The sequence below is a fragment of the Vicia villosa genome, linkage group LG2 (genome assembly GCF_029867415.1).
Source record: "Vicia villosa cultivar HV-30 ecotype Madison, WI linkage group LG2, Vvil1.0, whole genome shotgun sequence".
NCBI classification, from domain to species: domain Eukaryota; kingdom Viridiplantae; phylum Streptophyta; class Magnoliopsida; order Fabales; family Fabaceae; genus Vicia; species Vicia villosa.
In genome coordinates this window covers 164,149,139-164,286,757 of record NC_081181.1, presented here as the reverse complement: position 1 = coordinate 164,286,757, position 137,619 = coordinate 164,149,139, and the positions used below count along the sequence as shown (strand labels likewise).

The 137,619-nt window shown below is 34.0% G+C and overlaps 7 protein-coding genes across 10 annotated transcripts; all 7 read right to left on the bottom strand.

Annotated features, from left to right (window-relative positions):
• Window positions 1-22,313: 22,313 nt before the first annotated feature.
• Window positions 22,314-24,192, bottom strand: LOC131652821 (hypersensitive-induced response protein-like protein 2). The gene is made up of 5 exons (XM_058922803.1): window positions 24,049-24,192; window positions 23,644-23,841; window positions 23,309-23,429; window positions 22,951-23,139; window positions 22,314-22,833 (listed from the first exon to the last, which is right to left on the bottom strand). Exons 2-5 carry the CDS (start codon window positions 23,830-23,832, stop codon window positions 22,472-22,474), a joined length of 861 nt encoding a protein of 286 aa, XP_058778786.1. The 5' UTR covers window positions 23,833-23,841; window positions 24,049-24,192; the 3' UTR covers window positions 22,314-22,471.
• Window positions 24,193-44,665: 20,473 nt separating this feature from the next.
• LOC131652817 (hypersensitive-induced response protein-like protein 2) lies at window positions 44,666-55,347 on the bottom strand. 2 transcript variants are annotated; one of them, XM_058922798.1, is made up of 5 exons: window positions 55,223-55,347; window positions 46,002-46,199; window positions 45,665-45,785; window positions 45,308-45,496; window positions 44,666-45,190 (listed from the first exon to the last, which is right to left on the bottom strand). In XM_058922798.1, exons 2-5 carry the CDS (start codon window positions 46,188-46,190, stop codon window positions 44,829-44,831), a joined length of 861 nt encoding a protein of 286 aa, XP_058778781.1. In that variant the 5' UTR covers window positions 46,191-46,199; window positions 55,223-55,347; the 3' UTR covers window positions 44,666-44,828. The 2 variants fall into 2 exon arrangements, with proteins under 2 accessions (XP_058778781.1, XP_058778780.1); XM_058922797.1 differs by lacking the exon at window positions 55,223-55,347 and adding an exon at window positions 46,593-46,745.
• LOC131652818 (hypersensitive-induced response protein-like protein 2) lies at window positions 53,494-55,358 on the bottom strand. Its single transcript, XM_058922800.1, has 5 exons — window positions 55,223-55,358; window positions 54,818-55,015; window positions 54,481-54,601; window positions 54,123-54,311; window positions 53,494-54,005 (listed from the first exon to the last, which is right to left on the bottom strand). The coding sequence occupies exons 2-5, from the start codon at window positions 55,004-55,006 to the stop codon at window positions 53,644-53,646; spliced, it is 861 nt and encodes a 286-aa protein (XP_058778783.1). The 5' UTR covers window positions 55,007-55,015; window positions 55,223-55,358; the 3' UTR covers window positions 53,494-53,643.
• A 17,884-nt stretch (window positions 55,359-73,242) lies between these two features.
• LOC131652814 (hypersensitive-induced response protein-like protein 2) lies at window positions 73,243-83,931 on the bottom strand. 2 transcript variants are annotated; one of them, XM_058922795.1, is made up of 5 exons: window positions 83,807-83,931; window positions 74,579-74,776; window positions 74,242-74,362; window positions 73,885-74,073; window positions 73,243-73,767 (listed from the first exon to the last, which is right to left on the bottom strand). In XM_058922795.1, the coding sequence occupies exons 2-5, from the start codon at window positions 74,765-74,767 to the stop codon at window positions 73,406-73,408; spliced, it is 861 nt and encodes a 286-aa protein (XP_058778778.1). In that variant the 5' UTR covers window positions 74,768-74,776; window positions 83,807-83,931; the 3' UTR covers window positions 73,243-73,405. The 2 variants fall into 2 exon arrangements, with proteins under 2 accessions (XP_058778778.1, XP_058778777.1); XM_058922794.1 differs by lacking the exon at window positions 83,807-83,931 and adding an exon at window positions 75,170-75,322.
• On the bottom strand, window positions 82,078-83,942 carry LOC131652816 (hypersensitive-induced response protein-like protein 2). Its single transcript, XM_058922796.1, has 5 exons — window positions 83,807-83,942; window positions 83,402-83,599; window positions 83,065-83,185; window positions 82,707-82,895; window positions 82,078-82,589 (listed from the first exon to the last, which is right to left on the bottom strand). The coding sequence occupies exons 2-5, from the start codon at window positions 83,588-83,590 to the stop codon at window positions 82,228-82,230; spliced, it is 861 nt and encodes a 286-aa protein (XP_058778779.1). The 5' UTR covers window positions 83,591-83,599; window positions 83,807-83,942; the 3' UTR covers window positions 82,078-82,227.
• Window positions 83,943-95,478: 11,536 nt separating this feature from the next.
• LOC131652813 (hypersensitive-induced response protein-like protein 2) lies at window positions 95,479-98,056 on the bottom strand. Of its 2 annotated transcripts, none has more exons than XM_058922792.1 (5): window positions 97,918-98,056; window positions 96,767-96,964; window positions 96,431-96,551; window positions 96,073-96,261; window positions 95,479-95,940 (listed from the first exon to the last, which is right to left on the bottom strand). In XM_058922792.1, the coding sequence occupies exons 2-5, from the start codon at window positions 96,953-96,955 to the stop codon at window positions 95,579-95,581; spliced, it is 861 nt and encodes a 286-aa protein (XP_058778775.1). In that variant the 5' UTR covers window positions 96,956-96,964; window positions 97,918-98,056; the 3' UTR covers window positions 95,479-95,578. The 2 variants fall into 2 exon arrangements, with proteins under 2 accessions (XP_058778775.1, XP_058778776.1); XM_058922793.1 differs by having other exon boundaries at window positions 96,767-96,980; window positions 97,918-98,007.
• Window positions 98,057-113,809: 15,753 nt separating this feature from the next.
• On the bottom strand, window positions 113,810-117,713 carry LOC131652812 (serine/threonine-protein kinase PBL34-like). Its single transcript, XM_058922791.1, has 6 exons — window positions 117,130-117,713; window positions 115,942-116,312; window positions 115,711-115,846; window positions 115,321-115,457; window positions 115,108-115,231; window positions 113,810-114,965 (listed from the first exon to the last, which is right to left on the bottom strand). The coding sequence occupies exons 1-6, from the start codon at window positions 117,314-117,316 to the stop codon at window positions 114,460-114,462; spliced, it is 1,461 nt and encodes a 486-aa protein (XP_058778774.1). The 5' UTR covers window positions 117,317-117,713; the 3' UTR covers window positions 113,810-114,459.
• Window positions 117,714-137,619: the final 19,906 nt, after the last annotated feature.

The following is a 137,619-nucleotide window of genomic DNA, read 5'->3' as shown; positions in this document are numbered from 1 at the left end:
GGCAAATCAAACAAGAGTACACAAACTCGGCAATTTCCTTCTTCATTCCCGGCCACCAAAACAACTTTTTCAAATCATGATACATCTTGGTAGCACCAGGATGAATACTCAATCCACTACGGTGTCCTTCTTCCAAAATACATTTTCGGAGTTCAGCAATATCAGGGACACAAACTCGGTCACCAAACCTCAGTATACCATTCTCATCAATTCTGAATTCACCACTCTTGCCTTGGTTAATCAGAGTCAACTTATCTATCAACTCAACATCATCTTTCTGACCATCTCTGATCTCTTCAAGAATGCCACTAGTCAGCTTCAACATACCCAATTTAACACTAGTAGGAGTACCTTCACATACCAAACTCAAGTCTCTGAATTGTTCAATCAAATCCAATTCCTTCACCATTAGCATAGACATATGCAAGGTTTTCCTACTCAATGCATCAGCAACAACGTTTGCTTTACCCGGATGGTAATTCAAACCAAAATCATAATCTTTCAGAAATTCTAACCATCTTCTCTGCCTCATATTCAACTCTTTCTGGTCAAAGAGATACTTCAAACTCTTATGATCACTGAATACTTCAAATCTCGAACCATACAAATAGTGTCTCCACAACTTCAAAACAAAGACTACAGCTGCCAACTCCAAATCATGAGTCGGATAATTCCTCTCATGTACTTTAAGTTGTCTCGACGCATAAGCGACTACTTTTTGATTTTGCATCAATACACCACCACCTAAGCCCATCAGTGATGCATCACAATAAACCACAAATGATTCTGTCGGATTCGGCAAAATCAAGATAGGAGCACTAGTCAACCTTCTCTTCAGCTCCTGGAATCCTTCTTCACACTTTGCATCCCAAATAAAAGCTTGTCCCTTCCTGGTTAGTTTAGTTAACGGCAATGCTAACTTTGAAAATCCTTCAATAAACTTTCTGTAGTAACCCGCAAGACCAAGAAAGCTACGAATTTCTGACACTGACTTCGGAGCTTCCCACTGAGACACAGCTTCTATCTTTGTAGGATTGACAGCAATACCATTCTTAGAAATCACATGCCCAAGAAAACTGACTTCCCCTAACCAGAATTCACACTTCGACAGTTTGGCAAAAAGTTGCTTCTCTTTTAGCAGTTCCAATACCGTTCTGAGATGTTCAGCATGTTCTTCCTCATCCTTAGAGTATATTAGGATGTCATCTATAAACACCACCACGAACTTATCGAGATAAGGATGAAATATCCTGTTCATATACTCCATAAAAACACTAGGTGCATTAGTAACTCCAAACGGCATTACAGAATACTCATAATGTCCATACCTTGTTCTAAAAGCAGTCTTCTGAATATCGTCATCTTTCACACGTATCTGATGATACCCAGACCTCAGATCAATTTTGCTAAACACACGCGCTCCAACCAACTGATCCATCAAATCATCAATCCTCGACAAAGGATACCGATTCTTGATAGTAACCTTGTTCAATTGTCTGTAATCTACACACAGTCTCATTGAACCTTCTTTCTTCTTCACTAGTAACACAGGTGCACCCCACGGAGAAACACTAGGATGAATGAATTTCTTCTCCAACAATTCTTATAACTGCTTCTTCAGTTCGACCAACTCAGATGGCGACATACGATACGGGGCCATCGACACTGGACTAGTTCCCGGAATTAAATCAATAGAAAACTCCACTTCTCTTTCCGGTGGTAATTCATTCACATCTTCTGGAAAAACTTCTGAAAATTCACACACCACAGGTAATTTGCTACTCGCCACTTTTTCTTTCACATTCATCAATGCGAACAACATAAATACTGTTGCACCATCTCCGATAGCCTCATTCACCTGTCTAGCTGTCATTTCCAGATTATCAGTACTAACCTCTTTAGGAAAAATTACCGTCTTCGCAAAACAATTGATATGAACACGGTTGAATTCCAACCAGTTCATTCTCAGGATTACATTGAGTTGTTTCAATGGAAGGCACACTAAGTCCATCCCGAATTCTAAGCCAAAAATGTCAACCGGACAATTCAAGCATGCAGACGAAGTAGTTATTGAACCCGACGCAGGAGTGTCAATAACCATACTTCCATTTATGTCAGATATCTCAAGATTCAATCTCATAGCACAATCCAAGGAAATAAAAGAATGAGTTGCTCCAGTATCAATAATTGCAACTAAAGGTGTGCCATGAATGAAACACGTACCTTTAGTCAACCTGTCCTCTGGAGTAGTCTCGGACCCGGTCAAAGCAAAAACCTTTCCTCCCAATTGGTTCTTCTTTGGCTTGGAACAATTAGGACTGATGTGACCCTCTTCACCACAATTGTAGCAAGTCACAACCCTCTTCTTGCAGTCAGCAGCAATATGGCCCACTTGGTCACACTTGTAACACTTCTTCTGATCAAGCTTGCACTCGTTCCTACGATGCCCAATTTCTCCACAATTATAGCATCTGATACGAGCACTGGAATCTCCCCCACTGGGTTTCTTCCAATCAACAGGTTTACCTCTACCATATGGTTTACCTTTATCCATAGGCTTCTTACCCTTTCTGTCAACTAACTCACAAGAGTGAGATGACTTCAGCTTGATGCTATCTTCCTCAAAAATCCTGCTACAATCCACTAAGTCAACAAATCTCCGGATTCTCTGGTACCTGATACCCTGTTTGATCTCATCACGAAGACCATTCTCAAACTTGACACATTTTGAGAACTCACTGGCTTCGTCGTTGTTGTAGTGCACATAGTACTTTGCCAGTTCCACAAACTTGGCAGCATACTCTGGTACAGTCATGTTACCTTGAACTAACTCCAGAAATTCCACTTCTTTTCTGCCCCTGACATCCTCAGGAAAATACCTCCTCAGAAATTCCCTTTTGAATATAGCCCAAGTAATTGCTATACCACCAGCGTCCAGTTTAGCTCTGGTTGCTAACCACCAGTCATCAGCCTCCTTAGATAACATGTGAGTGCTAAACCTCACCTTGAGATTTTCAGCACAATCAATGACTCGGAAAATTCTCTCGATCTCCTTGAGCCATTTCTGAGCACCCTCAGGATCATGCGTGCCTTTGAACAATGGAGGATTGTTCCTCTGAAAATTCCCCAGTTGCCTATCAGCACCAATCCCTGCTCCTACAGTCCCTCCTCCAAGCACACCAGCAATCATGCCCAGAGCCTCAGCGAGAGCATCATCAGTTCTTCCTCCTCTTCCAGCCATTTGTTCTGCTTAATCACAACAATCCAGTCAGAACAAAAGTATCGACAAATAACTCGTATTAGTCGCACACACAGAAAGATTGACACTAAGACTCTGGTCACAACGACCGACTATGCTCTGATACCACTATTGTAACACCCCTCTAATAACCCGCGGCAAATAAACAATTATTAAATCAGAGTAACATGTAGAGAGGTATCACAATTCATAAATAATGAAAACACACGTCAGTATAAGTCATGCATTCACTGAAACACCTGAAGATCATAACTCATTAATCAAATTCATGTTTTACACAGCGGAAATACTTCATAAAGTCAACATTACATCACTAATGTATCAGACTTCAACCAAACAGATAAATATAGAGTTAAAATCAAAACTCCAAAACAAGCGTTCCCAGTGTTACATCTATCAGAGCATGACACCGACACAATAACTAAAACCGACTTATGAGCTAATCCTCACTGAGTCGAAGCCGCTATCCTCAATCTGAAAAATATAGTGTAAGGGTGAGTCTCATTCACAATTAACAAAAATTATTGCATCGTAAATAACAGTACATCAATAGTTATATTATTCACCCAACTCATCTATACTCAGATCATCCGTCAACCATACAACACATACCATCAAAACAATACAAGAGCATACATATAGTCATGTTATTAAATTCATGCAATTAAATGCAACTGACTCTATGCATGTGGTACCAAACATCACCAGTGGAATCATCCACCGACCGATCTATCATCATCCAGATACGGCCCTGCCAGCACAAATTCCACACAATGGGAATTCTGCCATTCACTGAATCCCCTCATCATCTAGGATTCAATCCTCTTCAATGCTTATGAATGCATGCAAACATATAAATGACATACTTTCATCATCTACACTCTATGAGTAGCATCATTTATACTCACTTCATCATCACCATCATCACCATTACTAAGCATGTTCATATATATACATTCACATCATTCAATAAAATCAATCATCAGTAAACCACAGAATCACATCACAAGGTTTACACAGTCTCAAACAGCATACAAAACAGGCCTACAGATCGAAAATTACACATCATTGAACTTTCTAGAAAAATCATAAAATAGAAATTTCACATACAGAGCCATACGCGTATCACCAGCCCCATACGCGTATCACCCATAGCCCATACGCGTTCATACGCGTATCACCAGCACCAGATTTTTCCTAGAAGCAACCTCATACGCGTACCAGCCTTGCCATACGCGTATCACCAGATTTAATTTCCTCTTTAAAAATTTCCATACGCGTATGAGCATTCTCATACGCTCCTCATACGAATCTAGCCAGTACAGTGTGTTTTGGGATAGGGCAGCAGCGTATCATACGCGTATGGCCCCTTGGGAGTGTCCCTCATACGCGTATGACTTCATCCCATACGCGTATGACACTGTTTCATAGGCAAAACACCAGAAAATTCCCAGAACCTGCAACTTCGTAATAGTCCAAAACCCACTCGTTCTTACTCATACCAGTCCACGATTTTGAGTCTAAAACAATCCAATTTGCACTCTATTGTTCATAGAATTCATTCATACGGATTAATCTATCATCATTTATCGATCTACACATCAAAAATTCCAAAATCTAAACCAATTCTTAGGACTCAAAACCTAACTCTGACATACAAATCAAATCGAATCAACAACACAACTATTCATACACTATTCATCTATAATTACGATAAGAGATGATAATTGGAAGAGTCCCCCCTTACCTTAGCCAAATTCTTGCTCTTTGGTCTCTTCCTCTTTGTTCCTCTTCTACGTTCTTCGTGTTCCAACTTCTCTCTTTTCACGTTCTGTTCTTTCTTTCCCAATTCTAATTATTTTATGAAAAATAATATTAAATTAGTAAGGGCTTTACTATACCACACCCCCTCTTCTTACTAATATGTCACATGGCCCAAATGCCATCAACCATCATTTTTCCATTATTTTCATAAAATCCATAATAATAATTATTAATCTAATATTCAAATTAAATTAAAAATTAAAATTATACGGGTGTTACAAAAAGCACAATAGCATGGGAGAAGCCCTTCCTATTTTGTAGAGTTTTCTAGAGAGTAGGGTGTACTTGGCAGATTATTTTCATATTCTTTTTTCTTCTCCCTCGTCTAGTGAAAGTTCATCTGACTACAGACAACGTAGTGTGGGCGACATCCAACTAGACTCGAGGAAAACATCCATGGAGTACACCTCACCGCCTAGATGCTAGGGGTGACAAGAGTCTCCTGGATGACTGTTATGTTAAACCCCACTTTCTTTGATGTGGCGGGCTTGAACAAGAGATCTACTATGAAGTTCTGTTTAGGGAGGACATGTTCTATTTCAAAAGAAGTAAAAAAATAAGATAGACTTTGTATCTTTTAGAGATATTTTATCAGTCGTGGCTTCTTTGTCTGCTATTGCAAAAGGCTTTTAACATAGAGCATTAGTTTGAAATTGCTCCTAAACCTTTAAATGGAGATGAAGTTTATCAATGACAAGAACATATTACTGTTTTCTTTGGAAAGAATAAAAAGTTCTTGTTGAGAGAAATATTTGGAAAAAAAGATCGATGTTCTTTGATCTTTCATATTGATATAGCCTCGACGTAAGACATTATCTTGATGTGATGCATGTGGAGAAAAATGTGTGTGATAGTTTGATAGGAATACTTCTAAATATTCAAGGAAAGACTAAAGATAGTAAAAATTCCCGTTTAGATATGGTTCATATGGGTATATGACAATAGTTGGCTCTAGAAGAAAGTTGCCTCCGACATGTCACACTCTATCTAAAAAGGAAAATAAAAGTTTACGCGAGTGTTTGCATGGCATCAAAGTTCCTCAAGGTTACTCATCAAATATTAAGAAACTTGTATAATTGAAAGATCCCAAGTTAATTGGCTTAAAATCCTATGATTGTCATGTATTGATGCAACAACTTCTACCAAGCTATCTATGGCATCCTTTGAAAAAATGTAAGAGTAACTGTAACGAGATTGTGCCTGTTCTTTAATGTATATGTAATAAAGTTTTTTATTTCAAAAAATTATATGAATTAGAAGTTGAGGTTACAAATTCTTGTGTCAATGGGAAATATATTTTTCGGCATCATTTTTTGACATTATGGTTCACTTACTTGTTCATTTAAACATTGAAATATGATTTTGCGGTCCAATTTATTTAAGGTGGATGTATCTAATAGAGTGATACATGAAGACCTTTAAAGGTTATACGGATAATCATTACTGGAAGAAAGCTTCGATCGCTGAAAGGTACATCACAAAAGAAGCTGTTGAGTTTTGTTCAAACTATTTCTCGAAAATAGAGTCTATTGGAATTCTAAAGTCTCGCAATGCTGACAGATATGGAGGTACTCAAGGTTTAAATGTTAAGTCAATGGATTGAGATGTAGTTCTTCAAGCACATTTCTATATATTGAATAATCATGATGAAGTTCAACCTTACATAGCTACTAAAAAAAAGATATGAAGAAAAAATATTCCTGAATGAGTGACAACTGACTGTTAACAAAGCATAACAAGAAATTCATAATTTGGTTTAATGAAAGAATTTATAATGATGATAGTGCATTCTACATAATTAAATGGTTGTCGTACATGCCAAAATTTAATCTGATAACTTAAACTTCATACGACATTAATAATTTTTCTTTTTATACAAAAGCAAAAGATGATCGTAGTACAATGCAAATTAGTGGGGTTATGGTTGAGGCTAAATCCATGTATTTCTCTAGTTCGAATGATAAGAATCCTATATTAGCATCTAAAGCGTCCTATGGTGTCATCAAGGAGATTTTTCATATTCACTATGTTATTTTTAAAGTGCCTTATTTAAATGCAAGTTGATTCCTAATAACATGGTGTACAAACTGATAAGTTAGGATTCACACGGGTTGACCTTGGCAAGACAACTTATATGATGGATGAACCATTAATCATGGCTAATCAAGCAAAAAAATGTTTTTATGTGACAAACCCTTCAGACTTATTGATGAGATGGTTAATTATTCTCCAAGGAAAAATAAATTTATCATAGTGATGAAAATTTTGATATTCCTTCCACTCCTTCTTACGCAACACAAGTGCCTACTTCATATGAAGAAGTTGATAAAGATGATGTGCATGTTATTCGTAACAATCATCATGATAGCATATTGGAAAATTAACAAGTTAGTATTTTTGATTCTTTAATTACAATTTATTATAAAGTTATTTACTAACAAATATTATTATTTTATAGATGTTTCAAGTCAAGACCCCAAGATAAAGACACCAAAATGTTATTATTTGATGTAATTATGTGTAAATTGTAAGTTCTTTTGTGTCATTTTAGTTTTGATGTAATATACAATTTTTCGCTTTTAATGCAGTTGTGGCTTTGATGTAATACAATTTTTGATCTGATACGATTCACAAATGGCTCTATTGTTGTTTTTGTTCTAATGTAATATTTCTGGTCAGATACGATTTAGAAAAATTCAGGTTAAAAAATTGTGAATTATGTAAAAGAAGAAAATATATATTTAAAAAACAAACAACTCCACAATGATTGTTTAATACAACCGTTGTTATAAGCAAAACACTATCTAGAATAATAAACGGCAAAAATGACACTGCAAGGTATTGAACTCAGGACCTTTAAATTTTTTTGCAACAATTGTTAAATAAAATTGTGGTTACTGGTGGCACGCTTTCCAGTTTACTACAAAGGACTATGGAATGTGGTTGTAAACAACACACTTACAATCACACCCTACCTCACAACAGTTGATCAACTGTGATGATATTTCTTTCACAATTGTTGTCATATGTGTTTCCTGTAGTAGTGTGCTAGTTTATATTTGCCATAATAAGATGTTTTCAGTTACAGACAACTCTATGTTGTAATTTCAAGAGTCAAGAGCAAAGTTGGCTGGATTGAACATCTTAATACATGACAAGCACCTTAACTCAAACAACCAGAGTTGTCTTCAAAGAAGTTTCCCATAATGTTATCTAAGTAAAAATTATTTTATGTTTTTTGAATTATTTATATTTTATAACCTTATAATATTTAAGTCGAAACTAATACTTCTATTTAACGACGAAGTTATTACCCACTTCCTTTTTTGAGTCTACCTAATTTATTTTGGGTTTCCAAAGTGAGATATTCTTTATATGTTTCAATATTACATTTTATATTATTCTAAAATATAACTGTTGACTATTTCATTTAATATGTTTGTAGGTTGTGATATGTGTAATTTGTAAAGGTGCTCCAAACACATCCTAGTATAACAATTGAATCATGAAAATTACAATTGTGTTTTTATATGTTTTATTACAAATATTTTTGCATTTTACATTATATTTTAGATGTAAACATCCAATCATATGACACTACAAAATTAAACTTTTTAACTAATGCGTTTTCCACTATATTTTATTTAATATTTATGCTTCAATAATGCTAGGATATACTTGTTGTGATCTATTAGCAATTTATTATTAAGAAGGATAAGATATAAAATTATATGCTTATACATGACTCTAAAATTGTCTTTCTTATCTTACAATCATATGCTTAATTTTGTCTAGGTTAGCTTTGCTATACATAGATGGTCTCAAGCCCAAATAATAGGAGAGAGTTGTGTTATGCAGTCGAAAATCAACGTAAAATTTTGTCAAATCTCTATGTTATGAATCAACTACGAAATAATGTGAATGCTAGGTTGTTTCTTGCGAAAGTAACGTCTTGTATGACTCGAGTATAATGTCAAAGGAGCAAGGAACTTTGCATCACTGCCCGAATATAGTGAACAATAAGCAAGGGTCCCCACATTTTCATGAATGTGGGTAAAGAAGTTAGTTCATGAGATGAGGATTCACTTTAGATCATGGAATATAGGCACACTTACTGGAAAATTACTGGAAAATCTATGGAAATAGTGGATGTTATGGTTAAGAGGAAGATCGATTTTATGTGCCTACGAGAAACAAAGCGGACAGGTGAAAAAGTGAAAGAATTAGACAACTCAGGATTTAAGCTTTGGTACACCAGAAAAGTTAGATCAAGAAATGGGGCGGAGATTATTATGGATAAGGAGTGGAAGAATGATGTTATGGATGTGAAAAGAGTAGGAGATCGAATGATAGCCTTAAAATTTATTATGAAACAAGACACCTTAATGTTATTAGTGCGTACGCACCTCAGGTTGGGTTAGCAGAACACCTTAAGTTAAAATTTTGGGAGAATTTAGAAGGTTTACTTCAGGACATACCCTAAGGAAAGAAGCTTTTCCTAGGAGGGGATCTCAATGGACATGTAGGAAGTGTGGCAAGAGTTTTTGAAAGTGTGAATGAGTGGTTTGGCCTAAGGGAGGTGAATGTAAAAGGTAAATCCATCTTGGAGTTTTCGTCGAATTTGGGTCTTACTATAGCAAATACATCGTTTAGGAAAATAGATGATCATCTTATCACATATAAAAGTGGAGTGACATGTTCTAAAATAGATTTCTTTCTTATCTGAAAGTCAGATAGAAAGATTGGTTTCGACTATGAAATTATTCCGGGAGAGATCTTGACTACCCAACATAAAGGTTTGGTTATGGATGTAAGAATTAAAGGGACAACAAAGAGAATAAGTCATTTAATGAATGATATGATATTTCACCGGACTCGACATTAGAGAAGAGGATCAAAACTATAATTACTATCATCGGATTTAGAAACAGGAGGTAAAGGAAGCGTTGAAAAGAGTGAGTAACAGTAAGGTGGTTAGGTCACAAAACATACCTATTGAAGTGTGGAAAATTCTTGGAGATAAAGGTATTGAGTGGCTCACGAAACTCTTTAATGAAATTATGAGGTCAAAACACATGCTGCATGAATGGATAAGAAACACTTTAGTTCCATCCTATAAGAAAAAGGAGGATATAAAAAATTGTGCAAATTATAGGGGGATTAAGCTTATGATTCATACCTTGAAGTTATGTGAAAGAGTGATTGAATGAAGATTAAGAAAAGAGAATCAAGTCACCGAGATTAATTTGGTTTGATACAGGGAAGGTCGACCATGGAAGCGATTTATCTATTACAGCGTGTGATGGACTAGTATTAGATGGAACATAAAGACTTGCACTTAATTTTTATTAACTTGGAGAAGGTGTATGATAGAGTGCCTAGAGAGATTTCATGGAAAACCCTAGAGAAGAAAGAGGTTAAGATTGCATTTATTCGAGCTGTCCAATATATGTATGAAGAAGTGTTGACTAGTGTTCGTATGCAGGGTGGGGAGATAGATGATTTTCCCATTACAATTGGTTTGCATCAAGGTTCAACCCTAAGCCCCTAGAGGTGAAAGTTGGAGACCATATTATCCCTCAAGTCACACGATTTAAATATTTTGGGTCCGTAATATAAAATGGTGGAGAAATAGAAGGGGGTGTAAACCATTGAATTCAAGCTGGGTGGTTGAAAAGCAGAAAAGTATTAGGTGTTTTATGTGATGCAAATGTACCGCTTGTCGCCCTCGGTTTTTTATATCTCGTGAGAGATACGAACTGACTCTTCTTTTATTTTTTTTTTAGTTTTGAAAATCAGAGAGTCGCCACCGACTTTTATTTTATCCAATTAAGGAAAGGTTTATAAAAGAAACAGAAAAAGACCTTTAAGAGATTTTGGGTTCGAGGGTAGGTTATACAAAGGGAAGGTATTAGCACCCCTTTGTATCCATGGTTATCCATGGGCTCTTAATTGCTTAGCTCACTTGTTTGAATCATTTGTCTTGCTTTGAAATGCTTGTATGTGGTCTTAAAATACCTTTATAAATTAACTTTGTAATGATCCTTGTGCGGATGTATACAAAGTGTTTTATCTTTCGAAAAGATGTTTTGAAAAAAAAGATCTTTAATTTCGTAATGATCCTTGTTTGGATATATACAAAATGTTGTCTTTTTTTGAAAGTTTTGTTTTGAAAAACAATGAATATGTGAGACATTTGTTGTTTTGATTTGAGCAAGCAATTAGGAGATCTACCCTAGATTTATAAGGTCTTTTCCCATTTCTTTTAGAAAATTCTCCTTTGACCGGATGTAAACAAAAGTTTGGATTTGTATTTGAAACAGTAGAGTGGATTTTGAAGAGAGTAACAAAGGGATTACCCTAAGAGGTGCAAGTGTGATTGTGTTTTGATTCAGATATTTTTATCTTTGAAGTTAGTGACCTAACGCTTCAGTTATTATCTTTGACATACACGCAGTTTTATATGTACAGAATTTAAAGTGCGGGAATGTAAAATGCGGAAAATAAATCTACGCTATTACATCGATTGTGCGGGAAATGTAAACTACGCTATTTACATGATTTTGACAACCTATACACTTTATCTAGGAATTTAAATTGCAATAAGATAAAAGGAAGTATTTTTAGATTTTTTAGATGGTTGATTTTAATTAGAATTAGTGCATAATTAATTTAATTAAATGAGAAAAAAGGTAGAAATAAAATTTAAACCTAAAAATCAAGTCTAAAATATGTTCATATTGCTTGTTAATTAATTTTAAAATAAAAACTAATTTTTGGATTTTTGAAGTTGTTTTGGAAATTTTTAAGTTAATTAATATATAATTATACAAATAATTTAAACTTAAAGAGAAAAATATTCTAAATATGTACAAAATTAGTCTATAATATATAAACCTAATTTAATAAAAAGAACATATTTTTTCGATAGGTTGAAATAATTAAAAAGCAAATATATAAATATATACTAATTAATTAAACAAAATATTTTAATTATTAAGAAAAATAAAATATTTTTGTGTCAAAAATTAATTGATTATTTTATAAACCTAAAAATATTTTTATTATATTTTTTTGATTTTTAAAACTATTTTAAATTAATTTTGCAAAGAAAACCAAATAAAATAAAAAATATAATAATGTGATCATGTGTGGTGGATGAGAGAGTCCATGGTATGGACTGGCGAAGTGTATGCGTTGGATGGAGTGATCATATTGATCTGATGGACACAAACGCATGGCACATGGCTTGTTCCTACGCTGCAAAACACAGAATCAGAAAATTTAAAAGAAATAAAAACGCGCACGCTCTGGCCAATAGGAAGGCGCCACATCTCGTCTTCCTCATCAAAAATGCTCTTTTACACCGCTCATTTGCAGGAGCTGTAAAAAGCTTCAACCTATTACACCTGTGCAACACGAATACAAGCAAAACGTGAAAGAAATTTGGCGCGAGGCCATGGTTCAATTCGTCTGGTTCATACGAGTTCAATGGTACCACTTTGAACCTGTAATTTTTCCTAATTCGAGAAGCCCTAAATTTGAGCTCAAGAACCCTAAAATGGTAACTTCGTGAATACGTGACCAAACCTTAATTAAATGTCCAGAAACGATCAAAACATCAAACCAAGTTCAAATATATGATTACATCGTGCTAAATATGCATGTATAATGAGATTTTGGTTAGTTTTTGTTTGAGCAAACCGTGCGCTATGGAGCTTGATTCTGAGTGCTATGCTTGTTGAAAATGATTGGGATATATTCAGTGGAGGTTAGGGAACGTGTTTGAGTGTTTAGTTTGTATTGAAATGAGCTTGAATTAAAAATTCGAATTTCAAATTTTCTTCAAAATTACAAGTTGTTACAAGAGTGGTATAAGCATAGGATTGGCTCTGAATTTGTGTGTCCTTGTTACTGAAGTGTCCTACTTCATTTATTAGCCATGGATGTGCTGCAAAGCTAAGCTATCTTGCATTGATGATCTTTGAAGCTTTGAATTTTTTAATATTAAAACCTTTGAATTCTTTGGCCATGGCTTTGAATTTTCTTCACCCTCTTGCTCTAGGCCCGCTATGTACCTTCATGCTGCAGAGTTGAATCATTCTTGATGGCTTTAGCTTAAGATCAAAGCATTGTATCATTATCCTTCACCATTTCTTTTTTAATTTAACTTTAAATGTAATAAAAATAAACCAAAAAAGAAATAAAAATGTTATGGGCCTTAGGTTGGTCATGGGAGGCCCTTAACATTGTTAGAATCATGTTTGGATCATGAAAACTTGGCCCCTTTTGGAAAAAAAACATTTTTGATCAATGTTGGTTTCATGCATTATCCCAAAATATAGCCAACTTCAACAAGGCATAAATCCCTCAATTTTGATCATATGAAGGAGTTCTTGTACTTTTTAGAAACCTCAAGATGTCCTCTACAAGCTACTTTCGAAACTTTTTTTCATTTGGAGAAGTTATCTTGATGTTATGGCCTTTGACAAAAAACCACTTTTTGTTGACTTTGAAAATGACCTGTAATGTCTGAGCTCATATTTTTCAAATGGTGAATCCAATGACCATGGGATCAATTGCATTTGAAAGATAATTGAATTTCCTTCAGAACAAGCTTTAATTGGAATTTTTTGAATGAACGAGGAGAGAGTTATGGTCGGTCAAAGTTCAGTTGACTTTTTAGGAGAAAACCCTAATTTTGAAACTTAGGATTTTGTTGATTTTTGATCTTTTCTTGATGAATTATGATCAACAAATGATCAAATGATGAATCTTTTGACAAAATATGGATGTTGACAAAAAATTTCATTTTTGACTGTCTGTTGACTTTTCGGTCAAACTGGTCGTCTGTTGACTGTTTGAGCTGCTGACTGTGCGTCTGAGCGAATTGAAGTTTGAAAATTTGTCTGGGGGGTACTTTGAGATATATGGAGGTCCATGAAATCCATTTGAGGTCTCAAAAAACTTGTTCTCCTGAAAAAACAAAAACCCTAGTTAGGGACTGTTCGTGTAGGAGACAGTTAAGTGTACCTGATTTTTGTGCAGTGCTGAGTCTCTGCTGATCATGTGATTATCAGAAGACTTCTAGAACAAAAATCTTGGAATTTTGAAATGCAAAAGATTGATTTGATTGATGGTACAAAACACGGAGAATCGTGCTGTCAGCGGGTTTGACTGTCAACTGACTGTCTAGGCATTAACGTAACAGTTAAAGTGAAAATTCAACAGTTAAAGTTAATTTTTTCTTTTTGTTTTTTGTTGTGTTAATGGTGAAAATTTATTTACATGAGTTGTTAGAAAAACACAAACATAATAAATAAATAAATAAAATATACTGTACGCGAACGAAATTACCGATAATAACCTTGAAAAATATTTAATGCACAGAAAAATAAATATTTAACTGGCAGAAAACACACAAAATATTATCTGGATAATTAAACTACAGTACGAAAGATAGTACGATATTTAATACTGACAGTACAAATATTACATAATATAATGAACAGTACGACAAATAAACAGTACATTATTAGAAAACAAAAGATACGACAAACTTTAAAAATGACGATTAAAAACCCATGCTATAAATAGCAACATATAGATGATCGGGAGTGTAAGCAACCCAGGTCCGCATTTTTCAGGACTATGTAGACAGAAAAAAGACATGATCACCACCAAGACAGTGATGACCATAAGAAAACACGTATCCATCCACTTTGTCATTTTTGCCGGGGAAGAAGAGAAAATAAATATGAGGTAGAAATTTGTGAGAAGAGTTGAAGTTTGATGTGAGAATTTATGGAAAAAATGAGAGGTATTTATAGAGTGAAAAGAAGGATAGAGACGTTGGGGAATGAAGTGATTCCGTACAAAAAAGGAAAATTTGAGTGGTAGTAGGATTTGAAAGAAAGTGTATGGTAGGGTTTGAAAAGAGAGATGTATAGAATAAAGTTAGGATTTGATTTTGAAAGAAAGAGATTTGAAAAGAAAGGAAAAGATTTTGAAAATAATAGAATATAGTACAAAAATTAGTGGGAAACAAAAACTAATAATAATTTACTTGTTACCAGTACAGTCTGAATCCCGGGACTCTGCACCTGCAAAATTTAATTATGTACCAATTGCGTCAGTACTATTTATCTACAAATAAATCTCAAATAAACAGCGGGTGTGAAGTAATAAACAGTACTTGACGTTTGTGTAAGAATAAATTCAACAGCGAACCAAAATACCGTATAAGAAAAATTCTAAAAAACCAAGTATTCATAAAATCAGGATATTTATGAAATAAAATCCAAGATTATATGAAACTCCCAATTTTTTGACAGAAGTCTGTTGCCTTCTTTCTGAAAAAGATGCGGACAAATTTTGGGGTATAACACCGCTCAAGCTAAAGGGAAAGTATTACCGAATTGCGGTAATAAAACCTGCAAATATGTATGGGATAAATTGTTGGGTGGTTAAGAATCAACACGAGAATAAAGTAAGTGTTGAAAAGATGAGGATGCTGCGGTGGATGTGTGGTAAGACTTGACAAGATAAAACTAGAAATGGAAATATTTAAAAGAGTGACAGGGTAGCTCCTACAGTAGAGAAGATGGTGGAAAATAGAGTTAGGTGGTTTGAACATGTAGAGAGAATACTTGTAGATTATGTAGTAAGGAGAGTGGACCAAATGAAGAGAAGACAGACAATTTGAAAAAGAGGAAGACACATAAATACTATAAAAAAGTTATTAAGAAAGATCTCGAGATTAATGATTTGGCTGAAAATATAACCCTTCATAGAACACTATAGTGAACATTGATCCATGTAGCCGATTCCACCTAGTTAAGTAAGACTTATTTATTATTGTTATATCTTAGAGTCATACTCTTGTATCATGTTTTGATCATTGGCTGTTTAAAAATGTTGCTATTTATTTATAGGGAAATGCTAACCAGTGCCTTCAGAGCAATGGTTAAAACTTTGAAATAGTAACTTTATCTCGGTAATCTGCGTATTTAATGCTTTGGAAATTGAAATATTAAAATTTCTATAAAATATTTTTTTTAGAAATGTTTAACCATTGCCCCGAGGACACTGCTTAGCAAGACCTTTATTTATAATAATTTAATAAATGAATGAACTTTTACGTAAGAACACGCTAAGTCCGCACGAATCTTCTACTCATTTTAATTTAAAAATAAATATTAATTCTTATTTCTGTAGTTTTTAGCAATGGATTTAGCATCTTAGAGTAGGTGATTGTATTAATTATCAATAAAGGACATAGCTAAATAGCAGTGGTCTGATTCATAATATATATAAGGGTCAGTGCCCTCAGGATAATGGTTAAACATTCCTAAAAAAGAAAATATTTTATAAAAATTTTAATATTTCAATTTCTAAGACATTAAATATGTAGATTACCGAAATAAAATTACTATTTAAGAATGCTAACCAGTGCTCTGAGAGAGCACTGGTTAGCATTTCCCTATATATATAATGAGAAATTGATGATATCATAAATTGAAAATATAATGTTAGAAACTCACGACGTCAACTACATCAAAGTCACACTCACACTATGGAGACGATATTTTGACATTTCCAACACAATAAAGACATGTAAGAAAAATCTTTAAACATACTAGTACAACCTTGTTTTCTACCTAAAAAACCGATAATTCAACTTCCTTAGCTTTGATATTTTAGATTTAATAAAAATACACCGTTATGTAAAATAGTTTTATACTGTCAATGAGATCATAACCGTTAATTTTTGTAGAAGTTTATTTTTTTTTAAATTACACATAAAATATTTCTTTTTAAAAGTTGTGATACATGATCGTGTAAAATATTTTATACTATAGTGCGCTACCTTTAAACTCTTTTTATTTTATTTTATATATTCATGATATTTCTTATGCGGTCAATGATTTTAATAATTAATATTTACTTTTTATTTATTTTATAAAAATAGTAGCAACTTGCTCTTTTTTTTATAAGAAGGTAGTACTAATAGTAGCTTATGTGACGAGATTTACATGATTTTAATCTATAATTGAAAACTTTAAGCTGCACCACGCCAATATTCTTGCTAACAGTTATCCGTAAACTAGCCATTAAATTGAAAAGTACTAGTATTAGGAAAAGAGAGAGAATCTGAGTGCATTTGTTTAATTGGATTACCAAATAAGCACGTTAGGATTGAGGAGGATTTGTCGTAATGATATGATATACCGCACATTGCACATCAAACCATTGGCTATATCGATGCCAACAATATATTTCTTTCTCTATCTCTCATTTCCGCGGAGACTTTTAAACAAGGGGGAGGTCTTATCTACAAAAAGTCTTCTAGTAACTCTTTTAATGCTATCTCCATTCATTAGTATATTTAAGATTTAAATTTTTCTAATATTTCTTGAGAAGAAGTTGTTTAATTTAGAGATCAAAAGAGAGATTCTTAGAGATTTTTAATTCTAAAAATTGGATGATCATTATGAAGATATCTAAGAGTTGAAAAGTTATTTTATAGATAAAAAATTTAGAGATACAGAGAGATGGATTTTTAGAGATTTTTAATCGAAAGAATTGAAAAATTATTGGAGATATTTAATATTGAGAAACACTTTTAAACATGTTGAGATTAAGCTATTCATATATTGAGAAGATAAGAGATTGAGTCATAAATCAGATAAAAAGTAGAATATATATTTATAAACTTAGTGAGCTATTTTCTTGTAATTCATTTGTAATATTTTATTAATGACTCTTGTTTGTTTGTGGATATGATAATAGCCTTTTCCCATATGGTAGATCACTTTGGATTGAATGGGATAAAAAAAATCTTTGTGTTGATTTTCCAGCTTTTATCGCATTCTTGTTCTTTTTTATTAGGGTTTTGATTTAATATTAGCTGGTAGATTAATTTTGCTTAAGACTGTTTAGTATTTGTTATCCTTGTTCTTTGTTCCGTACATAATATTTCTTAGTGTGTTTGATTTATAGTTGATTTCATAACAAGTGGAGCCCTTGTGGATCAAAGGGCCCAATGTTACGAGTGAACACCATAGATTATAAATGAGATATCGAGATGTTTACTAGAGAATACAATCTTAAGTTGTGGAAAGTGAAGATGCAAACAATATTGATTCAAAAAAAAGTGTGTAAGAATTGACGTTGATAAAGATAACACGTGGGGAGAAGACTGAGATGGTATATAAGGTTAAAAATGTCATTATCTTGTGCCTATGAGATAAAATGTTGAGGGAGGCTCTAAGGGAGAAGACAACAATGGAGATTTAAATCAAAGTTAAATAATTGTATATGACCAATTTGTGGACTCACAAGTTGTGTTTGAAACAACAACTATACTTATTTCAAATGACAGGGAACAAATTCATTGTGGAGTAATTGACAAAATTTCGTAAAATTATTGATGACTTATAAAATATTTTGGTGAATTTAATGAGGAAAAGACTCCTATTAAGCTAATTACTTATATCGTTTGAACACTTCAAGGATGTCACTCTTTTTAGGAAGGAATGCATTATCACCTTGGAGGAGGTCCAATCGGCTATAAGAAACAGATAAATAACCACAATGAAAGATTTCAAGAGGGAATAGTGACATTAAGGGAAACTAAAAGAGAAAGAAACCTAGGTCTAAGTAGAAGTTCGAGGGGTTTAATAAGTCAAAGTAGAAATGCTTCATTTTTCATAAAGCATTCACTTCAAGAAGGATTGTCCAAAGAGGAGGAGCATGACTGATTCAATTCAGATAAAGATTTCTTTAAATGAGGATGGTTATGAGAGTGTTGGTTCGTTAGTGGAAATAAGTTTGGAGAAGAAAAAAAGTTGTGTCATAGACTTTGAAATCTTTCATCACATGTTTAAGAAAAAATTTGAGACTTTGGATCTAAAAGAAGGTGGGTTCGCTTGACTTGTTAACAATAACTTGAGACTTTGGATCTAAAAGAAGGTGGAGTCTCTCTCATCAAATGATTTTTCAAACAGAACCGATCGATTTTCCACCTCTATTAAAAACTACTAATTAAAATAAATAGAATTTATAAAAAATATTGTGATGAAAATTAAAAAAAAATGATAAATGTAGTGATAACTCAAAACAAATAATTATATATATATATATATATATATATATATATATATATATATATATATATATATATATATATATATATATATATATATATATATATATATATATATATATATATACACTTCTTTATATTATTAAGATTCTTTAAAGAAAATATAATAGAAAAAACTAAAATTTAGCACAATAAAAAATATTTGTTGATATAATTTTAATTTTTCAAATAAAATTGAGGTATGACATGAATGATTATAGAAGTGACAGAGGTGTTTATTTATACAAAGAGTATAATATTAATACAAGCTCAAGTTTGACCTAACAGATCACACATGTGTTAATTATTGTATACCTTATATATCCTTTGGGCACATCTCAAAGAGACTATATATAAACACTCCAAACATATGAAAATTCTCAAATAATAGACTTAATGAGTTTTTACAATCCACTATTCAAACCTTTTATTTATTACATTTTTTTTTGTAAATGGCAATATACATAGGGAATTGACTATATACAAACATACACATACACACAGGGAAGCAAGCGGCACCAAAAGTGCTCAACTATCTTAAAACACGAGAGCAAGCTTGTACTTATCACATTTAATGCAAATATATCAACATTGTTTCAACAATCCTCCACTTGAATTCAAAAAAGAACTTCAAAAGTGGCATAACGCATTTAAAAATAGTACATCAACGAGGTGTAGACATAATTGAATCTCAGCACACTGTGAATAAGATTCAAGTTTAACAAGACTGCGTGTGATCTTGAACTCAATTTATTACATAATACCCACATACCATTTTTTCTTAGGATCTATTCTCAAAAGTTTGTGTTACACACATTTATCTAGGGGTGTTTGCGGTACAGTTTGAGCAGTTTTGTCAAAAAAAGTATCCGAACCGCAAGATAAAAAATCGTGCGGTTCGGTTCGATTGACTTTTAGGAGAAACCAGAACCAAACCAATGCGGTTTGACAACATAAATTTATATTTAGACATTCATACACTATCAAATAACAACAAAATTCGTCGTACTTTGACAACAACTTTCCATTTAATATGTAAAAATTAAATTAGACTAAAGTGAAATAATAAATATAAAATAATAACATAAAACAATATATAAATTATTATAATAAAACAAAAAAATAGAAGAGACGGGGGATTAGTGAAGATGAAGAAGAAAACAAAAGAGTTGAGAGATTAGAGAAGAAGATGTGCGATAAAAACAAAACTGAAATAGAGAACATTTGCATAAAAATGAGAAAGTGAAAAAGATAGAACATAAGAGAGTAGAGATTAGAGAAGAAGATAGAAGATGTATGTGGCAAAGAAGGCGCGGTAATGCTATTAAATATTTGAGAAGATCGAGACTGAAGTTATATGTGTAAGAATGAGGAAATTGTTCGTAATCATAAGGCTAAGGTATAATAGGTTTAAGTTTGGGTTGAATGTGAGTTAAGTAAAATTTAGGTTGTAACATAATGCGATTTAATTCGGTTTGGTTTGGTTTACAAAATACAAACCGCAAACCGAGCCGAACTGTGCGGCTTTGTTAAAAATGACCCAAACAAATTCAAACCAAATGCGATTTTTTACGGTTTTGGTTTGATTTGGTTTGGTTTGGTTTGCAGTTTTCTATTGGATTGGTTTGGTTTTGAACACCCCTACATTTATCCTTGCTTAATAAGTGCTTTAGAAATATATGTATGAGATTTCATAGGAAGCAAACTCCACTTTCGCATTCATAAATGTGGGTCTACCAAGAGTATTCTTCTAACTCGATATTTCAATCTGCATATGTATAGATCTCATTAAAAGTTTATTTCACCTCAATCTCTCATCACTTCAAGAATCATGTTCATTTTATATCACTTTACAACTTGTTATTACCCATTAAAGTTAATTATCCTAATATCCACTCTTTTAGTCCGGATTACCATTATGAATGACTCATTGATCTATTGGCAATGATCTCATCCTTTTGGATGTGTTTTAGATTTTCTCTCTAGTTAACCCTTTTGTCAAAAGGTCAACTAATTTTTAATCAGTGCAAACATAATCTACTATAACAATTCCAAGAGAAAAAAACTCGCTAATAATGATGAACTTTTGAAAGATTTTTCATCTCTTACTATTGTACGAATAATCATAAATTTTTGCAATAGTCATAGTACTATCCTAGTTGATTAAAACAATTGACATCGATTTTTCCCATATGAGAATATCTGCTAACAAGTATTTTAACCTACTTATTTTTTCACCTGTGGTTGAAAGTGCTATCGTTTTTATTCCATAGTGCATTGAACAAGAATCGTTTGTTTCTTAGACTCCCTAGAGACTACTCCAAATATTTCAAATATATAACCGTTGGTTACTTTGGAATCATCTTGACAAAGTATTTCAAGTATCAACATTAATGTAATCCCTCATGGACATAGTGACACTTTTGATAATGTAATCTATGTTTTATGGTTTTTTTCTGTTACCTCATTATCCCAATGGCATTCCGATTCTCTATACTAGGCCTACTAGTGAACTTGCTCAAAAATCCTATGGTATTAGCAATTAGTGGCATACATCATGCTGTCAATTTGTTTAGATCATATGAAGTGTAGACATGTTTATAGTAAAAAAAAATTATATCTCTTTGTGACCTAATAATCTTAATATTAAAGATTACACTTATTTTTTTTATAAAGAAATATTATATCTCTCTGTGACCTAATAATCTTAATTTTAAAGATTAGACTTACTGTTTTTTGAAGTCTTTCATATAGAAATTTTCACACAACAACTCAAACTATTTACAACATCAATCTTTGAGTTAAATATGAACAAATCATCTCCGTAAAGACACATTATAGTTCAAATTCCTTTTTCAGACTTGCATTAAATGTACCTGGAACTTTCATTCACTCTAAAACAATTCAAGATTATTATATTGTCAAAATTATCATGCCATTGTTTAAGAGTTTGTTTAAGACCATACATATAATTAAGTAACTAAGAGACCTTAGTTTTTTAGCATAGAACCATAAAGTCTTCAAGTTGCTCCATATAAGTCTCTTCTTCAAAGTCACTATTTAAAAAATCAATTTTAACATTCATTTGATGGTGGAAAGTGAAATCAGCATTCTAATAAATATTATGCTTATAACCGCTGAAAAGGTGTCATAGAAATTTCTATTCCCTCTTTTTCAATATAAGAATAATAATGCAAATATAATTCAAACATATGAAGCATTTACAGTATCTCCAAAAGCACTTATAAATTAGCAGCATTTCCCTGAAGGAGGCCATCCCTAATTTGCACAGCAATGTCTCTGACAGCACCGGGACCATGTGGTATGAACACAGCTGAAGATTTCGATGACGCTCCAATATCCTTCATGGTGTCGAAGTATTGAGTCACCAGCACCATGTCCATGACATCTTTAGCCGATGTTCCGGGTACATTATCAGAGAATGCGAGGACACTGTCCCTCAGTCCGTCCACAATGGCTTGACGTTGACGCGCTATACCGAGTCCTGATAGGTACTTTGACTCAGCTTCTCCTTCAGCTTTCTTGATCTGCAATATCTTTTCAGCCTCAGCTTTCTCGTTTGCAGCCAACCTCATTCTCGCAGCTGTTGATGATATCGCATTAAAAGGATTAGAATATACCAGCAACTGCTATGATCAATCAAAATTTTAGCATTTATAGTATAAGCCCTTTATCAAACAAATGCACTAGAATATATTACCTGCATTGATCTCATTCATTGCTCTCTTGACATTCACATCAGGCTCGATATCAACAATGAGAGTCTGGACTATCTCGTAACCGTAGGTCGACATCGCCTTCTCAAGCTCATCTTCGACAGCCTTCGCTATATCATTCTTCTGCTCAAAGACGGAATCCAGCTCCAACTTTGGCACAGTGGCCCTTATAACTGAAACAAAGCAGAAATATCATAATCTAGCAACCATTTAACAACACTTTGTACTAAATTGCGTATCGTGGGAGGGTAGCAATTTGTTAAAACCCTGCTTCGCTGTATGCGCTAATTTGAGAATACTAATGTCAATAATGGAATGAAATCAAAAGACCACTATACATACCATCAAAAACATACGATTGGATTTGTTCCCTTGTGTTGGTGAGCTTATAATAGGCATCAGACGCTTTGTCAGCCACAGCGCGGTATTGTACAGATGCAACCACATTCACAAAGACATTATCCTAAAAAACAAGTTCATAACAGTCAGATACTAACACAAAATGTCATAGTAAATCACATTTGAAATATCCAACCACCAACAGAAAGCACAAATTTAACATTATGATGTTTTTTTAATCTTGAAGTAAAAATGGTTTGTTAGAAGTGATTTCCTGAAGCATAAATCCATACAAGAAATTTAATCACGAAGCATGATAGGTGGAGTAATAAAAGGACCTTTGTTTTTGTCTCGCATTTAATATCAAGTTGTTGCACACGAAGCGATAATCCACCAGCTATCTGGTAACCAAAACACCAAGGCAAACAATGGCATCCAGGTTCCAAAACATCAACAAATTTTCCAAATTGCTCCTTTATAGCAACATTGGACTGGTCCACTTGGTAACATCCCAAACATTGACCCATCTTTCAATCCTGCAAAGGAATATCACTACTCATCAATTAAATTATACTTCATATCGAGACGGATATAAGACATATTTGAGTAAACAACTTAATTAAAGCACTTATTCAATATATATTCATCATATCTAAAACCCTAAATTCAAGAAAATCAGTAATTCAATTTTCTGAACAGACAACAAATTAAAAAATAAAAAATAGTATCAGAGAGAATTTCACCTTGTAGTTGAAGCTAGAGAGAGATAAAACTTGAAAGTTGTAAATAATGGAAGTACTGTTTTTGCAAAATATGAAGCGATCCTTCTTATATATACACTTAACGAAGCAATTGATTTGCAACTAGCTGTTATATTGAAAACGATCTTTTTGTTTTTATGTCACTCTGTTCGGTTTATTTTTAATGCATATACGTGTGAAACAACAGAATATTGTTTTTATTTTTTTTTGCGTAGCAAAAAAAGAAACAGAATATTGTTTTTTTGTTTAACTTAATTTTAGTTTTAAAGATATGAAAAAAAAAATTACAGATTAAAAAATAAATATTAATTCTTATTTCTGTAGTTTTTAGCAACGAATTTAGCATCTTGAGTAGGTGATTGTATTAATTATCAATAAAAGACATATCTAGATAGCATGGTGGTCCGATTACTTTGATGTAAGAGTAGAGAGGGATAATGATATTTTGAGATATATTCATAATATATATAAACTGAAAATATAATGTTAGAAACTCAGGACGTCAACTACATGAAAGTCACGCTCACACTATAGACAATATTTTGACATTTCCAACACAATAAAGACATGTAAAAAAAAATCTTGAACATACAAACCCTTGTTTTTTGTTTGGATGTTGTTAACGTTTGAGGTTTTGGTTGATTTTTTTAAATCAAAAAATTGTTAATTCAACTTCCTTAGCTTTGATATTTTTTGTTTTGTTTTATATATTCATGATATTTCTTGTGCGGTCAATGATTTTGCTAATTAATATATATTTTTATTTTATAAAAATAGTAGCAACTTGCTCTTTTTTATAAGAAGGTAGTAATAGTAGTAGCTTATGTGGCAAGATTCACATGAATTTTAATCTATAATTGAAAACTCTAAGCTGCACCACCCAATATTAAATTGAAAAGTCTATCTATTAGGAAAAGAAGTAGAATCTGTGTATTTAATTAAGGAGAAATACTTGCATGGATACGCACCTAAATCCATACTTTTAGGCACAACCAATGAAAAGAGAGAGAATATAATTTTTTTTTTAATTTTAATTTCGTTTTTAATTGGCATCATGGGGGTGGTTGAGATAAAAGAGGAGAGAGACAATTTTAATTTTAATTTTTAATTAATAAAAAAAATGTGATTGGTTGTGTGTAAGTACAGATGTTATGGTTGTGTCCATGTAAGTATTTTCCTTAATTAAGTTACGCAATAAGCACGTTAGGATTGAGGAGGATTGGTCGTAATGATATGATATACCGCACATTGCACATCAAACCATTGGCTATATCGATGCCAACAATATATTTCTTTCACTATCTCTCATTTCCGCGGAGACTTTTAAACAAGGGGAGCTCTTATCTACGAAAAGTCTTCTAGTAATTCTTTTAATGCTACTATCTCCATTCCATTCATTAATGAAAATTTCTTTATAGACCTTCCAACCTTCTAACCCACCTCTGGTGAAAAATTCAAACTACCCCTGACTTCGGAAATGCATCTATGAAATGTAAGAAAAAGGTGTTTTCGGAGATGCATCTCCGAAAGCGTCTTTTTTTTTTTGAAAAAATTGTCTTATTTCGGAAGTTCATTTCCGAAAACAGCATTTCGGAAGTTCATTTCCGAAATACTGGGCGTTTTGCAGATTAAGCAAAACAGCCCCCTCTCCCATTCATTTAACCCTATTCCTATTCTAAACTCAATCTCTCTTCAAAATTTCTGCAAAAAGCAAGTGTGAAGTATCAGAGATTGCCAACATCTTCTTCCAATCTCAATCTAAATCATCCCAAACTCTATTAGTGGTAAGTTTAGTGCATTTTTTTCAATTTTTAGATCCATTATTATATCTCTATTATGGTTGTTTAGGTTGTTTAGATCCATTAGTCAAACTCTAAACTGCTATTTAGGTTGTTTAGAATGAATAAAATTAGTTATGTTTTAGGATTTTGAGGTCTGCCATTGGAGGTTGCAGAGAAGTTCTTCGCAGGGGTGTTTCGGAAGTTCATTTCCGAAAACACCTCCATTCCCAGTTTCGGAAATGAACTTCCGAATTGTATCAGAAGTGTAATTTTTTTTAGTTCTTTATGTTGTCTCGCATATTAATCGATTTCAATTTTTTTCAGGAACATGTCAGACAACCTAGCACGCATCAGACAGGGTAGAGAGGCCCAGACTGCGTCGGCTAGACGCGAGCGGGCGGCGCAGCTGGCGTCGACACGGGGACGGGGGCAGGGCCGGGGATGACGTGTGCGAGTTCCCGTGGAGATGGACGAGGGTACCTCTACATCTGGATCGAGGAGTCGTCTGGCTCGGGTATCTTCTTCCCGCCAGTAAGAGGAGGAGGTGGAGGAGGTACCGAAGGTGGCAGTATCATACCACGAGGCGAAGGATGTACCGGATGTTGACCCTCCACTCGGGGAGGAGGATGAGCAGGAGGAGGGCTTCCCGGGAGGGCCCAGTGACACTTCAGTGCTGATATCCTACCGCGATCACGTCGCTCGGCGGATCTGGGAGGGAGAGGTATTTTTTATAATTTGCCCGACTACATTATTTAACCGTTTATAATTTAGACATTTATTCAATATTTTATTAACCGTCTATTTAACATACTTTTTTATTTGTTTTTTGTAACAGGAGAGAGCCGTTGAAAATGGTGAACCATGCCCGAAAGATTTTCAGTCTGTTTAAACCGACTGCCGAGTGGTTTAACGATGCTGTGAGAGGTTCAGGACTCAGTGGGCTCTGCATGACGGGGTACACCACCATCAGCCACGGCATGCAGGGGGCTTTTGTGGAGCGGTGGCACAAGGAGACGTCTTCTTTCCACTTGCCGGTTGGGGAGATGACGATCACCTTGCATGATGTGCAGTGTCTTCTCCACCTGCCGATCAGGGGGCCACTGTTGACCCACTCCCGGATCCAGAGGTTCGAAGCCACTGAGTGGATGGCGCTCTATTTGGGTATGGAGCCCGAAGTTGCTGACTTTGAGTGTGCCACGACATCTGGGTCTCATATCCGGTTCACCACACTGAGCCGCTACTTCGAGCACAACCTGGTGGCGGCGGCCAAGGCTGAGGATGCGGGTGACGAGCTATTTACACATTATCACCGTGGCTGCGCTCTCCGGTGCTGGTACATGCATGTGGTAGGCGCTGCGATCTTTATGGACAAGAGTGCGAGGTACGTCGACGTGACATATCTCCGCTACTTCATGGACTTGACCACCGTTCACCAGTGGAACTGGGGGCAGCTACTCTGGCATACCTATACTAGAAGCTGAATGAGGCCTCCAACTAGAGAACGAGGCAGTTGACCGGATCCTGCATACTACTCACGGTACGTTTAATTTTAATTGTTCTGTATTTATTTATGTTTCGTATTTGTGTTTCATATTTACTTATGTTTCGTATTTATTTATGTTTCAGAGCTGGATCATCTCCTACTTCTCCCGCATCCAAGGCTTCCACATCGATCCTACGTACGTTGACGCCATGCCCAGGGCCGCCAGATACGTTCTCTAGAGGGGGAACAATGCGGTGGGACCATACCGTGGGTACTTGGACCGCACGATGCACGATGACGTCACCTGGAGGCCGTTCAGCGACTACACTCAGATTGTCCCTTTTGACGGCATATCTCTATATTCTGGCTGGTTGGCATGCGGGACTACCATCATGGTCCGGTATCTCCTTAAGCGGTGCATGCGGCAGTTCGGATTTGTGCAGATGATACCCAGGTCACCCTTTGAGGCTGCTCCCGACACAGTGACCAGAGTGCAGCTCACTGCCATGTTTGAGGATTGGGAGCATCATGTGGTACCGGAGGAGTATCGTCGCATGCGGGTCACCTAGGACTGGCACAGTATGGAGGGGTACGTCACATGGTTCTATCCGGTGTCACATCCTCTGCTGACACCCGACGCTCCCGGCGCTCCTAGGCCAGCACACGAGGAGATCTTGGAGAACCAGCAGGCCAAGGATGACCACGCCATTGATCTCCTGCGGATAGAGATGCTTTGGCGGGACGCGTTGGATCGAGGTGTCGTTCATCAGGGCGGTCTAGAGGCAGTCGCCGTGATGGAGATGATCGTCACTGATGCGGGCCCAGGGTGAGAGGGTTAGGCATACCCAGTAGTGGTCGGATTTATTTTTTGTTTGTTTTCGGATTGTATCTTTCGTACACTATTATTATTTGGATTTGGATCGGATCGGTTTGTATATATCACTATTCTTATCATATTAGTATATTAGTATTTTCTGTTTATATATCGCTTATTTTATTTGCCGTCTTTCTTTAATTAAAAATACGAGGCTGTTTCCAAAATCATTAAAAAAAACACAGTTTCTGCATAATTCGGAAGTTCATTTCCGAAACCCCCCAAAATCAGAAAAAAGGTGTTTTCGGAAGTTCATTTCTGAAAACACCCCCCATTTGGTGTTTTCGGAGATGAACTTCCGAAGTCTGAGAAAATTTAAAAAAAAAAAATACTTCGGAAGTTCATTTCTGAAGTAGGGGTAAACTGGGGTTTTCGCTGGGGGTGACCCCCATAGGGAGGTGGGTAAAGAAAAAACCTTCATTAATATATTTAAGATTTAAGTTTTTTTATTGATGCATAGCGGTTGAAGATGAAGTGTGTTTTTGATAAAGCGGTGGTATACCGCTACCGCACGTTTGCACAACAATTTTAAGAAGCTATTAGTTGTAGCTTTTGTCTAACGTGCGGTAACACCACAATTTTCTTTCGAAGCCAAACACAGGTGAAGATGGAAAAAGAGAGAAGAGAAAAAATGTAATAAATTTTTAATGATAAAAAATTTTAGTTATGAAAATTATCTTTCTAAAATAGCTATATCAAGGTGTTTAAATACACCAATGAAGGGCGTCTAGTTGATATCATCGTGATCAGTACAATTGAGGTATACCCGATACAGTTCCATTTTATGATTCCCCATATGGAGGACGTATCGTGCAGCCATAGGCATGTCGTCAGTGTGCAGTGGAAGTAAGAGATGATCCAGCTTGAAACACAAATATGAAAATATGTTAGTACAACTTAACAAATAACAGATTAAATGTTATATAATTAAAAATAAATGTACCGTGAGGAGTGTGCAAGATCCAGTCAACTGTCTGGTCCTCCAGTTGCATGTTTCATTCAGCTTCTGGTATAGGTATACCAGAGTGGCAGCCCCCAGTTCCACTCATGAATTGTACTCAAATCCATAAAGTACCGGAGGTATGTCACATTCACGTAGGTTGCACTTTTGTCCACAAAGATGGACGTGTCAACCAAGAACATGAACTAACACCGCAAAGCACAGGCTCGATGGTACTCAACAAAAATCCCATCCTCCTTATCCTCGGCCCCAGCTGCCGCCACCAAGTAGTGCTCATAAATCTCCTTCAGGGTGGAAAATCGGACATGCTCCCCATTCGTCGACCTACACTCAAAATCGGCCATATATGGGTCCATACCTAGATAATCCACCATCCACTTGATGGCCTTAACCCTCTATATCCGGGAATGGTCCTGTAACCTCCCTCTGATGGACAGGTGGAGCAGACAGGACACATCGTGTAGTGTGATCGTCAACTCCCCAACAGGAAAGTGGAAAGACGATGTCTTCTTGTGCCACCTTTCGACAAATTCCCCATACATGTCGTGGCTGAAGGATAGAAAAACACTTAGAAAGGGGGGGTTTGAATAAGTGTAGTTTAAAAACTTGAAAGATAAAAACAATTTGCACAGTTATTTTTATCCTGGTTCGTTGTTAACTAAACTACTCCAGTCCACCCCCATGGAGTGATTTACCTCACCTGAGGATTTAATCCACTAATCGCAACAGAATACAATGGTTTTCCACTTAGCCCACGACTAAGTCTTCTAGAGTATCCTGATCACAACCTGATCACTCTAGGAACAAATGCTTAGACACAAGCTAAGACTTTCTTAGAGTATCCTGACCACCACGTGATCACTCTAATTACAACTGCTTAGACACAAGCTAAGACTTCCTAGAGTATCCTGATCAACACTTGATCACTCTAGTTACTTACAAATTAATGTAATCAATTCTAAGAGTATTACAATGCTTCTGAAAAGCTATAATCACAACAGTGATATTTCTCTTAACGTTTAAGCTTAATCTCACTAATATATTACAGCAGCAATGTAGTGAGCTTTGATGAAGATGAAGTATCTGAGCTTTGAGTTTGAACAGCGTTTCAGCAAGTTAATTGTTAGCAAATCGTCAACCTTGCTTCTCATCAGAACTTCATATTTATAGGCACTTGAGAAGATGACCGTTGGGCGCATTTAATGCTTTGCGTGTTCCGTACAGCATTGCATTTAATGTTTCACGCTTTTGTCAACTACCTCGAGCCTTGTTCACGCTGTGTCTACTGACGTTGCCTTTAATAGCTTCCAACGTTCCTTTTGTCAGTCAGCGTAGCCTGCCACCTGTACTTTCTTCTGATCTGATGTTTGTGAATAAAATATTTGAATATCATCAGAGTCAAACAGCTTGGTGCATAGCATCTTCTTGTCTTCTGACCTTGAAGTGCTTCTGAGCGTGATACCATGAGAACTTCAGTGCCTCTGCTTCTGATCTCAAGTTCTTCTGATGCTTCCATAGACCCATGTTCTGATTCTGCCTTGACCATCTTCTGATGTCTTGCCAGACCATGTTCTGATGTTGCATGCTGAACCTTCTGAGACAAAGCTTCTGAGCGCTGATTTGTGCATACTCTTTATATATTTCCTGAAAGGGAATTTGCAATGTATTAGAGTACCACATTATCTCACACAAAATTCATATCCTTGTTATCATCAAAACTAAGAATATTGATCAGAACAAATCTTGTTCTAACAATCTCCCCCTTTTTGATGATGACAAAAACATATATAAATGATATGAATTTGCGATCAGAAAGAGCAGACGGCTAAAGACAATTACACAGCTATAGCATAAGCATGTGAATATGTCTCCCCCTGAGATTAACAATCTCCCCCTGAGATGAATAATCTCCCCCTGAAATTAATACTAGAAGAATTTTAATAATAAAAGACTTCCCTGATTATTTCGGTAGAGACGTTCACAGTGCTTGATCTTCAGAACATTCAATGCTTCTGATTTCTGCTTCAATAGGAAAGCTTCAGAACATTGAATTTCTTTAGATCCTCAGAACATTCACAGCTTCTGACTTTTGCTTCCATCGGACAGCTTCAGAACTTGAATTTCTTTGATCTTCAGAACATTCACAGCTTCTGACTTTTGCTTCCATCGGACAGCTTCAGAACTTGAATTTCTTTGATCTTCAGAACATTCACAGCTTCTGACTTTTGCTTCCATTGGGACAGCTTCAGAGCTTGAATTTCTTCTTACATCACTTCATACTAGATTGTATCAGAACATTGTTGAATGTACCAGAGCTTCATCAGAGCATCTCTACATCCTGAAATATTACAGAACAAAACTAAACGACAAAAGTCAGCATGAATGAATCAGAACATAAAATATGTTTCAGAACACATAATATGTATCAGAGCCATATAGGCTATATAGAATGTATCAGATCCATATAAAATGTATCAGAACAAATAGACATAATGTTTCAGATCATATTCTATCATCAGAATATCTGAACATTCTTCCTTCTTGCTTCTGATTCTGAAGCTTCATAGCACTCAGCTTGCTTCAAGAATCCAAGAGCATGATTCATCTTGTTGCTTCTAATGTTGATCTTTAAAGAGAATCTTCGACTCCTGCAACAACACAACTTAAAAACATAGAACTTTGCAAGTTCTGTTAGTAATGTGGGTGTGGGGCCTTTTTACCCGGTAACTGATAATATTAATCAGATCATTTATCATATTTATTTCTCCCCCTTTTTGTCATATAATCAAAAAGAATATAAAAGATTCAGATGTAGAAAACGACAAAGGAAAGAAACAAAATAAACTTTTCATTGATTAAACAAACAGGATTACAAAAGATGTATGCAGAAAACAGATGCAACAAGGAAGGAAAACTACAAAGACTTAAGAACTACAACCCTAGCTTAGACAATCTTAGCTAACATATCATGAATCCCTGTGGTCTTCTCAGTTTGTTCAGCCATGAAAGCTTGAAACTCTGCATGCCTGTCCAGACTAGAACCTCCACTGTAGGAGAGATGCATGAATTCAAGGAGGAAGTGAGAGACAGTTCACAGGAAGAGAGCTAATGTCTCAAACGGGGCTTTCCCTTAACATAGAAGTTAAGAGCATGATCCTTAACATCATCCAATATCTCAAGAAAGTCTTCTTCCTTTGGATAAATGTTGATAACAGCATCACAGAAGAGATCTGACTTGAGACTTCTTGGAATCCTGAGAGATCCGTCTTGAAATCAATGTTAGTGATCCCCGAGATTTGTTTCTCAACCTTGAACCAGACAACCCTTCTAACAGTTCTGTTCAAATAGAACGACCACCCTTGAGCCTTCGCCTTTGTATCTTGGTTGAAACCATAAGCACCCAAATCATCATCGTCCACATGAGATTTGCACAAAACTTCCATTACAGATGAAGGACTGAAGCAAGTTTTCAGTGGAGAAACCTCTTGAGAGAAACTTAAAGGCGAATTCATGATGAATGCTAGGTCGATGAATAGACTAAGGTTTATGCAAGAAAATATTCATAGAAAAATGAGAGAAAGAGAGAGAGGGAGCGCAAAGATTGATGGAAGAATGCAAAGAAATGGAGAAATAAATAGAGGGAAAGTGGGGAAGGAAAACGTTCTAGGGAAGGGAAACGTTTGACGGATATAAAAACGTAAAGGACAATAAAAGAAATGATGAATGGCATTTAATGTTACATGACGTGAGGAGAGATAATAATGACAAAAGAAGTGATTAGCACAGTTACCTAAATAGACGTCCCCTCAACTGCACGCACGTTTGTCCAGAAAAAATGAACACGTGTTTACCATCTGGATAGTCAGTTACAGCTGTTTTACTTTTAAAGAGATTCTGAATCAACTTAGACAATGAAACGTTAGTAATAACTGAATCACTACTTCTAATTGATTACAAACAGAACTTCTTATAAAAGACTAATCCAGTCTCATTTCAGAAGATACTCATACATAAGATCTTCTCATTCTGGGCATAAATCCATATTGATATTCTTCAGAATGAACTTAAACCTATCTTCAGCAAGGGGTTTTGTAAAGATATCAGCCCATTGATGGTCTGTATCCACAAAGTTTAAAGATATAACACCCTTCTGAACATAGTCCCTTATGAAATGATGTTTAATCTCAATATGTTTAGCTTTTGAATGTAAGATAGGATTCTTAGATAAACATATAGCAGAAGTATTATCACAGAAAATAGGAATGTTACTCTCATATATCTGATAATCTTCTAACTGACTTCTCATCCAGAGCATTTGTGTGCTACATCCAGCAGCAGCAACATATTCTGCTTCTGTTGTTGAGAGGGCAATTGTAGCTTGCTTCTTGCTGTACCATGAGATCAGATGACTTCCAAGAAATTGACAACTTCCAGAAGTACTTTTCCTTTCAATTCTATCTCCAGCATAGTGAGCATCACAGAATCCTACTAAGTTGTATTCTTTGGATCTTCTGTAAACCAAACCAACATTGGTAGTACCTTTCAGATACCTCAGAATTCTCTTAACCGCAGTTAAATGAGATTCTCTCGGATCTGATTGGAATCTAGCACACAAACAAACACTAAAGAGAATGTCGGGTCTAGAAGCAGTTAGGTATAGAAGAGATCCAATCATACCTCTGTACAACTTCTGATCTACCTTCTTACTTACCTCATCCTTACCTAGGACACATGTTGGATGCATAGGAGTTTTGGCTTCTTTGCTTTCAGAAAGATTAAACTTCTTCAGCAGTTCTTTCACATACTTCGTTCGATGAACATAGGTTCCATCAGAAGTTTGGTTGATTTGAATCCCAAGGAAATACTTGAGTTCTCCCATCATGCTCATTTCAAATTCAGCCTACATAGACTCAGCAAACTCCTTTCCAAGTGTAGCATTAGATGTTCCAAAGATAATATCATCAACATATATTTGACAAATTAAAATATCCTTTTTAAATGTTTTAAAAAAGAGAGTAGTGTCCACTTTTCCTCTAGTGAAACCATTTTCCAGAAGGAAAGAACTCAAACGTTCATACCAAGCTCTAGGAGCTTGTTTCAATCCGTATAATGATTTCTTTAATTTAAAAACATGATTTGGAGACATAGAGTCTTCAAAACCAGGAGGTTGATGGACATAAACTTCTTCATCTATATAACCATTTAAGAAGGCACTCTTGACATCCATCTGATAAAGAGTGATGTTATGTTGAGTGGCAAAAGAAATTAATAGACGAATAGATTCTAACCTGGCCACTGGTGCAAAGGATTCTGTGTAGTCAATTCCTTCTTGCTGACTATAACCTTGAGCAACCAGTCTGGCTTTGTTTCTTACCACTTCTCCCTTCTCGCTTAGCTTGTTTCTGAACACCCACTTAGTGCCGATGATGTTAAATCCTTTTGGTCTAGGAACCAAGTCCCATACATCATTCCTTGTAAACTGATTTAGTTCTTCTTGCATGGCAATTATCCAGTCTGGATCTTCTAGAGCTTGATCAACAGAAGTTGGCTCGATCAAAGAAACAAGACCTAATTGACATTCTGCATTGTTCTTAAGGAATGCCCTTGTTCTGATGGGATCATCTTTCTTCCCAAGGATCACATCTTCTGAATGAGCTGAAGCAAGTCTAGGTGATCTTCTGATTGTTGGCTCTTCAGAAATTCTCAGATTCTCTAAAGATGCAGCAACTTGATCTTCTGATCCATTGCTTCTGAGACTGCCAGCTTCTGCAGCATTGCTTCTTGGTTCTACTGCTTCTGATATATCAATATCAAAATCTGCAAAATTCTCAAACTGCTTTGGTTTTTCAAGACCAAGCTTATCATCAAACCTGATATTGATTGATTCTTCTACAATCAATGTTTCAGTGTTGTATACTCTGTAGCCTTTAGAGCGTTCAGAATATCCAAGAAGGAAACACTTTTGTGCTTTAGAATCAAACTTACCAAGATGATCTTTAGTATTCAGAATAAAACATACACATCCAAAAGGATGGAAATATGAAATGTTGGGCTTTCTGTTCTTCCACAATTCATAAGGAGTCTTATTTAGAATAGGTCTTATAGAGATTCTATTCTGAATATAACATGCAGTGTTTATTGCTTCTGCCCAGAAATGCTTAGCCATATTGGTTTCATTGATCATGGTTCTGGCCAATTCTTGTAGAGTCCTATTCTTTCGCTCTACAACTCCATTTTGCTGTGGAGTTCTAGGACAAGAGAAATCATGGGCAATACCATTTTCTTTGAAAAACTCCTCAAAGAATTTGTTCTCAAATTCACCACCATGATCACTTCCGACCTTTATGATTTTACACTCTTTCTCAGATTGGATCTGAGTGCAGAATTCAAAGAACACTGAATGAGACTCATCCTTGTGTTTCAAGAACTTTACCCATGTCCAGCGGCTATAATCATCAACGATGACTAATCCATATTTCTTCCCTCTGACAGATGCTGTTTTGACTGGGCCAAACAGATCAATGTGCAAGAGTTCTAACGGCCTTGAGGTAGAAACAACATTCTTAGACTTGAATGCAGGTCTGGAGAACTTGCCCTTCTGACATGCTTCACAAAGAGCGTCTGATTTGAATTTCAGATTTGGGAGTCCTCTGACCAGATTTAGTTTGTTAATCTGAGAAATCTTTCTCAAACTAGCATGACCTAATCTTCTGTGCCAGACCCATTGCTCCTCAGAAACAGACATAAGACAAGTCACCTTCTGCTTCTCAAGATCAGAAAGATCAATCTTATAAATGTTGTTCTTCCTCTTGCCTGTAAATAGGATTGAGCCATCCTTCTGACTTACAGCCTTGCAAGACTTTTGATTGAAGATTATATCATAACCATTGTCACTTAATTGACTTATGGACAATAAGTTATGCGTTAATCCTTCAACAAGAAGTACATTAGTTATGGAAGGAGAGTTACCAAGACTAATGGTTCCAGAGCCAATGATTTTGCCCTTCTGATCTCCTCCAAACTTGACTTCTCCACCTGGTTTAAGCACCAGGTCTTGGAATGTAGACCTTCTTCCCGTCATGTGTCGCGAGCACCCAGAGTCCAGGTACCATGACATTTTGCTTTCTGTCCTCTTTGCCGCCAAGGATATCTGCAACAGAAATTATCTTCTCCTTAGGTACCCACAATTTCTTGGGTCCTTTCTTGTTAGTTCTCCTCAAGTTCTGATTGAACTTGGGTTTAGCAAAATATTTAACAGGAGGAACAGCATGATATTCTTTAGGTTTGTCAGCATGATATTTCTTAGGGTGTGTCACAAGCTTCTTGGTGTGAACAGTGTTAAACTTCTGTGCATGTGAAGTGAGCCTAATACCATGTGCATGGCCATATTTGAACTGATCATACAATGGCTTGTATGTGATCTTCAGATCATCAATAGGTTCAAATTTATGTGAGGTATCACCCTCATAGCCAAAACCAAACCTTCTGTTTCCAGAAACACCATATATCATATAAGCAAGATGACTTCTGCCAATACTTCTAGATAAGAACTTTCTGAAGCTCGAGTCATATTCTTTCAGAATATGATTCATGCTAGGAATGGATTTTTCTGTTTCAGAAGGAGATCCACTATCTTTGGATAGATTTAAAACTTTTTCCTTCAGTTCAGAATTTTCCAATTCCAGCTTCTTAGTTTCAAATTCAAACTGCTTTTTCAGCTTTTTGTATTTGATACTAAGATGAGCCTTGAGTTCCAGAAGTTCTGTTAAACTGGAAACTAACTCTTCTCTAGATAGTTCAGAAAATACCTCTTCAGAATCTGATTCTGATGTAGATTCTGATCCATCATCTTCTGTAGCCATCAGCGCGAAGTTGGCCTGCTCTCCTTCAGAGTCTGATTCTGATTCTGATTCAGAATCATCCCATGTTGCCATAAGACCTTTCTTCTTATGAAACTTCTTCTTGGGATTCTCCTTCTGAAGTTTTGGACACTCGTTCTTGTAATGTCCAGGCTCATTGCACTCATAGCAGACAGCCTTCTTCTTGTCAGATCTTCTGTCACCAGAAGATTCTCCACGTTCAAATCTCTTTGAACTTCTGAAGCCTCTGAACTTCCTTTGCTTGCTCTTCCAGAGTTGGTTTACCCTTCTGGAGATCATGGACAGTTCATCTTCTTCTTCAGATTCTGATTCTTCAGGATCTTCTTCTCTAGCCTGAAAAGCGTTAGTGCATTTTTTAACATTAGATTTTAATGCAATAGACTTACCTTTCTTCTGAGGCTCGTTTGCGTCCAGCTCTATTTCATGGCTTCTCAAGGCACTGATAAGCTCTTCCAAAGAAACTTCATTCAGATTCTTGGCAATCTTGAATGCTGTTACCATTGGACCCCATCTTCTGGGTAAGCTTCTGATAATCTTCTTTACATGATCAGCCTTGGTGTAGCCTTTATCCAGAACTCTCAATCCAGCAGTTAGAGTTTGAAATCTTGAGAACATCTTCTCAATATCTTCATCATCCTCCATCTTGAAGGCTTCATATTTCTGGATTAGAGCAAGAGCTTTAGTCTCCTTGACTTGAGCATTTCCTTCATGAGTCATTTTCAAGGACTCATATATGTCATGGGCCGTTTCCCTGTTAGATATCTTCTCATACTCAGCATGAGAGATAGCATTCAGCAAAACAGTCCTGCATTTGTGATGATTTTTGAAATCTTTCTTTTGATCATCAGTCATTTCGCTTCTCGTGAGCCTTACACCAGTAGCTTTAACAGGATGTTTGTAACCATCCAGCAGAAGATCCCATAGATCAGCATCTAGACCAAGAAAGTAACTTTCCAGTTTATCTTTCCAGTATTCAAAGTTTTCACCATCAAATACTGGTGGTCTAGTATAACCATTGTTACCGTTGTATTGCTCAGCAGAGCCAGATGTAGATGCAGTTGGATTTGATTGAGATTCACCAGCCATCTTTTACTTAAGCGTTTTTCTCTTCCTGAATCTTTTCTAAACACGGTTAAGTGCTTGCACCTTAGAACCGGCGCTCTGATACCAATTGAAGGATAGAAAAACACTTAGAAAGGGGGGGTTTGAATAAGTGTAGTTTAAAAACTTGAAAGATAAAAACAATTTGCACAGTTATTTTTATCCTGGTTCGTTGTTAACTAAACTACTCCAGTCCACCCCCACGGAGTGATTTACCTCACCTGAGGATTTAATCCACTAATCGCAACAGATTACAATGGTTTTCCACTTAGCCCACGACTAAGTCTTCTAGAGTATCCTGATCACAACCTGATCACTCTAGGAACAAATGCTTAGACACAAGCTAAGACTTTCTTAGAGTATCCTGACCACCACGTGATCACTCTAATTACAACTGCTTAGACACAAGCTAAGACTTCCTAGAGTATCCTGATCAACACTTGATCACTCTAGTTACTTACAAATTAATGTAATCAATTCTAAGAGTATTACAATGCTTCTGAAAAGCTATAATCACAACAGTGATATTTCTCTTAACGTTTAAGCTTAATCTCACTAATATATTACAGCAGCAATGTAGTGAGCTTTGATGAAGATGAAGTATCTGAGCTTTGAGTTTGAACAGCGTTTCAGCAAGTTAATTGTTAGCAAATCGTCAACCTTGCTTCTCATCAGAACTTCATATTTATAGGCACTTGAGAAGATGACCGTTGGGCGCATTTAATGCTTTGCGTGTTCCGTACAGCATTGCATTTAATGTTTCACGCTTTTGTCAACTACCTCGAGCCTTGTTCACGCTGTGTCTACTAACGTTGCCTTTAATAGCTTCCAACGTTCCTTTTGTCAGTCAGCGTAGCCTGCCACCTGTACTTTCTTCTGATCTGATGTTTGTGAATAAAATATTTGAATATCATCAGAGTCAAACAGCTTGGTGCATAGCATCTTCTTGTCTTCTGACCTTGAAGTGCTTCTGAGCGTGATACCATGAGAACTTCAGTGCTTCTGCTTCTGATCTCAAGTTCTTCTGATGCTTCCATAGACCCATGTTCTGATTCTGCCTTGACCATCTTCTGATGTCTTGCCAGACCATGTTCTGATGTTGCATGCTGAACCTTCCGAGACAAAGCTTCTGAGCGCTGATTTGTGCATACTCTTTATATATTTCCTGAAAGGGAATTTGCAATGTATTAGAGTACCACATTATCTCACACAAAATTCATATCCTTGTTATCATCAAAACTAAGAATATTGATCAGAACAAATCTTGTTCTAACAGTGGCTTATGGTAACATATCCAATACAACATAACCCGTCAAGTCTGGATCCAGCAACAACATCATTAAACCACTCAGCCTGTGGTTTAAATAGATCAAATATTTTCCGCAAATGGTTCCCAAATATGTCGAGCGGCATGGTCATGATAGTATATTAAGATAGACGTGTCTGATGGCCCTCCCAGGTAGCCACCCTCCTGTGCGTCCTAAGCATCGTCCTGAGCATCTTCGTCGTGCTCAGGGTGAACCTCAGGTACCTCCTCCTTCTCAGGTACCTCCTCCTCCTCCCCCTGCTCTCGACTAATCTCACAAGAGGAAGACGCTCGAGACAATCTACTCCTCAGTGCAGATGAGGATCATGTTGGCGCCTCATCAATTTGGACTTGGACTCGACCCCGTCCTCGAGTCACTCCTTGTTGTGCGGCTCTCTCGCTCCGAGCTGAGGCTGTCTGGGTTGGCCTCCCCTGTCTAAGTTGACCGGTCGGTGCCTGGTTGTCAGCCATTTTCTTGAAAAAATGCCACTGGTAAGTATGAAACAGATTTGAAAAAAAAAACTAAGAGAACATTTCGAAAGTGCATATCTGAAATTGGTTAGAGGTTATTTCGGATATGCACTTCCGAAATAACCTTTGAACAACCATTTTTGACAAACTTCCATTTCTTTCCCCAATTCATCCTAAATCTATTTTTTCCATCTAAACACTGTCATTGAACTTCAATAACTTCAACCTACACATTATCCTAAATTCAAACAACCCTAATAACAACTTTGAGCTAGAGGTAGAAAATAGAGGAAACTTACAAATTTTTGGAGCTTTGAATAGAACTTGAAATGAGCTTTGAGCTTTTAGGAATGCTTGAATGTAATTTGTAGAGTAGGAATGCTAGAATGAAATTTGGTAAAAATGGACTAGAAGTGAAAATTTGGTGTCTGAAGAGAATGCAAACAGTGGGGGTGGCTGTTCGCATTTTGTGAAATACCCCAAATTATTTAGGATATGCATATCCGTAGACACCTTTTTTTAAAAATAAGGTGACTTCGGATGTGCATATGCGAAATCACCTTTTTTTTAAATGTGTTTTCGGATATGCATATCCGAATTATAGAGGTATTTTGGAGTTTTCACCGAGGGTCTGTGAAGAGGTATATGGGTACAATGAAAATTTTCTTATTTCTTTCTCTATCTCTCATTTTCGCGTAGACTTTTTTAAAAGGGGAGGTCTTATCTATAAGAAAGTCTTCTAGTAATTCTTTTAATGCTATCTCCATTCATTAGTATATTTAAGATTTAAATTTTTTCTAATATTTCTTGAGAAAAAGTTGTTTAATTTAGAGATCCAAAAGAGAGATTCTTAGAGATTTTTAAATTTAAAAATTGGAAGATCATTATGAAAATAACTAAGAGTTGAAAAGTAATTTTATAGATAAAAAATTTAGAGATATAGATAAATGAATTCTTAGAGATTTTTAATCGAAAGAATGGAAAGATCTTTGGAGATATTTAATGTTGAGAAACACTTCTAAACATGTTGAGATTAAGCTATTCATATATTGAGAAGATAAGAGATTGAGTCATAAATCAGATAAAAAGTATAATATGTTTTTATGAACTTAATGAACTATTTTCTTATAACTCATTTGTAATATTTTATTAATGACTCTTGATTGTTTGTGGATATGATAACTACCATTTCTCATATGGTAGATCATTTTGGATTGAATGGGATAAAATAAATCTTTGTGTTGATTCTGAACTTTTATCACATTCTTGTTCTTTTTATTGGGGGTTTTGCTTTAATATTAGATCGCAGATTAATTTTGCTTGAGACTGTTTAGTATTTGTTATCCTCGTTCTTCGTTCAGTACATAATATTTCTTAGTATATTTGATTTATAATTGATTTCACAACAAGGAGAGCCCATTAGGGATCAAAGGGTCCAATGTTACAAGCGAGCACCATAGATAATAAATGAGATATCGAGAAGTTTACTAGAAAATACAATCTTAGGTTATGGAAAGTGAAGATGCAAACAATATTGATTAAAAAAATGTGTGCAAGAATTGACGTTGATAAAGATAACACAAGTGGAGAAGAGTGAGATAGTAGATAAGGCTAAAAATGTCATTATCTTGTGCTTATGAGATAAAATATTGAGAGAGGCCTCAAGGGAGAAGACCACAATGGAAATGTGGGTCAAATCTAAATAATTGTATATGACCAATTTGTGGACTCACAAGTTGTGTTTGAAACAACAAATCTACTTATTTCAAATGACGGGGAACAAATTCATTGTGGAGCAACTGACAAAATTTTGCAAAATTATTAATGACTTACAAAATATTTTGGTGAATCTTGATAATGAGGAAAAGACTAAACTCTTATTGAGCTAATTACCTAGATCTTTTGAACACTTCAAGGATGTCACTATTTTTAGGAAGGAATGCATTATCACCTTGGAGGAGGTTCAATCGACTATAAGAACCAGATAAATAATCACAATGGAAGATTTCAAGAGGGAATAGTGACATTAAGGGAAACTAAAAGAGAAAGAAATCTAGGTCTAAGTAGAAGTTCAAAGGGTTTGATAAGTCAAAGTAGAAACACTTCATTTTTCATAAAACATTCACTTCAAGAAGGATTGTCCAAAGAGGAGGAGCAAGACTGATTCAGTTATGATCAAGGTTTTATCAAATGAGGATGGTTATGAGACTGTTGGTTTGTTAGTGGTAACAAGTTTGGAGACGAAAAAGAGTTGTGTCATAGACTTTGAAAGCTCTAATCGCATGTGTCCAAGAAAAAATAATTTGAGACTTTGGATCTAAAAGAAGGTGGAATCGCTCGACTTGTTAACAATAATATGAGACTTTGGATCTAAAAGAAGGTGAAGTCTCTCTCATCACATGATTTTTCAAACGGAACCGGTCGATTTTCTACCTCTATTAAAAATTGCTAATTAAAATAAATAGAATTTATAAAAAATAATGTGATGAAAATTAAAAAAATAATGATAAATGTAGTGATAACTCAAAACAAATAATTATATATATTTCTTTGTATTATTAAGATTCTTTAAAGAAAATATAATAGAAAATAACAATAAAATTTAGCACAATAATTTTTTTTTTATAGTTTTAATTTTTCAAATAAAATTAAGGTATTACATGAATGATTATAGAAGTGACAAAGGTGTTTATTTATACAAAGAGCATAATATTAATATAAGCTCAAGTCTGACCCAACAGATCGCACATGTGTTAATTATTGTATAGCTTCTATACCCTTTGGTACATCTTAAAGAGACTATATATAAACACTCCAAATATGTGAAAGTTCTCCAAATATTAGACTCATGAGTTTTCACATCCACTATCCAAACCTTTTATTTATTACATTTTTTTTATAAATGCCAATATACATAGGGAATTGACCATATATACACACGTACATACACAAGGAAAACAAGCAACACTAAAAGTGCTTAACTATCCTAAAACACGAGAGCAAACTTGTACTTATCACATTTAATGCAAATATTTCAACATTGTTCTAACAATCCTCCACTTAAATTTTAAAAAAAACTTAAAAAGTGGCATAAACGCGTTTAAAAATAGTACATCAACGAGGTGTCGACATACTTGAACCTCAGAACACAATGAATAAGATTCAAGTTTAACAAGACTGCGTGTGATCTTGAACTCAAAAGTCTGTGCTATATACATTTATCCTGGCTTAATAAATTCTTTAGAAATATATGTATGAGATTTCATAGGAAACAACCCCACTTTCACATTCATAAATGTGAGTTTATCAAGAGTATTCTTGTAACTTGATATTTCAATATGCATATGTATAGATCTCATTAAAAGTTTATATCACCTCAACCTCTCATCCCTTCAAGAATCATGTTCATTTTATATCACTTTAAAACTTGTTATTATCCATTAAAGTTAATTATCCTAATATCAACTCTTTTAGTCCAAATTACCATTATGAACGACTCAGTGATCTATTGGCAGTGATCTCATTCTTTTGGATGTGTTTTAGATTTTCTCTCTCGTTAATATCCTTTTGTCAAAAGGTCAACTAATTTTTAATCAGTGCAAACATAATCTACTATAACAAATCTAAGAGAAATAAACATTCTAACAATGATGAACTTTTAAAAGATTTCTCATCTCTTACTATTGTACTAATAATCAACAATTTTTGCAATAGTCATGGTACTATCTTAGTTGATCAAAACAATTGACATCGATTTTTCTCATATGAGAATATCTGCTATCAAGTATTTTAACCAACTTACTTCTTCACTTGTGGTTGAAAGTGCTATCGTTTTTATTCCACACTGTATTAAACGAGAATCGTTTTTTTCTTAAACTCCCTAAAGATTACTCCTCCAAGTAATTCGAATATGTAACCGTTGGTTGCTTTAAAATAATCCGACAAAGTATTTCAAGTATCAACATTAATATCCCCTCAAGGACATAATGAGACTTTTGATAATGTAATCTATGTTTTATGGTTCTTTTTTAGTTACCACATTATCCCAATGGCATTCCAATTCTCTATACTAGGTCTACTAGTGAACTTGCTCAAAAATCTTATGGTATTAGCAATTAGGGGCATGCATCATACTGTCAATGATACACGCATGTTTAGATTGTCTTATACTATCAAAAAAATTTAAGAGCTTAACACTTATCCTATCAAAAATTTTTAAGAGCTTAACACTTAGATCATGTTTAGATTGTCTTATACTATCGATTTTTTTTAAGAGTTTAACACTTAGATCATATGAAATGCAGACATGTTTTTAGTAAAAAAAATATTATATCACTTTGCGACCTAATCTTAAAAAATTATATCTCGTTGTGACCTAATAATCTTAATATTAAATATTAGACTTACTTTATTTTTTGAAGTCTTTCATATAAAAGTTGTCACACAACTACGATTACAAACTATTTACGACATGAATGTTTGAGCTAAATATGAACAAATCATCTCTTGTAGAGATACACTATAGTTCAAATTCCTTTTTCAGACTTGCACTAAATGTACCTGGTACTTTCATTCACTTTAAAACAATTCAAGATTATTATATTATCAAAATTATCATGCCATTGTTTAAGAGTTTGTTTAAGACCATACATATAATTAAGTAACTTAGAAACCTTAGTTTTTTAGCATGAACCATAAAGTCTTCAAGTTGCTACATATCAATCTCTTCTTCCAAGTCACTATTTAGAAAATCAATTTTAACATTCATTTGAAGAACTACATTCATTTGATGTACCTCTAAGTAATAAATAGTGGTAAGTGAAATCAGTATTCTAATAAATGTTATCCTTATAAATCAAATAATAATTCAAACATAAGAAGCATTTACAGTATCCCAAAAAGCACTTATAAATTTGCAGCATTTCCCTGAAGGAGGCCATCCCTAATCTGCATAGCAACGTCTCTGACAGCACCGGGACCATGTGGTATAAACACAGCTGAAGATTTCGATGACGCTCCAATATCCTTCATGGTGTCGAAGTATTGAGTCACCAGCACCATGTCCATGACATCTTTAGCCGATGTTCCGGGTACATTATCAGAGAATGCGAGTACACTGTCCCTTAGTCCGTCCACAATGGCTTGACGTTGGCGAGCTATGCCGAGTCCTGATAGGTACTTGGACTCGGCTTCACCTTCAGCTTTCTTGATCTGCAATATTTTTTCAGCTTCAGCTTTTTCGTTTGCAGCCAACCTCATTCTCGCAGCTGTTGATGATATCGCAAAAAAAGGATTAGAATATACCAGCAACTGCTATGATCAACCAAAATTTTAGCATTTATAGTATAAGCCCTTTATCAAACAAATGCACTAGAATATATTACCTGCATTGATCTCATTCATTGCTCTCTTGACATTGACATCAGGCTCGATATCAACAATGAGAGTCTGGACTATCTCGTAACCGTAGGTTGACATCGCCTTCTCAAGCTCATCTTCGACAGCCTTTGCTATATCATTCTTCTGCTCAAAGACGGCATCCAACTCCAACTTTGGCACAGTGGCCCTTATAACTGAAACAAAGCAGAAATATCATAATCTAGCAACCATTTAACAACACTTTGTACTAAATTGCGTATCATGGGACCGTAGCAATTTGTTAAAACCCTGCTTCGCTGTATGCGCTATTTTGAGAATACTAATGTCAATAATGGAATGAAATCAAAAAACACTATACATACCATCAAAAACATACGATTGGATCTGTTCCCTTGTGTTGGTGAGCTTATAATAGGCATCAGACGCTTTGTCAGCCACAGCGCGGTATTGTACAGATGCAACCACATTCACAAAGACATTATCCTAAAAAAACAAGTTCATAACAGTCAGATACTAACACAAAATGTCATAGTAAATCACATTCGAAATATCCAACCACCAACAGAAAGCACAAATTTGACATTATGATGTTTTATTAATCTTGAAGTAAAAATGGTTTGTTAAGAAGTGATTTCCTGAAGCATAAATCCATACAAGAAAATTAATCACGAAGCATGATAGGTGGAGTAATAAAAGGACCTTTGTTTTTGTCTCGCATTTAATATCAAGTTGCTGCACACGAAGCGATAATCCACCAGCTATCTGGTAACCGAGACACCAAGGCAAACAATGGCATCCAGGTTCCAAGACATCGACAAATTTTCCAAATTGCTCCTTTATAGCAACATTGGACTGGTCCACTTGGTAACATCCCAAACATTGACCCATTTTTCAATCCTGCAAATGAATATCACTACTCATCAATTAAATTATACTTCACATAGAGATAGATAGATATAAGACATGTTTGGGTAAACAACTTAATTAAAGCACTTATTCAATATATATTCATCATATCAAAAGCTCATCTCATAACTTTATAAGTGCTTATTGCACAAATGACAAGCCTAAGAAATTTATTTACAAAACTGAATCAAAATTTTACTTTTCCAATCAAACAAATTGAACAAATTGCAACTTTGAGTTGATCCCAGAAATCAAACAGAAAAACAAAACAACCCATTTAAATATTAAAAAAAAACCCTAAATTCAAGAAATCAGTAATTTAATTTTCTGAACAGACAAACAAAATAAAAAAATAAAAGAAATAGTATCAAGAGAGAATATCACCTAGTAGTTGAAGCAAGAGAGAGATAAGAGAGATAAAATTGAAAGTTGTAAATAATGGAAGTACTGTATTTGAAAAATATGAAGCGATCCTTCTTATATATACACTTGACGAAGCAATTGATTTGAAACTAGCTGTTATATTGAAAACGATCTTTTTGTTTTTATGTCACTCTGTTCGGTTTTTTTTAGTGCATATATACGTGTGAAATAACAGAATATTGTTTTTTGTTTAACTTAATTTTAGTTTTAAAAATATGAAAAAAAATATTACAGATTAAAAAATTTATTAATTATGTAAATATGAAATAGCAATTAATTTTTTTAAAAGAGGACCACGACGTCGTTTCATGCCAAGATTCGCAAACTAAACGCGTTTCTTCCAAAATATCTTCTTCCGAGTAGTTTCTCATAAATAATTTACTTTATATACTAGATTGCCATATTAATGGATTGTCATTTTAAAGATTGTAGGCATGTGTCTCACTATACTTGTGAAACACTTCTAATAATACTGTGTTGAATTTTTTTTTTTTTTTGGTTTAGTGTGAGGTTTTTATCATATTTACCCATATGATAGTGTATATTTAAAATTAAAAAAATAATTAATGACATGTAAACTAATAATTTCATTACATTAGAAATTTTAAGAGATAATTATGATGTTCATTTATAAATGATAAGCTTATCCTTAATGTTATAAATGTATACCTTCACATATTATAACTTTTGGATCAGAGACGGCGACGGGGTGGGTCGGGGGACAGGTACTACCTCTCCCAAATCCAAATCTGAGTCCTCAAAAAATTTATGTTTTTCTCCCCAAACTCAAACAAAGATGGAGAATTAAAATTCAAATCCGATTCAGACGGATCCGAGTATCCCCGCTCCGCCACCATCCAGTTACTGAAATCAATTTTTTTAGTAAAAATACTTATTTTTTTCAAAATAAAATTACATTATAAATAATAAAATAAAATAATTTCATACATACATTTAAAATATTTTAAATGATAAATATAAATCAAAATATCAAAACATTGACAACTTATTTAATATTCTAAATTATCAAAAATAAATAATAATAATAATAATAATAATAATAAAAATAATAATAATAATAATAATAATAATAATATATATCATGAAATACTCGTAGCGGATCCAGAGGCGGATTTGGGATGAGTACTAATGTCCCCATTATCCATTCCGTCTCCATATTTTGTAATGGAGAAAACCCAAACCCAAACCTAAACTCATGATAATAATAATAATAATAATAATATACATCATGAAATACTCGTAGCGAATTCAGAGGCGGATTTGGGATGAGTACTAATGTCCCCATTATCCATTCCGTCTCCATATTTTGTAATGGAGAAAACCCAAACCCAAACCTAAACTCAAACCCAATAAATTGGATTTTCTCCGTTAATTTTGGGGCAGGTTTGATGGATATCTGCAAATACGGATTTTGTTGTCATGCCTATTTTGGATTCATATCCGAGATAGATAGGAATGAGACTAAATTAGATAATGTTAAACTTTGTAGATAGATAGGAATGAGACTAAATTAGGTAATGTTAAACTTTGTTTAAAATTAATTATATCTATTAAGAAAAATTAAAGTTTGAGTTTGACAATTTGTAAAAATAAAAAATTTATAAGAAGTTTGACCTGCAACTTAGAAATCTGATCTTATCTGTTAACCTACTTGAAAGCTATTTTATTTTAAAGCTTTTAAAAAAGTATTTTTTTTTTTAATTTTTAAAACTGCTATATAGCTCAATAAATAATTCTATATTTTATTAAAACTTTTTTGCCATAACAATGTAATAATTAAAACATAACAAAATACTAAATTTATAAGTTAGTTTCGATTTACTCCCCTGTAAAAAAAAAGTTTTTGATTTCTTCATTATAATAGGAAGATTCTCTGTCTATGGCCCCTAAATTCACTATTTCAATCCATATTTCCAATTTAATCCGACGTGGCATTCCGTTATTATTCTACATGGCTTTTTTATTTTTATTTTCATCCAATATTATTTTACATGCACAAAAGTTAGGGTTCCAATTGCAAAATTATTTTGAGTTTCTTATTGGTTGAGGTATACGAACTACAACCTCCTTCGTCACCTCCGTTCCAAGCTTCTTAGTTCTTCATCTTCCCCGTTCTTAACTTCGTTGATCTTCATCTTTTCCGTTCCCAGTTTTTTTATCTTCTTCTTCTTCGGGATTGAAAACATGGGTGGAAGCAAAAAATTTATCAATTAGTAACTTAAGTAGACCGAATTTACCCGGATGTGGATGTAATGAACCAATAAAGATTTGGCTCTCAAACACCATTGAAAATACTAACAGAAAATTTTGGAAATGTCGAAATTTAGGGGTAAGATTTTGTTAATTTTTTCTTCATTTTTCTCTTTAGATTAACTCTTACTTTTGTTCTGTACCTAATTGCAGAGTGGGGTAAGCTGTAAATTATTCATTTGTGAATTTGCGATATATTATTTATTCATCCTTAAAGAAAAAAATTATGATCATTAAAAAAAAGAATTAATGTATTTATTTAATATAAAAATAAGATTATCAAATTAACTCAATAAAAAAAATAAGATTATCACATTTATTAAAGTTGTGTGAAAGAGGTCTCCAAGTCTCAACTCTAGCCAATTAGGTTACTCCTTTGAACTCATATGCTTGGTCAATAGATTTTTTTTTTTCAAATTAAAATAATTTTGTAATAGTTTAGCTATCAATGAGATTATTGGTTGAATTTCTTATCGTGTCGCTCTCTATAAAACGTTTTGTGATATGTCCGAAAATTTGTAAGCAAATTATCAGCCACAAATCTTCAAAACAAAAACAATCCATATACATATTGTTCGGTATCTTAGCAGGGCCGGTCTCGACTTTTTAGAGGTCCAGAACAAATAAATAAATAGACCCCTAACAAAAAATTTACGTTTTACTCACCTCTAAAATGAAGAAAAAAAATATCAAATGAATGTAGCTAGTTCGAGAGAGATGTGAAAAAAATGGAGTGTTAACTTATGTAATTACTTATAGCCCGGTCCATCACATATTGAGGCCTAAAACAAATTCTAAAATAAAAATTTTCTTTATCAATAATTATACTCTTAATTAAAATTTTACTTTAGAGAACAAAATTATTTATCAACTTCTTATAATCAATTTTATTTAATTAATAAAAAATTTAATTAATAATAAAATAAATTTATTTAATTTTTGTTGTAATATAGTTGATATTAAAATTAAATTTTATTAACTTCAATTTAAAAAAAAAAATCATTTCGGCAAACACAACATTTATAAGAATTAATAATTAATGACATTACTCTAAGTAATAAATAAATTTTAAAAAATCATATAGTTAAAAATATCAATTAGTGTATTATTTTTAAATTGTAAGAAGTATTATTTTTTATAAATTTAATAAATATTCATTAATAATTAATTAGAATAATAGTAAAACATGGATGTTGAGTAAATTAAAAGTCACATAATAATGGGTATGTTTAATAATATTTATTGTTATTTTATATGAAAGGAAAGTAAATAAAAGAAAGAATGAAGTGCTCATGTGAAAAACTAATAATTTAAAATTAGGAAGCCAATAAGTTTCAAACCACTGACACTAAGCTCCCAAAATAGTGTCTAAACCGCTGGCCATGGGCCAGAAGCAACAACTAGTTAATGGTTTCAGTAAAAATATATTTTTTATGATTTCAGTATTATAATTTCTTAACACCAAAATTGAGGTCCCCGTAATTTTGAGGCCCTGTGTTGTGGGCCTGCTTGTCCGGGTCCAGGGCCGGCCCTGTAAATTATTCATTTGTGAATTTGCGATATATTATTAAAGTTGTGTGAAAGAGGTCTCCAAGTCTCAACTCTAGCAAATTAGGTTACTCCTTTGAACTCATATGCTTGGTCAATAGATTTTTTTTTCAAATTAAAATAATTTCGTAATAGTTTAGCTATCAATGATATTATTGGTTGAATTGCTTATCGTGTCGCTCTCCATAAAACGTTTTGTGATATGTCCGAAAATGTGTAAGCAAATTATCAGCCACAAATCTTCAAGACAAAAACAATCCATATACATATTATTCGGTATCTTAGTGTATTGTACCATTCTTTAATTACATCAATGAAATATGGAATGTAGAGCATTCTGGAATTTCTCGGACGAGGATAAATTTTTTAATCTTCGTATATATTTTTTCAAAGAAAACAAATGAGATACTTGAAAAGCTCAACGAGTAGAAAGGAAAAAATGAGTTCAGTAAACTCCAAGAGTAAAAAAGAGAGCGAAGAGGAAAAAACTCAAAAGTTTTGGATGTGATTAGAGAAGTGACTGAAGCTCTTATTTATACCAAAGTATAATTTTAACACAAGCACAAGTTTGACCCGATGGAACAAATGTGTATTAGTTACTGACATTGCACTTTTTGTATGTGCGAAATTTTCATACCCCTCAATGTAAATCCTAAAATGACTGTATTTATTATAGGGTTAAATATTCACCACCTCTTATAATGTAAGCGAGTTTCGGTTTACCCACTTTAAAAAAATTAATTCCCCCCATATAATATGAAGATTCCCTGTTTATGACCCATGGACTCACTATTTCAATCCACATTCCATTTTAATCTGAAGTGGCATTCATTTATTATTCTACGTGGATTGCTTTGTTTTCATTTTCATCCAATTTTATTCTACCTGCAAAAGCTAGGGTTCTAATTGCAAAATCGTTTTCACTTACTTATTGATTGAAGTATACAAACTACAACCTCTTTTGTCATCTTCTTTCCAAGCTTCTTAGTTCTTCATCTTCTCCGTTCCTAGCTTCTTTGATCTTCACCTTTTTCGTTCCCAGTTGTTTCGATCTTCATCTTCTTTAGGTTTGAAAACATGGGTGGAAACGAAAATAAATATAATTTATAAAAAAATAGTTTGTGATGAAAATTAAAAAATAATGATAAATATAGTGATAACTCAAAATAAATAATTATATATATTTCTTTATATTATTAAGATTCCTTAAAGAAAATATAATAGAAAAAAACAATAAAATTTAGCACAATAAAAAATATTTTTTGATATAGTTTCAATTTTTTAAATAAAATTGGGGTATTACATGAATGATTATAAAAGTGACTGAGGTGTTTATTTATACAAAGAACATAATATTAATAAGTCTGACCCAACACATCACACATGTGTTAGTTATTGTATACCTTCTATATCCTTTGAGAGACTATATATAAACACTCCAAACATGTGAAAGTTCTCCAATACTAGACTCGATGAGTTTTTACAATCCACTATCCAAACCTTTTATTTATTATATTTTTTTTATAAATGACAATATACGTAGAGAATTGAGCATATGCACACACATACATACACAGGAAAGCAAACAACACCAAAACTGTTCAACTATCCTAAAACACGAGAGCAAATTTGTACTTATCACATTTAATACAAATATTTCAACATTGTTCTAACAATCCTCCACTTTTTTGACAATCCTCTACTTGAATTTAAAAAAGAACTTCAAAAGTGGCATAAACACTTTTAAAAATAGTACATCAACGATATGTCGACATACTTGAACCTCAGCACACAGTGAATATGATTCAAGTTTAACAAGACTGTGTGTGATCTTGAACTCAAAAGTTTGTGCTACATACATTTATCCTTGCTTTATAGATGCTTTAGAAATATATGTATGAGATTTCATAGGAAGCAACCCCACTTTCACATTCATAAATACGGGTCTACCAAGAGTATTCTTGTAACTCGATATTTCAATCTGGATATGTATAGATCTCATTAAAAGTTTATATCACCTCAACCTCTCATCACTTCAAAAATCATGTTCATTTTATATCACTTCATTACTTGTTAATATCCATTAAAGCTAATTATCCTAATATCCACTCTAGTTAATCCTATTGTCAAAAGGTCAACTAATTTTTAATCAGTACAGACATATTCTACTATAACAACTCTAAGAGAAATAAACTTTATAACAATGATGAACTTTTGAAAGATTTTTTATCTCTTACGATTGTACTAATAATCATCAATTTTTGCAATAGTCATGGTACTACCTTAGTTGATCTAAACAATTGACATCGATTTTTCTCATATGAGAATATCTGCTAGCAAGTATTTTAACCAACTTGCTTCTTCACCTATGGTTGAAAGTGCTATCGTTTTTATTCCATAGAGTATTAAACGAGAATCGGTTGTTTCTTAAACTCCCTAGAGATTACTCCTCCAAGTATTTTGAATATGTAACCGTTGGTTGCTTTAGAATCAACCGACAAAATATTTCAATAATCAACACTAATGTAACCCATCAAGGACATAATAAGACTTTTGATAATGTAATCTATGTTTTATGGTTCTTTTTTAGTTACCTCATTATTCCAATTCTCTATACCAGGTCTACTAGTGAACTTGCTGACAATTTGCGGCATACATCATGCTGTCAATGATACACGCATGTTTAGATTGTCTTATACTATCAATTTTTGTTAAGAGTTTAACACTTACATCATATGAAGTGCAAACATGTTATATCTCTTTGTGACCTAATAATCTTAATATTAAAGATAACACTTTTAAAAAAAAAATTATATCTCTTTGTGACCTAATAATCTTAATATTAAATATTAGACTTACTTTTTATTGAAGTCTTTCATATAGAAGTTGTCATATAAGTGCTTTATTCAATATTAGATATTAAATATTAAATATTAATATTAGACTTATAAGCGCTTGGATTTATATAAGTGCTTATCATATAAGTGCTTTATATCTCTGTGACCTGATATATTCATTTGATGTACCTCTAAGTAATAAACAGTGGAAAGTGAAATGAGTATTCTAATAAATATCATGCTTATAACCGCTGAAAAGGTGTCATAGAAATCTATATTCCCTCCTTTTCAATATAAGAATAATAATGCAAATATAATTCAAACATATGAAGCATTTACAGTATTTCAAAAAGCACTTATAAATTGGCAGCATTTCCCTGAAGGAGGCCATCCCTAATCTGCACAGCAATGTCTCTGACAGCACCGGGACCATGTGGTATGAACACAGCTGAAGATTTCGATGACGCTCCAATATCCTTCATGGTATCGAAGTATTGAGTCACAAGCACCATGTCCATGACATCTTTAGCCGATGTTCCGGGTACATTATCAGAGAATGCGAGTACACTGTCCCTTAGTCCGTCCACAATGGCTTGACGTTGGCGAGCTATACCGAGTCCTGATAGGTACTTGGACTCGGCTTCTCCTTCAGCTTTCTTGATCTGCAATATTTTTTCAGCTTCAGCTTTCTCGTTTGCCGCCAACCTCATTCTCGCAGCTGTTGATGATATTGCAAAAAAAGGATTAGAATATAACAGCAACTGCTATGATCAACCAAAATTTTAGCATTTATAGTATAAGCCCTTTATCAAACAAATGCACTAGAATATATTACCTGCATTGATCTCATTCATTGCTCTCTTGACATTCACATCAGGCTCGATATCAACAATGAGAGTCTGGACTATCTCGTAACCGTAGGTTGACATCGCCTTCTCAAGCTCATCTTCGACAGCCTTTGCTATATCATTCTTCTGCTCAAAGACGGCATCCAACTCCAACTTTGGCACAGTGGCCCTTATAACTGAAACAAAGCAGAAATATAATAATCTAGCAACCATTTAACAACACTTTGTACTAAATTGCGTATCGTGGGAGGGTAGCAATTTGTTAAAACCCTGCTTCGCTGTATGCGCTAATTTGAGAATACTAATGTCAATAATGGAATAAAATCAAAAGACCACTATACATACCATCAAAAACATACGATTGGATTTGTTCCCTTGTGTTGGTGAGCTTATAATAGGCATCAGACGCTTTGTCAGCCACAGCACGGTATTGTACAGACGCAACCACATTCACAAAGACATTATCCTAAAAAAACAAGTTCATAACAATCAGATACTAACACAAAATGTCATAGTAAATCACATTTGAAATATCCAACCACCAACAGAAAGCACAAATTTAACATTATGATGTTTTTTTAATCTTGAAGTAAAAATGGTTTGTTAAGAAGTGATTTCCTGAAGCATAAATCCATACAAGAAAATTAATCACGAAGCATGATAGGTGGAGTAATAAAAGGACCTTTGTTTTTGTCTCGCATTTAATATCAAGTTGTTGCACACGAAGCGATAATCCACCAGCTATCTGGTAACCGAGACACCAAGGCAAACAATGGCATCCAGGTTCCAAGACATCCACAAATTTTCCAAATTGCTCCCTTATAGCAACATTGGACTGGTCCACTTGGTAACATCCCAAATATTGACCCATTTTTCAATCCTGCAAGGGAATATCACTACTAATCAATTAAATTATACTTCACATAGAGGTAGATATAAGACATGTTTGGGTAAACAACTTAATTAAAGCACTTATTCAATATATATTCATCATATCTAAAACCCTAAATTCAAGAAAATCAGTAATTCAATTTTCTGAACAGACAACAAATTAAAAAATAAAAAATAGTATCAGAGAGAATTTCACCTTGTAGTTGAAGCTAGAGAGAGATAAAACTTGAAAGTTGTAAATAATGGAAGTACTGTTTTTGCAAAATATGAAGCGATCCTTCTTATATATACACTTTTTGAATCTAGCTGTTATATTGAAAATGATCTTTTTGTTTTTATGTCACTCTGTTCGGTTTTTTTTAGTGCATATACGTGTGAAATAACAAAATATTGTTTTTTGTTTAACTTAATTTTAGTTATAAAAAATGAAGAAAAAAAAGTTACAGATTAAAAAAATATTAATTATGTAAATATGTAGCAATTAATATAATCTAATATGGAGATAATTAATTTGAATTTTATAAAAGAGGACCACGACGTCGTTTCATGCCAAGGTTCGCAAATGAAACGCGTTTCTTCCAAAATATCTTGGTTGCCATATTAATGGATTGTCATTTTAAAGATTGTAGGCATGTGTCTCACTATACTTGTGAAACACTTCTAATAATAATACTGTGTTGAAATCTTTTTTTTTTTTGGTTTAGTGACAGGGTTTTATCTTATTTATCTATATGATAGTGTATATTTAAAATAAAAATAAAAAAATTAATGACATATAAACTAATAATTCCATTATATTAGAAGTTTTAAAAGATAATTATGATGTTCATATATATATATATATATATATATATATATATATATATATATATATATATATATATATATATATATATATATATAATCTCAAATCCCACGTTTTGGGTCTCTCATGCACCATGCGCGTTGCAAAAAAATGCTCTTGCTTCCGTAGATGTATCTCCAGAAACACATTTTTTTTTGTTTCAAAGTTGTTTTGTTTCGTAGGTGTATCTACAGAAGACTTCCTTATATGCATCAACGGAAGCATTTGATGTTATATTCGCACCATATTTTTCTCTTACCTCATTCTTTACTTTTTCATATTCTCAAACTCTCAATCTCTCTTAACCTCAAAAATCAAAATCCACCAAAATTGTATTTTTCCTCTCGAGTACGGCATTGGACATTAACATCAACGATCAACACATTCCAACATCTTCAAAACTCCATTTAATCGATAAGTTTTCGAGTTATTTTCAAATTTTCCTGTAATAGAATTATAATTCAATTTTAAGGTGTAAAAATGATTGAATAATTTTTGAAATGTAGTTTAGAGACAATGTAGGTATTTTAGGATGTGTAAAACGAACGATTAAGCTACAAAAATAGGGTTTTTAAGCCCTTGGAACAGTGACAGACGCCATTGTTGCATCTTTGGAGTTGCAGAATGTTTCGTAGATGCATCTACGGAACAAATAAAATGTTAGGTAGTTCCGTAGATGCATCTACGAAACAAACCCAACTTTTTGAAATGTTAGCTTGTTCGATATATACATCTACGGAAGAGTTTCGTATTTGCATCTACTGAAGTAAATTTGTTTTTTTCCTTTTCTTTTTGATAACTAAATTGTATCTAACTCGATTTTATTTGTAATATAATGTATACATTATGACCGACCATCCAGACCACATTATATCTGGGAGGACTACACAACATGTCTCTGTGCGACGTGCATGGAAGGAGATGTTGTCACAGGTGACGGATGGATCCGCCGTTCCAACAGATGCACTTGATACATCAGTTGCAGCAGAGGTACTTGTTACATCCGTTCCAACAGAGGGGCCTTCCACATATACTACTCCATCCCAAAGGCCTCGGAATGATGGTGAGGGTTCTTCACATACACCCAACGCCCGCAGAAGCCGTCAAGACACTTCTTCTACTCTTGTGCTGCTTTTGGAGAGGGATGTTGGAACTCTAGTGCTACCTCCTAAGCTGCACGAGGAGGATGATGCAGCTGAGAAGCCTATCGTCTACCCAGGGGGTCCTTCCGATTTATCCCTGTTGACAGGGTATGCCGATCATTCAGCCTGACATATTTGGGATAGAGAGGTAAAATTTCTTAGACTTATTACTTTTTTTTGTCCTTAGTTTCTGATAAATTATTTATAATTTTAGGATAGGGATCCCAAGTTCTACAACCACGGCCGAATGATTGTCTCTCTCGTGCAGTCTATCGAGCCGTGATTCCAGAATGTCCTCGCAGTTTTTGGGCTGAAGAATCTGTGTCAGATTGGATATTTCTTGTGATCTATTAGCAAATTATTATTAAGAAGGATAAGATATTAAGTTATATGCTTAAACAAGAATTTAAAATTGTCTATTTATCTTATTGTCATATACTTAAATCATGTTTTGAGCCTTAGTTTTTTAAAACCGTCATTATTTGTAATAACATTTTTATCCAATAATTTAAGATATATTTTACTCATTTTAATTTAAAAATAACACCTATTAATGGAGTACTACAAATCCAAATTAAAAAAAATTATCGATTAGTAATGATTCTCAATTCTCTAGTTTTTAGTGTAGCAATTCTCTAGTTTTTAGTGTAGCATCTTGAGTAGGTGATTGTATTAATTATCGATAAAGGACACGGCTAGATAGAATGGTGGTCCGGTTACTCTGATGTGAGAGGAGCGACAGGGATATGATATTTTGAGATACATCATACATTCATATAATGAGAAAAAGATGATACCATACAATCGAAAATATATAGTGTTAGAAATTCACGGTGGAAAACCAAGTAGTGCTCATAAATCTCCTTCAGGGTGGAAAACCGGACATGCTCCCCATTTGTCGACCTACACTCAAAATCGGCCATATATGGGTCCATACCCAGATAATCCACCATCCACTTGATGGCCTTAACCCTCTATATCCGGGAATGGTCCTGTAACCTCCCTCTGATGGACAGGTGGAGCAGACAGGACACATCGTGTAGTGTGATCGTCAACTCCCCAACAGGAAAGTGGAAAGACGATGTCTTCTTGTGCCACCTTTCGACAAATTCCCCATACATGTCGTGGCTGAAGGATAGAAAAACACTTAGAAAGGGGGGGTTTGAATAAGTGTAGTTTAAAAACTTGAAAGATAAAAACAATTTGCACAGTTATTTTTATCCTGGTTCGTTGTTAACTAAACTACTCCAGTCCACCCCCACGGAGTGATTTACCTCACCTGAGGATTTAATCCACTAATCGCAACAGATTACAATGGTTTTCCACTTAGCCCACGACTAAGTCTTCTAGAGTATCCTGATCACAACCTGATCACTCTAGGAACAAATGCTTAGACACAAGCTAAGACTTTCTTAGAGTATCCTGACCACCACGTGATCACTCTAATTACAACTGCTTAGACACAAGCTAAGACTTCCTAGAGTATCCTGATCAACACTTGATCACTCTAGTTACTTACAAATTAATGTAATCAATTCTAAGAGTATTACAATGCTTCTGAAAAGCTATAATCACAACAGTGATATTTCTCTTAACGTTTAAGCTTAATCTCACTAATATATTACAGCAGCAATGTAGTGAGCTTTGATGAAGATGAAGTATCTGAGCTTTGAGTTTGAACAGCGTTTCAGCAAGTTAATTGTTAGCAAATCGTCAACCTTGCTTCTCATCAGAACTTCATATTTATAGGCACTTGAGAAGATGACCGTTGGGCGCATTTAATGCTTTGCGTGTTCCGTACAGCATTGCATTTAATGTTTCACGCTTTTGTCAACTACCTCGAGCCTTGTTCACGCTGTGTCTACTGACGTTGCCTTTAATAGCTTCCAACGTTCCTTTTGTCAGTCAGCGTAGCCTGCCACCTGTACTTTCTTCTGATCTGATGTTTGTGAATAAAATATTTGAATATCATCAGAGTCAAACAGCTTGGTGCATAGCATCTTCTTGTCTTCTGACCTTGAAGTGCTTCTGAGCGTGATACCATGAGAACTTCAGTGCCTCTGCTTCTGATCTCAAGTTCTTCTGATGCTTCCATAGACCCATGTTCTGATTCTGCCTTGACCATCTTCTGATGTCTTGCCAGACCATGTTCTGATGTTGCATGCTGAACCTTCTGAGACAAAGCTTCTGAGCGCTGATTTGTGCATACTCTTTATATATTTCCTGAAAGGGAATTTGCAATGTATTAGAGTACCACATTATCTCACACAAAATTCATATCCTTGTTATCATCAAAACTAAGAATATTGATCAGAACAAATCTTGTTCTAACAATCTCCCCCTTTTTGATGATGACAAAAACATATATAAATGATATGAATTTGCGATCAGAAAGAGCAGACGGCTAAAGACAATTACACAGCTATAGCATAAGCATGTGAATATGTCTCCCCCTGAGATTAACAATCTCCCCCTGAGATGAATAATCTCCCCCTGAAATTAATACTAGAAGAATTTTAATAATAAAAGACTTCCCTGATTATTTCGGTAGAGACGTTCACAGTGCTTGATCTTCAGAACATTCAATGCTTCTGATTTCTGCTTCAATAGGAAAGCTTCAGAACATTGAATTTCTTTAGATCCTCAGAACATTCACAGCTTCTGACTTTTGCTTCCATCGGACAGCTTCAGAACTTGAATTTCTTTGATCTTCAGAACATTCACAGCTTCTGACTTTTGCTTCCATCGGACAGCTTCAGAACTTGAATTTCTTTGATCTTCAGAACATTCACAGCTTCTGACTTTTGCTTCCATTGGGACAGCTTCAGAGCTTGAATTTCTTCTTACATCACTTCATACTAGATTGTATCAGAACATTGTTGAATGTACCAGAGCTTCATCAGAGCATCTCTACATCCTGAAATATTACAGAACAAAACTAAACGACAAAAGTCAGCATGAATGAATCAGAACATAAAATATGTTTCAGAACACATAATATGTATCAGAGCCATATAGGCTATATAGAATGTATCAGATCCATATAAAATGTATCAGAACAAATAGACATAATGTTTCAGATCATATTCTATCATCAGAATATCTGAACATTCTTCCTTCTTGCTTCTGATTCTGAAGCTTCATAGCACTCAGCTTGCTTCAAGAATCCAAGAGCATGATTCATCTTGTTGCTTCTAATGTTGATCTTTAAAGAGAATCTTCGACTCCTGCAACAACACAACTTAAAAACATAGAACTTTGCAAGTTCTGTTAGTAATGTGGGTGTGGGGCCTTTTTACCCGGTAACTGATAATATTAATCAGATCATTTATCATATTTATTTCTCCCCCTTTTTGTCATATAATCAAAAAGAATATAAAAGATTCAGATGTAGAAAACGACAAAGGAAAGAAACAAAATAAACTTTTCATTGATTAAACAAACAGGATTACAAAAGATGTATGCAGAAAACAGATGCAACAAGGAAGGAAAACTACAAAGACTTAAGAACTACAACCCTAGCTTAGACAATCTTAGCTAACATATCATGAATCCCTGTGGTCTTCTCAGTTTGTTCAGCCATGAAAGCTTGAAACTCTGCATGCCTGTCCAGACTAGAACCTCCACTGTAGGAGAGATGCATGAATTCAAGGAGGAAGTGAGAGACAGTTCACAGGAAGAGAGCTAATGTCTCAAACGGGGCTTTCCCTTAACATAGAAGTTAAGAGCATGATCCTTAACATCATCCAATATCTCAAGAAAGTCTTCTTCCTTTGGATAAATGTTGATAACAGCATCACAGAAGAGATCTGACTTGAGACTTCTTGGAATCCTGAGAGATCCGTCTTGAAATCAATGTTAGTGATCCCCGAGATTTGTTTCTCAACCTTGAACCAGACAACCCTTCTAACAGTTCTGTTCAAATAGAACGACCACCCTTGAGCCTTCGCCTTTGTATCTTGGTTGAAACCATAAGCACCCAAATCATCATCGTCCACATGAGATTTGCACAAAACTTCCATTACAGATGAAGGACTGAAGCAAGTTTTCAGTGGAGAAACCTCTTGAGAGAAACTTAAAGGCGGATTCATGATGAATGCTAGGTCGATGAATAGACTAAGGTTTATGCAAGAAAATATTCATAGAAAAATGAGAGAAAGAGAGAGAGGGAGCGCAAAGATTGATGGAAGAATGCAAAGAAATGGAGAAATAAATAGAGGGAAAGTGGGGAAGGAAAACGTTCTAGGGAAGGGAAACGTTTGACGGATATAAAAACGTAAAGGACAATAAAAGAAATGATGAATGGCATTTAATGTTACATGACGTGAGGAGAGATAATAATGACAAAAGAAGTGATTAGCACAGTTACCTAAATAGACGTCCCCTCAACTGCACGCACGTTTGTCCAGAAAAAATGAACACGTGTTTACCATCTGGATAGTCAGTTACAGCTGTTTTACTTTTAAAGAGATTCTGAATCAACTTAGACAATGAAACGTTAGTAATAACTGAATCACTACTTCTAATTGATTACAAACAGAACTTCTTATAAAAGACTAATCCAGTCTCATTTCAGAAGATACTCATACATAAGATCTTCTCATTCTGGGCATAAATCCATATTGATATTCTTCAGAATGAACTTAAACCTATCTTCAGCAAGGGGTTTTGTAAAGATATCAGCCCATTGATGGTCTGTATCCACAAAGTTTAAAGATATAACACCCTTCTGAACATAGTCCCTTATGAAATGATGTTTAATCTCAATATGTTTAGCTTTTGAATGTAAGATAGGATTCTTAGATAAACATATAGCAGAAGTATTATCACAGAAAATAGGAATGTTACTCTCATATATCTGATAATCTTCTAACTGACTTCTCATCCAGAGCATTTGTGTGCTACATCCAGCAGCAGCAACATATTCTGCTTCTGTTGTTGAGAGGGCAATTGTAGCTTGCTTCTTGCTGTACCATGAGATCAGATGACTTCCAAGAAATTGACAACTTCCAGAAGTACTTTTCCTTTCAATTCTATCTCCAGCATAGTCAGCATCACAGAATCCTACTAAGTTGTATTCTTTGGATCTTCTGTAAACCAAACCAACATTGGTAGTACCTTTCAGATACCTCAGAATTCTCTTAACCGCAGTTAAATGAGATTCTCTCGGATCTGATTGGAATCTAGCACACAAACAAACACTAAAGAGAATGTCGGGTCTAGAAGCAGTTAGGTATAGAAGAGATCCAATCATACCTCTGTACAACTTCTGATCTACCTTCTTACTTACCTCATCCTTACCTAGGACACATGTTGGATGCATAGGAGTTTTGGCTTCTTTGCTTTCAGAAAGATTAAACTTCTTCAGCAGTTCTTTCACATACTTCGTTCGATGAACATAGGTTCCATCAGAAGTTTGGTTGATTTGAATCCCAAGGAAATACTTGAGTTCTCCCATCATGCTCATTTCAAATTCAGCCTACATAGACTCAGCAAACTCCTTTCCAAGTGTAGCATTAGATGTTCCAAAGATAATATCATCAACATATATTTGACAAATTAAAATATCCTTTTTAAATGTTTTAAAAAAGAGAGTAGTGTCCACTTTTCCTCTAGTGAAACCATTTTCCAGAAGGAAAGAACTCAAACGTTCATACCAAGCTCTAGGAGCTTGTTTCAATCCGTATAATGATTTCTTTAATTTAAAAACATGATTTGGAGACATAGAGTCTTCAAAACCAGGAGGTTGATGGACATAAACTTCTTCATCTATATAACCATTTAAGAAGGCACTCTTGACATCCATCTGATAAAGAGTGATGTTATGTTGAGTGGCAAAAGAAATTAATAGACGAATAGATTCTAACCTGGCCACTGGTGCAAAGGATTCTGTGTAGTCAATTCCTTCTTGCTGACTATAACCTTGAGCAACCAGTCTGGCTTTGTTTCTTACCACTTCTCCCTTCTCGCTTAGCTTGTTTCTGAACACCCACTTAGTGCCGATGATGTTAAATCCTTTTGGTCTAGGAACCAAGTCCCATACATCATTCCTTGTAAACTGATTTAGTTCTTCTTGCATGGCAATTATCCAGTCTGGATCTTCTAGAGCTTGATCAACAGAAGTTGGCTCGATCAAAGAAACAAGACCTAATTGACATTCTGCATTGTTCTTAAGGAATGCCCTTGTTCTGATGGGATCATCTTTCTTCCCAAGGATCACATCTTCTGAATGAGCTGAAGCAAGTCTAGGTGATCTTCTGATTGTTGGCTCTTCAGAAATTCTCAGATTCTCTAAAGATGCAGCAACTTGATCTTCTGATCCATTGCTTCTGAGACTGCCAGCTTCTGCAGCATTGCTTCTTGGTTCTACTGCTTCTGATATATCAATATCAAAATCTGCAAAATTCTCAAACTGCTTTGGTTTTTCAAGACCAAGCTTATCATCAAACCTGATATTGATTGATTCTTCTACAATCAATGTTTCAGTGTTGTATACTCTGTAGCCTTTAGAGCGTTCAGAATATCCAAGAAGGAAACACTTTTGTGCTTTAGAATCAAACTTACCAAGATGATCTTTAGTATTCAGAATAAAACATACACATCCAAAAGGATGGAAATATGAAATGTTGGGCTTTCTGTTCTTCCACAATTCATAAGGAGTCTTATTTAGAATAGGTCTTATAGAGATTCTATTCTGAATATAACATGCAGTGTTTATTGCTTCTGCCCAGAAATGCTTAGCCATATTGGTTTCATTGATCATGGTTCTGGCCAATTCTTGTAGAGTCCTATTCTTTCGCTCTACAACTCCATTTTGCTGTGGAGTTCTAGGACAAGAGAAATCATGGGCAATACCATTTTCTTTGAAAAACTCCTCAAAGAATTTGTTCTCAAATTCACCACCATGATCACTTCCGACCTTTATGATTTTACACTCTTTCTCAGATTGGATCTGAGTGCAGAATTCAAAGAACACTGAATGAGACTCATCCTTGTGTTTCAAGAACTTTACCCATGTCCAGCGGCTATAATCATCAACGATGACTAATCCATATTTCTTCCCTCTGACAGATGCTGTTTTGACTGGGCCAAACAGATCAATGTGCAAGAGTTCTAACGGCCTTGAGGTAGAAACAACATTCTTAGACTTGAATGCAGGTCTGGAGAACTTGCCCTTCTGACATGCTTCACAAAGAGCGTCTGATTTGAATTTCAGATTTGGGAGTCCTCTGACCAGATTTAGTTTGTTAATCTGAGAAATCTTTCTCAAACTAGCATGACCTAATCTTCTGTGCCAGACCCATTGCTCCTCAGAAACAGACATAAGACAAGTCACCTTCTGCTTCTCAAGATCAGAAAGATCAATCTTATAAATGTTGTTCTTCCTCTTGCCTGTAAATAGGATTGAGCCATCCTTCTGACTTACAGCCTTGCAAGACTTTTGATTGAAGATTATATCATAACCATTGTCACTTAATTGACTTATGGACAATAAGTTATGCGTTAATCCTTCAACAAGAAGTACATTAGTTATGGAAGGAGAGTTACCAAGACTAATGGTTCCAGAGCCAATGATTTTGCCCTTCTGATCTCCTCCAAACTTGACTTCTCCACCTGGTTTAAGCACCAGGTCTTGGAATGTAGACCTTCTTCCCGTCATGTGTCGCGAGCACCCAGAGTCCAGGTACCATGACATTTTGCTTTCTGTCCTCTTTGCCGCCAAGGATATCTGCAACAGAAATTATCTTCTCCTTAGGTACCCACAATTTCTTGGGTCCTTTCTTGTTAGTTCTCCTCAAGTTCTGATTGAACTTGGGTTTAGCAAAATATTTAACAGGAGGAACAGCATGATATTCTTTAGGTTTGTCAGCATGATATTTCTTAGGGTGTGTCACAAGCTTCTTGGTGTGAACAGTGTTAAACTTCTGTGCATGTGAAGTGAGCCTAATACCATGTGCATGGCCATATTTGAACTGATCATACAATGGCTTGTATGTGATCTTCAGATCATCAATAGGTTCAAATTTATGTGAGGTATCACCCTCATAGCCAAAACCAAACCTTCTGTTTCCAGAAACACCATATATCATATAAGCAAGATGACTTCTGCCAATACTTCTAGATAAGAACTTTCTGAAGCTCGAGTCATATTCTTTCAGAATATGATTCATGCTAGGAATGGATTTTTCTGTTTCAGAAGGAGATCCACTATCTTTGGATAGATTTAAAACTTTTTCCTTCAGTTCAGAATTTTCCAATTCCAGCTTCTTAGTTTCAAATTCAAACTGCTTTTTCAGCTTTTTGTATTTGATACTAAGATGAGCCTTGAGTTCCAGAAGTTCTGTTAAACTGGAAACTAACTCTTCTCTAGATAGTTCAGAAAATACCTCTTCAGAATCTGATTCTGATGTAGATTCTGATCCATCATCTTCTGTAGCCATCAGCGCGAAGTTGGCCTGCTCTCCTTCAGAGTCTGATTCTGATTCTGATTCAGAATCATCCCATGTTGCCATAAGACCTTTCTTCTTATGAAACTTCTTCTTGGGATTCTCCTTCTGAAGTTTTGGACACTCGTTCTTGTAATGTCCAGGCTCATTGCACTCATAGCAGACAGCCTTCTTCTTGTCAGATCTTCTGTCACCAGAAGATTCTCCACGTTCAAATCTCTTTGAACTTCTGAAGCCTCTGAACTTCCTTTGCTTGCTCTTCCAGAGTTGGTTTACCCTTCTGGAGATCATGGACAGTTCATCTTCTTCTTCAGATTCTGATTCTTCAGGATCTTCTTCTCTAGCCTGAAAAGCGTTAGTGCATTTTTTAACATTAGATTTTAATGCAATAGACTTACCTTTCTTCTGAGGCTCGTTTGCGTCCAGCTCTATTTCATGGCTTCTCAAGGCACTGATAAGCTCTTCCAAAGAAACTTCATTCAGATTCTTGGCAATCTTGAATGCTGTTACCATTGGACCCCATCTTCTGGGTAAGCTTCTGATAATCTTCTTTACATGATCAGCCTTGGTGTAGCCTTTATCCAGAACTCTCAATCCAGCAGTTAGAGTTTGAAATCTTGAGAACATCTTCTCAATATCTTCATCATCCTCCATCTTGAAGGCTTCATATTTCTGGATTAGAGCAAGAGCTTTAGTCTCCTTGACTTGAGCATTTCCTTCATGAGTCATTTTCAAGGACTCATATATGTCATGGGCCGTTTCCCTGTTAGATATCTTCTCATACTCAGCATGAGAGATAGCATTCAGCAAAACAGTCCTGCATTTGTGATGATTTTTGAAATCTTTCTTTTGATCATCAGTCATTTCGCTTCTCGTGAGCCTTACACCAGTAGCTTTAACAGGATGTTTGTAACCATCCAGCAGAAGATCCCATAGATCAGCATCTAGACCAAGAAAGTAACTTTCCAGTTTATCTTTCCAGTATTCAAAGTTTTCACCATCAAATACTGGTGGTCTAGTATAACCATTGTTACCGTTGTATTGCTCAGCAGAGCCAGATGTAGATGCAGTTGGATTTGATTGAGATTCACCAGCCATCTTTTACTTAAGCGTTTTTCTCTTCCTGAATCTTTTCTAAACACGGTTAAGTGCTTGCACCTTAGAACCGGCGCTCTGATACCAATTGAAGGATAGAAAAACACTTAGAAAGGGGGGGTTTGAATAAGTGTAGTTTAAAAACTTGAAAGATAAAAACAATTTGCACAGTTATTTTTATCCTGGTTCGTTGTTAACTAAACTACTCCAGTCCACCCCCACGGAGTGATTTACCTCACCTGAGGATTTAATCCACTAATCGCAACAGATTACAATGGTTTTCCACTTAGCCCACGACTAAGTCTTCTAGAGTATCCTGATCACAACCTGATCACTCTAGGAACAAATGCTTAGACACAAGCTAAGACTTTCTTAGAGTATCCTGACCACCACGTGATCACTCTAATTACAACTGCTTAGACACAAGCTAAGACTTCCTAGAGTATCCTGATCAACACTTGATCACTCTAGTTACTTACAAATTAATGTAATCAATTCTAAGAGTATTACAATGCTTCTGAAAAGCTATAATCACAACAGTGATATTTCTCTTAACGTTTAAGCTTAATCTCACTAATATATTACAGCAGCAATGTAGTGAGCTTTGATGAAGATGAAGTATCTGAGCTTTGAGTTTGAACAGCGTTTCAGCAAGTTAATTGTTAGCAAATCGTCAACCTTGCTTCTCATCAGAACTTCATATTTATAGGCACTTGAGAAGATGACCGTTGGGCGCATTTAATGCTTTGCGTGTTCCGTACAGCATTGCATTTAATGTTTCACGCTTTTGTCAACTACCTCGAGCCTTGTTCACGCTGTGTCTACTAACGTTGCCTTTAATAGCTTCCAACGTTCCTTTTGTCAGTCAGCGTAGCCTGCCACCTGTACTTTCTTCTGATCTGATGTTTGTGAATAAAATATTTGAATATCATCAGAGTCAAACAGCTTGGTGCATAGCATCTTCTTGTCTTCTGACCTTGAAGTGCTTCTGAGCGTGATACCATGAGAACTTCAGTGCTTCTGCTTCTGATCTCAAGTTCTTCTGATGCTTCCATAGACCCATGTTCTGATTCTGCCTTGACCATCTTCTGATGTCTTGCCAGACCATGTTCTGATGTTGCATGCTGAACCTTCTGAGACAAAGCTTCTGAGCGCTGATTTGTGCATACTCTTTATATATTTCCTGAAAGGGAATTTGCAATGTATTAGAGTACCACATTATCTCACACAAAATTCATATCCTTGTTATCATCAAAACTAAGAATATTGATCAGAACAAATCTTGTTCTAACAGTGGCTTATGGTAACATATCCAATACAACATAACCCGTCAAGTCTGGATCCAGCAACAACATCATTAAACCACTCAGCCTGTGGTTTAAATAGATCAAATATTTTTCGCAAATGGTTCACAAATTTTATGGGCATGCGTTCATGTCACAACAAAAAAAACAAGAATTTTAGTTGTTTTTGGATCCTAGATAAACTGTTTAAATTCATTTCAAATATTTGTAAGTAAACTGTTTAAATTAAAAGTGCAATAAAAAACAACCTCGTCGTCCCAAATATGTCGAGCGGCATGGTCATGATAGTATATTAAGATAGACGTGTCTGATGGCCCTCCCAGGTAGCCACCCTCCTGTGCGTCCTAAGCATCGTCCTGAGCATCTTCGTCGTGCTCAGGGTGAACCTCAGGTACCTCCTCCTTCTCAGGTACCTCCTCCTCCTCCCCCTGCTCTCGACTAACCTCACAAGAGGAAGACGCTCGAGACAATCAACTCCTCAGTGCAGATGAGGATCATGTTGGCGCCTCATCAATTTGGACTTGGACTCGACCCCGTCCCCGAGTCACTCCTTGTTGTGCGGCTCTCTCGCTCCGAGCTGAGGCTGTCTGGGTTGGCCTCCCCTGTCTAAGTCGACCGGTCGGTGCCTGGTTGTCAGCCATTTTCTTGAAAAAATGCCACTGGTAAGTATGAAATAGATTTGAAAAAAAAAACTAAGAGAACATTTCGAAAGTGCATATCTGAAATTGGTTAGAGGTTATTTCGGATATGCACTTCCGAAATAACCTTTGAACAACCATTTTTGACAAACTTCCATTTCTTTCCCCAATTCATCCTAAATCTATTTTTTCCATCTAAACACTGTCATTGAACTTCAATAACTTCAACCTACACATTATCCTAAATTCAAACAACCCTAATAACAACTTTGAGCTAGAGGTAGAAAATAGAGGAAACTTACAAATTTTTGGAGCTTTGAATAGAACTTGAAATGAGCTTTGAGCTTTTAGGAATGCTTGAATGTAATTTGTAGAGTAGGAATGCTAGAATGAAATTTGGTAAAAATGGACTAGAAGTGAAAATTTGGTGTCTGAAGAGAATGCAAACAGTGGGGGTGGCTGTTTGCATTTTGTGAAATACCCCAAATTATTTAGGATATGCATATCCGTAGACACCTTTTTTTAAAAATAAGGTGACTTCGGATGTGCATATGCGAAATCACCTTTTTTTTAAATGTGTTTTCGGATATGCATATCCGAATTATAGAGGTATTTTGGAGTTTTCACCGAGGGTCTGTGAAGAGGTATATGGGTACAATGAAAATTTTCTTATTTCTTTCTCTATCTCTCATTTTCGCGTAGACTTTTTTAAAAGGGGAGGTCTTATCTATAAGAAAGTCTTCTAGTAATTCTTTTAATGCTATCTCCATTCATTAGTATATTTAAGATTTAAAATTTTTCTAATATTTCTTGAGAAAAAGTTGTTTAATTTAGAGATCCAAAAGAGAGATTCTTAGAGATTTTTAAATTTAAAAATTGGAAGATCATTATGAAAATAACTAAGAGTTGAAAAGTAATTTTATAGATAAAAAATTTAGAGATATAGATAAATGAATTCTTAGAGATTTTTAATCGAAAGAATGGAAAGATCTTTGGAGATATTTAATGTTGAGAAACACTTCTAAACATGTTGAGATTAAGCTATTCATATATTGAGAAGATAAGAGATTGAGTCATAAATCAGATAAAAAGTATAATATGTTTTTATGAACTTAATGAACTATTTTCTTATAACTCATTTGTAATATTTTATTAATGACTCTTGATTGTTTGTGGATATGGTAACTACCATTTCTCATATGGTAGATAATTTTGGATTGAATGGGATAAAATAAATCTTTGTGTTGATTCTGAACTTTTATCACATTCTTGTTCTTTTTATTGGGGGTTTTGCTTTAATATTAGATCGCAGATTAATTTTGCTTGAGACTGTTTAGTATTTGTTATCCTCGTTCTTCGTTCAGTACATAATATTTCTTAGTATATTTGATTTATAATTGATTTCACAACAAGGAGAGCCCATTAGGGATCAAAGGGTCCAATGTTACAAGCGAGCACCATAGATAATAAATGAGATATCGAGAAGTTTACTAGAAAATACAATCTTAGGTTATGGAAAGTGAAGATGCAAACAATATTGATTAAAAAAATGTGTGCAAGAATTGACGTTGATAAAGATAACACAAGTGGAGAAGAGTGAGATAGTAGATAAGGCTAAAAATGTCATTATCTTGTGCTTATGAGATAAAATATTGAGAGAGGCCTCAAGGGAGAAGACCACAATGGAAATGTGGATCAAATCTAAATAATTGTATATGACCAATTTGTGGACTCACAAGTTGTGTTTGAAACAACAAATCTACTTATTTCAAATGACGGGGAACAAATTCATTGTGGAGCAACTGACAAAATTTTGCAAAATTATTAATGACTTACAAAATATTTTGGTGAATCTTGATAATGAGGAAAAGACTAAACTCTTATTGAGCTAATTACCTAGATCTTTTGAACACTTCAAGGATGTCACTATTTTTAGGAAGGAATGCATTATCACCTTGGAGGAGGTTCAATCGACTATAAGAACCAGATAAATAATCACAATGGAAGATTTCAAGAGGGAATAGTGACATTAAGGGAAACTAAAAGAGAAAGAAATCTAGGTCTAAGTAGAAGTTCAAAGGGTTTGATAAGTCAAAGTAGAAACACTTCATTTTTCATAAAACATTCACTTCAAGAAGGATTGTCCAAAGAGGAGGAGCAAGACTGATTCAGTTATGATCAAGGTTTTATCAAATGAGGATGGTTATGAGACTGTTGGTTTGTTAGTGGTAACAAGTTTGGAGACGAAAAAGAGTTGTGTCATAGACTTTGAAAGCTCTAATCGCATGTGTCCAAGAAAAAATAATTTGAGACTTTGGATCTAAAAGAAGGTGGAATCGCTCGACTTGTTAACAATAATATGAGACTTTGGATCTAAAAGAAGGTGAAGTCTCTCTCATCACATGATTTTTCAAACGGAACCGGTCGATTTTCTACCTCTATTAAAAATTGCTAATTAAAATAAATAGAATTTATAAAAAATAATGTGATGAAAATTAAAAAAATAATGATAAATGTAGTGATAACTCAAAACAAATAATTATATATATTTCTTTGTATTATTAAGATTCTTTAAAGAAAATATAATAGAAAATAACAATAAAATTTAGCACAATAATTTTTTTTTTATAGTTTTAATTTTTCAAATAAAATTAAGGTATTACATGAATGATTATAGAAGTGACAAAGGTGTTTATTTATACAAAGAGCATAATATTAATATAAGCTCAAGTCTGACCCAACAGATCGCACATGTGTTAATTATTGTATAGCTTCTATATCCTTTGGTACATCTTAAAGAGACTATATATAAACACTCCAAATATGTGAAAGTTCTCCAAATATTAGACTCATGAGTTTTCACATCCACTATCCAAACCTTTTATTTATTACATTTTTTTTTATAAATGCCAATATACATAGGGAATTGACCATATATACACACGTGCATACACAAGGAAAACAAGCAACACTAAAAGTGCTTAACTATCCTAAAACACGAGAGCAAACTTGTACTTATCACATTTAATGCAAATATTTCAACATTGTTCTAACAATCCTCCACTTAAATTTTAAAAAAAACTTAAAAAGTGGCATAAACGCGTTTAAAAATAGTACATCAACGAGGTGTCGACATACTTGAACCTCAGAACACAATGAATAAGATTCAAGTTTAACAAGACTGCGTGTGATCTTGAACTCAAAAGTCTGTGCTATATACATTTATCCTGGCTTAATAAATTCTTTAGAAATATATGTATGAGATTTCATAGGAAACAACCCCACTTTCACATTCATAAATGTGAGTTTATCAAGAGTATTCTTGTAACTTGATATTTCAATATGCATATGTATAGATCTCATTAAAAGTTTATATCACCTCAACCTCTCATCCCTTCAAGAATCATGTTCATTTTATATCACTTTAAAACTTGTTATTATCCATTAAAGTTAATTATCCTAATATCAACTCTTTTAGTCCAAATTACCATTATGAACGACTCAGTGATCTATTGGCAGTGATCTCATTCTTTTGGATGTGTTTTAGATTTTCTCTCTCGTTAATATCCTTTTGTCAAAAGGTCAACTAATTTTTAATCAGTGCAAACATAATCTACTATAACAAATCTAAGAGAAATAAACATTCTAACAATGATGAACTTTTAAAAGATTTCTCATCTCTTACTATTGTACTAATAATCAACAATTTTTGCAATAGTCATGGTACTATCTTAGTTGATCAAAACAATTGACATCGATTTTTCTCATATGAGAATATCTGCTATCAAGTATTTTAACCAACTTACTTCTTCACTTGTGGTTGAAAGTGCTATCGTTTTTATTCCACAATGTATTAAACGAGAATCGTTTTTTTCTTAAACTCCCTAAAGATTACTCCTCCAAGTAATTCGAATATGTAACCGTTGGTTGCTTTAAAATAATCCGACAAAGTATTTCAAGTATCAACATTAATATCCCCTCAAGGACATAATGAGACTTTTGATAATGTAATCTATGTTTTATGGTTCTTTTTTAGTTACCACATTATCCCAATGGCATTCCAATTCTCTATACTAGGTCTACTAGTGAACTTGCTCAAAAATCTTATGGTATTAGCAATTAGGGGCATGCATCATACTGTCAATGATACACGCATGTTTAGATTGTCTTATACTATCAAAAAAATTTAAGAGCTTAACACTTATCCTATCAAAAATTTTTAAGAGCTTAACACTTAGATCATGTTTAGATTGTCTTATACTATCGATTTTTTTTAAGAGTTTAACACTTAGATCATATGAAATGCAGACATGTTTTTAGTAAAAAAAATATTATATCACTTTGCGACCTAATCTTAAAAAATTATATCTCGTTGTGACCTAATAATCTTAATATTAAATATTAGACTTACTTTATTTTTTGAAGTCTTTCATATAAAAGTTGTCACACAACTACGATTACAAACTATTTACGACATGAATGTTTGAGCTAAATATGAACAAATCATCTCTTGTAGAGATACACTATAGTTCAAATTCCTTTTTCAGACTTGCACTAAATGTACCTGGTACTTTCATTCACTTTAAAACAATTCAAGATTATTATATTATCAAAATTATCATGCCATTGTTTAAGAGTTTGTTTAAGACCATACATATAATTAAGTAACTTAGAAACCTTAGTTTTTTAGCATGAACCATAAAGTCTTCAAGTTGCTACATATCAATCTCTTCTTCCAAGTCACTATTTAGAAAATCAATTTTAACATTCATTTGAAGAACTACATTCATTTGATGTACCTCTAAGTAATAAATAGTGGTAAGTGAAATCAGTATTCTAATAAATGTTATCCTTATAAATCAAATAATAATTCAAACATAAGAAGCATTTACAGTATCCCAAAAAGCACTTATAAATTTGCAGCATTTCCCTGAAGGAGGCCATCCCTAATCTGCATAGCAACGTCTCTGACAGCACCGGGACCATGTGGTATAAACACAGCTGAAGATTTCGATGACGCTCCAATATCCTTCATGGTGTCGAAGTATTGAGTCACCAGCACCATGTCCATGACATCTTTAGCCGATGTTCCGGGTACATTATCAGAGAATGCGAGTACACTGTCCCTTAGTCCGTCCACAATGGCTTGACGTTGGCGAGCTATGCCGAGTCCTGATAGGTACTTGGACTCGGCTTCACCTTCAGCTTTCTTGATCTGCAATATTTTTTCAGCTTCAGCTTTTTCGTTTGCAGCCAACCTCATTCTCGCAGCTGTTGATGATATCGCAAAAAAAGGATTAGAATATACCAGCAACTGCTATGATCAACCAAAATTTTAGCATTTATAGTATAAGCCCTTTATCAAACAAATGCACTAGAATATATTACCTGCATTGATCTCATTCATTGCTCTCTTGACATTGACATCAGGCTCGATATCAACAATGAGAGTCTGGACTATCTCGTAACCGTAGGTTGACATCGCCTTCTCAAGCTCATCTTCGACAGCCTTTGCTATATCATTCTTCTGCTCAAAGACGGCATCCAACTCCAACTTTGGCACAGTGGCCCTTATAACTGAAACAAAGCAGAAATATCATAATCTAGCAACCATTTAACAACACTTTGTACTAAATTGCGTATCATGGGACCGTAGCAATTTGTTAAAACCCTGCTTCGCTGTATGCGCTATTTTGAGAATACTAATGTCAATAATGGAATGAAATCAAAAAACACTATACATACCATCAAAAACATACGATTGGATCTGTTCCCTTGTGTTGGTGAGCTTATAATAGGCATCAGACGCTTTGTCAGCCACAGCGCGGTATTGTACAGATGCAACCACATTCACAAAGACATTATCCTAAAAAAACAAGTTCATAACAGTCAGATACTAACACAAAATGTCATAGTAAATCACATTCGAAATATCCAACCACCAACAGAAAGCACAAATTTGACATTATGATGTTTTATTAATCTTGAAGTAAAAATGGTTTGTTAAGAAGTGATTTCCTGAAGCATAAATCCATACAAGAAAATTAATCACGAAGCATGATAGGTGGAGTAATAAAAGGACCTTTGTTTTTGTCTCGCATTTAATATCAAGTTGCTGCACACGAAGCGATAATCCACCAGCTATCTGGTAACCGAGACACCAAGGCAAACAATGGCATCCAGGTTCCAAGACATCGACAAATTTTCCAAATTGCTCCTTTATAGCAACATTGGACTGGTCCACTTGGTAACATCCCAAACATTGACCCATTTTTCAATCCTGCAAATGAATATCACTACTCATCAATTAAATTATACTTCACATAGAGATAGATAGATATAAGACATGTTTGGGTAAACAACTTAATTAAAGCACTTATTCAATATATATTCATCATATCAAAAGCTCATCTCATAACTTTATAAGTGCTTATTGCACAAATGACAAGCCTAAGAAATTTATTTACAAAACTGAATCAAAATTTTACTTTTCCAATCAAACAAATTGAACAAATTGCAACTTTGAGTTGATCCCAGAAATCAAACAGAAAAACAAAACAACCCATTTAAATATTAAAAAAAAACCCTAAATTCAAGAAATCAGTAATTTAATTTTCTGAACAGACAAACAAAATAAAAAAATAAAAGAAATAGTATCAAGAGAGAATATCACCTAGTAGTTGAAGCAAGAGAGAGATAAGAGAGATAAAATTGAAAGTTGTAAATAATGGAAGTACTGTATTTGAAAAATATGAAGCGATCCTTCTTATATATACACTTGACGAAGCAATTGATTTGAAACTAGCTGTTATATTGAAAACGATCTTTTTGTTTTTATGTCACTCTGTTCGGTTTTTTTTAGTGCATATATACGTGTGAAATAACAGAATATTGTTTTTTGTTTAACTTAATTTTAGTTTTAAAAATATGAAAAAAAATATTACAGATTAAAAAATTTATTAATTATGTAAATATGAAATAGCAATTAATTTTTTTAAAAGAGGACCACGACGTCGTTTCATGCCAAGATTCGCAAACTAAACGCGTTTCTTCCAAAATATCTTCTTCCGAGTAGTTTCTCATAAATAATTTACTTTATATACTAGATTGCCATATTAATGGATTGTCATTTTAAAGATTGTAGGCATGTGTCTCACTATACTTGTGAAACACTTCTAATAATACTGTGTTGAATTTTTTTTTTTTTTTGGTTTAGTGTGAGGTTTTTATCATATTTACCCATATGATAGTGTATATTTAAAATTAAAAAAATAATTAATGACATGTAAACTAATAATTTCATTACATTAGAAATTTTAAGAGATAATTATGATGTTCATTTATAAATGATAAGCTTATCCTTAATGTTATAAATGTATACCTTCACATATTATAACTTTTGGATCAGAGACGGCGACGGGGTGGGTCGGGGGACAGGTACTACCTCTCCCAAATCCAAATCTGAGTCCTCAAAAAATTTATGTTTTTCTCCTCAAACTCAAACAAAGATGGAGAATTAAAATTCAAATCCGATTCAGACGGATCCGAGTATCCCCGCTCCGCCACCATCCAGTTACTGAAATCAATTTTTTTAGTAAAAATACTTATTTTTTTCAAAATAAAATTACATTATAAATAATAAAATAAAATAATTTCATACATACATTTAAAATATTTTAAATGATAAATATAAATCAAAATATCAAAACATTGACAACTTATTTAATATTCTAAATTATCAAAAATAATAATAATAATAATAATAATAATAATAATAATAATAAAAAATAATAATAACATACATCATGAAATACTCGTAGCGGATCCAGAGGCGGATTTGGGATGAGTACTAATGTCCCCATTATCCATTCCGTCTCCATATTTTGTAATGGAGAAAACCCAAACCTAAAACCTAAACTCATGATAATAATAATAATAATAATAATAATAATAATAATATACATCATGAAATACTCGTAGCGGATCCAGAGGCGGATTTGGGATGAGTACTAATGTCCCCATTATCCATTCCGTCTCCATATTTTGTAATGGAGAAAACCCAAACCCAAACCTAAACTCAAACCCAATAAATTGGATTTTCTCCGTTAATTTTGGGGCAGGTTTGATGGATATCTGCAAATACGGATTTTGTTGTCATGCCTATTTTGGATTCATATCCGAGATAGATAGGAATGAGACTAAATTAGATAATGTTAAACTTTGTAGATAGATAGGAATGAGACTAAATTAGGTAATGTTAAACTTTGTTTAAAATTAATTATATCTATTAAGAAAAATTAAAGTTTGAGTTTGACAATTTGTAAAAATAAAAAATTTATAAGAAGTTTGACCTGCAACTTAGAAAATCTGATCTTATCTGTTAACCTACTTGAAAGCTATTTTATTTTAAAGCTTTTAAAAAAGTATTTTTTTTTTTTTAATTTTTAAAACTGCTATATAGCTCAATAAATAATTCTATATTTTATTAAAACTTTTTTGCCATAACAATGTAATAATTAAAACATAACAAAATACTAAATTTATAAGTTAGTTTCGATTTACTCCCCTGTAAAAAAAAAAGTTTTTGATTTCTTCATTATAATAGGAAGATTCTCTGTCTATGGCCCCTTAAATTCACTATTTCAATCCATATTTCCAATTTAATCCGACGTGGCATTCCGTTATTATTCTACATGGCTTTTTTATTTTTATTTTCATCCAATATTATTTTACATGCACAAAAGTTAGGGTTCCAATTGCAAAATTATTTTGAGTTTCTTATTGGTTGAGGTATACGAACTACAACCTCCTTCGTCACCTCCGTTCCAAGCTTCTTAGTTCTTCATCTTCCCCGTTCTTAACTTCGTTGATCTTCATCTTTTCCGTTCCCAGTTTTTTTATCTTCTTCTTCTTCGGGATTGAAAACATGGGTGGAAGCAAAAAATTTATCAATTAGTAACTTAAGTAGACCGAATTTACCCGGATGTGGATGTAATGAACCAATAAAGATTTGGCTCTCAAACACCATTGAAAATACTAACAGAAAATTTTGGAAATGTCGAAATTTAGGGGTAAGATTTTGTTAATTTTTTCTTCATTTTTCTCTTTAGATTAACTCTTACTTTTGTTCTGTACCTAATTGCAGAGTGGGGTAAGCTGTAAATTATTCATTTGTGAATTTGTGATATATTATTTATTCATCCTTAAAGAAAAAAATTATGATCATTAAAAAAAAGAATTAATGTATTTATTTAATATAAAAATAAGATTATCAAATTAACTCAATAAAAAAAATAAGATTATCACATTTATTAAAGTTGTGTGAAAGAGGTCTCCAAGTCTCAACTCTAGCCAATTAGGTTACTCCTTTGAACTCATATGCTTGGTCAATAGTTTTTTTTTTCAAATTAAAATAATTTTGTAATAGTTTAGCTATCAATGAGATTATTGGTTGAATTTCTTATCGTGTCGCTCTCTATAAAACGTTTTGTGATATGTCCGAAAATTTGTAAGCAAATTATCAGCCACAAATCTTCAAAACAAAAACAATCCTTATACATATTGTTCGGTATCTTAGCAGGGCCGGTCTCGACTTTTTAGAGGTCCAGAACAAATAAATAAATAGACCCCTAACAAAAAATTTACGTTTTACTCACCTCTAAAATGAAAAAAAAAATATCAAATGAATGTAGCTAGTTTGAGAGAGATGTGAAAAAAATGGAGTGTTAACTTATGTAATTACTTATAGCCCGGTCCATCACATATTGAGGCCTAAAACAAATTCTAAAATAAAAATTTTCTTTATCAATAATTATACTCTTAATTAAAATTTTACTTTAGAGAACAAAATTATTTATCAACTTGTTATAATCAATTTTATTTAATTAATAAAAAATTTAATTAATAATAAAATAAATTTATTTAATTTTTGTTGTAATATAGTTGATATTAAAATTAAATTTTATTAACTTCAATTTAAAAAAAAAAATCATTTCGGCAAACACAACATTTATAAGAATTAATAATTAATGACATTACTCTAAGTAATAAATAAATTTTAAAAAATCATATAGTTAAAAATATCAATTAGTGTATTATTTTTAAATTGTAAGAAGTATTATTTTTTATAAATTTAATAAATATTCATTAATAATTAATTAGAATAATAGTAAAACATGGATGTTGAGTAAATTAAAAGTCACATAATAATGGGTATGTTTAATAATATTTATTGTTATTTTATATGAAAGGAAAGTAAATAAAAGAAAGAATGAAGTGCTCATGTGAAAAACTAATAATTTAAAATTAGGAAGCCAATAAGTTTCAAACCACTGACACTAAGCTCCCAAAATAGTGTCTAAACCGCTGGCCATGGGCCAGAAGCAACAACTAGTTAATGGTTTCAGTAAAAATATATTTTTATGATTTCAGTATTATAATTTCTTAACACCAAAATTGAGGTCCCCGTGATTTTGAGGTCCTGTGTTGTGGGCCTGCTTGTCCGGGTCCAGGGCCGGCCCTGTAAATTATTCATTTGTGAATTTGCGATATATTATTAAAGTTGTGTGAAAGAGGTCTCCAAGTCTCAACTCTAGCAAATTAGGTTACTCCTTTGAACTCATATGCTTGGTCAATAGATTTTTTTTTTCAAATTAAAATAATTTCGTAATAGTTTAGCTATCAATGATATTATTGGTTGAATTGCTTATCGTGTCGCTCTCCATAAAACGTTTTGTGATATGTCCGAAAATGTGTAAGCAAATTATCAGCCACAAATCTTCAAGACAAAAACAATCCATATACATATTGTTCGGTATCTTAGTGTATTGTACCATTCTTTAATTACATCAATGAAATATGGAATGTAGAGCATTCTGGAATTTCTCGGACGAGGATAAATTTTTTAATCTTCGTATATATTTTTTCAAAGAAAACAAATGAGATACTTGAAAAGCTCAACGAGTAGAAAGGAAAAAATGAGTTCAGTAAACTCCAAGAGTAAAAAAGAGAGCGAAGAGGAAAAAACTCAAAAGTTTTGGATGTGATTAGAGAAGTGACTGAAGCTCTTATTTATACCAAAGTATAATTTTAACACAAGCACAAGTTTGACCCAATGGAACAAATGTGTATTAGTTACTGACATTGCACTTTTTGTATGTGCGAAATTTTCATACCCCTCAATGTAAATCCTAAAATGACTGTATTTATTATAGGGTTAAATATTCACCACCTCTTATAATGTAAGCGAGTTTCGGTTTACCCACTTTAAAAAAAATTAATTCCCCCCATATAATATGAAGATTCCCTGTTTATGACCCATGGACTCACTATTTCAATCCACATTCCATTTTAATCTGAAGTGGCATTCATTTATTATTCTACGTGGATTGCTTTGTTTTCATTTTCATCCAATTTTATTCTACCTGCAAAAGCTAGGGTTCTAATTGCAAAATCGTTTTCACTTACTTATTGATTGAAGTATACAAACTACAACCTCTTTTGTCATCTTCTTTCCAAGCTTCTTAGTTCTTCATCTTCTCCGTTCCTAGCTTCTTTGATCTTCACCTTTTTCGTTCCCAGTTGTTTCGATCTTCATCTTCTTTAGGTTTGAAAACATGGGTGGAAACGAAAATAAATATAATTTATAAAAAAATAGTTTGTGATGAAAATTAAAAAATAATGATAAATATAGTGATAACTCAAAATAAATAATTATATATATTTCTTTATATTATTAAGATTCCTTAAAGAAAATATAATAGAAAAAAACAATAAAATTTAGCACAATAAAAAATATTTTTTGATATAGTTTCAATTTTTTAAATAAAATTGGGGTATTACATGAATGATTATAAAAGTGACTGAGGTGTTTATTTATACAAAGAACATAATATTAATAAGTCTGACCCAACACATCACACATGTGTTAGTTATTGTATACCTTCTATATCCTTTGAGAGACTATATATAAACACTCCAAACATGTGAAAGTTCTCCAATACTAGACTCGATGAGTTTTTACAATCCACTATCCAAACCTTTTATTTATTATATTTTTTTTATAAATGACAATATACGTAGAGAATTGAGCATATGCACACACATACATACACAGGAAAGCAAACAACACCAAAACTGTTCAACTATCCTAAAACACGAGAGCAAATTTGTACTTATCACATTTAATACAAATATTTCAACATTGTTCTAACAATCCTCCACTTTTTTGACAATCCTCTACTTGAATTTAAAAAAGAACTTCAAAAGTGGCATAAACACTTTTAAAAATAGTACATCAACGATATGTCGACATACTTGAACCTCAGCACACAGTGAATATGATTCAAGTTTAACAAGACTGTGTGTGATCTTGAACTCAAAAGTCTGTGCTACATACATTTATCCTTGCTTTATAGATGCTTTAGAAATATATGTATGAGATTTCATAGGAAGCAACCCCACTTTCACATTCATAAATACGGGTCTACCAAGAGTATTCTTGTAACTCGATATTTCAATCTGGATATGTATAGATCTCATTAAAAGTTTATATCACCTCAACCTCTCATCACTTCAAAAATCATGTTCATTTTATATCACTTCATTACTTGTTAATATCCATTAAAGCTAATTATCCTAATATCCACTCTAGTTAATCCTATTGTCAAAAGGTCAACTAATTTTTAATCAGTACAGACATATTCTACTATAACAACTCTAAGAGAAATAAACTTTATAACAATGATGAACTTTTGAAAGATTTTTTATCTCTTACGATTGTACTAATAATCATCAATTTTTGCAATAGTCATGGTACTACCTTAGTTGATCTAAACAATTGACATCGATTTTTCTCATATGAGAATATCTGCTAGCAAGTATTTTAACCAACTTGCTTCTTCACCTATGGTTGAAAGTGCTATCGTTTTTATTCCATAGAGTATTAAACGAGAATCGGTTGTTTCTTAAACTCCCTAGAGATTACTCCTCCAAGTATTTTGAATATGTAACCGTTGGTTGCTTTAGAATCAACCGACAAAATATTTCAATAATCAACACTAATGTAACCCATCAAGGACATAATAAGACTTTTGATAATGTAATCTATGTTTTATGGTTCTTTTTTAGTTACCTCATTATTCCAATTCTCTATACCAGGTCTACTAGTGAACTTGCTGACAATTTGCGGCATACATCATGCTGTCAATGATACACGCATGTTTAGATTGTCTTATACTATCAATTTTTGTTAAGAGTTTAACACTTACATCATATGAAGTGCAAACATGTTATATCTCTTTGTGACCTAATAATCTTAATATTAAAGATAACACTTTTAAAAAAAAAATTATATCTCTTTGTGACCTAATAATCTTAATATTAAATATTAGACTTACTTTTTATTGAAGTCTTTCATATAGAAGTTGTCATATAAGTGCTTTATTCAATATTAGATATTAAATATTAAATATTAATATTAGACTTATAAGCGCTTGGATTTATATAAGTGCTTATCATATAAGTGCTTTATATCTCTGTGACCTGATATATTCATTTGATGTACCTCTAAGTAATAAACAGTGGAAAGTGAAATGAGTATTCTAATAAATATCATGCTTATAACCGCTGAAAAGGTGTCATAGAAATCTATATTCCCTCCTTTTCAATATAAGAATAATAATGCAAATATAATTCAAACATATGAAGCATTTACAGTATTTCAAAAAGCACTTATAAATTGGCAGCATTTCCCTGAAGGAGGCCATCCCTAATCTGCACAGCAATGTCTCTGACAGCACCGGGACCATGTGGTATAAACACAGCTGAAGATTTCGATGACGCTCCAATATCCTTCATGGTATCGAAGTATTGAGTCACAAGCACCATGTCCATGACATCTTTAGCCGATGTTCCGGGTACATTATCAGAGAATGCGAGTACACTGTCCCTTAGTCCGTCCACAATGGCTTGACGTTGGCGAGCTATACCGAGTCCTGATAGGTACTTGGACTCGGCTTCTCCTTCAGCTTTCTTGATCTGCAATATTTTTTCAGCTTCAGCTTTCTCGTTTGCCGCCAACCTCATTCTCGCAGCTGTTGATGATATTGCAAAAAAAGGATTAGAATATAACAGCAACTGCTATGATCAACCAAAATTTTAGCATTTATAGTATAAGCCCTTTATCAAACAAATGCACTAGAATATATTACCTGCATTGATCTCATTCATTGCTCTCTTGACATTCACATCAGGCTCGATATCAACAATGAGAGTCTGGACTATCTCGTAACCGTAGGTTGACATCGCCTTCTCAAGCTCATCTTCGACAGCCTTTGCTATATCATTCTTCTGCTCAAAGACGGCATCCAACTCCAACTTTGGCACAGTGGCCCTTATAACTGAAACAAAGCAGAAATATAATAATCTAGCAACCATTTAACAACACTTTGTACTAAATTGCGTATCGTGGGAGGGTAGCAATTTGTTAAAACCCTGCTTCGCTGTATGCGCTAATTTGAGAATACTAATGTCAATAATGGAATAAAATCAAAAGACCACTATACATACCATCAAAAACATACGATTGGATTTGTTCCCTTGTGTTGGTGAGCTTATAATAGGCATCAGACGCTTTGTCAGCCACAGCACGGTATTGTACAGACGCAACCACATTCACAAAGACATTATCCTAAAAAAACAAGTTCATAACAATCAGATACTAACACAAAATGTCATAGTAAATCACATTTGAAATATCCAACCACCAACAGAAAGCACAAATTTAACATTATGATGTTTTTTTAATCTTGAAGTAAAAATGGTTTGTTAAGAAGTGATTTCCTGAAGCATAAATCCATACAAGAAAATTAATCACGAAGCATGATAGGTGGAGTAATAAAAGGACCTTTGTTTTTGTCTCGCATTTAATATCAAGTTGTTGCACACGAAGCGATAATCCACCAGCTATCTGGTAACCGAGACACCAAGGCAAACAATGGCATCCAGGTTCCAAGACATCCACAAATTTTCCAAATTGCTCCCTTATAGCAACATTGGACTGGTCCACTTGGTAACATCCCAAATATTGACCCATTTTTCAATCCTGCAAGGGAATATCACTACTAATCAATTAAATTATACTTCACATAGAGGTAGATATAAGACATGTTTGGGTAAACAACTTAATTAAAGCACTTATTCAATATATATTCATCATATCTAAAACCCTAAATTCAAGAAAATCAGTAATTCAATTTTCTGAACAGACAACAAATTAAAAAATAAAAAATAGTATCAGAGAGAATTTCACCTTGTAGTTGAAGCTAGAGAGAGATAAAACTTGAAAGTTGTAAATAATGGAAGTACTGTTTTTGCAAAATATGAAGCGATCCTTCTTATATATACACTTTTTGAATCTAGCTGTTATATTGAAAATGATCTTTTTGTTTTTATGTCACTCTGTTCGGTTTTTTTTAGTGCATATACGTGTGAAATAACAAAATATTGTTTTTTGTTTAACTTAATTTTAGTTATAAAAAATGAAGAAAAAAAAGTTACAGATTAAAAAAATATTAATTATGTAAATATGTAGCAATTAATATAATCTAATATGGAGATAATTAATTTGAATTTTATAAAAGAGGACCACGACGTCGTTTCATGCCAAGGTTCGCAAATGAAACGCGTTTCTTCCAAAATATCTTCGTTGCCATATTAATGGATTGTCATTTTAAAGATTGTAGGCATGTGTCTCACTATACTTGTGAAACACTTCTAATAATAATACTGTGTTGAAATCTTTTTTTTTTTTGGTTTAGTGACAGGGTTTTATCTTATTTATCTATATGATAGTGTATATTTAAAATAAAAATAAAAAAATTAATGACATATAAACTAATAATTCCATTATATTAGAAGTTTTAAAAGATAATTATGATGTTCATATATATATATATATATATATATATATATATATATATATATATATATATATATATATATATATATATATATATATATATATATATATATATATATATATAATCTCAAATCCCACGTTTTGGGTCTCTCATGCACCATGCGCGTTGCAAAAAAATGCTCTTGCTTCCGTAGATGTATCTCCAGAAACACATTTTTTTTTGTTTCAAAGTTGTTTTGTTTCGTAGGTGTATCTACAGAAGACTTCCTTATATGCATCAACGGAAGCATTTGATGTTATATTCGCACCAAATTTTTCTCTTACCTCATTCTTTACTTTTTCATATTCTCAAACTCTCAATCTCTCTTAACCTCAAAAATCAAAATCCACCAAAATTGTATTTTTCCTCTCGAGTACGGCATTGGACATTAACATCAACGATCAACACATTCCAACATCTTCAAAACTCCATTTAATCGATAAGTTTTCGAGTTATTTTCAAATTTTCCTGTAATAGAATTAGAATTCAATTTTAAGGTGTAAAAATGATTGAATAATTTTTGAAATGTAGTTTAGAGACAATGTAGGTATTTTAGGATGTGTAAAACGAACGATTAAGCTACAAAAATAGGGTTTTTAAGCCCTTGGAACAGTGACAGACGCCATTGTTGCATCTTTGGAGTTGCAGAATGTTTCGTAGATGCATCTACGAAACAAATAAAATGTTAGGTAGTTCCGTAGATGCATCTACGAAACAAACCCAACTTTTTGAAATGTTAGCTTGTTCGATATATACATCTACGGAAGAGTTTCGTATTTGCATCTACTGAAGTAAATTTGTTTTTTTCCTTTTCTTTTTGATAACTAAATTGTATCTAACTCAATTTTATTTGTAATATAATGCATACATTATGACCGACCATCCAGACCACATTATATCTGGGAGGACTACACAACATGTCTCTGTGCGACGTGCATGGAAGGAGATGTTGTCACAGGTGACGGATGGATCCGCCGTTCCAACAGATGTACTTGATACATCAGTTGCAACAGATGTACTTGTTACATCCGTTCCAACAGAGGGGCCTTCCACATATACTACTCCATCCCAAAGGCCTCGGAATGATGGTGAGGGTTCTTCACATACACCCAACGCCCGCAGAAGCCGTCAAGACACTTCTTCTACTCTTGTGCTGCTTTTGGAGAGGGATGTTGGATCTCTAGTGCTACCTCCTAAGCTGCACGAGGAGGATGATGCAGCTGAGAAGCCTATCGTCTACCCAGGGGGTCCTTCCGATTTATCCCTGTTGATAGGGTATGCCGATCATTCAGCCTGACATATTTGGGATAGAGAGGTAAAATTTCTTAGACTTATTACTTTTTTTTGTCCTTAGTTTCTGATAAATTATTTATAATTTTAGGATAGGGATCCCAAGTTCTACAACCACGGCCGAATGATTGTCTCTCTCGTGCAGTCTATCGAGCCGTGATTCCAGAATGTCCTCGCAATTTTTGGGCTGAAGAATCTGTGTCAGATTGGATATTTCTTGTGATCTATTAGCAAATTATTATTAAGAAGGATAAGATATTAAGTTATATGCTTAATCAAGAATTTAAAATTGTCTATTTATCTTATTGTCATATACTTAAATCATGTTTTGAGCCTTGGTTTTTTAAAACCGTCATTATTTGTAATAACATTTTTATCCAATAATTTAAGATATATTTTACTCATTTTAATTTAAAAATAACACCTATTAATGGAGTACTACAAATCCAAATTAAAAAAAATTATTGATTAGTAATGATTCTCAATTCTCTAGTTTGTAGTGTAGCAATTCTCTAGTTTTTAGTGTAGCATCTTGAGTAGGTGATTGTATTAATTATCGATAAAGGACACGGCTAGATAGAATGGTGGTCCGGTTACTCTGATGTGAGAGGAGAGACAGGGATATGATATTTTGAGATACATCATACATTCATATAATGAGAAAAAGATGATACCATACAATCGAAAATATATAGTGTTAGAAATTCACGCCGTGAGCTACATGAAACATTGTAGGAATATCCATAAAGTGACACTCACACACAAGCGTTAAAATTACGTAAGAAAAATATTGCAGAATTTGAATTTGAATACTGATTTATTGAGTTAAAATGCAGTTAAATATAAGTGTAAGTAACTGATAACCTAGAAAATAAAAGAACCACTAATTCCACTAAATCTACGTTTAACAAGTCCTAATAACATGGATTCTCCTAAAGAATAGGTAAAAATAACAAACTTAATTTATTAAGGAAACAAACTACTAGAAACTTAACACCCTCCCTTAAACTTAATCATATATATAATATATTAATCAGTTTAAAACTAAATTTGAACAAACTCCAAGTAATCAACGTAGCTTTGCAAATGCTTTCAGCTTTAAAGACTTGGTCATGATATCATCCACTTGGCCTTCACTTCGACAATACACTAAATCTATAGTTCTATCAGTAACAAGATCACGAAGAAAATGATACCGTACATCAATGTGTTTACTTCTCCCATGTAACATCGGATTTTTAGATAGCTTGATAGTTGAACTATTGTCACAGTGAATTACAGTTGGCCTATCTTGATGAAAGTGTAACTCCTCAAGAATTCTTCTTAACCAAATTGCTTGGCATGCTGAAGTTGCTGCAGCTATGAACTCCGCTTTGGTTGTGGACAAAGTAACAACTTGTTGCTTCTTTGATGCCCATGATACAGCTGTTGATCCCATCATAAACACATGACCTGATGTATTTCGCCTGTCCTCCAAATCACCCGCATAGTCGCTATCGGTGAAACCAGTCAAAACAGATTCTCCATTTTTCTGGTAGAATATAGCAAAATCTGTTGTTCCTTACAAGTAACAGAACACCCTTTTTGCAGCTTTAAGATGCAACTCTGTTCGTCTTTCCATATACCTACTAATCACACACACAACATACATGATATCAGGCCTAGTGGTTGTCAAGTACATTAAGCTTCCAACAATTTGTTTGAAGTAAATACTGTCAACCCTCTCTCCATCAAGATCACTTGAGAGCTTCAAACCGGGTTCGGTTGGAGTTCCAGCTGGGTTACAATTCTCCATGTGAAACCTCTCCAAAATATTTTGAGCGTATTTCTTTTGCCCAATAAACAAACCAGCACCTGTTTGCACTACTTATATACCAAGAAAATATTTCATCTTTCCTAAATCAGTCATGTCAAAATCAGTCATCATAGAACTCTTAAAGTCAGTAAACATTGTTTCATCATTACCCGTGAAAATAAGATCATCAACATATAAGCAAACTATCAATATTTTACCTCTTTCACCTGACTTGATGAATAGACTATGCTCATATAGACATTTGTTGAAACTTGTCTTTTCAAAGTGGTCAACTATACAACTATACCAGGCTCGAGGTGCCTGCTTCAGACCATATAAGGCCTTCCTCAATTTGTAAACCTTATGTTCATTACCTTTTACCACATAACCAGGAGGCTGCTCAATGTAGACTTGCTCGAGTAGTTCACCATTCAGGAAGGTGAATTTTACATCAAGTTGAAATATAGGCCATGAATTTTGTGCTGCTAAAGAAACCACCAATTGAATTGTATCTTGTCTTGCTACAGGAGCAAAGACTTCTTCATAATTAACCCCATGCTCTTGCTTGTATCCTTTGACAAACAACCTTGCTTTAAACTTGTCAATCTCTCCTTTTTCATTCAACTTTGTCTTGTAAACCCACTTCACACCAATGGTTTTTTGTCCTTTTGGAAGACCAGTTAATTCCCACGTCTTGTTCTTCTCTATGGCTTCAATTTCCGCATCCATGGCTTTTTTCCATTTTTCTTCCTTCATTGCTTCTGTGAACAATATAGGATCAGAGCCTGCAAATAAAGCAAGTTGTGCAGTAGTATCCTCATCAGACAATTCATCTCTACCCACGTAATCTACCATCCAAGCTGGTTTTCTCCTCTTTCGTTGTGGTTTTGAAATAGATGATTGATCTTCATTTGGAATTGAGACACTTGATGAAGGATTTGGAGAAATTTCTCTAAGGGACTGAGTAGGAAGTTGTAATTGTGATTCAGAATCCTGACTTGTTTCGCCATCTTCCTCACTATCAATTAACGTTAGTTGTTTCTCGGTGTTGCACCAATCCCATGTATTTTCTTCATCAAAGAGAACATCTCGACTTATGATTATTTTCTCGGTAATGGGATTATATAACCTGTATGCCTTGGACTCTTCACTAACACAAATAAAAATACATTTCACACTTTTATCATCAAGCTTTATTCTCTTCTCGTTCGGAACATGGGCATACACTGTACACCCAAAAATTCTAAAGTGGTCCACTGAAGGCCTGACATTGCTCCAAGCTTCTTGAGGTGTGATGTTTTTCACAGCAAGGGTAGGACTTCGGTTGAGTATGTGAGCACTCCAATTGACCGCTTTTGCCCAGAAAGTCTTAGGAATACCCCTTTTCACCATCATGCTTCGCACCATGTTCATAATCGTTCGATTCTTTCTTTCAGCCACACTGTTTTGTTGTGGTGTGTAGGCAACAGTAAGTTGCCTCCGTATTCCATGTGACTCACAAAAACTTGTAAAGTCATGTGAGTTAAATTCACCGCCATGATCTGTACGAAGGGTCTGAATGCACTTGCCATATTCTTTTTCAACTCGAGCCTTAAAGCTTTTAAAAACAGTAAAGGCTTCAGATTTCTCCTGTAAAAAAATAAACCCATATTTATCGACTATAATCATCAATGAAGGTAATGAAGTACCTTTTGTTTCCATTCGAGGTTGGATTGATTGGTCCACAAATGTCAGAATGCAACAATTGTAGAATTTTTCCAGCTCTTCATGCTTTTGCTTGTGGGAAAGAATCACGATGTTGTTTACCGATAATACAATCTTCACACATTTCTATGGAATTGTTGATATCGGGCAGTCCTTCCACCATGTTCTTCTCATATAGGGTCTTCAAACCTTTGAAACTCAAATGACCATAACGTAGATGCCACAACCATGTTGGATCTTGCACTTTTGTGGATAAGCACTTCTGGACACTATGCTGAATATGTAGAGGGAACATACGATTGGATGTCATTTCTGCTTCAGCTATTAGACCCTTCTCAGGATGATGAATTTGACACTTGCTTTGTTGGATGATGATGATGATGTAACTTTTTTCTTGTAGTTGTCCCATACTAATCAGATTACTTTTCAAATCTGGGACATAAAACACACTAGAAATTGTATGGATAACATTGTTTTTACCATGGAATTTAATATCCCCTTTTCCCATGACAGAAATGTAAGAGTTGTTACCAAGATTCACCGTTTCTCTAAATCTTTCATCCAAATCATAAAACCAATATTTGTTTCCACACATTTGGTTGTTGCACCCGGAGTCTAAATACCAAGTATTACCTAGTAAATTATCCTTGTCACTATAAGCCATCAAGAGCAATTCTTCTCCAGTTTCAGAAAAATGTACCTTGGTTTCCTTCTCTTTGGCAGGGCATTCATATTGGTAATGGACATGCTTGTGACAATGATAACACTCCACCTTTGCCTTGTCAAATTGTGCTTCTCGATTGTAAAATTGACGTCCTCCACCTCTGCCTCTTCCTCGAAATCCCCCGCGTCCTCTTCCCGAAGAAATGGTTCCTTCATGAGCAGTGACTTTCAAGGCTTGCTCCTCCACGACATAACTAACCATCCTTTGCTCATGAACTAATAGTGAGCTTCGCAATTCATCAATCGAAAGACTATTGATGTCATTCGATTCTTCAATGGAACACACCACATAATCAAATTTGCGTGTCATTGAGCGAAGGATTTTCTCAATAACCGCAACCTCTTCCAATTTGTCTCCGTTAATGCGCATCTTGTTTGCAATTGACAGTGTTCTTGAAAAATAATCATTGACAGATTCGCCTTCCTTCATGTGAAGAATTTCGAACTCTTTGGAAAAGCTTGGAGTTGTGCACGTTTTACCCGTGCAATGCCTTGATACTTCTTCTTCAATGCATCCCATATATCTTTAGCAGTGTCCTTCTTTAGGATGGTCTCTAGTACAACACGATCGATTTCTTGAAACAAATAATTCTTCGCCTTCAAATCCTTTAATCTTTGATCATCTAACCTCTTTCTTTGTGCTTCTGTTAAAACACAAAGAAATTTTCCATCAACATACTCCAATTATCATAATGACCATCGAAGCGTGGAATAGCAGGTTGCACAAAGATGCTATTCTCATACGCCATTAAAACAACTCTTGTTGCGGCAAGAATGAAAGTTGCGGCTTTTTCAACTCAGGCCCCATAAGGGAGCTATGGTACCACAATGTAGAAATTACGTAAGAAAAATATATTACAGAATTTGAATTTGAATACTGATTTATTGAGTTGAAATGCAGTTAAATACAAGTGTAAGTAACTGATAACCTAGAAAATAAAGGAACCACCAATTCCAAGGAACCACCGATTCCACTAAATCCACGTTTAACAAGTCCTAATAACATGAATTCTCCTAAAAAAAATAGGTAAAAATAACAAACTTAATTTATTAAGGAAACAAACTACTAGAAACTTAACAAATAGACTCAAATTTTGACGTTTCCAACACAATAAAGACATGTATGAAAAATCTTAAACATACAACCTTGTTTTTTGTTTGGGTGTCGTTAACGTTTGAGGTTTAGATAGAATTTTTTTTACATCAAAAAATTGTTAATTCAATTTCCTTAGCTTTGGTATTTTTTGTTGTTTTATCTATTCATGATATTTCTTGTGCGGTCAATGATTTTGCTAATAGTAGCTTACTGGTTAACGAGAATATCCGAAATTCTTGTTTTCTTATGTGGCAAGATTCACATGAATGTAAACCTATAATTGAAAACTTTAAGCTGCCCCACGCCAATATTCTTGCTAATATTTTCTTTAAACTAGCCATTCAATTGAAAAGTCTACTAGGAAAAGTATATAATTAGATTACGTAATAAGCACACGTTAGGATTGAGGAGGATTCGTCGTAATGGTATGATGTGCCGCACATTACACATCAAACCATTGGCTATATCGATGCCAACAATATATTTCCTTCTCTATCTCTCATTTCCGCGGAGACTTTTTTAAACAAGGGGAGGACTTATCTACAAAAAAAAGTCTTCTAGTAATTCTTTTCATGCTATCTCCATCCATTCATTAATATATTTAAGATTTCAAATTTTCTAATATTTCTTGAGAAGAAGTTGTTAAATTTAGAGATCCAAAGAGAGATTCTTAGAGATTTTTAATTTCAAAGAAGTTTTGTTTTAATATTAGTTGGTAGATTAATTTTGGTTGAGACTGATTTGTTATCCTTGTTCTTCGTTCCGGACATAATATTTCTTAGTGTGGTTGATTTATAATTGATTACATAACAAGTGGAGCTCATTGTGGATCAAAAGGGTCCAATGTTACGAGTGAGCACCATAGATTATAAATGATATATCGAGAAGTTTACTAGAGAATACAATTTAAAGTTGTGGAAAGTGGAGATGCAAACAACATTGATTCAAAAAAAATGTGCAAGAATTGACGTTGATAAAGATAACACAAGTGGAGAAGACTGAGATGGTAGATAAGGCTAAGAATGTCATTATCTTGTGCTTATGACATAAAATGTTGAGGGAGGTTGCAAGGGAGGAGACCATAATGAAGATGTAGATCAAAGTTGAATAATTGTATATGACCAATTTGTGGACTCACAAGTTGTGTTTGAAACAACAAATCTACTTATTTCAAATGTAGGAGAATAAATTCATTGTAGAGCAACTGGCTAAATTTTGCAAAATTATTGATGACTTACAAAATATTTTGGTGAATTTTGATAATGAGGAAAAGACTTAACTCTTATTGAACTAATTACCTAGATTTTTTGAACACTTCAAAGATGTCACTCTTATAAAAACCAGATAAATAATCATAATGAAAGATTTCAAGAAGGATTAGTGTCGTTAAGGGAAAATAAAAGAGAAAGAAACCTAGGTCTAAGTAGAAGTTCAAGGGTTTGATAAATCAAAGTAAAAATGCTTTATTTTTCATAAAGCATTCACTTCAAGAAGGATTGTCTAAAGAGGAGGAGCACTACGTATTCAGTTCAAATCAAGATTTTCTCAAATGAGGATGGTTATGAGAATGTTGGTTCGTTAGTGGTAACAAGTTTGAAAAAGAAAAAGAGTTGTATCATAGACTTGAAAGTTCTCATCACATGTGTCAAAAAAAAATTGAGACTTTGGATCTAAAAGAAGGTGGAATTGCTTGACTTGTTAACAATAATTTGAGACTTTGGATCTAAAAGAAGGTGGAGTCTCTCTCATCACACGATTTTTCAAACAGAACCGATCCGTTTTTCACCTCTACTAAAAACTACTAATTAAAAATAAATAGAATTTATAAAAAAATATTTTTGTGATGAAAATTAAAAAATAATGATAAATGTAGTGATGACGCAAAACAAATAATTATATATATTTCTTGATATTATTAAGATTCTTTAAAGAAAACATAAGAGAAAATAACAATAAAATTTAGCACAATAATAAATATTTTTTGATATAGTTTAAATTTTTTTAAATAAAATTGGAGTATTACATTAATGATTATAGAAGTGACAGAGGTGTTTATTTATACAAAGAGTATAATATTAGTACAAGCTCAAGTCTAACCCAACAGATCACACATGTGTTAGTTATTGTATACCTTCTATACTTGAGACACATCTCAAAGAGACTACATAAACACTCCAAAACATGTGAAAGTTCTCCAATATTACACTCGATGAGTTTTTACAATCCACTAACCAAACCTTTTATTCATTACATTTTTTCATAAATGGCAATATACATATGGAATTGACCATATACACACGGATACACATACAGGGAAGCAGGCAACACCAAAAGTGCTCAACTATCCTAAAATACGAGAGCAAATTTGTACTTATCACATTTAATTTAAATATTTTAATATTGTTCCAACAATTCTCCACTTAAATTAAAAAAACTTTAAAAGTGACATAAACGCTTTTGAAAATAGTACATCAACAAGGTGTCGACATACTTGAACCTCAGCACACAGTGAATAAGATTCAAGTTTAACAAGATTGCGTGTAATCTTGAACTCAATTTATTACATAATACCGACATACAACTTTTTCTTAGGATCTATTCTCAAAATTATGTGCTACACACATTTATCCTTGCTTAATACTCCCTCCGTCCCAAAATATAAGAGAAAAAAATGCATTTTTCTTGTCCCAAAATATAAGAGAAGAAATCATCTTTCATTTCTTTCAAGGTAAAATTAAATGCAAATTGCATTTAACTTACATTCTCTCTCATCATTTCTATAACCAACATCCAATTAGAATTTTTTTACATTTTTCAAAACACTTTATTTCAAGAAAACCATAAATTAAATGATTGTGTTTTTACTTTTCTTAATAAACGTGATTTTGTTTTTTTCTCTTATAATTTGGGACGGAGGGAGTAAATGCTTTAGAAATATATGTATGAAATTCATAGGAAGCAACGCCACTTTCACATTCATAACTGTGGGTCTTCCAAGAGTATTCTTGTATCTCGATAGTTCAATCTGCATATGTATAGATCTCATTAAAAGTTTATATCTCCTCAACGTCACATCACTTCAAGAATCATGTTCATTTTATATCACTTCACAACTTGTTATTACCCATTAAAGCTAATTATCTTAATATCCACTCTTTTAGTCCGGATTACCATTATGAATGACTCATTGATCTATTGGCAATGATCTCATCCTTTTGGTTATGTTTTAGACTTTCTCTAGTTAATTCTTTTGTCAAAATGTCAACTAATTTTTAATAAGTGCAGACATAATCTACTATAACAACTCCAAAAGAAATAAACTCTCTAACAATGATGAACTTTTGAAAGATTTTTCATCTCTTACTATTGTACTAATAATCATCAATTTTTGCAATAGTACATGGTACTATCGAAGTTGATCAAAACAATTGACGTCGATTTTTTCCATATGAGAATATCTGCTAGCAAGTATCTTAACCAACTTACTTCTTCATTTGCGGTTGAAAGTGTTATCGTTTTTATTCCATAGTATATTGAACGAGAAACATTTGATTTTTAGACTCCTTGGAGACTATTCCTCCAAATATTTTGAATATGTAATTGTTGGTTGTTTTAGAATCATCTTAAAAAGTATTTCAAGTATCAACATTAATATAACCCCTCAAGACATAGTGAAACTTTTGATAATGTAATAGGTCTACTAGTGAACTTGGTAAAAAATCCTATGGTATTGGCAAGTGAACTTGCTAAAAAATCCTATGGTATTGGCAATTAGTGGCATACATGATGCTGTCATCGCATGCTTAGATTGTCTTATAGTATCCAATTTTTTTTTAAGAGTTTAACACTTAGATCATATGAAGTGCAGACATGTTTATAGTAAAAAAAGTATTATATCTTTGATCTAATAATCTTAATATTAAAGATTACACTTTTTTTTTTTTGTAAAAGAATATTATATCTCTTTGTGAGCTAATGATCTTTATATTAAAGATTAGACTTACTTTTTTTTTTTTTTAAAAGTCTTTCATATAGAAGTTGTTACACAACTCCAATTTCAAATTATGTACGACATAAATGTTTGAATTAAATATGAATAAATCATCTCCGTGGAGACACATTATCGTTCAAATTTATTTTTCAGACTTGCAGCAGTAGATGTACCTGGTACTTTCAGTCACTTTAAAACAATTCAAGATTATTATACTGTCAAAATTATCATGCCATTGTTTAAGAGTTTGTTTAAGACCATACATATAATTAAGTAACTTAGAGACCTTAGTTTTTTAGCATGAACCATAAAGTCTTCAAGTTGCTCCATATAAATCTCTTCTTCCAAGTCACTATTTAAAAAATCAATTTTAACATTCATTTGATGGTGGAAAGTGAAATCAGTATTCTAATAAATATTATGCTTATAACCGCTGAAAAGGTGTCATAGAAATCTCTATTATAAGAATAATAATGCAAATATAATTCAAACATATGAAGCATTTACAGTATCTCCAAAATCACTTATAAATTAGCAGCATTTCCCTGAAGGAGGCCATCCCTAATCTGCATAGCCACGTCTCTGACAGCACCGGGACCATGTGGTATGAACACAGCTGAAGATTTCGATGACGCTCCAATATCCTTCATGGTGTCGAAGTATTGAGTCACCAGCACCATGTCCATGACATCTTTAGCCGATGTTCCGGGTACATTATCAGAGAATGCGAGTACACTGTCCCTTAGTCCGTCCACAATGGCTTGACGTTGACGAGCTATACCGAGTCCTGATAGGTACTTTGACTCGGCTTCTCCTTCAGCTTTCTTGATCTGTAATATCTTTTCTGCTTCAGCTTTCTCGTTTGCAGCCAACCTCATTCTCGCAGCTGTTGTTGATATCGCAAAAAAAGGATTAGAATATAACAGCAACTGTTATGATCAATCAAAATTTTAGCGTTTTTAGTATAAGCGCGTATCATATTAGTGCTTTATTAAACATAGGCACTAGAATATATTACCTGCATTGATCTCATTCATTGCTCTCTTGACATTGACATCAGGCTCGATATCAACAATGAGAGTCTGGACTATCTCGTAACCGTAGGTCGACATCGCCTTCTCAAGCTCATCTTCGACAGCCTTTGCTATATCATTCTTCTGCTCAAAGACGGAATCCAGCTCCAACTTTGGCACAGTGGCCCTTATAACTGAAACAAAGCAAAAATATCATTACCTAGCAACCATGTAACAACACTTTATACTAAATCGCGTATCGTGGGATGGTATCAATTTGTTAAAACCCTGATACGCTATAGGTGCTATTTTGAGAATACTAATGTCAATAATGGAATGAAATCAAAAGACCACTATACATACCATCAAAAACATACGATTGGATCTGTTCCCTTGTGTTGGTGAGCTTATAAAAGGCATCAGACGCTTTGTCAGCCACAGCGCGGTATTGTACAGATGCAACCACATTCACAAAGACATTATCCTAAAAAAACAAGTTCATAGCAGTCAGATACTAACACAAAATGTCATAGTAAATCACATGTGAAATATCCAACCACCAACAGAAAGCACAAATTTAACATTATGATATCTTCTTAATCTTGAAGTAAAACTGGTTTGTTAGAAGTGATTTCCTGAAGCATAAATCCATACACAAAAATTAATCACAAAGCATGATAGGTGGAGTAATAAAAGGACCTTTGTTTTTGTCTCGCATTTAATATCAAGTTGCTGCACACGAAGCGATAATCCACCAGCTATCTGGTAACCGAGACACCAAGGCAAACAATGGCATCCAGGTTCCAAGACATCGACAAATTTTCCAAATTGCTCCTTTATAGCAACATTGGACTGATCCACCTGGTAGCATCCCAAACATTGACCCATTTTTCAATCCTGCAATCAAATATCACTACTCATGAATTAAATTATACTTCATACCGAGATGGATATAAGACATGTTTGGGTAAACAACTTAATTAAAGCACTAATTCGATATATATTCAACATATCAAAAGTTCATCTCATGACTTCATAAGTGCTTATTGCATAAATGAAAAGCAAATTTTCATATGTTTATCTTAACAGACTTTTGAGATAAGATCAAAAGTCCTAAAAAGCATACCAGAAATCTCAAGCCTAAAAAATTTATTTACAAAACAGAATCAAAATTTTACTATTCCAATTTTTAGTTTCTGCTGCAAATAAAGAGAAACAAAAGATCAGTTTCAAAAAATACATGTTGCCCCAAACACTTCAAAAAATACATGTTGCCCCAAACACTTCATGTCGAAGATATGGCAGGTGTTCGACACCTATGCACTTGATTACGTTCAATTACTTTATTATTTCAAATTATCGTCAATGTCTATGTCTTAGTGTCGTGTTGGATATCGGTCCACCCCGAATATCATCGGTATAAAAAGCTAACACAATTTTTTTCATATTAGTGAATCTCTTCCTCTATTATCCTTAGAACTACACAGAACAAAGCATATGAGAAACACAGAGATACATAAGTCCTAAAAATCTAGAAACACAAAAACATGAATTATCAATCAAACCTTACGAGTCACGAAACCACAAACATAAAAAACATCAAAATAAAACCAAAAACACTCGCAACAAAAATTCAAAAGAAACAATTTTGAATTGATCCCAGAAATCAAACACAAAAAACAAAACAACCCTTTTAAATATAAAAAATAAAACCCTAAATTCAAGAAAACAAAACAACCCTTTTAAATATAAAAAATAAAACCCTAAATTCAAGAAATCAGTAATTTAATTTTCTGAACAGACAAACAAAATAAAAAAATAAAAGAAATAGTATCAAGAGAGAATATCACCTAGTAGTTGAAGCAAGAGAGAGATAAGAGAGATAAAATTGAAAGTTGTAAATAATGGAAGTACTGTATTTGAAAAATATGAAGCGATCCTTCTTATATATACACTTGACGAAGCAATTGATTTGAAACTAGCTGTTATATTGAAAACGATCTTTTTGTTTTTATGTCACTCTTTTCGGTTTTTTTAGTGCATATACGTGTGAAATAACAAAATATTGTTTTTGTTTAACTTAATTTTAGTTTTAAAAAATGAAGAAAAAAAAGGTTACAGATTAAAAAAATATTAATTATGTAAATATATAGCAATTAATATAATCTAATATGGAGATAATTAATTTGATTTTTAAAAAAGAGGACCACGACGTCGTTTCATGCCAATGTTCGCAAACTATATGCGGTTCTTCCAAAATATCTTCTTCCGAGTAGTTTCTCATAAATAATTTATTTTATACTAGATTGCCATATTTACCCTATTAATGGATTGTCATATTAAAGATTGTAGGCATGTGTGTCACTTAAATTGTGAAACACTTCTAATAATATAATAAGGGTAGGTTTGAAAAAAAAAAAAATAGTGGTTGGATGATAAACTAATTGATAGTTTATATTTTATGGTAGATAGTTGATGACTGATAGCTTATAGCAGATGGTTGAGACTAATAGTTGATAAATTAATTAAAATGTTTGGTAAAATTATCGGTTTAACTGACTTATAAATGTAAAATGACACAAAAGATATTTAATACATAATTATAAAATAATAATAGTTATAAAAAATATTTTTTATTTTTAAAATTATTTTTATAGCACAAATATTTTATAAAATATGTCATTAACCAATTTTACTATTGAATTAACCACAAAATTATATGTTATTAACCACATTTTTTTTATAATTTTTTTTTTTGAAATAAAGAGGGCCGAAGCCTAAGGGAGAAAACTACACTGGAATCAATCTAGGGATGGAGATCCTTAACGAATCATCCTCTAAACAAAAATGGAGAAACTCTGGAGCAACAGAATAATAAATACAACTGTTATTAACCAAGTTCACTACTACATTAACCAATAAATTACATAAGATCAACCAAATTCTGACATTAAAATATAAATTACAAAAATCAATATTTACACTTTATTAACCAAGTTTTGAGAATAGAATATGAAATATATGAAATATAGCAAATAAAATTGGTTAATGGAGGATAAAAACATATTATTATGTTTTATATTTTAATGTTCGAACTTGGTTAATATTATGCAATTGATTATAGTGAATTTGGTTAATAACTTATAAAAAATATATCTGGTTAATAACATATAATTTTATGGTTAATGTAATAGTAAAATTGGTTAATGACATCTTTTATATTTCATTTAGTTTACCACCCTTTTGATTATTGCAAGCAAATGTCTCGGTAAGTAATTTATGTGTCCAATCTTATTCTTCTCCTTCAACAGGTATATCAAAGTCAGTTTCAGTTTCACCTTCAGTTGGAACATAGTCTTCATCTTCTCCACTAATATAATCATCTTTAGCACCTTGGTCATCATTTCTTACCTCATTTGTATCTTCATTCTCAGGATCCAACACTTGAACTTCATATATCCAACACTAAGGACTAGATTTTTAATATTCTCATAGTTCAAAAAATCAACATCAACACTGTAATCCATCTCATAGACTATACCCTCCACATAACATTTGACAGGGAAACTTACAAATCTACCTCTATGGTTAATACGTATCTTCAATCTTTGGTCCTCACTTGGCCTGTGCATATCACAACATTTTGTCAACAATAAAATTACCATCCAGCAAAAAGACACAATACAACCATGTTACATATCTGAAACCCTAATTTCTAATTTCAACACAGTAGTCATGAAACCCTAATTTCTAAGACTTGTTACACAATAGTATTTCAGGTTCGGCTCTTTGCTCCACTATGACATTCCATCTCCATCTTTTTCATTGTCCTTTTCTACCATGGTCGAATCGATTTGATGGAAGGAAGAAAGAAGTTGGTTATACATTATATGGGATCATGTTTATGAAGTAGAGCAAAAGCAATGTATGGATGATTTAAGGTTTTCCTGAAAATTATAAATGTTAAAATATTTTTGCCATATTTAAAAAATAAATCTCTTAAATTTATAAATAACATTTCCAAATAAACAGTGACGCATAGGTATTTTTTTTGGCAAAATCAGCGTTTCTGGAGGGGGAAATGGAGGTTATGAGTAAAAATGCAAAAAAAATGATAGTATAGAGACTGCTTTGTTCGATTTGAAAAAGAGACGACAAATTTCGTGAGTTAGTCAAAATACGAGGAGTAAAAGTGTATTTAAACCTAAATAATTCTATATTTTATTGAATTTTTTTGTCATAACAAGATTACAATTTAAACACAACAAAATACTATATTTATATGAAAAATATATATTTTAAAATGTGAATTAAAAAAATATTTTATGATTATTAGTGGTTTAAAACTGTTGTTATTTGTTATAATATTTTTATTTAATATTTAAAACATAAATAAATTTTTGTGTGCGAACGCATCAATTTTTCACTAATTTTAATTTAAAAATAATGATTCTCAATTCTCTAGTTTTTTGTGTAGGATTTAACATTTTGAGTAGGTGATTGTATTAAGGAAAATTTTTATTGCACCAATATCTCTTCTCACATATTTGTGTGGTAAAAACTTTAAAATATTTCACATATGTATATCTGAACACACATTTTATTATAGAAAAAATGTAACTATGCATATTTGAAGTCACATTTTTTTAGAAAATTGTGACTTCGGAAAAGCATATCCTCAATATTCCAATTATTAGTATTTGGGATTTTTTGAATATGTATATCCTAAATAACCCAATATTTATTTAAAAAAAAATTAAAATCAAGATGAATCAATACAATTATAATATAATTAATAGTATTAATTAAAATATACAATTAAATATATATTATTATAATTAAAATATAATAATAATGTTAGCCTAATAAATATTTAAATTAACACATTATTTTTATATAAAATTAATTAAAAAAATTAATATAAAATAAAAATTTGTTAATAGGAGGATAGTTTTAACATGATAATTTCATTAAAGGACACAATCAAATAGAAGTAGAGGTGGCAAACGGACATGTCTGCCCCGTTTAGACCCGCCCCACAAAAGTCCGCGTAAAAACGGGGGCGGGACGGACATATTTGACAGTGCGGGTCTAAAATCTTGTCTCGTCCGCAAAAAATAAGGACGAGGTAGATAAAGCCTGCAGGCATTGAACCTTTTAGGCCTTAAGATAGTAAAATTGTATGAAAAGATTCATGTTCACAAAAGCCCGTGAAAAAACGGGGCGGGACAGGGCGAACACATTAAAGGGAGCAGACTTAAAACCTTATCCCGTCCTGCGAAAAAGTACGGACAAAATGAATTTTTCTTGCGGGTCAAACTCGTTTTGGCACTCCTAGATAGAAGGTGGTCTGATTACTCTGATGTGAGAGGAGAGAGAGATATGATATTTTGAGATACATTCATATAATGAGAAAAAGATGATACCATACAATTGAAAATATATTGCGTTGGAAATTCACGCCGTGATGTACATGAAACATTGTAGGAATATCCACAAAGTCACAGTCACACACTATGTAGACACAAATTTTGACGTTTCCAACACTATAAAGACATGTAAGAAAAATCTTAAACATACAATACAACCTTGTTTTTTGTTTGGGTGTCGCTAATGTTTGAGGTTTTGATTGAATTTTCTTACATCAAAAAATTGTTAATTCAAACTCCTCAGCTTTGATATTTTTTGTTTTGTTTTATATATTCATGATATTTCTTGTGCGGTCAATGATTTTGCTAATTTATATTTATTTACAAAAATAGCAACTTATTTTTTTTAGTACTCGTAGTAGCTTACTAATTAACGAGAATATCCGAAATTCTTGTTTTCTTATGTGACAAGATTCACATGAATTTTAATGTATAATTGAAAACTTTAAGCTGCACCACCCAATATTAAATTGAAAAGTCTATTAGGAAAAGAGGTAGAATCTGTGTATTTAATTAGATTACGTAATTAGCACGTTAGGATTGAGGAGCATTCGTCGTAATGAAATGATATACCGCACATTGCACATCAAACCATTGGCTACATCGATGCCAACAGTATATTTCTTTCTCTATCTCTCATTTCCGCGGAGACTTTTAAACAAGGGGGAGGTCTTATCTACAAAAAGTCTTCTAGTAATTCTTTTAATGCTATCTCCATTCATTAATATATTTAAGATTTAAGATTTTCTAATATTTTTTTTGAGAAGAAGTTGTTTAATTTAAGAGATACAAAGAGAGATTCTTAGAGATTTTTAATTCTGAATTTTTTTTTAAGGTATTTAAGAGTTGGAAAGTTATTTTATATAAGAAAATATTTAGATATAAATAGGATTGTCAATTTGTATCTGTTAAAGGAGATCTCTGTGAGAATTATCTATTCAGAATACTGAAGTTCTCTTTGAGGCGGGGAATGAGAAAGTACTCTCCGCCCCGTGGATTCTCCGACTCAGACCATATTATTTAACTTTTGTATTTCATATATTATATAATATATAATTATATAATTTTATATAAAAAATATTAATGTATTAGAAAATGAAGAGTCATTGGTGGATAATTTTACTTTTATATTGTATTGTATAATGTATTGTTTCATTACCCAAGTACTCAACCCTAGAAAAGTGCACCCAATATATATAATGTACACATCGTCTCCTCTTTTTCTTTTCTCAATTATATTTGCCTTCTCCATTCATCATCTCCTCTATTCTCATCATCATCACAACAACCATTATTCTTTGTTCATTTTCTTAAGATTCGATCTTCATGGAGATCTATGGGGATGGGGATGGAGGAAAATATTCCCTCGTGACAGAGATTGGGGATAGGGATGAAAAATAAATTTGGGGGCGGGGCGAGGCGGGGGTGGGAAAGCATCCTTCGAACATTCTCTGCCCCGTTGACATCCCTAGATACAAAGAGATGAATCTTAGAAAAATCAAAAAGTTGATTTTTTTGGGGAGATATTTAAGGTGAGAAACATTTCTAAATACGTTGAAATTAAGCGATTCATATATTAAAAAGATAAGAGATTGAATCACAAAGAGAGATTCTTGGAGATTTTTAATTTTAAGAATTAGAAGATCTTTGAAGATATTTAAGAGTTGCGAAGTTATTTTATAGAGAAGAAATTTAGAGATACAAAGAAATGGATTCTTAGAGATTTTTAATTAAAAGAATTGGAAGATCTCTAGTATCTAAGGTTGATCAACACTTTTAAACACGTTGAAGATAAGTTATTCATATATTGAGGAGATAAGAGATTCAGCCACAATATTTCTTAGTGTGTTTGATTTACATATTGGGGGTTTTGATTTAGTATTAGCTGGTAGTTAAATTTTTCTTGAGACGGTGTAGTATTGGTTATCATTGTTCTTTGTTTCATACATAATATTTTTTAATGTGTTTCATTTATAATTAATTTCATAATAAGTGGAGTCCATTATGGAGCAAAGGGTTCAATGTTATGAGTGAGCACCATAAATTATAAATGGGATATCAAGAATTTTTTAGAGAAAACAATTTTAGATTGTGGAAAGTGAAAATGCAAACAATATTGATTCAATAAAAGTCTGCAAGAATTGACGGTGATAAAGATAACACAAGTGGAGAAGACTAAGATGGTGGATAAAACTAAAAATGACAATATCTTGTGCTTAAGAGATAAAATGTTGATAGGGGTCGCAAGGGAGAAGACCACAATGAAGATGTAGTTTAAAGTTAAATAATTGTATATGACCAATTTGTTGGCACACAAGTTGTGTTTGAAACAACAAATATAAGTACTTGTTTCAAATGATGAAGACCAAATTCATTGTGGAGCAATTGACAAAATTTTACAAAAATTATTGATGACTTTCAAAATATTTTGGTGAATCTTGATGATGAGGACAAGACTCTACTCTTATTGAGCTCATTACCTAGATCTTTTGAACACTTCAAGGATGTCACTCTTTTTGGAAAGGAATGCACTATCACCTTGGAGGAGGTCCAATTTGCTATTAGAACCAGATAGTTAACCACAATGAAAGGTTTCAAAAGGGAGGAGTGACATTAAGGAAAACCAAAAGAGAAAGAAACATAGGTCTAAGTAGAAGTTTAGGGGGTTTGATAAGTCAAATTTCAAATGCTTCATTTTTTTATAAAACGCTCACTTCAAGAAGGATTGCCTAGAGAAGGGGTGCAACACTAATTCAGCTCATATCACAGTTTTCTCATATGAGGATGATTACGAGAGTGTTGGTTCACTACTAGTAACAAGTTTGGAAAAGAAAAATAGATGGGTCATATAATTTGAATTCTCTTATCGCAAGTGTCCAAGGAAAAAGTAATTTGAGAATTTGGATCTAAAAGAAGGTGGAGTCGCTCGACTTTATTGTAATAAGACTTGCAGAGTTCATATAAATACAATTAGGTCCAAGATGTTTGACAATCGTGACTTCCTTTTATGCAACGTGAGGTATGTTCCAAAACTTTAGTGAAATATGTTGTATATAAACATGTTAGATAATTCAAGCTACTGTAGTAGAATTGAACTAGGCATGTTGAGAATTTCACGCGGCACATTAATAATTGATAAAGTGTTTAATATGTAGGGTTTGTATGTTTTTGATGGTTAATTGCTATAGGTTAAGCATCATTACATAGTCAAGAATTTTATGATAAAACCAAACTATGACATTTTAGATAAAGGCTATTAGTGAAAAGTTTGGTTGAACTAGCTAAATAGGGATTTCAAGGAATTGAGAAACTAAACAAACTATAATTTTGTGATTACATACTAGGAAAACACCATAAAGTGAAGTTAGAAGAGTGGTATGTTTAGTTTTAGTTGACTATTTGAGTATGTTCAGTCAGATTTTTGAGGTCTAGCAAAGGTAGCTACTCATGGGGGTGGTTTATATTTTCTCTATATGATTGATGATTTTTCTAAAAGAACATGGGTTAACATTTTGAAGCATAAAAATGAATCATTTAATTTTTTTAACAAATAACATACTCTTATAGGAAATCAAACTAAATTGAAAATTTTAAGAACTAAGGTATAAATAGAAACATAAGTGTAGTTTGCCCTCCCATGACAAAATGGATTTTCTAAATGCATGAATAAAACCATTTTGAAGTAGGCAAGTTTGTTGTTGTTTGGAATTGATTTATCAGAGTTTCAAAGTTGAAGATGTTATTATTACAGCTTACTTGATCAACATATATTCATCCACGTGAATATGTTTCAAGACACTTACAGATATTTAGAGTAGGAGACCAGTAGAATAATTTAATTTGAAGGTTTTCGGGAGTTTGGTGTTTGAGCAAATAAAGTAAGAAAATTGAAATTTTCATCCAATTAAGACTTAAGAAAATAGATATTTGGGAAGTAAGACTTAAGAAAATTGAAATTTTCATCCAATTTAATTCTACCTCAAATGTGAGGCATTCCAAGAAGTTGTTTTGAACTATTTTGGGTATTCCTAAAATTTAGTGTGTTTGAGGAAAAATGTAATATATTTGAATTTTTTGTATCATATAGTATCTCTATGTATCTTATTGCATCTTTAAGTATATTAATGTATCTATAAATTTATATAAAAGATATTTATAATATTATAACATTAATGAACAAATCTTTAAATTGAACCGTACAAACTTGATATTCGTGAATCACCCGGACCGGACCTACCGCTCGCCAGACCTATCTTTACGACTTTGACATCTTTCTTTGATATTTTTGTCGCTTTTCAATTTTTTAAATTTTGGAAATATCGAAACATGTTTTCTTTATTCTTATCACTTAAAGGTTTTAAGGAATACTTCTACAATCTTTGCCTTGACTTGAAACCGTGGTGAAGATAATTTATCCATTAAGCACCTTACTATTTTCTACCATGTCGAATCACTATTGAGCAACCTTGATCAAGTTTAAGCTGCATTTGAACCTTGGTCTTTCCACTTGAATCCACTTGCTTCTAGCTACCTTTTTCTACTTCAGTAGTCTAACAAGCCCACAAGCATGGTTCTTTAACCATATTTGACTCTCATTGTCAAACCCTTCAGACACATTCAAAGCATAACACCTAAGACTAACATAATCGTCCATTTGAGATGGTACAATCTCACTCCTTGCCTTATCATGAGTCAAATGATAATCAAAGGACTTTGTAATCGTTTCCCCATCACTACTATTATCTATAGTAGGAAACTTCAACTCAAACTAAGTCTCCTCAACCATGGTTTCTAAAAGCTTAATCCTTAAGTCTTTACTTTTCTTCCCTTAATGATACTCATTGAAAGTAGTACAAAGGCGGTTGATGAACTTCGATCTTCCAAGTTCCACCCCCAACAACTCGAAACCTTTCTTATCTCTTAGGTAGCCATTGATGAAACAATCCACAAATTTATCATCCAAGTGAATTAGCTTCATTTGCGTAATAGGAAAAGTTTTGGAGACCTTCAAATAAGATTAGTTTTTAGGTTTCTTACCAGAAGCTACCATAGATGTTTGGAAATTTATTCCTGTAAATGAACACTTGCCAACCAGATAGCTGTTTTGGATCTAACCTTTTCCTAGAAACTCAATAACAATTCAGTGGTCACATGTAATTTTATCCATTGTCTTCTATAAAACTCATTATAGTGCTCTGAAACAACCTTCAAACATCCACCATGCCTTGACCTTAAATCTCATAGCTTTTTCTTGTCATGAAAGTCTTCATTAGTTGATGATGAATGAACAACAAAGCTTTAACCTTCTAAAATATATAAGCCACATATTTGACTTGTCAAACCTATTTGATTTGAAAATCCCTCTATGCTCACTTACTTCTCCGAGACATTAAAGTCTTCACCACTATCGTCAATATTTAAATATTTCACCTTTAAAAACTATTTGGATCTCATAATCATTTGGACTTCATCCAATGTAATAGCAACTTCTTTACCATAAATAAAAACAAGCTTAAATTACTCAAAGGATTTGGGTAATGAGCTTTAAAAAATTAGAACCTTGTCTTCATCATCAGCCTTCACCTTAATATTCTCAATATCAACAATTATCTTGTGAAATTTTGTCAAATGTTTCACTATGAATTTCTTCTCTACCATACAAAATAAGTAGAGTTGTTGTTTCAGACACAACCTGCGAGTTAAAGATTTGGTCATATTGATTCAAGTTTTATCCACATCGAAGTCACAATCTTCTCTATAGAGACTTTCCTTAGAATATTATTCACGAGGCACAAGATAATGACACTCTTTACCTTATCCATCATCTCGTTCTACTCTACTTGTGTTAGGCGTGCAAACATCAATGTCTCACCCTTCAATATTTCAATACATTTCTCTTGAGTTAAAATTATTTATATATTTACTTTCCACAATCCAAAATTATTGTCTCCGAAAAAATTCTCGATCTCCCATTTACTCACGGTGCTCACTTGTAAATAATACATCTCTGTACAACGATGGACACCACATGTTATAATAAACTATTAGAATAATTCAAAGTATTTCAGAAGAATTATTCAGAGTTTCAAACACACCAAATGACTTGACGTGTACGGGAAACGAACAATGACAACTAAAATAAATGGTCTAAAGTAGGACAATAATATGTCAAAAGTGAAAACAAATCCATAACAAGCTAGAAGAAGATAAGCACAAGAAAAATAATAACTTGTTTATCAAGTTCAATAAAATGATCTACTCTAGGAGAGAAAAGCTCTCTGATTCATTATACTTTCAAAAGTTATAAAAAATTACAAATGAGTTACAAGAAAATAGTCACCCAAATTCTCAAGAATAAACCTTTTATCCAAGTTCTCAAGAACAAACTCTATTTTCTACACAAGTGTTTCCACTCTCTCAAACTCTATATATCAATCACATAAATTCAATGCGTTTATAAGTGTTTCTCAATCCCCTTAGATACCTCTATAGATTTCCAAATTCTAAAAACACAAATATAAGAATTTCTACCATTGTCTCTCTAAGTTTGCTTATGATTTTCACCTCCTCTTTCTATCTTTGATACTACATTTTTAAGATTGTAAGTGTATATATATATATATATATATATATATATATATATATATATATATATATATATATATATATATATATATATATATATATATCCAACAAATATTTAAATTTAATTCAATAGTCTTAAAATAAAAAATCATAAACATCTTATAATATACTTATATTAATTACAAATATGTTATAATATATTTTTATATTAATTTAGAGTATGTATCTTACATATCTCTATGTATTTCGAGTATCTCTAAAGTAATATAGACTATATTTATAATATTGGATGAATATGCGAACTGAACCAACCAAATCAAATACCGAAAAATCCTAGATCAAAATCACCATTTGTCAGATCTGTCACCGCAGATTTTACATCTTCTGTCGACATTTTGTTAATTTTTTATTTTGAGATTTTTGACAATCTCAAAACATGTTTTCTCTTTATCACTTAAAATGTTTTAATGTCATGCTTTTTAATAATATTATCTCCTTTTTTTTAGTTTTACACTTTTTTTAGAATGCATAGAAGGAATAAATACATACTCTACTTTGTGTGAGACAATTGAAGTATTCTTTCTCATTAGGCATGACAACGAGTCTGGTTGGAGACATACTTTTCCTTTCTTGTAATCAAATTTGAAATCCTAATTAAATATTCATTTCAAAACGTGGATAAATTATTAAACTCAAAATCAATTTTAAACAGGTTCGAGTATTCCCGCCCTGTCCTGTCCCCGCATTAAATTAATTTTTAAATCGAAATAGTTATTTTTTCCAAATTAATAATCTGCATCGAACTCTAACAAATATTAGAAATAATAATTAAACAACTATTAAAAAAAATTCTAACATATATTTTAAATAATAAAATACAAACCAAAATATCAATATACTAACGAAACAATTAACATTATAATTTATCAAATGGGATATTTTAAATTATCAACGGATGAATTCATGTTGAGAACTAGTATTCCCTTACACCCACTCCGTACCATCTTTTAAAATTGGAAAAAATCTAATCTCAAATTCAAACTAAGTTAAAACGAATTTCTCTATAAAATCGGATGGATTTGGGCATAACCGGCATATACAAATTTTATTGACATGTCTATTTGTCACACATAATAAGTGTCTTTTTTTAACCATTTTTATTTGTTATAAATTATTTGTTTTAAAAAATATCAATACAATACAATATTTCTTATCATTTTTTATTAAGTTACTCTTATATATTATATTTTAACTTATTTAGCTATTATTATTAACTAAATATAAATAATAAAGTTATTTTAGTAAAATTAACATTTATTTTATTATTTAAAAATTGTGTAAAACTTACCCAAAAAATACCTAACTTGAGATGGATGGTATATGACTAAAAAATTTCAACAAAAAACACTAATCACATCAATGCGCCTAAAAATATAGTACAAGTCTTCCTCTATTAATTACGTCTACTAGTCTTTTATGATTGATCTTATCTAGAAATTATACTAGTCTTCTATTTTATATTTTTATAATTATTGTTTTGAAAAAAGATAACACTACATGCAACTTCTTGTTAGCTGATGTTTGGAGATGGTCTTTTTGGTTAAGAGTTTGTAATTAATTAGTTTCTTTCTCTTTTCTTTTGTTTGCTCTCAACATTTTTTACCTAAAAATAGGGTATGGATGGAGAATATTCTCTCACTCATTTAAAAAATATTATAAATTATATAAATTACAATAATAATATTAATATAAATAACATAATTTATCAAAATAAGAGTATATTGTAAAAGGGAATTTCTTCACCCACCTCCTAACCTTCTTGCTCACCCCTGGTGAATTTACAACACTACCCCTTGTTTCGGAAGTTCATTTCCGAAAAGGTACTTTTTTTTGAAAAAAATGTGTTTTCGGAAATGAACTTCCGAAAACGTGTTTTTTTTAATATAAAATATTGATTTCGGAGATGCATCTCCGAAATAAAGTTACATTTTCAGAAAATGTGGTGTTTCGGAAGTTCATCTCCGAACTCACCCCCCTTGGAGGAATTCGGAAATGCACTTCCGAAAAAAGGTCTGGACAGAAGAAAAATAACAAACAAGAACGATTCGCTTTATTTAATCGGATGAAGACGATGGAGGAGACGCTGCAACAGGTTAGAAAGTCCTGATCCTCTAGAAATCCATACCACATTGTAACTTACCAACATAATAAACAACAACAAAAAACTTATGAGCAAACTATACTTACATCATAGTGGTGTAGATCCTTATCAGCCACTCGCAACTGAAAATAATTAGCACGAACTTGAATTTTCCTTCCCAATTTTCCTTCCCAATTTTCCTTCTGAGACGACGGAGCCGACTCTAGAGTAGCCTTCTGTTTAACTTCGGCAGTCAGGCTCTCGATGGAGATCAGAGCCGAACTCAAGGAAGCAACCGACGCTGCGACAGATGGAACAAACGGCGCTGAAACAGATGGACGAACAACCGGAGCTGCAACAACAGACGGAGGAGAGGTAACCGGGGCCGGAGCATATGACGGAGGAGGTGGATGTCCGGAGGAAGAAGGATTGGAGGTACGTCCACCGCGAGAGCCACGGCCACCACCACCACGGCCTGATCCTGCAGCATTGATGGATGATTGTTGAGAATGTGTAGGAGATGGTTGACTCCGGCGATTTTCGGGATGATTTCCTCCACCGCGGCGAGACATTGTGATGAAAGCAGTAACAAGAGATAGAAAACGTTAAAGCAAAGAAGAAGACTTAGGATCGAAAATGATTTGGGATATTTTGAAAGAAAAATGGGTGAGAAGCTTTTAAATAGGAAAGTGTTTTAGAAGTTAACCGTCTGAGAGTGGTGGGGAGAAGGAAAAGGGAACTTGGAAATTTCAAAAGGTTTTTTATTCTTTTAAATAGGGCGTGGCTGTGGAGCTTCCCAATTTTTGTTACGTAGGCTTTTAAGTAGGAAAGTGTTACCACATTTCTTAGAAGGTAACCGTCTTAGAAGGCTTACGTAGGCACATGTGTCCATATTTCTTACCTGATCAGGGGACGTCATTACAAAAAAATCAAACAAAGGGGTGCGCTGGGAAAGTCAAAGTTCTATGTTTATAATCCAGAAGATGGATAGTGTTCGCGGCGATGAAATCCAAGAATCTACATATTGAAATCAGAACAATCCAAAAACTAAGATGATAAATCCAATACAAAAACACTGTGCGATACAATCCGAAATCAGAACAAAACAAAACAAAACAAAACACGTCAAACAAAACAAAAACACGTTATTCTGCCCGACGAGCGTTACAAAATACACATCAAACAAAATAAAAACACGTTATTCTTCCCGACGAGCGAACTCCTCCGAATGAAGATAATTATACCAATCCTCATCCCACTCAGTATCAGAACCATCAGCGTTGATCACGCCTGAAGACTGAGTCTGCACGTCCGAGCCATGGACCCCCAGGGGACGAGAAGCAGAACCAGTCAAAACCTTCTTCTTCTCCTTCACCTCCTTCACCTCCTTCACCTCCTTCTTTGAAGAACCCTTTCTTCCCTTAGCGCCACCCATTCCTGCGTAAAAATGAAGAAAGAAAGGTCCATGAGACCTCCTTTTATAAAAGAAGAAAGGGACACAAACTTCAAAGAAACAGGCACAATAAACAAAGGCGTTAAAAATAAAGTACTTGCAAATTAAAACGGACACTCCCTACCCTCTCTAGAAGACGCAGTCCTGCGTGCTGGTTGATTGTCTGACATGTTCCTGTAAACAATTGAAATCGATTAATATGCGAGACAAAATAAAAAACAAAAAAATTTGAACTTCTGATACATTTCGGAAGTTCATTTCCGAAAACTGGGATGGAGGTGTTTTCGGAAATGAACTTCCGAAACACCCCTGCGATGCAGTTTTCTGCAACTTCCATGGCAGACCCCTAAACCAAACTTCAAACCAAATCAAAATGCTTCTAAACAACCTAAATACTACTAACAACCTAACCATATATCATTTATGCAATTAAAACCCTAAATAACATGCATTTGAATAATGGATCTAAAAATTTCAAAACTTACAAAGTGTTAGGATTGAGGGCTTTTGAATGTTGTTTAGCAGTGTGATTGGAGCCTTGATGCAACTTTGGAATTCTGTTTGCACAAATTTTCGCCTTTGCCACTTTTTGTTTTGATTTAGGATAAATGATTGGGGGAGGGGGAGTGTTTTGATAAATCTGCAGAAATCGCAGTATTTCGGAAGTGAACTTCCGAAATAATGTTTTCGGAAATGAACTTCCGAAATAAGTCAATTTTTTCAAAAAAAAGACGCTTTCGGAAATGAACTTCCGAAACAGGAGTATTTTGGAATTTTCGCTGGGGGTGACCCCCCATAGGGAGGTGGCTAAAGAAATTTTCTTGTAAAAAATGAAAGAAAGTTTTTAGGTGTAAAACACTTCTTCAGCATAATCAAATTGTATAATTCAAACGTACAAATTATCCATAAAAAGGCCATGAATAAATTATTTTGTCCATTATAAAGCCCTATATAAATATGATGTCAAAAATATCCACTAAAGATGAATTTTGCAAAACCGTGAGAGATTAAGAAGTGAGATATGCATCAGTTATGGATTCAATTCAAGTTTGAATTTTGGAGTCATGAACATTCTATGATGCTTCCTAATTTGCGTCAATTATGCATACCTATACATTATAGCCATATTCTTGCATTCCATTTGTGCTATTAATTTAATCCTAAAGTCTATTTCACATTAAAATCTTTAGCTCACCTGTCACTATCTTGTATCATATTAAACCTCTTAGAAACTAAAATCTTCTCATTTCATTCTTTAATTATCATAACAAAAATCCAGCTTATAGCTCATGTCTTTCCAAACAAGTAATGGTAAGAAAATTAGGAGTTTTAGCCGGCCTATATTTTATGCAATGCTCCTATCAAAGTGCCAATTGCCAAGTCTATAAACTAAAAGCAGTCTGTAATTAATCTTAATTAAAGTTAAAATTATAAAAATATATTTTGTTATTATGGATAAAAAAAATTAAATCTTATTGCTAATGATAATCAAGTCTAACAGAAGAGATTAAGTTCTACATTGCATAGAGTAAATCATTGTTTGAATCACGACTGAGAGAAAAAACACTCTTATTCGTCACACTTTAAATATGATTATTTTAAGTGTAGAGAATTTATAGGAAACAAAAAAATATTATATAAAATCTCTACACAAAATATGTCTTAGGCCCCACAAGTTTTCTATGCACCCAATTACATATCCGTCCGTCCAAAATCCTATCCGTCCATCCAAAATCTTAAAACAGTGGATATATAATCTTAAAATAGTGGATATATGAGTCATCTATTTTATATATTCAACATTAAATATGAAACATAACAATTTATAATTGAGAATTTCAACAATCTCTTCAATAAGTATAAGTCATTCATATCACTATACATGCTTCATACTAAAACCTTATCATTTGAATGAGACGAACTACAATTACTCTAGACGTAGATATAAACGCATTTGACCGAACAACGTAAACAAGTATTGTATAAATTGAGATTTCCATTTCTATTATAATATTTTGAAATAGATTCAATTGATGTGATTCACATTTGTACCTTCCATTTTTTGAAGAAGCAACAAATAAAACATTAAAAAACCCAACAAAAAAATACAAAATAAAGAACTCTACACTCTTGAGTTGTTCAAGTTCAAATTCAAAACTCTAGCATATTTCTCAAACAAGTATAACATCTATTTACATTAATAAGTACATACAATTACTGAAATGTTTATATTCTTCAATGATCATGTAAAATTCTATCACTAACATGAATATACACCACCTTTTTCTTTACAAAAATCCATTATGAAAGTAATGAGAGAGTAACATTTCCTCATTTGAAGCCTGCATGTATATATGCCAATTTGTTTTTCCCCATTCTATCAATCCAGTACTTAATATACTACGAAGTTCTGACACAGACACGAACATAATACATGATCCTGACATGTAGATACAAATAAACTAAATATAATCAAATGTGTAAATGTCAGACACGAACATAATACATGATCCTGACATGTAGATACAAATAAACTAAATATAATCAAATGTGTAAATGTCAGACACTAACACATGTCTGGCACACTTTCATCGGTCTTAAACGTCAGTACTACATAGTTACCATAGTTTGAGATTAAACAATGGAACAAGAAGATTTTGTCTTTAACAAGTCCCTCGGGTTTCAGAGAAACTCTGATAAAAAAACAGTTGATGTTGAAATAATGGCTTAATTTGAGTGAACTCAATGAACATGATAGAAAATTGAAGTTACCAAACATTCATTTTTATGTAGGTTTCGGAGACTTGCTATAACGAGGATACGGAGAACCGTTACCGTAATTTGAACTCGACAACGTCCTTACAGGCTGACCCTTTTTCGGTAAAGATGCTAAATCTGTTCTAACACCGTTTTTAGGATTCGGCATGGACATGGTACGATCAACTCGCGCGACCTTGAATTGATGAGATGATACGGCCATATCCTTGAGGTTTGGCAAAGGCTTTAAAGCTTGAACAATATCAGTCATCAAGGGTCTAGATTTTGGGTCGCGGCTAAGGCATTGAGCAGCCAGCTGTGCTGCTTTCTGTGCTCCTTTAACTGAGAAGTGACCTTCGAGACGAGGATCAATTATTCGGTAGAACATCCTCCTGTCACCAAGTATAGGTCTTGCCCATTCCACCAGATTGTGCTCCCCATTCGGTCTTTTCTTGTCAATGGATCGTCGGCCGGTGAGCATTTCAAGTAGCACTACTCCAAAGCTGTAGACGTCACTTTTCGATGACAAATGTCCTAAACAAAATTAGTAGTTTCGGGTTAATATCAAAAGTTTAAGTGTAGACATCTACGAAATAAATATCAAAATTATGAAGTAAATTATTCAGGTTAAGAAATACAAAAACTCGGAAAAATACGATGAAGGCTCAAAACTTACCGGTCATCACATATTCCGGAGCAGCATAACCATACGTTCCCATAACTCTTGTTGATACATGTGTTTTTTCTCCCTCAGGAGCATCTTTAGCGAGTCCAAAATCAGAAAGCTTCGCATTATATTCCTAAAAGAAATTTTAGTTTTGAGTTTTTGTGTTGGAAGATCAGTAACAAATAATTAGAATCCTCTTGCTTATTTATTCCACTTACATACCGCATCTAATAGAATATTAGATGTCTTGAAATCGCGATATATCACAGGCCTTTGAGCTCCTTCATGGAGAAAAGCAAGACCTTTGGCAGCACCAAGCGCGATTTTCATTCTGATCGACCAAGGTAGAGGCAAGGGCCCTTCATCAAAGAACATGGTTGTTACTTGACAAACAATTAATCCTTATGCATGAAAGTTTTTTAAGATCATAAAACAAAAGCACAAATGTTCAGATAAACAACTTAATTAAGCACTTAGCATATAAGTGCTTATATATAAAATGATTTTTTATATCAAATTAACCACTAACATTTTTCTACGGAAAAAAACTAGTCATATTTCAACTCGAGAGTATATTTACGCACAATCAAAATAAAAAGGCTAGTAGCGTACTTCTAAAGAGGTGATTCTCCAAACTTCCTCGAGGCATAAACTCATAAACCAATAATCTCTGATCATCTTCAATACAAAAACCTATCAATTTAACAAGATTAGGATGTAGAAGATCGCCGAGATAGTTTAATTCAGCCTGAAAAGTAGTTAAGAAAAAAAATGAGAATTATGAAACACAAAAAACATTCGAAACCAAAATTTTGACGAGGATATATAAGTTTCATTTCATACAAGCCATTCTTTGTGACCTTGATGTCCATTATGGTTGAGAATCTTAACAGCAACCGTAAGTCCGGTACCCGGTTTCACGGGCGCGGTTCCATTCACTTCAATCCAACCTTTGAAAACACAACCAAACCCTCCCTCACCTAGAAGACTCTCTGGTCTGAAATTCCTAGTTGCTACCTTAAGTCCATTGAATGTGAATTTTCTTAAACAGGAAGCAAACTTTAACTCCTCGCTGAATTTTGAAGTAGAGGAGATACTTTCACCATTACTAGTTGTTGTAGATGAATCTGCGGGAGCACTTGAATCCTTTGTGTCTATTTCAAATACAGATTTGTTTTCCTCTGACTGAACTATAACCGACTTGTTATTATCACCTAAAAACGAGAAAAAGAAAAAAGACAACAAATCAAACACTTCTGTATCTGCAGACGAAGTAGTAATAACAACTACAGATTCTAACCTTTGGGTTGACATTCAACCTAGCAATATTTAACCAGTTGAGCTATGATTTTGCGGACACAAATCAAACGCTTTTATTGATTAACTGACAGCGTAAAAAAACTTTATATTGACTGGATATATGAACTAAATCCTTTTCGGCATTGAGAGATTGTTCAAATCAGGTTTGAAACTCACACACTCACACACAACCGTGAGGTCCAGATTCGAACCTGGTGTTGGCGTTCATCTTAGCAATATAGACTTTAACCAGTTGACATTGTTGTCGATGATTATCCATGGCGGAGAGCCAAATTCTCGCTATACCGGCCGCTTTGCAGTGCCGTTATAGCAGATTAGGCAGAAAAATCCAAAATATCGGCCAATATTTACCATTGTGGCGGCCCAAAAACTGCCATGTATATCCATCATAGCAGCTGTGGCACCGCTATTTGATAACTCTGTCAGTTGAGCTATGATTTGCGGACACAAATCAAATGCTTTCAATGATTGATTGACAGTGTAAAAAAAAAAACATTATATTGTCCGTATATATGAACTAAATCCTTTTCGGCATAGAGACTAGAGAGATTGTTCGAACCATGATTGAAACTCGAGTTCTCACAAACAATTTCATTGAATCTAAACATGCATTTAATAATTAACCATATGAACAAAATCCTATATATAATCGATGTAAAATGGAACATAATTTATAAATCTAGAAAACTATCATACAAAAAGAAAAATTACCATTTTGTGTACTAGTAGTAGCATTGCAACAAATTGAGTTACTATCAAATTTTGATGTTGAAGATTTGCAACATCCAATGAAACTGAATCTAAACCGCCACCTTCTCTCTTTCTTCACAACATCAACCTTTGACTTATCAACTTCCAAACTCCCTGCTTTAATTGCATTCTTTTTCCCAAACCCCATCTTCTAAAAACTCTTACAAACAACTTCTCATACCAAAAAGTCTCAAACTTTATATCAAAACCCAAAAAAAAAAAAAAGAAATTCAAAAAAACCTCATCATCATCATCATGGTCTACTATACAAAAACAAGAACAGTATCATAGTATTGAATCATGGTATTAAGGATCAATCAAAACATGGAACAAAACCCATTTGAGAATTAAGACAAATTCTTTGAAAAAAGTGGAATTTTGAGGAGAGAGAGAGAGAGAGAGAGAGAGAGAGAGAGAGAGAGAGCGGGAGAGAGTGCTTGTAACAGAGGGAAAGGTTTTTTCTTTACGGGCAGTTAGGGCAGGATTGAAATATGAAAAGTGGGGAATTGGGCAGTATGGGTAAGAGAGAGAATAGGACAACAATATCATATTTTTATGTCTTTGGAAACAGTATATGCCACTTGGTTAATTTACAAGTATACTATGTGTATGACTTTGATTTTGTTGCTCTTTGAATTATTCCACCCACTATGTTGTTATTTCCATGTGGAAAAACTATTTATTAGAAGCAAAATAGTAAATTAAATAGATTAATAATTATATATCCTACTAGTACTCCTATGTAGATCTATTATTTTATTATGTTACTTTCTATTAGATAATGGATTTTATTAAAAAAAAAAAGGTATTTTAAATGATTTTTGAAAACACGAATTCAAAATTATTAGGTGAACATTTTTTGAATATCATGTAATCCAATTCACAAAGGAAGAGATATTGGAATCAATCATTGTCATGGTGCCCTCATGTCTTTAAAAGGTTGGGTTAAGTCATTATATGGCACATAAATGTCATTGAAATCAATTTGTGCTTTTTTTTAGGATATAACTATGTTTTTTTTTTTTTTGATTACAAGGATATAACTATGTTTTTGTTTCGACATATAAAATACAGATTTTAAATAAGAATTTAATTTATATAACTATTATTGAAGTCATAAAATTTCTTACTTGATTTAATATTTATTTAACATTTCATTTGAAATTTGACTTCTTCTAATTAACGAGGTTGAAAAGTTTTTTGATAAATACTGTCATCGGAGATTTTTTAACTGGATTATTAGAAATTTCACTGAATATTGCTTGACATTAGGTGTTGTCCTTAAAAGATTAGCTTTGATATCTTGATGTCACAAGCAAAACAACTTGATCATCTTAATTTTAACGAATGAAGACTTCACATCATAATTTTGTCATTATCAAAACCATTGCAATCATTTGTTTTATACACACTCTACTTGCAAGCACATATACCCACACATTATTACATTAAGTATAAGATCATTAGCATGCACTTATATGCTTGGAATACCACAAATACCGACATAATCATATGAAACAAAATTACAAAAGGATTACTACAGTTCATGGTCAAATTGATATGTTTACCCAAAATTGATATGATTACTACAAATCATTATCATGCACTTGCATGCTTGAATTGTTACTCCTTCAAAATTCATAAATGATTGGTTGTGCTCATCTCAAGGTCCTGAGTTTGAATCCTGCTAGGTGCTAACAATTTTTGTGTTGAGTCAGTCATACAAAATTTTGTTCTGGCTTTAAACGGGGCCCTCGCAGGTGGACGGTGGGATTGGTCCCTCTTGGATTAGCCAGTCGCAAGGCTGGATACCAAAATTTCCAAAAAAAAATAAAAATTGATTGTGTTATTTATGACTTCAAAATTATGAGTCATTCATGACTTTAACAAAATAAAAAATAGCAGCAAATACAGTAGAAAAAATTAAACAAAATAATCATATATATTTAATTCAACAAAATCATTTGAGTAAAATACAAGGAATTAAACATTAATTTGTTTTCCAAGCACAACCAAAAGAATGTGAGTGAGTCCGGGAGGAAGAAGATGTTCCACTTTCAATTGAAGTTTCAGTCAGTCCTATAATACATTTTAAAAAAAAATCATCAATAAATTACAAAATAACTTTGAAATTGTTGTAGTTAAACCCCAAACTCGGAGATAATCCGAATCAATCTTGATGAACAAGAATCAATCTTTTTTATTAATCACTCCTCTTGTTCTTCACTCTTCACTCGAGTAAATCAACCACATCTTGGTTGCGATATGATTTTGCTACACTGATATTTGAGAAGAAAAGGAAAAAAAGCAAGAAATTAGGGTTTTAGAGATGAAGAAGGGAAGAAGAAGTTGTTGAATGTGCAGAGTAACTCTCTGCTTTTTTTCAAGCTGCAGATCTCAATTTCTCGTTATATTTACAATAACAGGGTACCTCCCTATTTATAGTTGAGTTTGCTTGTTCACCATGTAAACTCTAACTAACTAACTTAGCTAATACACAAAACAAAATAACTGCTAAGTCTAACTTTGTCGAAATCCACCCATTTGACAACTTACAAATTTCGACAACCACTTGCAATATTCGACTATCTGTTGAATATAGTTAATACAAACTATATTAGATACTACTTTGACACAAAGAAATACAAACTCAACAAAAATTACACTTAATGCATCTTCAAAAATCTCATACTCCTAATTTAACTCCATATTTTGAGTTGGTAAAAGGACGACATCAACCAATTTTAAGCACAATTAGAGTCTCATTCATTTCTAGTTTGAGAGATCATTTATATACCTCTAAAATCCTCCTCCCATGCTAAAAACACTCTCATAACCCACAATGAAAACTGGCGTGGGCATAACATCTCTAACTATTTGTGACACATTAGGGTATTTAACAACATCATTTTTCCACCTAAAAAGAATGTCAAACTTTTTTTCTTTTTCATTAAAAGTTAAATATTTTTCATTACTATAGCTCTAAAGCTCGATTTCTTATTCTATTGAATTCATAGACATCAAATATTCCTGATAATCATTTTTCTCTAGATACATTTGTGGCTACTTCATCGTTGGCAACTATTTCATCATGAGAAACAGCCACTGAAGCAAAAGGATTTGAGACTCCAAAAGTGTCATATACTTGTTTTTAAAAATGGTACTCCCTCCGTTTCTTTTTAAGTGTCATTTTAGCAAAAAGCTCTTCAACCAAGATAGTGGATTGTTAGAGTTATTTTTCCTATCATACCCTTTTTATTTTTCTCTTTCCAAATAAATTCATTCATAGACTCTCTTTTTCCAATAACTAATTGAAAAATGTGAGGTGGAGTTATTGAGAAAATAAGGGTATAATTGACAAATTATAACATTAAATTATAAAACGACACTTAAATATGAATTTTTTTTTCTAAAACGACACTTAAAAAGGAACGGAGAGAATACTTTTTTAAAAGATTGTAATTGATATATTTTAAAAGTTCTTTATTAATGTCAGAATTTTTTCCATACATGTCATTGAAACACCACTCCACATATCGTAACTTATACCAGTGAAAAAAATAACACAAAATATATAAGTTGGTTCGTGTTAGATATTTCATCCCAATATTTTTTTATACTTTTTCAACATTTCCTTAGCCATTGTAACAAGATAACCATTAAGGTCCATGGTTGATTTAGTTAATTCAATGTAAATTGTAGCCATGTGGAAAAAAGTAGTATGTAAACTTATTTTTGTTGAAGTTGAAAACACTTTTTTTACATCATAAAAATACCTCAAAAACTTGATAAAATCACCCGCATTATCTCGATCATAACTAATGAGGGAATCAACCCCAAAGAAACCTTTATAGACTTCATCCTTATCTTCTAGTTTATCAAAAGCAATTTGAAACTTCTCGGCTATATCTAACTTTAAATATGTTGACTTTTACCTAGTTTGAAAATGAAGGCATACTGATTCCACATGGAGTACCGACAAATTCTACATATTTCTTAAACTTTAGAATTCTATGGGATGAAGATCTTACAAACTTAATTGCATTTCGAACATTCGAAACTAATGTGATGACTTCTTTTAATGCATCATTCAGAACCAAATTTAGTATATAAGCACATCTCATTGAAACTCGCCCACATTTTTTATTTTCTTATCTAAATATACGACGACAACATCATTTGATGTTGCATTATCTACCGAGATGGTAGAAATATTTATATGTCCATACTAATTTAATATCTCCTCAACCGGGTTCAGCTTCAGTGATTTTCTTGTGTTGTAACTTTGGTGACTTTGGTTCATTTGATAAATGAATGTGTGATTAATATATATTATATTGATGAGAGAGAATATTTATTTAACCAAAGTTATGATTATCCAAAGTCATGAAACCCTTCCCCTTCTCAACCTTGTTACCATCCATTTTGAATCCTCTCCGTCTCTTTTTCTCTCCATCCCTCTCCTTCCTCTCTATTTCTCTCTTAATCTCACTCTCTCTTTTAAGCAAAAATAATTTTATAATAGAGAGAGAGAGTGGAATTAAGAGAGAGATAAAGAGGAAGAAGAGGGATGGAGAGAAAAAGAGATGGAGAGGATCCAAATCCGTTACCATCGGTCTTACCTCTGTGATTTTGAGAGACAATCATCGAAATAATGAATATGATGTCATCTAGTTTTTATAGAATAATTAATTGACTGATGAAGTGAAACTTAAATATATCATAGATTAGTAATTATATATCATACACTCCTATATAGATCTATTACTTTATACTTTTACTTTCTATATATTAAATAATGGATTTTACCAAAAATGAGGTATTGTAAATCATTTTTGAAAACAAGAATTCAAAATTATTAGGTGAAACTATTTCCTATATTGACAATAACACTCATTGGCATGTTAACTTTATTGAATATCATGTAATCCAATTCACAAAGGAAGAGACATTGGAATCAATCGTTGTCATGGTGTCCTGGATGCCTTTCAAAGGTTGGCTAAAGTCATTATGTGACATATATAAATATCATTGAAATTAATTTGTACTAGTATTTCTTAGGATATAAAAAGTATAATTTCATTCCAAAGAATAAAATAGCATATTTTAATTAAATTTAAAGTTAAATTTATATAGCCATTGTTGCATTAATATTATAAAAAGTATATATATATACAATATGTTGAATTAGATTTTATCATTTAGATGTCATGATTTATATATACATACAAATTATTTTGAGTTTCAACCTTAATTTCGTCAAACTCGCCGTTTATCCATTAAACATTGAAAACAACAAATTGCTAGAAAACAAAATTGAAAGGAGAAAATTAAAAAAACACTTCTGGCACAAATCTTATTATAGATCGTAACACACATGATCAATAATAAATATGCATTTTTAAGTAAGAACAAGTGACGTGCGCAAAAACATGATACGTAGTATACAAACTTAAAACTTTAAAGTAAATCCACATTTGAGTCATAAAAGTAAATCCACATTTGAGTCGTAAATCAACATATCAAAAATATTATTACCTCCGTAAAATGATATTTCTTTTAGCACAATTTTTTTTAAAAAAAATAATGTCATATTCCCTTGTAGAAATTACTACTATTTTTTAATTATATGCTTTAATTATTACTTTGAACACTACTTTCAATATATTTATAAAGTTAATTTAATAAAAATGCAATGTCTTACGACAATATTATTAAATTCTTTAATTTGTATGCAAAAATCTTAAACAACGTTCATTTTAAAACGGAGATTATAGTTGTCTACACATAGGTGACAAAGATAGTAATGTGCTACACAAAATCTTCCGGAAAAGTTGAGATTCATCAGAATGAATTGCAATAATGCTACTACTTTGTTGCTTGTTTAATGGTTGGTTCAAAAGCATGTTGTGCTCGTAGCTCCAACAACAATCTTCAATCAACTACTCACATTCTTTAGGATAATGTGCAACCAATTCATTTTGTCATTAATGAAGATCCCTAAGCTTCATCTATGATTTCTCTACCACGAGTTTAAGAGACTCGACCACTTCTTCAGCCACAGATCCAGATTCCTCCACCTTAGAATTCACTACCTCCATGCAAATTAATATTTCTCCTCTACAACCTCATTTTTTGAGTTTCCCTGTTGTTTCATCTTCTCCAACACCTCTTAGCCATGTTAGGCACATTAACAACTTTTATGTTGAACATTTTTCCGTTGTTTGCAGCAACAAAATGTGAGACTTTTGTGTAAAGGAAAACTAGGAGCATATTTCAATTGAAATTGAAATGCATATAGAGGTTTTGCAATGCGGTCATTTTCAAGCTATCTTAGGGATGCTCATATCAATGTTGGATCGCAACCATTAAGAGTTCAAGCATTGTCAAGGAGGAATCGTCCTCCATAAAGTGACAAAATTCATCTCCACATGACTCTGGTGGTGGATATAGTAGTCATACATCACCTAAAAATTATCGTCTAAGGATGTCTCTTTCTCCCCATTGACTTTAGAGGAGACATGAGCACAACTCTCCAAAGTAGTGTGTCATCCACCATCGACAAAATTTATTCACAAAATGAATAGTTACATACCTCATTCCTAAGTCTTTAGAGAAACCTCAAAAACAAAAGTTATTATGGCACTAGAATGGCAATTTGGTATAGGTTTAAGTAAGTTCGAAGTGAATAAAAAATGTTCCAATTGCCCGAAAATGTTTTCGCCCAACCTCTTTATGCTTCCAATTCTTGGGAAAAGAAATAAATGTCATACTAAGGATCTCTAGTTCAGCATACCGTCACCTTACACATTGAACCATAAAGTTTGTATATTGTCTTCACTTTTCATTTACCATTGCATACGAACAAAGGTTAACGATTGGAAATATAAATGGTTCTCTCTCTCTCTCTCTCTCTCTCTCTCTCTCTCTCTCTTCTTTTTTTTACCTTTTTAATTGAAGGATTTGTTAACAGCATAACTACCTTTCTATTATTAGCTCTAGTTAGTTACTTTACTGTTTTATTCTACTTGGGCCTTTATAGCTTTCTTTTGTAATCTGAGGCCCATCCTTCTACTATATAAGAAGGACCTCACCATAATGTAAGATACAAGTTTCTTAATAACTAAAAGGCTTCAAGGGCCCAATTTCTCATTCTTGGCCCGTAATATGGTATCAAGAGACCAAAAATATTTTATTTGAATTCCCTCATACTTTTTCATTTCTCGCTCTTCATCATCTTCTTCTCATCATCTCCCCTGCGCATTCACCATTGAACTCTGCTTCTCAATCATGGCGGATGAACATTCTGATACAGATGAATCCCTCACATAACACTCACCCAAATCCATTCCATTCAACGATCCCACCCTTAATCCAAGAAACCCCTATTATGTCCATCCCGGTGAGAATCCTGGTGCCATTCTAGTCGCACCACCGTTAGACGATAATAACTACCATAATTGGAGTAAATCAATGTGTCGCGCTCTCACATCGAAGAACAAGATTGGATTCATCAATGGTTCTCTGCCAAGACCACCCTCTACAGATCCCAATTTTGACGTTTGGGAACGAGCGAACAACATGGTGATATCTTGGATTAATCGCACCTTATCAACTCACATCGCACAAAGCACAATTTGCTTTGATTTTGCATTCGAGCTTTGGACAGATCTTCAAGAATGGTTCACCAAAGGGAATGACTTCAGATTCTCAGATCTTCTTCGCGATCTACATTCCATCAAACAAGGTGAACGATTTGAATCTCAGTATTGTTTACGGTGATTTCCGGTAAACAACCGCTAGTCTTCCAAACTATAATAAATATGATTTGGTTACTCGCAGGATCGACTAGATTGATCCTAGGACACATAGTCAAGAAGATTGTCATCAACGTTCATTCGAACCATATTCATTATTTGTCTTCTTCAATAAGCGTTGTTCGATTAAAGAACAAATAGCCTTGACAATCACTTTGTTATATATAAATGTGACTTCAGCGAAAAGATAAGTAACATAACATAGAAAATTAAAAGGACTATTGAAACGTAAAGAATCTTAAACTGCAGAAATGTTAAAGACTTTGAAAGTAAATAACATGAAAGTAATTCGAAAGTAAATGACATTAAAGTAAAGATACAGAAATGTAAATGGCAAGAGGTAAACGAAATGCAGTAATTCTGGAAGATATTTAAAACAAAAGATAATACACATGTATTAAAGTGGTGGTGTCATACGTACATTTTCTCAGCGAACTCTTTCTCTTAACGCTTGATACTTGAGTAAATATGTGAGTGATTTGTACAAAATGAACACACAGAATCTTAACATTAAGACTCCTATTTATACTAGTTTCGACCTTAACGGTCCTATACTAATCTGCTGCCACGTTTCTCATAAGAACTTCTAGCGATGCCATCTGTTACTTGGACAGTTACGAAACCGTCTTCGAATTTCAAATCTTCCCGCCTGAGTCTGTCTTCGACGCGTGGCAGTGTATTAAACAAACACTACGAAAAAAACACGCTAAGTAGTAATACTTGAATATATTTATAAATTTGTCTAAGTCCCCGAAGACACATACTTTTCACTAGCTTTCAGTATTCATTATCTTCATAGCGAACTTAGAAATCTCTACTCTCGAAGCATGACCATCAGTAGCCATTCTTTTATTTTTAAGGGATGGCCATCAGTAACCATCTTTCCTTCGATTTTCTACTTCTTCGAAGGACAAATACTACAAAACGAAATCTTCAGCTAACAAATTGCCCCCAATAAATGCCTGTTTCGAGAGTCAACAGAAATAGGCGTTTCTTGTCATTATAAGATTTCGTTCTTTATTGATCTTTGAGAGTTCCAAGACTGCTGACTAACGTCATAATCATTGATGACCCTGTTTCCGAAACGTCTTGTCATTTTCAAAGATGTCTTCTCATAACTTACATTCCCACGTTTTAACCTTACTTCTTGATCATTACTCCTACATACTAGGAGTGAAGCTAACTTTATTCGACCGCCGTTGGATTAAATCACCAGCCGCCACGTGTTCCTTGGATTTTACGCAAAAGATTTAAAAAGGGTTTCCGTTAAACCTTTAAATACTTGGTCTTGCACTTCTACACAACCTTTCATTCCTATTTCTTCATTTTCTTCAAAAAACCAAACATCTTCAATCTCTTCAAAATCTCGCTCTCTTAATCAGAAATTTCTCTATGGCTTCATCTTCAAATGTTCTTCAACCTGCTCTGAAGCTCCAATCAACAACACGGTCTGGGGAACAAGAGCACGTTCAAAACCCTAACACCGAAGAAATACGCGCTATTTACGTTTCCCAGGTAATCATTCCCTTTGAACTTTCTGGAAAATCTCTCGCTTTTATGGGTCCATTACCAGGTGAAAATATCCCATCTCTGAATAAATTCTTCCCTAACTCCAAAAGAAGAAATTGGAAAGCTTCGTGAACATTTCTTAGCGTATTCAATGATGTTTGCCCGGCGTAACCAGTTCGATCCTTCTATGGCCCCCTTTGTACACAGAACAATAGGTCCTGAATGGTTTACTCGAAAATTCCCATCAACATCTCAGGATCAACAAACTGAGTCTATGGAAATTTGGGAAGCCTTTCTGACTCCAAGGTTATTTTCCCATCGCCTTCGACCATCAAAAGGTCAATGTATTCTCATGTGCTACCAACCAAATTTGGTCTCGAGACAGTTTGGGTTGGTTCAAATAAAACCCAAGTGTTTATATGAGAAAAGAAACCATATGTGTTTCCATACCTTGTACTTGACTGAAGAAGAATGTAAAACAAAAATCAACAAATACGTTGGCACCACCAATCTTCCTCCTGTCTCTTTCGAACCTGCTTTTTATTCTACACCAGACTTTCATCAATGGTGGACGGATTATTATAGCTCCCAAATCTTTGATACTGATAGCCTTGCTCAAGAACTAACTGCAGCTTTTAATGATGTGCAGGAGAATTTTCAAAAAGGTACTTCAACTCATATTAAAGAAATCCAAGCTTTTCAAAAATTCTTTGAAACTATCTACAGGCCTGATGATCTTAGTCGGACCGTTCGTGAGGCTGCAGTCATTTTGCGCGAAAAGTTTTCCGCCAAACTGGATAAGTTGAAGTTGCCCTCGTATGTTCGACCAGAACTACGTTATGAAGTGGCTTTCAAACTTAATCCTCCAAAATTCCCTCCACTACCAAGTGCTGATTTTGGTGTGGCTCTAAGTCCTCCTTTCCCAGACTGGTTCGTGTGTGGGAATGCTCTCAAAATTCTTCGAGAGAGTACCAAAAAACACGCTGAACGAGTGGTTCCGACTAAGCATACCTTGGATACTTTCAAAGGACATCTTCATATAGATCTTAAACATGTCCGTGTCCTGAACCCAATACCTGAAGGTTTGGATTAAGACAATCTTTTCGACTGACTTTTCTTTTCTTTGCTGATATACTGATTTCAGTTTCAACTACAGCTGTTGCACGAAGGAGGAAGATCAAGGAAGCTTCTGCCCAAAAAGATTCTGGGACATCTAAGAGCAACAAACCAAGTGAAAGTGATTCCATCGTTACTGGCAAGAAGCCCACGGTACATACTCATCTCATATTCTTGATTTTGTACAATCTGTGAGTAGTATCCATCTTACTTATCGTCTATTTGCCAGAGCTCGAAACCCCCAACAGGTTCAAAGCGGAAAGCTTCCTCGACAGCTGCCTCAGATGGCGAAGATAAACCCCCCCCCCCCAAACTAGACAAGGACACAAGAAAAGACAAAAAGCTGTTACCCCTTCAAGAAAAGGGAAAAGGATAAGTCCCTCCAAAACTGCTTCTCCTGGTGATAAGGCGTCCTCTGAAGAGTCTCCTTTAAAAACTGCTAGTAATGCTTTCGTTGTGGAAAGTCATAATTCAAGTCCAGACAATATCCCAACCAAGGTATTTGGGTTCCACCCCACATATTATCTTGTGATCTTAACCAAATAATTAAACTGACATTTACCTTGTTATTGCAGGAAGACGCTGGCACTGCCACTTCAGGTTTCAAGGATCATGGCTTTACCATTAATGTTGACAAACTTTACGGTAATTGTCAAACTTTAACTTTTGTCAACTAAACCCCTCAAAGGCTTATCTTTATGACTAACTTTGCTCTGTTTAACATAGGTACCTCTCAAAATCAAACTCATGTTCTCTCGCCAGTCTTTGAAGACGTTAGGCCAATTGCTACCATATTGCCTAATGAACCAGTCGAAGAAAGTCACTCCACTGACGAATCCCCACCTACTCATCAAGACAAAAATTTGGAAGAAGATCATCCATTCTCAGGCAGCGACAATGTGAACCCCCAAACACATGACAGTGAAGATACTGCGTCGGAGCAAGATGCTATGGAAGAAATTTCTCAACCAGAAAAACAAGATCCTCAAGGGACTTCGACTCTTGATACGAAAACCATTCCTGAGACAACTTCGACGCTTGCCCCCGTGAAGCCTACTCCTTCGGAGCTGGAACAACTTAAGCAAACTGATCCTCTTAGTTTCTTAAAGGCTATCATGGATGCGAATACTTCTTCGCCTTCGGAACTTAATGTCTCTCCAGCTGCAACTGTAGAATCTAGTGATAAAGAAGATATTCCTAGCCTCCTCCGACAAATAAAAGAGAGATTCTTTGGGGTCAATCTTGTAGACGTCCTCAACCGGGAACCTATTAAGAGTCACAACTTAAATCAACTTCTAAAGAAGGTAGATTTGCTTCAAGTTTCCATAGAAGTTTCAGAGGTAATTGTTCTGTTAGGCTCTCTACTCGAGCAACTCCAGGCCAACATTCTTCGAAAGCAAAATGTCGAAAAAGAGCTATCTGAGACAATGGCCTCTCATGACTCTTCATGGAACTCTGCTGTGGACGCAACGAAACAAGGTGAGGCCCTCAAGCTTAAACATTCAGAAAATCAGAAGGCCTTTGATGATTATGAGAAGAACATCAACTTCTGGAAACAAGAGATAAAGGCACTCGAGGGCAAGATAAAAGAAGCTGAACGTTGTCAGGCAGCCATACAAAAATCTAACCAACAAGATTTGCTCGAAGTGATGCAGTCGGGAATTAAACATTTCGAGACTGCACAGAAATTAGTGCCAGAAATCGAAAGATTGAAGAAACAACAGGCACTAATTGAGCTTCGTATGTCTTCGTGGGAGACTCAATACTTGAAGATCAAAACGGATCTCCCTAAGGATTTTAACTAGATGTTTTCAGTCCTGTTACTTGTTGCACCTTTGTTTTGTAATCGAAACTACTGTAGACTCATAATATTTGTATGCTTGACTCCCATTTATATCTATAATGTTTGCCAGCATTACTTTTAGCGAATCTAAACATTTCTGCCAAAATATATCTTTAGATTTTCTACAGTGCTTTTTATTTAATGCAACGTGTAGAACCTGAACATCTTTCGCAGCATCCTTGCCTCTAGACTTGACGTTTCCCCTTCTCTAGCCATAATCATTATTAAACAGTGACGTCACTTTCTCCAAAACGTCGGTTTAAGACGTGCATGCATCAGTTTCATGATTACTTCTCAACTTCCAAGGGCGGGAAACGGCGGAAGCCATAACTTCTTTCTTTGGAAAACCAACCGCAGTCCAATCACTCATTAAAAATTTAAAACCACCCTTCAGTATTCCCAGTCTATATAAAGGGTCAAATATTGTCTTCATTTCTTCATTCATGCGCTTTTTCTCCAAACCAAACACAGAAAAAGAAAACACACAACTTCTCTCTCAGAACACCTTTCTTATCTTGCAATGGCTGAAACTCTCTCCTTTAACAACATCAAAGCCCTCATCAGAGGCGAGTTCAGACTCTCTGAGGATGAACTTGTTCGTCATTTTATCAATATCAAAAACTTCTTTGTCAACCAAGAACTGGACTTCTATTTTGAAGAAGTCTTGGAGGGTGCTATCTATCCCAACATGGTGGCAGAATTCTGGATGAATGCGTCTTTACGCATAGATCCTGAAGGTAGGACCACCATTGATTCTGAAATCCGACACGCTCGTCTCAACATCACTCCCACCACTATTGCCAACCTAATAAAATGCAATAACTCTGGTGCAACTTTTGATGACAACAGTTTCAGCATCACTACTCATCTCATGTTGAGAACTCTTATGGACAACGATCGCTTCAGTGCCAAAGTCATCAGGATCTGGCACCATATGCTCGTGGGGAACTTCCAACCTCGGCGGATCGATGAAAACAACATCATGGTTGAAGACTTGGAGTTTATCCTCTGTGGTCTTCGAGGGAGGAAAATTAACATTCCTTTAATGATCTTTAAAGGACTTGTTAAAGCTGTCTCTATCGGTGTTGACCGTCGAGGGAGTGTGACTTGTCTTCCCTACGGGAGACTCCTCAGTTATATTTTCCTTAAGAAAGGTGTAGTGAGGCGGATGTGTGACTCTGGAGCCAGGGATATGTTCGAAGCTGAACCTTCGCCTGTGCTGTCCTTGGAAGGCTTGGACCAAAGGATCAACTAGCTAGTTTTTTCCTTAGGTTTTTTTTTCTTTATTTATATGCCTTTTTTTTTTCTTCTCTTTTTTTTTTTTGTAATCTTGGATCCTGTTCTTTGGATCCCTTGTAATGCATGTACTTCCATGCTTTTAAATGAAAAATACTTTTGGTGTCTCCTTAGACTCTTTTTCTTCCATTTAAAATTTATTCTGATCGCAAAGCCATTTTGATCAACGTAGCGTATATGTTTTGACACATGCCTGACCATTTTGGCTTTTCGTAGTACCCTGAGTATTTACGTTTTTGCAATCCTTACTTCGTACATACTTGGTTTATATCTCTTCAAATATTTCCCGTTTACTCTTAAGATCCTACGATCTTCTGCTAATTCTTCAATTTCATAAGCATTGTTCGAGAATACTTTCAAGATTCGAAAGGGTCCTTCCCAATGTGGGGACCATTTACCAAGTGCCTGATTCTTTCGATCTATAGGTAAAATAACTTTCCAAACTAAGTCATTATTAACAAAAGTTTTACCTTTCACCTTTTTATTATATGCTCTGGACACTCTTTCCTTTTGTCTTTTTATCATTTCCAGTGCTCGAAGTCTGTCTTCGTCCAAATCTACTAACCCATTCATCATTAACTCCCAGTATACGTTGGGAGGAATGTTTGCTTGTCTTTGTATTCTTACCGATTGCAAACATATCTCAATTGGGAGTACTGCATCATGTCCAAACGTCAACTGGAAAGGAGTTGTATTTGTGGCTTCTTTTGGAGATGTCCGACAAGCCCAGAGTGCTTGATCTAAAGTCTTATGCCAATTCTTAGGTTTCTTTCCCACATGTTTCTTAATAAGGCCAATTATTATTTTGTTTGCTGCTTCAACCTGTCCATTTGCTTGGGCGTAATAAGGTGTAGAAGTAAATAACTTGAAACCTATTTCTCTGGCAAAGTCTTGCATTTTTCGTCCAGTAAAGACTGATCCCCGATCAGTTGTTATACTTTCTGGGATTCCAAACCTATATATAATGTGTTTCTGAATAAACTCAATCACAGCCTCTTGATCCACATTTGCCAGTGGTATTGCTTCGACCCATTTTGTGAAATAGTTTATTCCTACCAAAATGTACCTTTGACCTTTAGATGACTTGGGGTGAATTTCTCCAATCAAATCTAATGTCCATCCCCTGAAAGGCCATGGTTTTACTATCGTACTTAATTCGTTTGCTGGAGCATGTTGGATACCTGCATGTTCTTGGCACTCTTGGCACCCTTTCGCAAACTCTATGCAATCCTTTAACATCGAAGGCCAATACATCCCATAACGAAACAAGAGCCATTTCATTTTGTGCCCTGCTTGATGTGCACCACATGCCCCACTATGTACGTTCGACAGAGCCAAATATGCTTCTGCTTCACCCAAGCATTTCAACAATACCCCTTCAGGAGTTTTCTTGAATAATTCATTTCCCATCAAAAAATATGACAATGCTCTATACTTGATTCTCCTGTCTGTATCCGTCGAAGGGTTTTTTAGGTAGTTAATAATTGGACTCCTCCAATCTGTGTCTGCCAACGAGTCTATATTTAGTACTTCGAATTGTTCTTTGTTGGCATAACCCAATTGTGAGTTCTCTAGATCACTTGGCGAAAGTTTAGTAAACATTGCTCTTCCTCTTACTTCAATCAATTCCTCCAACTTTTCTTTTGATACTTTATATCCTGAAGCTAATTGTGCCAAGTCGTTTGCTTCCTGGTTATTCACCCTTGATACGTGTTTTAATTCCACATATTCGAATTTCTTGAGTAGCCTATTTGTGATGATAAAATACATGATCAAATTCTCTTTGATACACTTGTACTCCTTTGTCAATTGTTTGATGACCAATTCGGAGTCTCCTTTAATTTCGACTCTGGTTGCCCCCAATTCTAACAAAGCCTCAAGTCCAGCAATTAATGCTTCGTATTCAGCTTCATTGTTGGAGCATAATGGACCTTTGATTTTAAACTTGAGCTTTGTTGGAATTCCATCAGGAGAAATTATCAATATTCCAACCCCAGTACCCTCTCTATGCGTTGAACCATCGAAGTATAACTTCCAAGGTTTTAAGTCCACATAATGCTGATGATTCTCAACCACCGCATGGTCGACAATGAAGTCTGACACAATCTGACCTTTCATTGCCTTGAGAGGCTGAAATATTAATGAATATTCAGTAAGGGCCAAAGCCCACTTGCCAATTCAACTATGTAGTATTGGCTTAGATAACATATGTTTAATAACATCACAATGAGATGAAACGTAAACATCAACTGACTTTATATAATACTTAAGTTTGATACAGGAGAAATACAAACAAAGGCAGAGTTTTTCTATATCAGTATATCTAGTCTCTGCATCATTGAGTACTCTACTTAAGTAATAAATGGCTCTCTTGATGCCATTCTCATCCTCCTGGGCAAGCATGCTGCCTATTGTTTTATCTGATGCTGAAATGTATAGGCGCATGTGCTTCTTCCCATTTGGGGGAGACAGAATTGGTGGACAAGTCAAGTATTGCTTTATCTGATCGAAAGCTTCTTGATGTTCAGCACGCCATTCGAATTTTCCTTGCTTAAGCCGAAGTAGAGGTGAGAAAGCTTACGTGCGTCCACTCAAGTTAGAGATAAATCTCCTTAAGAAATTTATCTTACCCAATAATGATTGTAGTTCTTTCTTCGTGGATGGGGACTTGGTTTCCCTAATGGCTTTCGTCTTGTTCTGGTTAATTTCTATCCCTTTTTTGTGGACTACGAACTCCAAGAAATCACCTGCCTGCACAAAGAAAGCACATTTAAGGGGGTTCATCTTCAAGCCATATTTCCTCATTCTTTCGAATGATTGGCTCAGATGATCGAGATGACTCATACCCGAGGTAGATTTTACCACAATGTCATCTATATACACTTGCATGAATGTTTCTATAAAATCATGAAATATAGAATTCATTGCTCTTTGATAAGTTGCCCCAGCGTTTTTCAAACCAAAAGGCATCACAACCCATTCGTAAGTGCCTATTTCCCCTGGGCAACGAAATGCTGTCTTGGATACATCATCTTCTGCTATAAAAATTTGATTGTATCCCGAATATCCATCCAACATGCTCAAATACTCAAAACCTGCGGCCGAGTCTACTAGCATTTCTGCTACAGGCATGGGATACTCGTCTTTAGGAGTAGCTGCATTAAGGTCACGAAAGTCTATGCATACTCTTAATGAGCCATTCTTTTTAATTACAGGTACTATATTAGCAATCCACTCAACATACCTTGTAGTTTGGATAAATTTGCACCGTAAGAGTCTTTCGACCTCTGCTTTAATCTTCGAGTGAATCTCTGGCGCGAATCTTCTGGGAGTTTGCTTTATGGGCTTCTTTCCTTCTTTTATTGGTAATTTTAGTTCGACTAAATCCCTTCCTAGACCAGGCATCTCATCATAGTCCCAAGAAAAACAATCTCTGTTTTCTTTCAGCATTTTGATGACCGTTGCTTTCAATTCTGGTTATACTTTCGCGCTGATATATGTTATCCTTTTTTGATCATTGTCTCCAAGATTTACTTCTTCAAGTGGATCTTGGGCCAACATCTTTATATTCGACGCCATTGGGTCTTTTTCGAACCCCAAAGGTTCCTCGTCGTATATTGCATCCAACCTTTGGTTTGGTTCTTCTCTTATGATCTCTTCGTCTGGAGCCGTGTGTTCAGGGAGTTCGAAACTCGCACGTATCTTCAATTCTGTTATTCCTTCTTTGGTTAAAACTGCATCTATCTTTGTATCTGATAGTTCGGCTTCGAGAGCCGCCTTCCTTTTGTTCTCGGCCACATAGGCCGAAATCTTTTCGAAGAACGAAGACTCAGACATGATTAATGTCATCGTCCCAGCCTGTTGGCCGTACTGTCGGATAATTCTCCAATGGTGCTGTATCTGGTGGACCATCCATGATCTCTCTATCCCATTGGAATCCATTTGGGTGTAAAGTTAAATAGTACAATGCATTTTTATTTGGGGTATACATCTCTTCTGCAGCATGACAAGGGCCTATGTTTGCCAGGTTCCTGTCGAAGTTGGTTTTGTTCACCTGGTTGACCTCAGCCATGTAGTAACTCTGATCACCTTCGATATTCTCCACTATACCATCTTCTCTCCAAATTGTCACCCTCTGATGCATTGTTGAGGGCACAGCTGCTACCCCATGAATCCATTCCCTACCAAGCAAAAGGTTGTAGTTTGCCTTTGCTGGTATAACCATGAACATGGTTGGCCTGGTAACTGAGCCTACTGTCAAATTGACTTGAACAACTCCCAGTGTTTGTCCTATTTTGCCTTCGTAGTTAGATAAAACCATGTTATGTGGCCTTATATCCGTATCGAACATACCAATTCTTTTTAGCATGTATTGAGGCATTAGGTTCACTGCTGCTCCCCCATCAACTAGGACTTTATTAATGCCAACGTTCTCAATCTTAGCCCTGATATAGAGTGGCTTCAAATGATTTCGCATACCCTCATCAGGCCTTTCGAAGAAAGCATTCTGTTCTTCTACTGCACCATTATTCAGCACATAGTAACACACAGGTTTGTGTTTTGTCATTTCTTCGATATCAGCCTCTTCACAGTCTTCTACTTCAGTTTCCTGATTAAACTCGTGAGGGAGTACGGAAACAACATTGCAATTCAAGTTTATAGATGACACTCCATCAGAATCAAAATCATTTGTCATTCTATCCTCTTCTTTCCAGGAATTTGAACGCATCTTTTCTTCTTCATCCAAGATTTTTTCAGCTTCGAATAATCTGCGTTCCACCGGAGGTTTGTTTGACTTTGCCCCCTGGTATGGGACTTGGTTGCTACTAGATTCTCCAGCTTCTCTTGGCCTGTATTCCTTCTGAGCCTTTTTTATTCTCTGATGCCTTCTCCACTGGGACCGAGACATAGGATTTTTTCCTTTATAATTCTCCAATCGATACGCCTCTCGATTTGGTCTTTGAAATTGTTTCCTATATGCCATTGCAGTTCTACCACCTTGGTCCCAACTTCGCCATTTGTTGGTTCTTGCATCAGCTTGCACCCACCTATCCCTTGGCGCATCTGCAGGGATTCTGAAAGTTACCCTTCGAGTTCTGGGGTGTGGGCTATCAGGCCTCTTTGTTGGAGTCCATATGTCGAAACCGTACAGGTTAGGACGCAACCCCTGAGTTTCTTGACTCATGTAGCAATACACACGTTCGAATGATCGTGCTAGCATTTCTTCATAGACTGCCCCACATCTTGGGCAGAGAGCAACTTCAGTGTTTTCTTTGTGGCATCTGACCAAAAATCCTACCAAGCTTTCCTCCATCTTTGGGTACAGTTGTAGTAGGGGATTTGGCTCTCTTCCTGGGTGTTCCCACCTTTCGCGTCGAACCCTTTCGAAGTTGGCTTCGACCCTTCGATTCAGCATGATCGAACACCTTGGACACATCCATTGCTTACCACCATTTTTCTCGTGGCAATTCCAGAGATATTCTTTGAGGCTTTCGGTTCTTGGAGGAACTTCGATGCCCCCATTTTGCCTCGTCAGCCATGTCTCTAGTTCGCCAAATTCAGACACTGGTCGTCTGGCGCTGACCATGTTAACCGCTGCTGGAGGAACTTCAGAGATCTGGATTTTCTGGAGTTTCATCCTGAGGTCTTCAGTGGCCTCACTGTTTTCTTCCTTCGATGCTTCAGTTATTTCTGTCTTGGAAGATTCTTCGACAACAGTGTTGAAGACTATTTCACCTTTTAGGCTTTCAGTAGCCTGCTTTCCATTGAACATTGCTTTAGTCTCCACAACTTCAACTTCAGATGCCTCCACCATGTTGATATCTTCTACCTCGCAGAGGCTAGCGTCAGCAATGTTCAGAGGATTGGTATCGACCCTCATATGACTCTTGGTCTTGTCAGCAAACTTCAACCTTCCATCATTGAGAGCATTTTGAATTAGATCCCTGAAAAGAAAACATTGAGAAGTTTTATGGCCTAAAAACCCATGATATTTACAAAAACCTCTTTTCTTCCGTTGTTCAAACGGAGGAATTTTTGAATTTGGAGGTAGTATCATTTGGCCATCTTTTACCAATAAATCAAATATTTCATCACACTTGGTAATGTCGAATGTATAAGTTTTCTTAGGGAACCTATCATTCTTATCGTTTTCTACTGGGTTTTTTCCATTGGCAGGATTTAGCAATTTGCAGGCGTAAGGTGGCGCTTCTTTCAATTCAGCTAAGTCTATTTCGACTTCTTCAGGGCTATACGAGTCATTGAAAGACTCATCATCAGCGTCCTCGGCTTCGACGTACGCTACTCTCTCTTTCTTATAACTTTTATTCGCCCTAACTTTTTCTGCCTTCAGTCGTTCGACTTGTCGAACCCTGTCTGCTAATTGGGCCATGTCCCTAAGGTATTGGGTATCTAGTTTCTTTCTTATTGAATAATCTAGACCACCTGCAGCCATTTCGACAAGTTCATGGTCTGGGACTGTTGTAAAACACCTTGATTTCAACAAACGGAACCTATTTAAATAATCATCAATTGTTTCTGTGAATTTTCTTTTAACACTGGCCAATTCTTTCAAACTTATCTTAGTTTGACCCATGTAGAATTGCTCATGGAAAAGCCTTTCCAAGTATGCCCATGCATCTATCGAATTTGGTGGCAAAGTAGTAAACCAAATGAAGGCATTTTTTGTCAGCGAACTAGGGAAATATTTGATCCTTAAATCCTCGTTTCCTGCTAAGTCTCCTGCTTCCGTCAAATATCTAGCAATATGTTCCACCGTTGACTCATTAGTTTCGCCTGAAAATTTTGTAATGATTGGTACCTTAGTGCCCCTAGGCAATTCTGTCTGCATGATATAATCTGATATAGGGG

Bases quoted from the DNA above. Each gene is read 5' to 3' on its own strand.
- LOC131652812 (XM_058922791.1), bottom strand. From the start codon at position 117,316: ATGGGGTTTGGGAAAAAGAATGCAATTAAAGCAGGGAGTTTGGAAGTT. The intron at 115,847-115,941 runs GTATGAAATGAA...ACTACTTTTCAG, and splicing joins AAGGTCACAAAGAATGGCTT to GCTGAATTAAACTATCTCGG. The intron at 115,458-115,710 runs GTACGCTACTAG...TCTTTGATGAAG, and splicing joins GGAGAATCACCTCTTTAGAA to GGCCCTTGCCTCTACCTTGG.
- LOC131652813 (XM_058922792.1), bottom strand. From the start codon at position 96,955: ATGGGTCAATGTTTGGGATGCTACCAGGTGGATCAGTCCAATGTTGCT. The intron at 96,552-96,766 runs GTCCTTTTATTA...TTGTTTTTTTAG, and splicing joins AATGCGAGACAAAAACAAAG to GATAATGTCTTTGTGAATGT. The intron at 96,262-96,430 runs GTATGTATAGTG...GCTTTGTTTCAG, and splicing joins CCAATCGTATGTTTTTGATG to TTATAAGGGCCACTGTGCCA.
- LOC131652814 (XM_058922795.1), bottom strand. From the start codon at position 74,767: ATGGGTCAATGTTTGGGATGTTACCAAGTGGACCAGTCCAATGTTGCT. The intron at 74,074-74,241 runs GTATGTATAGTG...GCTTTGTTTCAG, and splicing joins CCAATCGTATGTTTTTGATG to TTATAAGGGCCACTGTGCCA. The intron at 73,768-73,884 runs GTAATATATTCT...TATCATCAACAG, and splicing joins AATGAATGAGATCAATGCAG to CTGCGAGAATGAGGTTGGCT.
- LOC131652821 (XM_058922803.1), bottom strand. From the start codon at position 23,832: ATGGGTCAATGTTTGGGATGTTACCAAGTGGACCAGTCCAATGTTGCT. The intron at 23,140-23,308 runs GTATGTATAGTG...GCTTTGTTTCAG, and splicing joins CCAATCGTATGTTTTTGATG to TTATAAGGGCCACTGTGCCA. The intron at 22,834-22,950 runs GTAATATATTCT...TATCATCAACAG, and splicing joins AATGAATGAGATCAATGCAG to CTGCGAGAATGAGGTTGGCT.
- LOC131652817 (XM_058922798.1), bottom strand. From the start codon at position 46,190: ATGGGTCAATGTTTGGGATGTTACCAAGTGGACCAGTCCAATGTTGCT. The intron at 45,786-46,001 runs GTCCTTTTATTA...TTGTTTTTTTAG, and splicing joins AATGCGAGACAAAAACAAAG to GATAATGTCTTTGTGAATGT. The intron at 45,497-45,664 runs GTATGTATAGTG...GCTTTGTTTCAG, and splicing joins CCAATCGTATGTTTTTGATG to TTATAAGGGCCACTGTGCCA.
- LOC131652818 (XM_058922800.1), bottom strand. From the start codon at position 55,006: ATGGGTCAATATTTGGGATGTTACCAAGTGGACCAGTCCAATGTTGCT. The intron at 54,602-54,817 runs GTCCTTTTATTA...TTGTTTTTTTAG, and splicing joins AATGCGAGACAAAAACAAAG to GATAATGTCTTTGTGAATGT. The intron at 54,006-54,122 runs GTAATATATTCT...TATCATCAACAG, and splicing joins AATGAATGAGATCAATGCAG to CTGCGAGAATGAGGTTGGCG.
- LOC131652816 (XM_058922796.1), bottom strand. From the start codon at position 83,590: ATGGGTCAATATTTGGGATGTTACCAAGTGGACCAGTCCAATGTTGCT. The intron at 82,896-83,064 runs GTATGTATAGTG...GCTTTGTTTCAG, and splicing joins CCAATCGTATGTTTTTGATG to TTATAAGGGCCACTGTGCCA. The intron at 82,590-82,706 runs GTAATATATTCT...TATCATCAACAG, and splicing joins AATGAATGAGATCAATGCAG to CTGCGAGAATGAGGTTGGCG.